The sequence below is a fragment of the Vicugna pacos genome, chromosome 19 (assembly GCF_048564905.1).
Source record: "Vicugna pacos chromosome 19, VicPac4, whole genome shotgun sequence".
Classification (NCBI taxonomy): Eukaryota; Metazoa; Chordata; class Mammalia; order Artiodactyla; family Camelidae; genus Vicugna; species Vicugna pacos.
In genome coordinates this window covers 10,483,516-10,627,694 of record NC_133005.1, presented here as the reverse complement: position 1 = coordinate 10,627,694, position 144,179 = coordinate 10,483,516, and the positions used below count along the sequence as shown (strand labels likewise).

Genomic DNA, 144,179 nt, shown 5'->3' with positions numbered 1-144,179 from the left:
GAGATAAACGGGGAAATTGATGGGAATACAATCATTGTCAGAAGTTTTAACACCACATTAACATCACTAGACATATCTTCCACACAAAAAATAAATAAGGCAACAGAGAAATTAAATGATACAATAGAAAAATTAGATTTAGTGGATATTTTCAGAGCATTACAACCCCCCAAAATAGGATATACATTCTTTTCAAGTGTGTGTGGAACATTTTCTAGGATTCATCATGTACTTGGTCACAAAAGAAGCCTCAAAAATTTTAAGATGATAGAAATTATCTCAAGCATCCTTACTGACCACAATGCCATTGAAACTAGAAATCAACTTCAGAGAAACAAAACATAAAAAAAAGGAAAGCATAGAGATTAACAACACGCTATTAAAAAAACAAGGGTCAATGATGAAATCAAAGTTGAAGTTAAGGAATACTTTGAGACAAATGAAAATGAAAACAACCACAAAATACTTACGGGACAAAGCAAAACAGTGCTAAGAGGAAAGTTTAGAGCGATACAGGCTTTCCTCAAAAATGAAGAACAATATCAAAAAAACAATCTAACCCACCAGTTAAAAGAACTAGAAACTGAAGAGTAAAAACACCCAAAAGTCAGCAGAAGGAAGGAAATAATTAAGATCTGGGAGGAAATAAACAAAATAGAGATTAAAGAAATAGAGAAAATAATCAATCAAACCAAAAGCAATTTTTTGAAAGAGTAAATAAAATCGAGAACCTCTGGCCAAACTCACAAAGAAGAAAAAAGAGAGAGCACAAATTTGCAAAATAAGAAAGGAAAATGGAGAAATTACAACAAATAACATAGAAATATAGAATATCATATGAGAATATCATGAAAAACTACATAAAAAAAGGGATAACCTAGAGGAGATGGACACGTTTCTGGAAACATACAGTCCACTAAAACTGAATCAAGAAGAAACTGACCACTTGAACAAACCGATCACTAGGAATGAAATCGAATTAACAATAAAAAAATCCCTACAAATAAAATCCAGAACTGGACAGCTTCACCAGGGAATTCTACCACACATACAAAGAAGTACTCATACCAGGCCTTCTCAAACTCTTCCAGAAGATTGAAAAGAAGGAATATTCCCAAACTCATTCTATGAAGCCACAATCACCCTGATACCAAAACCAGGCAAAGACACCACCAAAAAAGAGAATTACAGACCAATATCACTGATGAACACAGATGCAAAAAACGTCCTTACCAAAATACTAGCAAATAGAATTCTACAGCACATAAAAAAGATTATACAACATGCTCAAATGGGGTTCATCTCAGGGACACAAGGGTGGTTCAACATATGCAAATCAATCAATGTAATACTTCACATCAACAAGAGAAAGGACTAAAACCACATGATCATCTCAATAGATGCATAAAAGCTTTTGATAAAATTCAACACCCATTTATGATAAAAATTCTCACCAAAGTGGGTATTGAGGGAACATAACTCAACATCATGAAAGCTATATATGACAAACCTACAGCCAGCATAGCACTGAACGGTGAAATCCTCAAAAGCTTCTCACTAAATTCTGGGACAAGACAAGGATGCCACTATCACCACTCTTATTCAACATAGTCTTGGAAGTCCTGACCATAGCAATCAGGCAAGTAAGAGAAGTAAAAGGGGTCTAAATTGGAAAAGAAGAGGTAAAAGTGTCACTACATGCAGATAACATGACACTATATATAGAAAACCCTAAAAGGTCCACACCAAAACTACTAGAGCTGATCGAAGAATTTAGCAAGGTAGCAGGTTACAAGATTAATGTTCAAAAATCAGTTGCATTTCTTTACACTAATGATGAATCAACAGAAAAAGGAAGTAAAGAAATAAAACACTTTAAAATAGCACACAAAGTAATAAAATTTCTAGGAATAAATCTAACCACAGAGGTGAGAGAATTTTACACAGAAAACTATAAACCATTGGCGAAGGTAATTGAAGAAGTCTTTAAAAAATGGAAAGGTATCCCATGCTCTTGGATTGCAAGAATCAATATTGTTAAAATGGTCACACTGCCCAGGGCAATATACAGATTTAATGCAATCCCTGTAAAATTACCCAAGACATATTTCATAGAACTAGAAAAAATCACAATAAAATTTATATGGAACCATCAAAGACATAGAAATTCCAGGGTATTACTGAAGAAAAAAAAGAAAGAGCCTGGAGGAATAACTCTCCCAGACTTCAGACAATACTATAGAGTTACAGTCATCAAGACAGCATGGTATTGGTACAAAAACATACATATAGACCAATGGAACAGAATAGAGAGCCCAGAAATGAACCCACAAACTTTTGGTCAACTAATCTTCGACAAAGGAGGCAAGAATATACAATGGAATAAAGACAGTCTCTTCAGCAAGATAAACATAAGACAAGATACAATAAACCTCCTAGAAGAAAATACAGGCAAAATATCTGACATACATCTCAGAAATGTTCCCTGAGGGCAGTCTACCCAAGCAATAGAAATAAAAGCAAGAATAAACAAATGGGACCTAAAGAAACTTACAAGCTTCTGCACAGCAAAGGACACCATATGTAAAAAAAAAAAGACAACCTACAGAATGGGAGAATATTTTTGCAAATGAAACTGACAAAGGCTTGATCTCCAGAATAGATAAGCAGTTCAAATGACTTAATAAGAAACAACCAAATAACCTAAACCAAAAATGGGCAGAAGACCTAAACAAGCAATTCTCCAAGGAAGACATACAAATGATCAATGGGCACATGAAAAAATGCTCAATGTCACTAATTATCAGAGAAATGCAAATCAAAACTACAATGAGGTATCACCTCAAACCAGTCATCATGGCCATCATTCAAAAATCCACAAATGACAAATGCTAGAGAGGCTGTGGAGAAAGGGGAACCTCCTACACTTCTGGTGGGAATGCAGTGTGGTGCAGCCACTGTGGAAAACAGTATTGAGATCCCTCAAATGTCTAGGAATAGACTTGCCACATGACCCAGGACTCCTGCTCCTGGGCATGTATCCTGAAGGAACCCTACTTCAGGATGACACCTGCATCCCAATGTTCATAGCAGCACTATTTACAGTAGCCAAAACATGGATACAGCCTAAATGTCCATCAGCTGATGACTGGCTAAAGAAGTGGTATATTTATACAATGGAATACTACTCGGCCATAAAAACTGACAATTTAGGGCCATTTGCAGCAACATGGATGCTCCTGGAGAATGTCATTCTAAGTTAAGTAAGAACGGTAACAAGGAATAAAGACAATTACCCACAGGTACAGTTATTTTGATTAAAATATCCACACAGAAAGCAAGTCACCCCCACGACTGCTGCCAGGAGGAGCATCTGAGTGTAATAGCCCAGCCAAGCAAAGTAGATTCCGAACTTCTCTCCTTAGAATTTCCTGCAGAAAGACAGAAGGAAGTTTCAGAAGACACAAATAATCACTCTGTAGCTTCATCCTCATTTTAATTTATTTTTTTCTTTTTTGGGGGGCATAATTAGGTTTATTTATTTGTTTTTAAATGGAGGCATTGGGGATTGAACCCAGGACTTCATGCATGCTAGACATGCACTCTATCACTGAGCTATACCCTCCCTCCATCATATTAATTTCTGATTCTAAATCAAGGGGGCTTTAAGTTTACTCCTCCGACTCAATTCACTCTTAAAACATATGCGTTTTCATAGCAGCCCCCAAATTCTACCGTGAAATAAGAAGTGTTTTATGTATCATAGAAGTACAGATCACTGGCTCACCTGCTGAAGAGAGATAAATGAGAACAGAGAAAAGGAGAGGACGAGGCCGACTCCAGAGCAGATGCAGGGGATCATCACCACTCACTGGACAGTCTGGCACATTCAACAAATCCCCCCAAAAATCATTCTTAACAGGCTTGACACAAGTGGACATCAACAAGTGGCTCAGTCATCTGCTCCTGCCTTATCTCGGGAATGTCCCTGGAGCAAATACATCGTAAACCACAGATAATAAGGAAATGACTGATAATGATAACAACTGGGAGTGCAATGTCTGTCTGACAAAATATTTATAAAACTCATTGTGGGAATGGGAGAGGGCAGGAGGGATGTGACTGAGGAAGGCACTGCCCTGTATTCTTTGTATCTAGCAAGTCTGTTGTTCCTAGGTTTTAAAACCTCTTCTCAGTTAACCTGGAGTAGATGGAACAGGCCAGGGAGGCAAGATTAGAAGAAAGGAGGCAGGGCATTAAGTGGTGCCAGGCTGATCCTAAAAGGGAGACCGACACAGACAGGCAGACACAGAGAGTTTAGGGATGAGGCAGAACAATGAGACGGCGGCTCAGGTGTGTCTTGCTGTTGCTGAACCTTCCCTCAACTGGCTCACTGCTGACTCGGCAGTGCTGGGTAAAACCTGTGGATTTCCTCAGCTCTGAGTTCTCTCTGAGGCTTCTGGCTCAGTCTGGAGCTGAGATGAGTTCCGTGGGCTTAGCCTAGGGGGGACTCAGCTCCGAGAATAGCCTGGAATCCTGGAAAACTTCACGCAGGAACCCCGGAGGTTGGACCAGCACTCACAGGGCTGCTGTGAGACCAGCTCCATAGTCAGAGACCTGGGCATGGACCATTCCATGGGGAAAAGGGCTGAGCCCGATGCCAAATCAGATAGGAGCGAAAAAGTGTGTTCATTCTCATGTGACTGGGCTTTGTGGCCTGGCTCACGGGTGGCAGGCTCAGGATGGAGTCTGGCAGAGAAAACCCTGGCAATGGGTTTGAGATGTCTTGGACTCTTTCTTGTTAAGCTTTTTGTAATACATTCTTATCAACTATCCATCCTGAAAATGCCAAATTCAAAACTGAAAGAATGTTAGAAGTTGCCTGCTCTAACTGCCCAATGGTAAACACACCCTGCTACAGTTAGAGAGCTGGTCAGGCAGCCTCTGCCTGGATATTTACAGTGACGGGGAGTTCATTACTTCCAAAGGTTACAAGTCGGCAGGAAGGTCAGACAGAATTTTTGAACCTTAAACAGATATCTGCCTCCTAGTCCTTGCTGAAAGGCAAGGAATAATGAGGATCCCTTCAAATGTAGTTTTGCCTGATTGTTATCTCTCTCTGTCAAAAGCACCCCAATTCTTAACATAAATTTTTCAAAATTCAGCTTTGATTTCTTTTTATCAAAGTAATGCCATACATTTAATAAAGAGTCAAACAGTTCTCGATCACCGATTGTAAAATGGAGCAGTTCCCAACAACCGCTCCATTTCCTGGCCAGAAACAACCACGTTCAGCTCCTACTGCTGACTCTTGGAATACTTACTCCCTTTCTCTGACTAATATCCTTGTAACACAGCCTACTGACTTTTTCAGCTTTATGTATCACCTATTTAACTTTCTATTTTGGAAAATGAGGATTCAGCTCTCTTTCAAACCCCATCTCATCTACACACCCAAACCTTCATTCTTCCAACCTTTTGATACAATTACATTATAATTTTCATCAGCTCAGTATCCTTGATTTACATTATTATTACTCTGTACAGACTATTCAAAGCTGTAGCAATTTGTGCTAGTCTTACCTTTTCTTCCCTACTTCATTTTCCTGGAGTTAATAATTGTCTTGGTGGTTCATAGCTTAGATTTCTGTGCACTTAATAATTCAACCTCAGACCTTCTCTTAACGAACAACTTTCACAATACTTTCCAATACATTGTCTACAAATTTCATCTCCTTGAATAAATCTCTTCAGATCTCCTTCCACATGGATTAACGACATGCTAGTCTTGTCACAGAGCTCATGGGGCCACTAGTGGGAAGTAACATGGGAATACATGGACCAGGAGCAGGGAAAAGATCAACATATTTGCCTTAGCAATACATACTTAAAATAGTGGGAAAATTGTTTTCTTTACAAACACAAACACACACACAAACCCCAAAAGCCCATAAAGAATGATTAAAGAGTGGTCAAACCCATTGCCCTGCCTTCAAATTCTGTATAACATAAAACAAAAATAACAGAAGGAAGATATCATATAAATATGAATCTCAAGGGGGATTGGGTACACTCAGTGGCAGAGTGTGTGCTCAGCATGCTTAAGGTCCTAGATTCAATCTTCAGTACCTCCATTAGAAAAAAAAATTAAAAAGAAAAAAATTATCAATTTTAAATATTTACATATTAACAAATATCCTCCTTTAAAACTGTGTTCTAAAGGATAACCCGGGTTAAGGAGAAAGTGCCTCTTCATGACTGTGATCCTGCTGATAATTGAGGGAGGAAATTAGAGTATGACCACATGAAATAAAATTCCTTATGGAATAATGATCCTGGGTGACAATCATTATTGGCTGCTGTCATCACAAAAAAGAGAGTCAACTGTAATATTATGTACCTTATGACAGGAGTACAAAACTTCACATAACAATTATTTTTGCACAAAGTTGAACCTCAATCAGATCAAGCTTTTAGGGGAGGATTAAATCACTTAGCTAAAGCCAATACATAGGATGGAGAAACAAGTCTAACACCATAGGGGAGAATGAAATCAGCCAAACAGGAAATAGAGAAACCCCTCAGCAATTTCAAGGAAAATGAGAAACAGGAAAATTATAGATTAGAACGCACTTGAGAGATATGCTAGCTGCAATGTCTGAATCTTGTCTGGATCTTGATTTCAACCCCAAAACTACTTAAAAGTGTATTTTTGTGACAAGCAGGGAATTATTTTGTAACCCTAAAAAAAAGGAATATTCCAATTTTATTTGAAAGAGACCTTGTCATTTCACTAATGAAAGGTTAAGCTATGTAGGATTGTCTTCAAAATGACCCCATAGTGGGGGAGGGGAGGAGATGGAGATGAAAGATGCAACAACAGTGACTCTGAGTTTATAATTCTGGAGCTGGGTGACTGATACAGGCAGGCTGGCTGTACTGTTCTCTCTATTTCTGTACATGTTTGAATCTTTCCATAAAATGTGAAACAACAAATAGACTTCAGTGTTTTAAAACCCTCATTTTGAAAGTTAAGAGGTTTGCCCAAGTAGGTGGGCACCTGCATGGGGCACTGAGATAAGAAAGAACAGACACCTGGCTCCAGACCGACCTGGGGCTACCTTGACCCTCCTCTTCTCCTAACCATCCACAGCCAGCCCATAACTGCATCCCGTCAGCCCCACTCCCCAAACGCATTCCTCATTGGCTCCCACCATCTCTCAACTGGCCCAATCCAAGAGCCTCCTACCTGGCCTCCCTGCTTCCTGGGTCCCTGCCATACATTCTCCACATTATCTTTGCAAAATGTGAGTGAGAGAAAATTACTTAAGTGCTTAAGCTATCATGACTGCTTCTCACTGCACTTAGAGTCTACACTCCTTTCCGTGCTCCTGATGCCCTTCTAAACCTCGCGTCTCATCACTCTCACTAGCGCTGGCTCCAGTGTCTCCACAAACCTGCTGAGCACATTTGTGCCTCGGGGCCAATGGACAAGCTGCCTCTATTCCATGGGTGACTTTTCCCAGATCTTCAAATTCCAGCCTCCTTATCGCCATCTCAGCTCACATGTAACCTACTCAAAGATAGCTTTCTTGACTCACTTCCCCCCAAGTCTCCCATCTCAACACTGTGTTATTTCTTCATTTCAATCTGACATTGTTTCCTTATTTGCACGATTATTTTTGTTTTCTCGGTTGTCCTTGGCCTCCATCCCCCCAGCAGCCTTGCCCAAACAGCATAAGCCCCCAGGGAGCAGCCGGCGCTGGTGCTCTGAGAAGACACATGCTGAGCACGACATTACAATCACGTGGTGTAGTGAAACGGTGTCGAACAGCAGATACAGAAAAGCAGTGAGAATTTCTCTCTCATTTTATAATTTAAATGAAATATAACATTTACTCCTATGTAATGAAGAATTTGGTAGGTCTTTGTTCCCAGTTCCTAGGCAGCAACCGCTAAAGCCTCGAAATTTCCCAAGATAAGAGTGTCTTTGCTATTCATGGTGGAACCTTGGATGACTTGTGTTCATGAGATGACTCAGGATGGGGACTGGCCAGCCAGAGACACCAACCATGTGATTAGAGGAGTGGGGCTTTGAGCTTTGTGACAAGTGAGTGGCCACCAGGAGAGGAAGGGGCTCAAAGTTTAGGGCTAAGGAAAGGTTTGACTTACAGTTAGGGTTTGGGTTAGCCATGTCGGTAGTGACCCAATAAATCATGGCTTTGTAATAAAGCCTGCAGTAAAAACTTGGGGCAACGAAGCTCAGAGCTCCTGTGAGCTTCCTGGTTGGTAACACTCTTGGAGGACTGTCGCACTCAGATGCCATGAGGACAACCCTGAGCCCTTCCCACTGGGGTGCTCTCCACAACAGCTCACTTGATGAGACCTAAGGGCTGCTGCTTGTCTGTGCTTCGAGGAGGAGCCCATTCCCTGTACAGAAGGCCCTGATCACTGGGGCAGCTGAGGTCCTCTGACGGAGGCTGAAGTGGCACTGGGAATCAGAAGCAAACAGGTGAGCGTCACTGTCACAAAATGTTCACATGTTCTGTTGATAAAATTTGGTGCTAACACTTCATGGTCATTTGTAAATAAGGGGCCCTCACTTGCCAGGAGGGATGGAGGTACCATACAATTTTCATAATTCTCACCCAGGATTAATATTAACCCCTTGAGGGTCATTTGCAAACGTGGGTGGAAAGGAACGCTTGGATGTCACAGTCCTGGGACCACCGTGGGTACCTGGTGAGAGCCTTGCAGATGCTTAATGTTCTACAACCGGGCCAGTGTTCCACAGCAAAAATCTAGTCCACCCAAGTGCCCAAACTGCTGCAGTGGAGGGACACTTGATGGTCCAGCCCCCTCTTTGGACACCCAGAGGAACTTGGACCCTGACAGGTTAGGGGCAGGGTCAATTCTAAAACCCAGGCATTTTTGTCCCCACAATTCAGTAGTTATTCGGTGACAGCACATGGAATATAAACAACAAAGTAACTTGACATGATGTTATATATTTAGCTTACTCAAGAAACAAAGTTTAAATCCAGTCATTCTCCTTCCCACCTGACCTACTTTCCTTTCTCTTGTACTAGCACCAGATTATTACCCACCCAGCCTTAACAAGGGTCCTGACTCCACTTACCTCCCTCCCAAACACCACATGAGATGATTCCTCAGCCTGGATGTGGGACCAGCAATTACAAGAAGCTTTAGTGGAAAAGAACTGGTTATGCACAGATACCAACTAAACACTGTAGATTCCTGGTGTCCCACAATAGTAATCATGACAGCTGTTTGCAAGTGTCCCCAAAGTTCATTTCAGACTCTCACTGCTAATTTTGCTGGGACATAAATATGAAACATGTGGACTGCTGGGCTGGACTGCTAAGCTGGGTCTCTAATCCAGGAAGCTCAGTGTCTGCTCCCTGCACCCAGCTCCCTGTTCTGTTCATGCATATGCATCAAGAAGCTGTTTAGTGTCCATTTTAATATCTTAAACAGTGCATTTCAATATTGTATTCATCCACAAATACGTGTACCACATAGTAGTAATGATCAATCTTAGTATTTGCTTTCTTTGGTCTTAGAGAGTCAGATAAACGGATAGCAAAGATAACAAAGTCATAGAGGGCTATAATATAGTATTTCCTTTATTTCAATGACAGGATTTATTTAAAGAGCTTAGATATAACATCCTTGCATTTATGGCATCATTAAGCGTCTGAAGCTGTTACATTATAAAAACTTCATTTCAAGCGAGATGTTATCAGTTAGAGAAGAGCTCCTAAATTTGAGGGGTTGCTGTCATCTCAGACGGAGTCCCTAAAAAATGTCAGCAATCTGCAGTATTGCCATCATGACAAGAACCCAGACAGATGAAATTTGGAAAGCCCTGTGGCTTTCTAGTGTACAGACATAAAATGGTATTTCAGAGGGAAAAGCCTGAATTACAGAAAGTGATAAATGAAATGGTCTAACATGCATTTCCCTTTCAAAGAACTAATACGTCTTTTGTCGATAATAACATCTGTCAGTAATTATGAAAAGAGCTGACAGATGCATAGTACTTAATATAAGCCAGGGCTGTTGTATCACTGACACAGATTCATTAATCCCCATAGCATCTCTATGAGGTGGGTACTACAATTATCCCCATTTTATTGGTGAGGAACTTGATAGACACAGAGAGTAAATGACATTTACAAGGTCGACAGCGAGAAACCAACACAGGTGTTCCAGCTTGAGTCTACGCTCTTGGCCACTTCTCTTTTTTTTTTTTTTTTTTGGTGGTGGGGAGATAATAAGGTAATTCTGGTGGGGGGTGGGGAGGTAACTAGGGTTATATGTCTATTTTAGAGGACGTGATGGGGGCTGAACCCAGGACCTTATGCTTGCTAAGCATGTGCCCCATCACTTGAGCTGTGCCCTCCCCTCTAGAGTCTATGCTCTTAGCTGCTAATCCTCACTGTCCCACATGGTAACTGTGGGGGAAGTACAGTTCATTCATTCACTCGTTAAACTCAGCCTTCCCGGTGCCTGAGATTCAGCAGTGAACAAGACAACATGTTTCCTGCCTTAAATGAGCTTGTCGCCTCCTGATATATTATCTTCATTTTACCCAGGAAGAAACAAGGTCAAGAAGATTAGCCTTTTCCTGTTAACACCGGAGGATACATGAGGTGATTTATTTCAATTCTGCCATTTGACTTACACCATGGGGAGGGAAAGCTGCCTTGCAAATCCTGGAGCTCACAAACCTGTTAATCCTGAATTTTTTTTAACACTGTCCCTTACTTGATACTTGATCTGAGAAAGGATGAAGTAAACCTAAAAATGTTCTAAGAGAGCTTGTGGTTTATACAAGGTAACTAACCAGCCACTGTTTACTATCCTAACAGGAATCTGTAGGCATATTTCTTTTCTTTCTCTTTTTTCCTTTTTATGGGCAGCTTTTAAAAACCAAATCAAACCAACCAAACCAAATCACTGATAATTCAACAGCAGGTTCTAAATCACCCCCAAGACAGCAGCTAAACTCGGTTTAGACTTACAATGCGGTTTCTGGTGGTTGGATTGAAGAATGTATCTCTATCCTGAATATAAAAGTCTTTCACGGAGCTCTTCTCAAATAGGGCATTGAAAAACTCTTGTTCCGGTTGTTGAGACTTTCATCCACTTGGAGGACTTTCATCAAACAGCTGAAGTTATCAAAGGCTGAGGACCGGGTTTTCAAATCATTGGGCTTCAGAGGCAATATTATGTGCAGTATCTCAGCGTATGTACAGAACACCTCCCACAGGGGGTGTACTTTTGCAAATACAAGCTTGTCATCCAAAACCTATATTGGGAGAATGAAAACACAAACCAGGAAAATATTTTCACATTTTTAGTATACAGATTTTTCCTACGTTGCTGGTAGTTAAAGCACTTGTGCAAACACACACATATGTCACACTGGTAAAAGTGAAGATATAATAAAAATAGATTTGCAATCCATCATACATTTTTGCCTTAAAGATAATTTCTTTGTTGAAATTACTGAAAAGTTTTTTAAATTCCTTCCAGTTCCTTCATAAAATAACCAATGTTTTAGATAAAGAAAAGCAAACTTGTTAATTTTTAGTCCAAATTAGTAACTAAAAATAGAAACACCAAAATATTCTTTGCAGTGCTATTGTAATGACAATTTTTTAAATTTCTGAAACCTAGGACTATTTACATATCTGTTCAATATAGTGTTAAACAGCCATTAAAAGGGATTTAAAAGATTTATATTTATTGATATGGAATATATAATAAAAGGAGAAAGCAAAAAAATGTGAAATAATAATTTTCCTTTTTGGAAGGGAAAAATATCTTCATTTGAACAAAAAAAAGTTTAGAAGGATTTTATGATCCTTTATATATAATTAAGGTACAGATGGTTTTTAATTCCACTGTTATTTCATTTTCAATTTTGGGGGTAACTTTTTATAATAAAAAAAATCTTTAAAAAGGTTCTTGCATAAATACATTAATAGATATATTTATGACTATATTCTCTGGCTATTAAAAAAGATCTCCTAGCTGTGGATCTGAAACTTACATTCCATAATGCAGATTCTGACTGACTCGCCTCCCAGCCCACAGCGAAGGCACGGCTAGTGTGACATGTTTCAAATACCATTCCAAGGAACATGCAGGCTCCCAGCCAATGGCTGCAAGGGGACTGACACTGATCTGGTTGCTCCCAGCTGCAGACCATCACAGATGAGGTTAGATCCACAGGCTCATATTTTCTCTGTCAAAAGAAATCAGAAAATGTTAGGCTTTTACTTACACCAGGGAACAAGAATTTGTTTTTTTATGCAAAAAAATAACAACAAACCAATTTGAACCTGATGAAAAGACATTTACTCAAAACAGCACAGTAGCAATGAAGGTGCTCTGGCAGACAGGGACTTGTTGGATTCCTGTGAGTGCTGGACTCCTCACATGGAATTTCCTTGGCACTCCAGAAGGCCTATGGTTGTCCTCATGGGTTTGTGGCCATAAGTGGCGCACAAAAGTTTCTGGCTTTGCCACAGTTTCAAAGCCTTTTTGGCTTATGAAAGGTTTTGCCCTCAAATGGAGTTTTCTTGAGTCCAGTCACTGATGTCATTTACCAGACTTACAGTCCAGATCTGATATTCTAGACTCTTAATATCTTGCAGACATTCAAATGGTTCAGGTTTGGATGTGTATTCACCTCTGCAGGCCTGGACCAAATCCGATAAAGACACCCGGACAAGTTCAGCAAAATACAAAGAAATTTTTCTCTCTGCAAGACTGAAATGTCTGTGAAGCTATAAAAACATCTGCACCTACAAAAATAGGGAACCAACTCATCAATAACATATCTATCCATAATGCATGGACATTCAAAATAAATACTGTATTTACTCCTATTAAATTCTATCTGGCTTTTGCCAAACTGTGTCCTAAACTGAAAGGAAAGTAGGTAAATGTAGAGAATTTTTTACCTTTTAGGAGAAAAAGGAACCCTCCTACTCGGTTGGTGGGTATGTAAATTGGTGCAGCCTCTATGGAGGACAGAAAAGAGGTTCCATAAAAAAATGAAAATAGACTTCCGTGTGATCCAGCAATCCCATTCATGGATATATGTTTGGAGAAAAATTTAATTCAAAAAGACACATGCACCCCAATGTTCACAGCAGCACAATTTAAAATAGCCAAGACACTGAAACAACCCAAATGTTCACTGACAGATGACTGGATAAAGAAGTTGTGGTATTTTATATATATATATATATGTATATATACATGTATGCATATATATACACACACATATATACACATGAACACACACACAAATGGAATACTGTTCAGCCACTAAAAAATAAAATAATGACATTTGCAATAACATGGATGGACCTACAGGGTATTATGCTAAGTGAAATAAGTCAGAGAAAGAAAAACAAATATTCTATGTATTAACTTATATGTATATCTAAAAAATAAAACAAATTAATGACTATAATAAAACAGAAATAGACTCACAGGTACACAGAACAGACTGGTGGTTACCAATGGGGAGAAGGAGAAGAGGGGAGGCAGGAAGGGGTTAGGGGATTGAGAGGTAAAAAGTACTACGTATAAAATGGATAGGTTACATGGCTGTATCATACAGCACAGGGAAATATAGCCATTATTTTATGGTGACTTTAAATGGAATATAATCTATAAAAATGTTGAGCCTCTGTTTTGTACACCTGAAACTATTATGATGCAAATCAACTACTCAATTACAAAATTTTTAATCAAAATTTTCTTTTCATATTATTTGCAATAAGTTAGAAGCCAGCACTGTCAATAGAAACATAGTGCAAGTCACAATTTTCCAGTAATCCCATTTAGAAAATAAAAAGGAACAAGTGAAATTAATTCCAGTAATAATTACATTTATCCCAAAATATCCAATATACTATCATTTCAAAAGTGTGATTGACACTTTTAAAACTTATTAATAATATTTTACATTATTTTTGTTGTACGAAGTCTTGAAAATCTATTATGTATTTTCCACTTATAGAACATCTCAATTCACAATAGCCACATGTGGCTGGTGGCTACCATACTACACAGACCAGATTACACCATTCACACTTCTGATAAATTAACTGCTCTTACTTATTTAAAAAACTTGCAGAAAAGGGTTAAGATATTCCCTCTATCAAACAAAGCAACCTTGACAGGTGGGGATTATTTTCATTATAAAGTGAAAAACAAAGGTAAGAGAGCCATGCTTACATGTATGTTAAGGTAACAATACCTTCTTAATTCATTCAGGACTTGACGATCTTTCTTCATATGCCAAGGATTCACTGTCACTGCGCAATGTTTTTCACTACTATCATCTTTGTGATTGAGAGGCTTCTGATGACCCTGCTTTGTGCTTCTGTACATAAAGTAACAAAACAGAGAAAAAGACCTTATTAAAGATAATTTAGGGGGGAGGGTATAGCTCAAGTGAACGATCATGTTCTTAGCATGCACAAGGGCCTGGGTTCAATCCCCAGTAATTCTTCTAAAAATAAAATAAATAAATAAAAACCTAATTACCACCCCCCAGCAAAAAATTAATTTATTACTTTAATTAAAAGTTGAAAAAAGATAATTTAGTGCAGGCTTATCAGGCTACAAGAGCTACAATGAATGCCCCCACCCATTAATTTAGAAGAAGTCTCACAGTATTTCTCAACATAAAGGCTAAAATATAATTGAGAACACTTCCTGATGGTCAGCATCATTTTAACAAAAATGTAGATAATTACGTCCCTGTTGTCAAATTTCTGTCAGAGTTGGGCATGGAACATTTAGTTAGTAAAAGTGATTTTGCAGCTATCTTTGAAAGAAATGCTGAGAAATGATCTTTTCTGTTGGAAATTAGCCTGCTTTTAAATTCTTCAGTAGGCATAAGTGTTTACAAACCAGGCAGGAACTGGATTATATTTTACATATACTTTAGAAACTGATTTGAATTTTGCCCTCTACCTGCAAGGCTATTTCTTAGGTAATAACATAAGCAGGCCACTATACTAAATTTTGTTTCCCTGTTTGCTTAATCCTCACAACAACTCTGTAAGCTGCTATTATTACCCCCATATAACAGATAAAGAGCTTGAGGCAGAAAATAATTTGGGTAACTTGGTAAATGGTGGAGCTGGGTAAGACTGCAGCCAGTCTGACACTCAAGTCCATTCTTCTCACCAATGTCTGATACTGCTATCTACATTCAGCAATGACCGCTAATTTCATATTTAAGTGTGTCATTTCTAAAAGTGCAAAGCTATATTAGTACTGCTGTGTAAATTATCTGTTTGAGATGTGATTGCCAAAAAAAAAAAAGAAATAAAATCAGGGTGCCACTGAGGAGGGGCAAACTGCATATGGACGGACACAAGGGGACTTTGTGAGGACAAAGTTGCACAAATCTAGAAATAGCTAAAATGGCTGACTTGTACAATTATAATGTGTGAATTTTATGGCCTGTAAATTACACCTTAATACCGCTATTAAATTAAGAAACTGGGATACAAAATTAAGACTAAAACACATATATAAATCACACAAAGAACAACAGGCAAATATCATTATTTACTGCACCATTGTCCTTCATGCAGCTTCCTATCCTCACCCGTTCCTGAAATGATGATTCATTTTTAAAATAGTCTTTTAATTTATTCAGCAAATAATTTTTGATTGCCTACTATGTACCCAGGACTAGTCTAGGCAGTTGGAATAGATAAATAAACAATACAAAAGTCCTGTCCTCACGGAGCTTTGTTGGAGTCTAGCTGGGATGGGGGTGGAGATGACAATTCACACAACAGAGCAGCGGAGGAGGTGGCATGTTAGGAAAGAGGAACCATGGAAAAATCAAAAAAGGGCAAGGTAAAGAGAGTTTAGGGTATGGGATGAGGGTGATGTTGTATTAAATACCAGAGCAGACCACACTGAGGACTGAGGTTAGAACTAAGACTTGGAGGCGAGAAGTCCCAGGTGGACGGAATAACCATCACCGAGGCCAGCGTGCACTTCTCATGTTCCAGAATGGGGGCACGGCTGGAGCTGCGGAGAAGGGTCAGTGCAGATCCTGTATGGCCTTGGAGGACGTTGTAAGGACTGTGGCTTTTACCCAGAGTGAAATGGGGAGGCACTGCAGAAGGACGACACAATCTAACTTAGGTTTTCGAGGCTCACTTGACTGCCAGGTGAGAATAGTCGAAACGGGTCAGAGATGAAAGGAGGGAAGCCTCTGAGAAGGGCTGTGCAGGAGGAGAGGACAGTGGCTCAGGGTACGGAAGCAGCAGTGGAGGCAGGAACCATGGTGAGAAGTGGCTGGGTTCTGGATATGTTTTAAAGGCAGTGTTAAACCAGATCTATTGACAGAATTCATGTGGTATGTCAGTGAAAGTCAGAATAACTCCAAGTTTTTTGACCCAAGCAGCTGGATGGATTAAGTTTCCACTAACTGAATGGGGGAGGTTGCAGGAAGAACCAGTTTGGGGTGTAGGAGAACCAAGAGCTCAGTTTTTACACATGTTGCTTTTAAGATATCAGAGTTTCAAGTGAAGATGTCAAATCAGCAGAAGATTGTAAGAGTCCAGAGTTGGAGAGAAAAATTCTAGCAGGAGATAGAAATGTGGGAATCATGGGTCACACAGGTGGCACAGGAAGACATGAAACCCAGGTACTCAAACATTAAGATAACCTGGCATTAACCATAGAAGTTGTCCTTGAGGGCCTGCCTACTAGGTGTGGATATCAGTCCTATTTCCTGACCACTCGAGTTTTAAAAAGCAACTTACAAATTAATTCGTGCAAGACACTGCCTCCAGTGGGTGGGTCCAGAGCTGGAGTGGGAGAATTGGATGGTGCACACTACTCCCTACAGTAGAATGTGTGTGTGTGTGTGTGTGTGTGTGTGTACAAATGTGTGTGTGCGCAGGGGGATGAGATACACCTGGCTTAAGAAAAAGAGCTAGTAAGTCTAGAAGCTGAAACATGAAAGAACATCCAGATATGGTAGAGGGAACAGGGGAAACACTGTGTACTGTAAGACATATCCCCATAATGCCATTTCCCACCATCCTTTCATCAGGAACACAGTTGGAAAGGGGGGAATTATGTAGATACGTGTGATGTACACAAACTTTCTGAGTATGTAACACAGAATATCTACATATGTAGCAAGTTAGTGATATTTATATATGCTTCAAGTTTAAAAACAAGTTCACAACAGAGGGAAAATAAAATACTGAGGAGTGGTAGAAGTATCATAGAAGGCCTTTCAATGCTCAGAATGGAAGCAAAAGCAGCTTCACCCAACAAAGAACGTCAATAAGAGTCAAGAATGTTTATATTTGCTTAAGAAATTGAGAGTTACAACTTCCTGCTTTAAAGAATTAACATAAGACAGATACCACACTATAAGCAACGTCTATACTGGAGCTTTCTTAAAGCTATTTTAGTTCCTGCTTGTTCTGATGTACTCCAGACACTCTGCAAAGAAAACCTTCTATTCAAAGGCTTAAAGGGATAAAATAAGAAATAACACTGCATTCTTTTCAGTGTTCTCTGTACTGAAAGTCACTTGCAAATGCAGCACCCTGCCACAGGTCCACATTTTTAACAATAAAGACCTTTGCGCAATTTTTCAATTGCTATGTGACTTTGGGTCAGTCTCTCACTAAGAAGCAGAATGGAGTACCAGAAAATGACACATCAGGTCTAAAACTACAGATGTGGGAGATGAACCTACACCAGGAAACAGCTAAGTGGGAGGGTAAGGTTTACCTTTTAAGTTACCGTAAGTGCAGTTACACCTGCTCCCTGCTTCCCCTGTGAAGTGAAGAGCTAGTCTTTTCCAGAAAAGCTCTCATTCTGAGAACTGTCTTCTTTAAAATATTCGGAGATTCTCTTTTAAGGTTCTTTCACTTTTAAGCCTTTCCCCAACTCTACATCCTATAACAAGTGTAAAAATTATCCTATAGCCTATTGTTACAGAACATACTCTACAAAAGCTGAGGTTTCCCAGGGTTTGGATCCCAGAACTCTGCTACCAGATAATCCTAAAGCTTTCCTTCCATAACAGACTCTTCCGCCAATTCCCAGCTGTGGGCAAATTCAGCTTCTCAGACCAGGTAACTTTCTAACTCTGCCTACGAACACTCTGCTGCCAGTAAAGGAACTCTCAGACAGAAAGCACACAATGCCCCTAGTGAGGGTTGCCTCCTTCAATCAATCAAGATGCCATCACCAAGCAAATATTTAAACCTACTGCAAAACCTCTGAAGACATCTTACAAACAATATAGTTTGTATAGATGCATACTATTTGCTCTGGAATAGTGATTTCCAATGGAAGGAACAAAGGACCACATGACCCAAGCAATTTTTTAAAACTGCACATAACCATCCCTCTTCACGTGAGGATTCAGGCAAGCCCGTCTTACAGGCCTAGGTGTAACAGAATGACAGCACCTCTAGGAGTAGGTTGAAAAGCAGCGAGGTAGACTTCTAGTGAAAGGGGGTGATGTAATAGGCCCCATCGCCCACTTACCTACCACCAGAGGACAGTCATCTCAGATCGAGAACAAACACTTTGGGAAACAGAGGTTGTTTATATTTTTATGGTATTCTGGTGGAAATAATGCCCTGAGTCATGTGAAGTTGTGGCTGCAAAATTGAACAGGGGACCAGACATTTTCACATTCAGGACAAAAATAGCCCCTGGATAGCCACCATATCTGCTCTCCCCTTTGCCTGTTCACCCCAAAAGCTGCAGGACTCTCCTGCTTGCAATGACACCCACCACTTCTCACAAATTCTTGCCAAGTTCACATCAGCAGCTGGTGGTGTCAAAGTCACCATTTGTACTGCTATGAAGTCCCTCCATTACTTTATATCCCTTCTAATTTCTCTGTTGTCTTCCTAGCTACACTTGCATTCACAAGATAGTTACCGCACTAACATTGCCTCTGTAATCAATCCAGGATATAGGAAGTAGAGATTCAACTGTAACCAGTCCCAGAATACTTGTCATGCCACTCTAGTGTCCCAAAAAATACTCTGGCATCCCTCATCTCACTCAAAGAACCATTGCATTACTTAGAGGTTGTAAAATTAGAGGGCTTTCTCTACTGGGAAACACTGTGGCTTGTGGTAGAGTTGTGATTTCAGTTTTTGCAACTACTTACAGGCAAAAAGACATGGCCTGCAAATTTTCTTCAAGCGTTTGGTATTTAAACTTTCATTAGATACAGAGCCAGTGGACTAACTGTAATCTATGAACATATGGTCATATTATCAAATAATGTTCATGTCTACCTTACAGACATGTAAGAACTTGGATTACACCTGCAGCCTCTAGGACTTTAGAATTAGATGTGAAGCATCCTGTGAGATAAAAAACCTCCTATCCAGTCACAGAACACAATTACAGACAACATGACACTAATGTCACTGAATACATTAGTATAGTCCATGTATGGTTAAGTTACATCTCCAATTTCTCAGAGCTGGAAAGGAGATGTCTAGAAAAGCTGGAAAAGCCCAATTACCAAAACAGCTCAAAAGTTAATGCAGACTCCTGCACCTCCCAGAGCAGAGGGCGGAGGGGGCATTGCCCACCACTCTGTCCTCCCCCAGGACGTGGCATGTGGGGAATCAGGCAGGAATGGGTGGCTGGGACTCGGAGGTGGAGAGGTGATGAAAGCAAGAGTGGAACTGCTCTGGTCCTAGAACAACAGAGCTGTAAAAAGCTCGGCTTCAGTTCAACCAACTCCCTCTCCCACTTTCCCTCCCACCTACGTGACAAACAGAGCACAGCCAGGCACTTTCTGCCCATGACGGTGACTACTAGCAGGAAAGGGACCAGGATAAAAGCATGTCCTATAAAAGATCAGTCTGATTTTAAGGCTATGTTATAAACAATGAACAGCACTGTCAGAGTGGGACACTTGTGTGGCGCTCAAGTAGGGAGGAGGAGATTGAGGATCCTTTCCAGCACTTCCATGTCTTTTATCACTCCTATTTCTGACCTTTCCTTTGCCACTTTTTGAAGCACTGCCATCACTGGCAGGTAAAGGGGCAGCAATGTGACTTCGCCGTTTGGCTGATGGGGCTACATTTCCCAGCAGTGGAATGAAAAGGCACTGGAAGAGGATCAGCTGGAAGATGTGAACTGCGGTCCTGGCCTGTGCCAAACACTAACCAGGTGACCCTGGGTTAGGCTCTTAGTCTCTCTGGGCTTCCGGCTGTTTACTTATAAAAGAAGGTTTTGTCATTGCACAAATATATCCAATATGAAATGTAACATGAAAGTCAAACATAATGACATCTCACCTGCTTGCTTCAGGGAACTGTACAAGCACTGAACACTATGTGAATGTAAACACAGTCTTAAGAAAACTATTGAGGTAAAGCACTAAACTGAACATGGAGATAAAGTTTTATGGATTTTCTTGGCTTTCTTTTTTAATTGCAACACTGAATTAATAGTTATTAGCTATAATCCACACCACCACCACTGCGAATAAATAAAGAAGGTAAGCACTGCCTGGATGCCTGTTATTGCCCGATGCTAAGCAGGGTGAGGGGTATAAAGGAGGCTGAACAAGGGAGTCTTCTCCAGTTACCAGCTAAGTGAGGAGACACATTGGAAACCACCCAGGAATGGTACCAAGTCAGTACTCAAAGCCAAGATTACAGGCTACTGATCATAAACAGTACAGGAATACAAAGAGGAGCTAGAAGTCTTTGGAATAAATAGGGAAGACTCTATGAAGGGGATGGGGCTCCAACTAGTTCTCAGGGCAATTCTAAGCTGTTTTAACTGAGGACTGGATAGGAAAAGGCTGGTGACTCCTGGTTTTTAATAAGGCACAGGTTACCCTAGGAGGCTAAGTTACACAATGCTTGGAACAAATAAGGTAAGTCCAAAATGATGAAGGGTCGAGACTCCCTGGCTGAGATCTGGTTGTGTTAAGTCTTTGACTTGACTGTAGATGTTGGAGCACCAAAACTGTAGGTTGACTGAAAGGGGGTGAGAGAATATCCAAGAATTCAGCAGAAGGAAAAATTCATGTATCAGGGATGAAAGCTCTTCATCAGAGTATCAGCAATCAGAATAGACACTTGAAACCAAAAACATACAGTTCAAGAAGCTGACAAAATGTGGAGGGTGGTGAGAGAAAGATAAATCAAAGACCACTCCAAGCCTTTGTGTATTCAAGACCGAAAGAATGATTATTCCACTGAATAAGTGGAGACGCTGCAAGAAAAAAGATTATGAAATCAGCTTTAGACATGTTGAATCTGACGTATGAGCTAAGAGTAGGTTTTCTCTAAGAAGCTCAAAATTCAAAACTGAAGCACAGATGTTGAGTACAGGCTTAAGATGCAGATGGACAAGACATGATAAATCTCCGAAAAGAAAACATAGGCAAAACATTATCTGACATAAATCTTAGCAACATTCTCCTAGGGTAATCTACCCAGGCAATGGAAATAAGAGAAAAAAATAAACAAAAGGGACGTAATTAAACTCATAAATTTCTTCACAGCAAAGACAACCATAAGTAAAACAAAAGGAAACAACAACCTACAAATGGGAGAAAAATTTGCAAATGATACGACTAACAGAGGCTTAATTTTCAGAATATATATGACAGCTCACACAACTTAATAACAAAAAAACAAACAACTCAATCTTAAAATAGGCAGAAGACCTAAACAAGCATTTCTCCAATGAAGACACAAATGGCCAATAGGCACATGAAAGAATGCTCGATATCACTAATAAACTGAGAAATTCAAATCAAAACTATAATGAAGTATCAGCTCCCATCATTCAGAATGGCCATCGCTCAAAAGTTCATGAATGATAAATGCTAGAGAGGCTGTAGAGTGAAGGGTACCCTCTTACACTGCTGGTGGGAATCTAGTTTGGTGTAGTCATTATGGAAAGCATGGAAATCCCTGAAAAAACTAAAAGCAGACTTACCCTATGACCCAGCAATCCCACATCTGGGTATATAACTGGAAAGAACTCCAATGTGAAAAGATACCTGCACACCAGTATTCACAGCACCACTGTATACAAGAGCCGAGACATGGAGGAAAGCTAAATGTAGCAACAGATGACTGGATAAAGAAGTTGTGGCATATTTATACACTGGAATACTACTCTACCATGAATAGGACAAAATAAAACCATTTGCAGCAACATGGATTGAGCTAGAGATCGTCATTCTAAGTGAAAGCAGCCAGAAACAGAAAAATACCAAATGATACCACTCATATGTGCAATGTAAAAAAAGAGAGAAAAAGACACTGTGAACTCATCTACAGAACAGAAACAGACTTGCAGACTTAGTAAACAATCAAGGTTACCAGGGAAAGGGGATAGGAAGGGATAAATTTGGGAGTTCGAGATTTACAAATGTCAGCCACTATATATAAAAAGAGATTTTAAATTAAGTTTCTTCTATATAGCACAGAAACCTATGTTCATTATCTAGCAATAACCTATAATGAAAAAGCCGATACAGCCACCAACTGAGGAAGCAAGAGAAGAAAAGAGAGTTAGTTATGCTGGGCTAGAGCCCACTTCTAAAATCCTTGTCAGCCACTGAGGCTGCCCCGAGTACACTGAGATTTCTTCCCACGGACAGGCTGACATGGCATGCGTCCTGCAAACCTGGGGCAGCAGAGGCCGTCCCCAGGTCTGGCCCTAGGGGAGATGGGAGCAAGTCCACCTGCTCCCCTTGGGGCAGCACCCCTCCCTGCAGCCCCCGCCACCTGACTGCACCACGCCTGCATCTCAGGAAACCACTGACTTGGAAACAACTGATCCACGAACCTGGGGCAGCGGCAGGGAGATGGGCAGCGACCTGGCAAGCTGGTAGACTTGCCCCCATCTCCCCCACGTCCTGTCCAGGGCTCGGCCTCTGCTGCTCCAGGCACGGTCCGCAGGTCAGCCTGCTCTCGGGAGGAGGGCACGGTGTGGTCGAAGGCAGTGGCGGGTTATGGGGTCTGCCCATGGGAGCCCGTGGATTTGCTTCAAACTCCCCAGCGCATGGCCTGAGCTTGGCCTCTGCTGCCTCAGGTTCGTGGAACTCAGGTTACAGGTCAGCCTGCTCCTGGAAGGCGAGTGCTGTGCTGTCAGGGAAAGGTGGCAGCTGCGATGGCGGGATTGGGGCTGCCCTGTGAGAGCGCGGAGGTTGCAACAATTTCCCGCTGCTGCTGCAGCCATCCCAGCACACTCATCGCACCGAGCCCATCTCCCAGGAGCAGACTGACCTGTAACCTGAGTCCCACTAACCTGGGTCTTTAGAGGCCGCCCCCAAGGTCAGGACGCGGGTAAGATGGGAGCAAATCCAGGGGCTCTCATGGGGCAGTCCCCATTCCATCCGAGGCCCCGCGACCGCACCGCACCCGCCTGCAAGGAGCAGGCCATCGTCTGAGGGCCAGTCGGAGATGCTCTGGAACCGTCCGGCGCCCTCCCAACTCCCGGGGCTGTACCTGCTCTCCTAAACCCGTGTGTAAGCGGCGGCAAAAACGCGGTGTTCAGGAACTACTAATACCGGGGTTACCACCAACCACAGCGGCGGCTGGGACCCGCCTCAGGGTCCTAACGGGACGCGCGGCCGGGACCTCACCTCCGCACCCCTCCCTGGGCGCCTCCTCAGCTGCACAGCCCAGGCGTCACCCGCCGGCTCCCCGAGCAGCGCGCCCCCACCAGCGCCCTCTTAACTGTCCGGCAGCTGCAGCCGAGCCGCGGGCAAGCGGCGGCCCAGGCCCCAGGCCGTGTTCCTCTTCCAGGAGCTGGTCCAGGAGCAACCGGCTGCTGCCAGCTTCCACGCGTTCTGGGTGGGTTCCGGCGTCCGCGCGTCTGTCCCTCTGCGCGTGCGCGCCCCTCATCCTCCTGCCCGCAGCGCAAACTGCTCGGGTGGGTCTCCTGCTTTACCGGCCCTGGCCGCTGGGGCCGGGAGGAGCCAGGTGGGGCCCCTCCTGCTTGTCCTGCCGGGTCTCCATCCCCAGAGCCTTCACCCAGCCACCGACTGGGTCCTGGCATTGAACTAGAACCACGACTGCCCTAGGCCAGGCCTCACCCACCCAGCCCCACTTTCCCTGCTCAACTTCCCCTCCCTGTTACTACCCTCCCACCACTGGCCAGGCCCAGTCTCCCACCAGACCTTGAAGACAGGGCTCCTTCTCCTCACACCATGGTCCCTGCCCTGACACTCCATCCTGCTAGGTCCTAACCTATGGCCCCTACACCCACAAGCTTACCCCTCATGCCTCAGCACAGGACACCCAACATCCTGAAATTATCCCCCTCACCTCTCAGCCAGGTCATTTCCACTCTGATCGGGCCCCACACCTCTCAACCTGTACCCCCACACCATGGGATCCCCTTAAATCTGAGTGCACCCCTACCCTGAGCTCACTCACTCACCCTTCACCCTGTGGTTGGGGTGGGGAAATCCGTGCTCCAGTAATGATGACTACTGCCACCAGTGGGGGACCCAGCCTAGTGTGCACCTTCATAGTTAATGTCTGAGGCTACAGGGTGAGGCAGGCTGGGCTGAAGGTGGTTCCAATTCCCACTTTGGCACCCTGATCTGACCCGTGTGCCTCAACTGACCCGATGGGTCAGGTTGATTCCAGGCTGCCAGCCACTGGCCTTGGGCTTTGGGTGGTTGATGGTACTGATGGTGATCTGGACCCCTAGGGCGGAGGCACTGGGCATGCGGGCCTTTGGGGTGAGGGAGTTCAGAGTTTGCACTTGATCCCAGGGGTAGACAGCAGATGGTGGGCTGTGTGCATGGGGCTGTGTTCATGGCCTGGACTCAGCCCAGGTGGGTGCAGGGACCTTGTTCATTCACACCAGGCCAGAGGAAAGAGGGAAGGGAGCTTTTAAAGCATCAAAGTGAGGAAGTCAAAGCTTTAGAGCAAAGTAGGAAGGTGCACTGGCCAGGCCACCATGGATCTCCCCACGACGCTTGTCCCTTGCATCAGGGGAGACTGGCAGTTGACTGGCCAATGAGACATCCCCTGCTGTGGTATAGTTTACAGGCAATTGAAGGGATTTTGAAAGGTAATTTTAATCCAATAATTGTCACTTTCTGTGCGGTAGATTAGGTCCAAAATCATGGTGAATCTGGCAGGGATCCTGCCTGAAATCCAGCCTGGGACAGTGGAGGACCCACCCAGGAATCATCCACTTAGCTCTCACCAAAAGTCACTGTAATAGAGAAGAACAAATCTGACTCCATATTGGATCTGTTCCTTTTCCTTTAACCCTCTGCCGTGTTTTCTAGGCTTAGACTTGCAAGCTCTGCACTTTTTGTAAAACAGTGTTGCCTTTAGCCTGAAATAAACAAGAGAGCCTATTCTCAAAAGTCTGAGCTTTAAGGATATTAACACTTTGCACTCCTATAAAGATAACAAGTTGCAGAATAGAAAATGTTTGTTCTGTTGCAGGTTTTGCAGAAACACCATGATCTGACCCACGTGGACAGCTGCAAAGGATTCCAAGAACAAAGAATTCCTACACCAAGAAGTTTGCAACAACCAACCACAGCCCCTCCCCTTTTTAGTAGAAAAGGAGCCTGAAGTTGACATGGGGAAGATGGTTCTCCAAGATATTAGTCCGCCATTATCTTGGTTTACAGCTGTTTACGTAGACCAGGTCATAGTGCCTCTGTAAATCCTCTAACAAAACAAAAGTAGTTTTCTATTCTACAACCTGTTGTCTTTATATAAGCGCAAAAGTGTTAATATCCTTAAAAATCAGAGCCTTGAAAGTAGGCTCTTCTGTATATTTAAGGCTAAAGGCAACATTGTTTTACAAAAGGTGCAGAGCTAGTAAAACTAAGCCTAGGAAAGAGGGCAAAGGGTTAAAGCCAAAAGGACAGATCTTCTATGGAGTAAGATTTTTTCTTTTCTATTATACTATATTCTATTTTTGTTTTAAATATATAAGAATAAAGTTTAGCCTTTTCCCATTTTAAATTGTGCAATTTTAAGGAGCATTAATTGCATTCACAGTGCTGTGAGACCAGCACCACTTGTTTCAGACTATTTCCTTCCTCAAAGTAAAAGCTTGTATACAAAGAGCACCCCACGTCCTACCTTCCCTAGCCCATGACAAGCCCCTAATCCCCTTTCTCTCTCTATGTCTTTACCTATCCTGGAGGTTCCCTATCAATGAAATCGTATAAAAGGTGGCTTTTTTTTTGGTTTGTCTGCCCACATATCTTAAGTAGGGACGGGTGAATTATTATTTTTTTTTTGTTTTCACGTGAATTAGCATTTTTGTATTTTGAGAGGAAAGTCCAGATGGATTAAAGATGAGACGTACCAAGTGAAGCCCTTTTAGTAACTCTGTGTATAATCTCGGGGTAGGCACTGCTGTTCTAAGTGTGAAACCAGAGCCAGAAGGGAGATGCTTAGCTCTTCTTGTGGCAAAATAAAACCAAACAAAAGCAGAAAACAAAGGCCAAGAAAGACAGCTGGAAAGACAAACCACAGCCTGGAAAAACTTTTCCTCATGACCCAAGATCGGAAAAAAGCTTCACATCCCTGTGGTCCAAAAAGCTCTTGAAGCCCAGTGTTCTGAAAAGAAACAAAACACACAGAGTCAGTTCCAACGAGAGGCAGTGCAGGTGGCCGGTTTGTACTGGAGATGCTCGACCTCTCAGGTGAGGACACAGGCAGACAGACAGACTGCAGAGACAGCATTGGCCACCATCACCCTGGCAGGTCTTTAGCCCGGTGACAACCAGCCCTGGTGACAACGTGAGCAGGCAGAGGCCCCAGGAGGTACCCTGGAAGGAAGAGCAAATGGACGCTCCTCTCCGGCAGAACAAGGTGTAGGATACATCAAAGTGCCACAGGTGCATCCCTTCCCTAGCAGTGCTGAGCCTTAGAGAAGATCCCACCAAAGTGCTTGCACAATTTTCAAAGATGTTTCTTCAGTAACATGAATTCAAAATAATCAATATGTCGTCAAGGGATTTTCAGAAGTGACCTGCCCTGGACCCGTACAATACACACACATAAATACACACATATACACATAAATATATACACACATACATACAGGAAAAGAGACAGACAGACTGAAACACAGAGAAGCAGGGGGAGACAGAGAAACAGAGAGAGAGACAACTCAGAGAGGCACTGAGAGACAGAGACAGAGAGAAGGAACACTGGAGCTGGTAATGAGTGGAGCTCACATACATTTTCACAAGTCAGTCTATGTGTCAGAACCTGGTCCCAAAGTCGATCCACCCTCCAGGGGAGGGTGTGGGTATCCCACAAGGGTGTGGGAACAGAAGGCAAAAAATAGGAAGCCATTGTGGGGCAGCCCGCCACAGAGGCCGAGATGTGACACTGGGCCTGTATGTCAACATGACAGAATGTCCTAGGAGGTTGTATGCCAGAGCGGACGATGTCAGAGTTGTATTTAATTTCAGTCTCATGACTGTGAGCGGGGAAGCAAGCAGCAAGGAAAGTGACTTTCTCCAGACCCCAGGGCAGACCCCGGCCTGTGTGGGGTGTGCTTTGCACTCCGCCAGCCCTCTGTGGGGTCCTTCCTTTGCTGAGTCTGTGCACGATCTCCCTGTGATGCCAGCCCGTGGGGGTGACAGATGCAATAGGTGTTTCTAGGTCTAGAGACAGGATGGCTTCTCTAGGAAGCAGGGGCCAGAATGATCCCCACTGTGCTGATGAGGGATTGGGGAGACCCTGAGAGTCACGTGGCTTGCCCAGGATGATAACACTGCTGAGTAGGGGGAGCCAGGTCTGAACCCAGCTGTGTCTTCAGAGCTGTGGCACTGGTTGCATCCAGGCCTCCCCAGGGCTATGGGGGGGCTGAGTTGGTGTCACTGTGTGTGGACATGGCATGGAGTGAGAAATGAGAGATTGGAAGCCCAGAAAGGCCCTTGAGGAGCTTTGTGTCAGGAGGAAGCTTGGAGAAGTGGACCCCAGGAAGTGACCTCACTTCCCTGGCAATAGAGCCCAACAGAACTTGGAACCGAAGTCACCAGGCACCCGCTCTGTAGAGAAGTCCCTACTCAGCTCACCAGGTTGGAGACAGAGGCATGTTCTGCTGCATCCCATTATCCTGAGGCCGCAGGCCCCGGAAAGCCCGCAGCGAGGGTCTCTACAAACGCTGCCGGCACTGGGTCAGGTCTCACCCAAGGCGCCTCTGGCCTTTTGGCCAGAGAGACCCAAAGGTAACACAGAGAGGCCCAGGGCAGGCCCCCCCAGGCTGGGCCACCACTCAGATCCCATCCAGGTAGCCACAAGGCCCCATCCTGCCTGGTGGAGGTGAAGCAGTCATGTTGGGGATGGGTATCTGCCTCAAGAAAGAGCAGGACAGAGGCCTGGGGGGCCCGGTCACATAGACAGCCCAGGACAAAGCTGGCTGGCTGGGATGTGGAGAGCCGGGGAAGGGTCCTGCTGCCCGAGGTGGAGCCCATGCTCTCTGGGTATTTTCCCTCCCGGATGTCTGAGCTGAAAAAGGTTCCGGTCTGATCTAGCAGCAGAGGGTAGAGTCTACAGAATCAGGAGTGTTCCTGGCCGGGAAGGACTCTGAGACTTCCATGCTGGGTCAGCTGCTGGTCACTATCATTGCAGAGCCAGATACCACATATTGAAAAGAAGCTGATGAATAAGAACACCAACGCCCCCTCCCCAAGTGAAGGGCTGGTGTGTCACTCTTCTGAGGGCCAGCGCAGACTCCTGGTGGGCCTGGATATGGAGGGGTCCCCACCACCATGGCCCACAAGTCAGTGGGGCAGGCCTCCGACCCAGACATCACCCAGGGCTCTCCCAGGGACCTACCTGGGGCTGACGGGTAGCTCAGCACACCCTGGTCTGACCTGGAGCACCGTGCCCACTTCGCTGCAAGTCAGGTGGAGGACCAGGAGCCCCCGAAGCAGAGACCAAAGGTCAAAAAGGCAGGGCTGGTGTATGTGTGTAGGTGAGGGTGGGGCGAAGGCTGGGCCACACAGGGAGGTGTCCCTAGAGGCTACTGTTGGGACCAGAAAAAAGAATGGCCTCAGAACACCTGTCTGGAAAAATTCAGTCACAGAACACATCCTGTGGGCACTTTCTGGGTGGGAGCTGTCTGGAAAGCTCTGGGAAGATTTCTGTCCTTGTAGAGGCACAAGGAAAGGGAGGCAGGTGCGTAAATTTTTCCTCTCTCACAGCATGAGATCTTCCACAAGACTTAAAACTCTCTCCACTTCCAATAGTTACAGAGGAGGCAGGGGCAGGGGAAGATGTCAGAGACCAAAAATGGGACGAACTGGATCCAGCAGGAGACCTCGAGCTCCCTCCTGCTGCTCCTGCAGCTCCTCCTGAACCTGCGTCTGCAGCTGGACTGCTGGGCAACGGAGAAACAGTTCAGGCATCACCACCACCTGGGGTAGAGCCCCCTCTGCAACCACCCACACCTTCTTCTCCAAAATGTTCTCCAAAATCCCACCGTCAGTCCCCCCACAAACTTGACGTCCCTTCCGCTGGAGATGTTTTTGTTTCATTTTCTTTAGTTTCCTTTGCTTGTTTCACATCACTTATGACATCCTTTATTTTTCTTTTTAGAGTTTCATGTAATAAAATGTAGACTTTTCCCCTTTTAAATTGTGCAATTCAGGAGCATTAGGGGCATTCACAATTTTGTGCGACCATCACTACCATCTAGTTTCACACTATTTCTTTCCTCAAAGTGAAACCTTGGATCCAGAGCATGCACTCCCCTCCCTCCTCACCCAGCCCCTGACAACCCCAAGTCCTCTTTCTCTTTGCGTGTCTTTACCTCTACTGGTTGTTCCCTGCCAATGAAATTTTAAAAAAGGATTTTTTCCTTCCTGCCCACATGTTTTCACCTGGGGCTGAGGATTTTTGTTTGTTTTCACTTGAAACAGCATTTTTATTATTTTCAGGGGATATGCAGGGGGATTAAAGTTGTGATGCACAAAATGAAGCCCTTTTGGTAACTCTGTGCATAATCTCAGGGTAGACACTGCTGTTCCCCCTGTGACACCACAGCCAGAAGACACAAGGGAGATGCTTAGCTCTTCCTGTGGCAAAAACAAAACCAAACGAATCAAAAAAATTAGTAAAAGCCCAGAAAAATTGCTTGAAAGGCAAACCACAACCTGGAAAATGCATTCCTCATAACCCAAGGTTGGAGAAATTTTTCCCATCCCTGTAGTCCAAAATCCTTTTGAAACTCAGTGTTCTAAACAGAAACAGAACAGACATGGGCAGTTCCAATGAGAGGCAATGCAGGTGGCCAGTGTGTGTTAGAGATGCTTGACCTCTCAGGTGAGAACAGAGGCAGACGGAAACACTGCAGAGACAGCATCGGTCACCATCACACTGGCGGTTCTTTAGTCAGGTGACAACCAGCCCTGGTGACAATGTAAGCAGGCAGAGGCTCCAGCTGATCCCCTGGAGGGAAGAGTGAAGGGACGCTCCTCTTCAGGAGAACAGGGTGCAGGACGCATCAAAGGGCCACAGATGCATCTCTTCCTCAGAAGATCTGATACTTACAGTTCATCCCGCTAAAATCCTTACACACCTATTCAAAGATGCCTTTTCAAGGGTGTTCATCACAGCACTGGTTGAAACAGTTGGAATTAAAGCAACAATAATATTGATGGAGAGGGGATGGGGTCCATTCGTTCTGGTTCATGTGGATGAATGAATGCTGTTCAGTTGGAAAAGTGGGTGCCTGGTCTCAACCCAATGTCAAGGGAGGCCTCAGGGTGGAAGTATGCAGACCCACTCTCTGCATCCAGGGTCCCATCTGCACGACCACATGTGTGTGAAATCAATATAGATGGAAATTGATCTGATTGTGAGTGTGTGAGAGACAGAGATGGAGAGAGACATACTGAGAGACACAGAGACTGAGACATAAGCACCAAATCATTCATGACAGACACCGCTGTGGGTGGGAATTACAAATCACTTCTTTTTTAGGCAATATTTCCATTTTTTGTACTGTGTCTGTATTACTCTACTAATTCTAAAAGGATTAAAATCCTATGCTAATGTGACCCATTCATTACTCATCTATGGAGTAATTAAAGTACATTAATCCTATTTTTAAAAGAATTTAAAGCCTTCTCAGGACTCAGTTCCATTTCAGCTCAGTGGAAGCAGAGGTTCTCCAGGAGGTCGTGTCTCTTCTGAATCAGCATCCAATACAGGTGAGCAAGAAGTACCAGACTTAGACACTGAAGACTACAATAGATGAGAGAGTCTGTTGAGAGAAATTAAGACCTACATTCAAAGAGAATAATCCCATATTCATGGAGCAGAAGGCTTCATTCTACTAAGATGACAAAGGTCCACGAATAGATCTAAGGATTCAAAGAATGCCTACCCAAATCCCAGGTGGTATTTTGCAGGAATTGACAATCAATCTAAAATTCACGTGGAAAATCCAGGGGGTCAGAATACATGAGTGAATTTTGAAAAAGAAGAACAAAGTTCGAGGAATGGAAAGTCAGATGGAACCCACGGTTAATACAAAACCTCTTTAAGCTGAAGATAACTGAGATTCAAAAGATGCAGAAGAAAACCTGTCATGGAAGCCAATTCTCTCCTTTCCCTTTTCCCTATTAAGTTAGGTTGATAAAAAAGCCTTTAACTTTCACCATTTAACATGGTAGGTACTTTTCTGGTTGGCTCCTGCGTGTGTATAAATAAAACGTTTCTCTCGTTCATCTCCTCTTTACTTCTGTGGGCTCTTTGGGAGGGACTCTGGATTATGGGGACCTGCTGTTTTCTCACCTTCTTTAGTGACATCTTTTGCCCATGATGAAGTTCTTAAAAAAAAGAAAAGTCTCATTGGTTTTGGGTCAGATTTGGAACATGTATACCTTTGGAGACCCCCTGGAGGAACAAGGGGGTTCAATACTGCCTGGAGAATTCACTTGTCAAAATGCCTAACAAGACGCTATTTGCAAGGTATTTTTTAAAGATTCTTACCCTAAAAGAAATCCCCTATCTAAACCTCTTGGATGATCAAATAGAAAGAAAAAAGGAGAATCATGTCTGGCCTAAGAACACTTGCTTAACAAAACGGAAGGACAGAATCAGTTTCAGAGCAAAAATTAAAATGCATTTATACCATCAACCCTCCCACCCTTTTGTACACTGTCCTCATGTAATCTGCCAGATGGCCCCCTGGAGAAGGCCCTTTGCCCGGAACTCGTGCTCATTTTCAGAGCTCGGCCAAGCGGGAGGTTGGTCCCCAGGGCCTGAGAGGGGCTATGTGTGAAATCTTCTCTGCTGAGACCCAGCGGACTGAAGGGAACTGTGTTCTCTGAGGGAGAGAGAGCACACCGAGCCTCTGTGGAGGCATCTCTGAGATCCTCCCAAAGGCACACATCTCTAACTCTGGACACGGGAATTTTTGATTAGCATCTTAGTTGGAAATCTCCTTCTGGATAGAAAGAAGCAGATTCAAGATGTTGCAATTGGATGGGCAGGTCGGCCTCTCGAATTAGTCGATGAGGAGGACACGCAATTCTCTGCAGAAGTAGGAACACCCATCCCTGCTCAGCTGACGTCATGTACAGAGAAACAGACGCGACTCTAGGGGGAATTCAAAACCCACCAACCTTTCTTACCGACGTCAACATCCCCACTTTATTCTCCTGTCAGGTCTCTGCACAAAAACTGTGGCTCATCCCCAAATATCACATACCCATCACCCTGTACCACTCTGTGTCTGTGTCCAACTCGAGCATTAAGGCCTGTGACCGTTACTGTTAAATCATGTCCCCCTTTCTGCCCGTCTCCCGCCATCATCCCAGTCCAACCTCGGTGTCTCTCTCCAGGTCAGCAGTACTCTTCCCACTGGCTTCCCATCAGCTTACCTTGCCCTGCTTCCATTGCTTATTCCCCATACGTTACCCACAACGGTCTTATTAAAGTATGAATCAGATCAAGTTGTTCCGCATTGCAAAATACTTTTGTGATTTTCCATTGTATTCAGAAGGATATCCAGCGTCCCTACCAAGGCCCTATGTGATCCGGGCCCTCACCGATCTCTGCAGCCTCAGCTCTCACCGTTCTGCTCCAGCCCATCTTCACCGCCCCGATGGTCCCCACCAGGACAGCTGCGTTTCTAACTCCAAGTCTAGTACTTACACTTCTTCCGGCCTGGGAGGCTTTTCTTGTCTGTTACATACATGGCTTATTCTTTTGCTTTATTCAGGACTTTGTTCAAATTATTTACCCTCAGAGAGGACTTATCTGACCAGATTATTTAAAATAGCACGCACATATTTCCTATTCAAACATTTTCCCTCCTAAAATGCTTTATGTTTCTTTGTGGCAATTATTAGTACCTGGAAGTACATCATATATTTATTTGCTTACTGGTTTACTGTCTGTCTTTCTTACTAGACCTATATTCATGGAACCACAAATAACTGTTTTAACCAGTAACTATCAAACAACCTTTAAATGAATTCTTTTATAAGATGAGAATTTCAGAGGCTTCCACGGGTTGCTTAGGGGAAAAAAGAAAAAGGATTCAGGTTGAAATAATTTATTAAGGACCTGAGAGTTGGTTATTTATTTTATACATAGTAGTGTGTACCTGTTAATCCCAAACTCCTAATCTAGCAAAAGACCTAGCTGACTACTATTTTTAAAGGAATTTTTTTTCTTTTTAAACTGGGGTTGTTTGAGATCTCTTTTCTTCTTTGTTATTTTTCTTTTTTTAAAGATTTTTTCTTATTATTTTTTTACATTGAGGTTCCGCAAATTGAATCCAGCATGTACTCTACCCCTTGAACTATACCATCCCCTCCAAAGACAATTATTTTTATACTTTGACAATACCATATTGAATTAAGATTTTTGTTCCATTTTCCCTTCATAGAGTTTATAACTGAGGGAGAGAGTCAGAGGAAGCCCTGGGCCAACCCTTCCTTCTCAGCGGGTCACTACACAGCAGAGGAGCTTGGCTGTCTCCAGGCCCAGCTCACCTTTCTGCTCTGAGGGCCGACTCAGGCCACTTCTCTTAAAAGCGGCATGTTAGAAGCAGCAGAAAGCCAACTAGCGAGCAACAATGACAAAACTGACCCACCTGCAGTTGGACATCATCTGCTCTGAAACGAACCTCTTAAATTTCTTCTTATTAGTGGATGGTTTTCAAAAATATTCCCAAGGAGATGAATCTCACTCCATTTTTCTGGATTTCTTGGGCCTTCTATGACTTTAACTGCAGGCTTCATTTTCTGCACAACATCTGCAGGGAAGCCAGGCAGAAAACGTGAACAGACCCTGCAGGCCACGGCTGAGGCCTCCCGTCAAACATCCTTGTTGTGCAGAGCCTACGTTCATGGGACCAGTTTCATTACTGCTGTAATTAGTTCTTGTCCAAGTGTCCCACCGGAAATGTTTCTAGATAGAACGTGGCCTGATGCAGATGAGCAGTGGGGATGTGGGGTGCAGATGGCAGACAGACTGGAAGGAGAAAAGGGAAATGTTTCTTCAGGCTTCAGTTTGGAAGATTTCTGATTTTTATATGGACATTAAACTTGGTCAGGCTGAAGCACCATTTGCTCTAAGACGGGGTGATGTACACGTATCCCTACAACTTCAAAAAATATGTTGAAGCTGGGCGTAACAGCCTAGGGGACAGACAGCTTTGAGTGACACCTCCGTTCCAGGATGCCTATGATCTAGGGCTCACAAAGAGGAAAAGAATACACATATTTTGCCTCTGTAGTTCTATGTGAAATTATTTTGACCCTTGCCGGATGGTGTAAGATCAGAGAGCATGTAGTCTTTCGTACATCGCAAAGACGACAAGTCTTCTTGATGAGTCAGCAGACTGTTTCCGATGGCCCGGGGTCTATGCCAGACATTAGCTGTCTAGACAAATACCACACAGCCCCCCATCCCTCAAGGAGATCACAGTGTGTCGTGGAAGATACAAATTTAAATAGATTTTCAAAACAATGTGGTAAGAGTCAGTTTGCATCATATATACTATATGTTCAGAGGGGCTCTTGCACTGCCTGGGGCTGTGTTCTAGAAGGTAGGGAAGGTGTCAGAGAGGAAATGCTTTCTGCACTGACATCTGACGGATTCCAGCAAATCTCTAGACCAGGAGAGTGCGTGGTGGGGACGGGATTCTCAGCAGCTTGCGTGTCTCGTGCAGACCCCTGGTCATGTCTAAGAGCACTTTGCACTTAGGGAAGGAAGGTCAGTGAGGCTAGAGGCTGTGAGGAACTAATGGAAGCTGAGGCTGAAAAAAAGCAGCAACTAGGTGATGAGAAGGTGTGACGTTAAATCAGAGAGCGTGGACTTCCTCACACACGCAGCGTGGAATTCTTTGCGGTTTTAAGGAGGAGAGTGACACAGATTAGTCATTAAAAGTGAGCAAAGTGGATTGTTCACTCTAAAGTACAGCACTGGGGAGACTAGATAGGGGTGGGAATTAATGCAGTGGGGAGCGAGGAGCAGGGACTTAGTTGGGGGACATTAAGGAATAGAATTGTAGTACTGATGGGGGTGAGGGAGTGGAAAAGTAAAGGAAAACTCCCAGATGTTTGGCACAGAAAAGAGATGGGACAGTGATGCCATTGTTTGAAAAAGTAAAACTAGTTCTGGGCGAGTGTAAATCCAGACAAACAGAGCTTGAGATTTTTATGTGCTAACCAAATGTGAATGTCTACTTGTCAATTAGAAATATATTTCTGGGACTGAACTGAGATGTCCATGCTGGAAAAGATTTGACAGTTAATCATTGGACAGAGAGCAGTCGAAGCCACGGGAATAAATGCCACCCACTGACAGTTTACCAAAGAAAAGGGAAGGAGGGCACTTCTGGTTCAGAAAATATGGCAGACCAGAATCTTGAAGACCCACTCACTTAAGACACATAAAAACGTAGGACAAAATGCTGCCAGTGTTTTCCTGTTTTTTTTTAAGGGCACGTTTATTGTGGTATGATACCTGTACAATAAAATACACATATTTCACATGTACTACTTGGTGAATTTGATAAATGTCTACACCCAGAAAACCATAACCACGATCAAGATAGCTAACATTTCCATCACTCCCCAAGAGGGGCACTTTTCGAATCCCCATATTTATCCCTTCCCATCCCCTTCTCTCCCTGTGAACCGTAAGTTTGTTTCTCTATGTCTGTGGGTCTGTTTATCTTCTGTATTTAAGTTCATATGTTTCTTTTTTTGATTCCACATATAAGTGATATCATATGGCATTTTTCTCTTTTTCTGGTTTACTTCACTTAGAATGACTATCTCTACGTCCATCCATGTTGCTGCAAATGACATTATTTGTTTTTTCATGGCTGAGTAGTATTCCATTGTATAAATATACTACTACTTCTTTATCCAGTCACCTGTCAATGGACATTTGGGTTGTTGCCATGTCCTGGCTATTATAAATACTGCTGCTGTGAGCATTGAGGTGCATGTGACTTTTTGAATTAGAGTTTTCTTCTGACATATGCCCGGGAATGGGAAGGCTGGATCATGAGTTAAGTCCATTTTCAGTTTTTAAAGGAACCTCCACACTGACTTCTCTAGTGACAATGCAGCCCATCTTGTGAAAGCAGAGCCATGCTCAGAAAGTAATGGGTATTTCTAAGGGCCAGACATGAAGTGCAGTGAGTGTGGCCTGTTCAAGAATCAGAGGGCAGTCTGCCAGGGCTGGAGGAGAGTGACAAGGGAAGTGTGGTACAGGTAGGAGTCAGACCATGTGGGGACATGGCAGGCTGGGATAAGGAGCCTGGACTTCCAGTAATCCCTTGGTAACCATGGGGCACTGGTTCCAGGACTCACCCTGAAGTCAACATCCATGGATGCTGACGCCTCTTGTATAAAATGACATAGGACTTGCATGGGACTCATGTACATCCCCCCATCTACTTTTATATATATATACAAACTTTTTTTATTGAGTTATAGTCATTTTGCAAAGTTGTATCAAATTCCAGCATACAGCACAAGTTTTCAGTTATACATGAGTATACACATATATTTGTTGTCACTTTCTCTTTCACTGTGTCCTCCTGTGTACTTTAAGTTATCTCTAGATTACTCATGGTATCTAATACAACATGAATGCTATGTAAGTAGTTGCCAGTGTATGGCAAATTCAAGTGTTGCTTTTTGAAACTTTCTGTTTTTTCAACAATATTTTCAATCCACCGTTAGTTGAATCTGCTGGATAGGGAGGCCCTAGATATGGAGAATCCCCAAGCTCCTCCTTCCACATCCTATATTTTCACTGCAAGCACTGAAGGGGTCCAAACATAGAAGAGACCCATCTACCTGCTGGAAACCCTGAGGAATTCCGTCAGCGTATGTAGAGCAGGAGAGAAGGTTTAGGGCCAACTAGTGGGAAAGGAGGGCCTGCCTGGAGAGGATGGAGGAAGGACAGTAGTGGAAGCCATCACGTACTCTTACTGGAACTAGCTGATAGCAGTGAGGGACGCCAAGGAACTGGGTACATGTCACGTGTGGGGCGATCCTGGCCACCAGGTGCAGGGTTCACATAACTGGGACCCAGTTTGCAAGATCAAAATAACAAGGAGGCAAAGGGGCTGCCTCAGTCCCAGGATCCTGACAACGGCCACAGCGACGTGACCCCAGCTAATGCGGTTCCCCTAGTAAGACAGAAAAACGAAACTCTGAGCCAAGATATTGCAGATTCCACTGCAGCCACATGGATAACTAGATTTCTAACCTGACAAAATGTAACCACCAGAAACAGGAATCTTTCCTTTTCTCTTCCTTTGGAACTTTGGACAGGGAGTCACACATCTTTGACGGGAACCACCTATAAACCAATAGAGAGCTCACTTTTTCAGGAATAAGCATGGAGAAAAAGAGTGGGGTGATGGTTTAAAGCAGAAGTCAAAGTTGAAGCCCATCTGAGAAATGGTAAAAACATGCTTCTCAATGAATTCGAGTTATGGCAAAAAGAAGGAGGAAGGTTAAGGAAATCTGTATTAATATCCATTCACCATAAAAGACTAGCCAGCCATAAAAAGACAACACCTTAAATTAATAAATTTTTTTTGGTGATGAAAAACAATGCCTTAATTTAAAACAAGGCTTGGGCCATCAACAACACTCTGAGAATTGTTGACGAGGAGAACATAAATCTGCATATAGATATGTAAGTGTTCCAAGTCCACCGCTCAAAAACAATTAGTCAATCATGTGTCCAGTTGATTGGGAAATCCCAATAAGTAAATAACTCAAAAGTGGGAAAGACATTGGATTAAATAGTGGTAGTGAGCAATGAAATCCAAGATGTATATACCTATATTTTCTTTGTTAATGTAACAAACTTAAAGCAACTGTCTAAAAAGTAGTAACTGGAGCACACAAACACACACACACACAATTTAGAACAACAGAGAGGTAAAATATGCTAAATTTATCATTATTGAGGAACAGGATCTAATAGATTATTTCACTTTTGAGACTCTTATAGGAATACTGGTCCAATTGCATATAAATTTATGAACTTAGAGATGATTTATAAAGATTTAGAGAGAATTTTCTTTAAGAGGCAATATAGCTTCCAAATCACTGAAGAGAAAATTAACAATAAAAAAATTAATTAATCTAGGTAATATGGAGTAACACTGACCATATTTACCACCCTAAAATAAACCACAAAATGGATAAAATATATGAAGCAATGATTTTTAAAACACGTGGAAACGATCATCCACTAGGACCTTGCCTTGCCACCTCGATACCAAGGCTCCTAGGCCTACTACTGCCATCACAAAGGATGTCCACCAGGAGGCGACATTTCCTTCCTCTGCTCCTACTGCAGAGCCAGTCCTGAGCAGTCCTTTTCCAGGTGTTGGCAGGCAGCTCCCAGAAGTGCTCTCATGGGCCTTGGTCCCTTTTGGCCACCAGCAAAGGGATCAAGGATGAGCAGTGAGCCTCCTTCCTCATCAAAGACCTAGGAAACTATCTGACTTCTGAGCAGCCCTTCACTCTTGTCTGCTGTCTGGTACTCTCCACCCGGCTTCCCGAGTCCCCGGCACGGGCAGCCTGCACGCTGGCCACAGCCCATCAGAATCTGTTCCCCCGCCAAGAGGCCACGCATGATCATGAGCAGGGCTCCAGGCCTCTGGAGCAGCGTGGCTTGGACTGGGTCCTGGCCCTGGGCGCGCGAGCTCCATGCCCTTGGTTGAATCAGTCAACATCTCTAAGCTACAGTTTCCTCATCAGTAAAATGAGTACATAATCAATATGGAAAAAAAACAGAATCTGAGGGGGACTAAATTTCTGGTGATTGAAGATAATTTTAATTTTGATTTATACAGCAAAGGACATCATACAATTTTTACTACATCGTATTTCTAAAGGACAGCTTCTACTATTAAAAGTAATGCATGCACGTACACACAAACACACGTGCAGACACACTGGCTCTAGTCCACATACATCCCCACGGGCACACACACATGGAGTCATGTACCACCCACACACCCATAACATACGCACAACCACACACGTCCTCAGGCGCACACACACACATAACATACAGAACCACATACATCCCCAGGTGCACGTGAGCACACACAAACACACAATCATGTACAACACACGTCCCCAGGTGCGCGCGTGCACACACACACGTCTTACACACTTTGGCGTTATTCTAAATCAATTTACAATTGAGGGTCACAGTGTCCATTGTTTTATCCACTCAGAAGATCCTGACTTTGGAGCGTGAAGCAGGAGCTCTCCTCTCTGGAGATGGTCTTTACCAATTACAGTCTCAGTAGAGCCAACATAACTGCTCTGGACCTTTGGAAGTGCAGGCCAGAGCATACCTGGGAGCTCACATCCTGTACATGTAAACATGTTAAGTGCAGTAGGTTCTAAAGTCCTGCCTTTACAAATATACGTTCATTATAAGGGGGAAGACCAGGTTCAAATTTAGAATTCCAAGACACAGGGGAGTCTGGCAAAGAAAGTGAGCGTGTGGGGAGAGCTGATTCCCAGTCTCTGACCACTAGCCTGATCCTTTTCTTCCCAATGCTGGGTCCATCCCTTGCCACAAGTGGCCTTGGATGTTCACAGGGGGACACTCAAAACTCACATTCGGGATCTGCTCATACCCTCCATACATACAGCTGCCCTTTGGCCTCTCTGTGAGTCCTGGGAATCTGAGCTTCCGGGAGAGTCGGTGCAGGCACTAGGAATGGGTCAGGGGCTGCTGAGACAGGGCATCTGGGGTCCTGGGCTTCTAGAGCATGGGATGGAGCCAATGACCCTGCCCCCTTGGCCCTGCTGTCTCCACCCCATGGAGGGCGTGGCCAGAGGAAGTGTCAGGGCCAGAGGGACCCTCTGCAGTGCAGGACCCAGGGCAGCGGGCCCCCTTGCCGGGGTCTAAGAGCAGAAGGCCCAAGGAAAGGTCTGAAGAGGCTGTAAGGTAACTTCATTCCCATTAATTAAACAAAAATAATAGCATACCACAGGCGTGAGTGGAAAGGGATTTCTTAGAACAAGGGAAGGCACTTGCCAAGGTCTGGCCATAGAGGGCTGGTGGGTTTGTCAGGTTGATGAGGAACCAAGAGGCTGTTAGTCCCCTCTGGGTCTAAACACCTCTTGAATTCCTCCGGGTGACACTGAAATGCAGTGAGACACGGAACTCTCTTAAGTTGTTAAAATCTTCATGGTGAACCATTCAACTCTCTCCTCATTCTTGGCTGCGAAAGCACGATAAACACAGGCCAGAAACTCATCAGCCTGTTGGTTGGTTCACTATCCGTCTGGCGCCTCCTCTTGTAGGAGCCTTTATCACATCACCCAGGGCTGACCCGGCTCAGGATTATAGCTGATTTTCCGCAGGTGGCATCACTTGCTAGTGACATGAAGCAGGCACTTTAGCCACCTCCCAAACACTGAGGCTCCTCCTGGGAGGAGCCTTCAGACCCCCAGTCCAGCCTCTGCAACACGATGTTCCTTAGTGTCACTACCGGTTTGCTGCCTTGGCCTCTAGCTTTGACCAGATCCTCGCCAGATTGTCGATAAATATCACCCATATACCACATCTAAGCTTGCGGTCCAGATGTGACCATGGTTCTTATTTTCTTCCCATCGATGGATTGTTTGATCTTTGTGTAATCATGTCGACAGCAAGGCCAATACAGCCCTCTTGAGGCCTCCCCGAGCCGCCTCTGTGTATAACTGTCCTAGCGCCCCAGGGGATCGGGTCTGAAGCCTGGCACTCAGACACGAGGATGTCAGCTGGAGAGACAGGAATCCACTCCTGCTGTGGCTTCTGCTGTGGCTCAATGTGGCCATAAAAACGGATCCCACAGGCCCTGACGTCACTTGACTCACTGCAGGGATGCTCCCACACTGCCGCGTTCCCCCAGAGACTGAGGGCTTTCTGCTTGTTCCGGAAGGCCCCACCCCCGAGGGGACACTGGGTCCAGTGGAGCGTCCAGCCTGCTTCCCCGCCAGCCCTTAGGGCCTTGGTGGGGCCTGGAACATCAACTAACCTCCCCTTAGGGACCCCTTTGTCCTTTGCAGCCAACAGACCTAGGTCATAAGCACTTTAACTCACCTGAGGGTGTTTTCCTCACTTCAGGGGCAGTGAGGACTGGGCTTCTTCACACTCCAAGTGCCCCCGGTCTGGATGCAGACAGTCTGGCTCTCCCCCCAGTCCTGCAGGTCCCGGCCACACCTCCTGCTGGTCACGGAGTCTGTGCTGTATTCTCTTCCAGGACAACAGGTGCACTCTGCCCCCCGCCCCGTCCCCACCAGCAGTGGCAGAGGCGGAGGACAGGCGGGTGAGCTTGGGCCTGAGACACTGCCCTGAAATCAGTGCCCCAGAGGCCGCTGGTGACTAGAGGGACCACGGGGAAGAAGGCAGCATGGGATGGGAGGGGGAGGAAGGTTCAGGATAACGAGATGAAAAGGGGAACAGATAGCACCGTGAGGACCTCGACCATGAAAGGGAAGAAGATAGACAGTGACAGCTGGAGCGGTGTTGGCATTAAAAGCTGCGGGCACTTTCATTTAATTTTATTAATTACCATTACATATAGTGACATATTTTTATTTGATTAAAGATTAGGTGCCATGTCATATAACAGGATATAGTATATTATTTATTAAATAATACATAATAGTAGATATACTAGCATGTTATGTTCTGTTTATTTATTATCAGATAGTATATAATACATATGTAGTTATTTATATACATAATATATAATTCATGCATCTATATAATATATAACACATAACAATGTAGGATTATGAATATTATATTTTATAACAAGATTACATAACAATAATGATGTAATATTATCCATTGTATATCTTGGCTCATGACACATTCTCACCTTAGGTGCCTGTCAGAAGTATTTATGTATTAAAATTAATATTATAAGAAACAATTGTGAACCTATCACCCAGCACCAGAACAGGACTATTGACAGTGACATACTGTGTCCTATCCTGCCCTAGGCCTCTTCTCACAGGAAGTAACCAGCATCCTGAATCCTGGCTTACACTTGCCTTGTGTTACTTTCACACACACAACATTTAAGATCAGTTAAAACAAATGAACTGCAGGTACATGCAACGAAGTGGATGCATCATACACCCTATGTTAAATTGAAAAAGTAAGCCCAAGAAGGTAGCCTATAGTGTGCTAAGCTTTTAATTGTGTATATATATGTCAACTAAACTCACTAAATTAAGAACAACTACAGCTAGAGTCCAGGTGGGAGAGGGACAGATAAAAGGTGAGGTGAGCAGATTTGCTGCAGGTGAGCGAGTTCCCTTCAAGTAACATGTCATTCTCTCTGAAGCAGGAGGCAAGGCCGTCTGCTGGGAGTCAGGGAAGAGACAGAGGGAAGCTTAGAGGTGTGCAGAGAGCATAGAATGTTGACACCACTGTGTGGCAAGTGGGGAAATGTGCTCACTAGAGAAATCCTGGAGGATTGCCTGGCAGTGGCAACCTGCTGGGCATTGATTTGTAGTCTTAGAAATCTGTGCTGGGAGAGCCTGCTGCCTGCAGGCTCAGAACAAATCGAGCTGGGTGAACCGAGATGGAAGTCGTCCTGGTGAGGAAATGAAAAGATCAAGGGTCAAGGGAGTTTTGTTTGTCATAAAGAGAGTGCTTACTGTGGATGCAGAGCTGGAAGGTGGGGAAGTGGAAGTAAGAGGAACGTGGACAGGTAGGAAAGCAGAGGAGTCAGTGCATGATGCCCCAGTGAGGGTGAAGGAGGGCCAACGAGGCTGGTGGAGAAGCAGCTGGATGGCTAGAGTTGGGCACATAAAGGAGAGAGGCTGGACCTGGGGTGGAGACACGCCCGGGTATGAGCCCGGGGGTAGGGTGAATGGGAGGTGTCTGGCTCAGGCTGACGGAGAAGAAGACCCTACAATGACCATACTGGGTGGTGGAGGGAGAATCAACATTGACGTCTTGATGGTAGGCGGTGAGGCAATACAGAGTTGGTGGTCCAGCTGCTCCTGACTGAGGCAGATGAGCAGGGAGGCCAGGGTGGCAGGCACTGCTAGGAATGGACTGGGTTTTCCAGGTGTTCCCAAGAGAGGAGGAGAAATCACCTCATGGGGGAAAGTGAGCACAAGGAGGTCAACCCAGGCTCCTGATCAAACGGAGAGTGTGAGGGGGCAAATCGTCAACTCCAGAGATGGTGGCCTAGGAAGCAGGGACCATGGGTGAAGTGAGGGGACACTCAGAGAAGAGAGAGAGATGAGTCTTCTGGGTGTAGGGGGAAGAGAGGCCCCAGGACAAAGGAGCACAGGGGCACAGTGATGAGGATGGACTGGCTCTGTTGTGACACTGCAGGAATGGCTGGATCTTTGTCCTGAGGGCTTAGTTTGGGGGGGCTACTGGCCTCATGAGGGCCCCCCTCTCAGCAGCCTGGACAGATGCTCCCGCTCCTGATAGCTCTGTGGCCACCACTGTTCCCGGAAGGGCTCTGCCTCCATCTTCTATCAGACATTCCTGCCCAGTCCCCGACTGCCAGCGAGGGAGCCTGGGCCTCACAGCCGTTTGCCGTGGAGGGACACAGGCTCCTTGGAGAAGCAGGCTGATCTTATTTTTCTCCGTAACCCACGGCCTAGCAAAGCGCCAGCCTATGGGTGGGCCATTCAGGGGCTCGGATACTTCTTAAATTAACTCAAAGCAGTAGAATAGCAGAGCTGGAGGAAGTGACCACTGAGCTCACAGAGTTCACTGCCCACACCCCCATTCTACAGATGAAGAAACAGAGGCCAAGCAGCCAAGGTCACGCTGCTCTTTAATGCTGGCCTCTGTTGGGCATACCAAGTGATGAGCTGCACTGAAGGGCCTGAGAGGGGGCTCTGGGGTCAGACAGCTTGGGTTCAAGTCCCACCCCTGCCATTTATTAGCTGTGTGATTAATGACTGTCCTTCCTGTAAAGTGCCACCTCATTGGTTTGTCATGAACACAGAGTTCCTTGAACAGCAGGACAGAATTCTTTAAAGGTTTGCTGTTGCTTTTGTTACTATTATCACCAAGTGAACCCTGAAATGAAGAACAAAGACAGCAAGATTTTTTATTTTAAAAGATTTTAAAATACGATGATGACTGTTTGATTTAATCTATTCAAGTTTGCATTTGACCCTTATTAACAACTGCACAATGGATGACTTTTGAGGAAATGTTACTTCATGTCTTTAATTCTCACTAACTACACAGGCTATTCAACAGGAAGCAATTTTTTTCCAGGAAGAGGGACAAAATTTAACAATATCTCTGTACCTCTCGGTTCCCAGTGAGTTGGCTGTGATCTGTCAACCCAACTTTGGGGAAATGCCCGCTCCTCCTGGGCTCACTGCACTGCCACGTGGCCTCCAGGGGGCGATTTACCCCCACACGAATCCAGTATCTTGGTTCATATCTTTGCTTCAGATCCCTCAAGGACTGCCCATGCACCAGGGCCCCGTCTGCCCCGCCAGTCTCACCTGCTGGCCTCCAGGAAACTATCCTGGGTCTCAACCATCCTCTGTTCCTATGCCCGCCCCACTACTCTTCATTTTGTCCTTCAAGTGTGGGCTCCTGTGGCTCGCCACCAAGCAGGGGTCTCCCAGTCCTCCACCTTGGGGAACTGCATCGTCCTGCACAGTGCCTAGTGAACCTGTGTGGAGGCCGGAAGAATACAGAACAACAGGTTCTCAGAGGGGCTGCCTTTCCCACTGCAGGGGCCCTGGAGAGCTTTCTCCCAGCTGGTTATTCACAGGCGCTGAAGCTGTGGTATCTCGATCTTACCAATTTAAAGGGCATCATCACTAATTACAAAAGAAATCATTTTTTCAGTAGCAAAAGGAGAAAAGACTTTGTGCCCCATGCCCCCATCTTTCTTCCTCCGCCTTCAGAGGTGATTCTCACTCTCTGGGCAAGGGTAGAAAGCAACAAACAGAATATTATTTTTCAATGATTCTTCTTTCCCACTCTGAAGATTGCATCCCAAGACCGATGAAGGCTAGGATGGTTTGGCTTCCCTGTACTGAGTATTCAGAGGCTCAGGGGGGAGGGGGTTAGGGAGATAATTCAGCATTATGGAACCAAACAGAGACATTAAAAGGTTCTACTCTAAACAGAAAGGAAGCAGGATGCTATAGAAATGGGAAAACCATCATTGGAAATGAAATAACGAGTTACAAGACAATAAACATGAAGATGTAAAAAAGAAAAAGTACATCAAAATACAAAAAGGTGGGAAAGGGAGACAATAGCAAGAAAAGATAGATTTTTTTCTCTTTCTTTTTCCTTTTTCTCATTATTCTTAGGATGTGTTGGAGCCTACGTGATTATCAGTCTAAAGGAAATAGATATGATAATGGGTTGATATACTTGAAAAATAGGGTAACCACAAATCGAAAGCATATAATAGAGTTGAAAAAAAAAACCAAAAAAGAAACAAACTCTAAATGGCTTAAAGACTTAAACATTAGACAAGACGCTAAAAAACTCTCAGAAGAAAACATAGGCAAAACATTATTTGACATATATCTCAGCAGTGTTTTCCTAGGGCAATCCACCCAAGCAACAGAAAATAAAAGCCAAAATAAACAAATGGGACCTAGTTACACCTATCAGCTATTTCAAAGCAATAGAAACCATAAGCAAAACGAAAAGACAACCTATGGAATGTGAGAAAATATTTGCAAAAGATGAGACTGAACATGGCTTAACTTGTAGACTATAAAAATAGTTCATACAACTTAATAAGAAAAAAAAAATAAACAACCCAATCCAAAAATGGGCAGAACAACTAAACAAGCAATTCTCCAATGAAGATATACAAATGGCCAATAGGCATATGAAAAAAAGGCACAATATCGCTAATTTTCAGAGAAATGCAAATCAAAACTACAATAAGTTATCATCTCACACTACTCAGAATGGCCACCATTCAAACATCCACTCACCATAAATGCTGGAGAGGCTTGGAGAAAAGGGAACCCTCCTACATTATTGCTGGGAATGTAGTTTGGTGAAGCCAATGTGGAAAACAGTTTGGAGATACCTCAAAAGACTAAAAAAAGACATCATTTGATCCAGCAATCCCACTCCTGGGCATATATCCAGAGGGAACCTTAATTTCAATATATACCTGCACCCCAATGTTCACAGCAGCATTGTTTTCAATGACCAAGACATAGAAGCAACCTAAACGCCCACTGACAAATGACTGGATAAAGATGTAGTATTTAGATATAAAAGAATATTACTCAGTTGTAACAAAGAAGGAAATAATGCCATTTACAGCAACATGGATGGACTTGGAGATTATCACACTAAAGTGAAATAACTCAGACAGAGAAAGACAAGTAACATATGATACCACTTATATGTGGAATTTTTAAAAAAGATACAAATAAACTTATTTACAAAACAAAAACAGACTCACAGACTTAGAAAACAAACTTAGGAGTTTGGGATTAACAATTACAAACTACTATATGTAAAACAGACAAACAGCAAGGATTCACTGTAGAACACAGGGGAAAATGTTCAGTATCTTGCAACCTATAATGGAAAAGAACCTGAAAAAGAATAGACTATGTATATGTACAACTGAATCACTATGCTGTATACCTGAAACTAACAAAACAGCTGTATATCTGAAACTAACTAAACATTGTAAATCAACCACATTTCAATTTAAAAAAAAAGATAAGCTCTAAATAGCTGTATTCAAAGAAAATCTTCAACTCTTACCTCCTACAAAAAGTAAAATGGGAAGCTTGAGCAGGACCAAATTATACTGAATGAGAGGTTACATACCTTCTCCAGCACGTGGCCCATGGTACACATACATCGTGTTTTCCTTCAGGTAAGAATGGCCCTTACTGCCCAGGGAGCGAGTCCTGCTGGGACAAGGCCTCTGTGGCAGTGGCCTCCTTGTCACCGCTCCATCTCACCAGAAGGCCAGGGTTTTCAGAGGGGAGGGAACACAGAGCTCATACACTTCAGATATATTTCCTGAGAAAAACTGTGGAAAGACCAAATTCACCTGCAGTGCAGGAAACATGAGCACGGCCCCTAAGCAGACTGACAAACCCGAAGCAAGACGGCCCGATGTTCACATCAGAACCAGAACAAAAACTGTCTGGCCCCAGTTAAACGATCACCATCTCACCTGCAATGAACTGTTCATACTCATTGTCAGGGATGTGTCTGTTGAGACTTGAGAGATCAAAAAAGTCAGACCAGGGAATCCGGCCCTGGTGGATGTCCAGGCTCTGCCAATGGTAGAGGCGGCCCCAAGGGGGTATCACCAGCACCGACTCTTCCATTTTCAGCAGGGTCTTCAGGAGGAAGGCGATGTGGATACAGACGCCCCTACGGAGGCTGAAGCCCTCCGGAGGGTTGACATAACACAGAAGGTACCTGGCAGGGAGCAAAGGAGAGCGGGTCTTCAGAGCCAGGTCTATGCACAGGAATCCCGGCTTAGATAGAACAGATACAATGGGAATCTCTGCACAGCACATGGCCTAGACTCAAGACACGTTCAGCAGCTTCTGGTTTGTATAGTGGAGGCACTGCCCACCGATCTCTGTGTGGCCAATTATTTCGAGTCCGGGAGCACATGCAGAAGACATCTTGGCATCTGTCTATCAACGCTAAGCACCTGACTAGTACCTGAGCACCCGTTCTCCAGGGGATCTCAAACTTCTTGGCCTAAAGACCCCTGTACACTCTTAAATACTGAGGACTTCAAAAGGTTGCTGTTTATGTGGGTTAAATCTATCAATAGTTCCTGTGTTAGAAGTTAAATAAGAACTTTAAAAAATGCTTATGAGTTCACTTAAAAATAATAACAACCTACTACATGATACCATTAATACTCTTAAGCAAAAAATAAGTATATTTTTCTAAACAAAAATCATTAATTAGAGGAATAGCAGTGATTTTAATTTCTGAAAATCTCTTTTGGACTGGTGAGAGCTTAATTCTATCTGCCTCTACATTACCTGTTTTGTGATATCACAGACCAGGTTTTCCCTGGAAAACCCCACAGGAAACTCGGGAGTGCAAGAGTGTGCAAAAGGCAGGTGACTTCCCGGCGTACCTACGAAAATAGTCTTGCATCTCATGGGCCTCGGACTCACTTTGATAACTGCTGCCCTACCCTAGGCGAGACTCTCCTACACAAGAGCCAGGCAAGTGTCCTGGCTTCTTTAATGAGTTACCGCAGCAACACCCCTCCCTTCTCTGTGTTAATGTTTCCCACAACCTCCATTACTGCAGATGAGGATGTAATCCTCAACTGAGGCCTCTAATCCCAGAATACTACCAACCTTGAAAGGGAGGGCCCATCTACCATCTCTACACCCCGCACAGTCTATTTTGAGTCAAGCCCTAGATAACTGCTAATTGACACTGACCCTTGTCTTATTCCTGAGTTTTATCGAAGGAGCCAACATCTGGATGGAACTGAAATTTCCCTGCTGATATACAAGGCTGATAAACCACCCTATTCCAACATCTGATTCTGGGACTCTTCAAAACGCGGGTAAGGCCCCGCTTCATAAAAGACGGGTCCTCCACCTGCCCTTCCCAGGGGTTCTGGGAGGCCGCGGCCACTCAGGGCTACCCGGACTCGCGGTCCAAGCCCCAGAGCCCGAGGGGGAGGAAAGCCGGAGGCTGTGCCCCAGCCCTGTCCCCCCGCCCCATCCCGCTCCCCGGCACCACAGCCCTCCCCGGCCGCCACACCAACCCGGATCCCACCCCGGCCCATGTCCACTGGCCCCGCCAACGGCGCGGCCGTACGTTTACCGTCTGTGAGACGCCGCCCCAGAAAGGATGTCGGCCGCCGACTGACGCGGCCAGAACTAGTGGCCTGGCCAAGCAAGCCGCCATCCCCAGCAGCAAACACCGCCATGGTCCCGGGCAGCTGCACACTTCGGGAGCCCGCTGCCTGCCCCAGAAGCGCACGCCAGCCTGCGAGGAGCGCGGCGTCTTTATCCATGGCAACGCCGCGGGGCCCTCCCCTAGCGCTTGCGTCTGCGTCCTCCCGAGGCTAGACGTGCGAGGGCAGAACTTTCGGAGCCAATGGGAGCCAGGGCGCGGCCAGGACGAGGGTGGGGGGAGGCTTATGGGGCAGCTGGGCGGGGCCGGGGCGGGCGGGGCCGCGCGGAGTTCCTCACCTGCAGGTGGCGCCGGCCGGAGGCTGGGGCGGTGCTGCCACCAGTGGGCGGGGCAGCGGGGCAGCGGGGCAGCGGGGCAGCGGGGCGGGGGCACCCTCACCTGTCTGTGTGCGGGGCTCAGCCTGGGCTCCGCGGCCTCCGCTTGCACCGGAAGTGGACCCAGGCTACCGGTGGGCAAGATATAGGACTGAGCCCAGGCACGCACGGCTGGCCAGGTAGGGCACCTGAAGTGCAGATCCGCCAGGCCGGCTGCCGGCCTTGAATACGCGCTGCTAGGCAGTTTCCAAGAAGACGGGATCTGTCCCAAGAGGGGAGGTAGGGCAGGGTGCCAGATGCCTGGTTGGGTGCGGTCTTACAGGAGAGCCACGTTGAGAGGGTGCAGAGCAGCCCCTGTGTTGGCGGGGCTAGGAATTTGGGGTATAGGGTGGGGATGATGTGTGCCATGCCCTGTGGTCTCCCAAAGAACTCGCACCCCCAAGCAAAGGACCCTGCTCCCTCCACCCTTCACTGCATCCCCTGCCTTCCCCAGCACCACCGCCCCTGCCCCCGGAGTGTCCCATGACCTCTCCCCACACCAGGCACCGTCCCTGTTACAGGTACTTATCTCCTGGTGGTTCCAGCCCAAGGGTGGGGGCTGTATCTGACCAGTTAGGATGCCTGGAGCCTTTGTATGAAATCTCAGACTATAATGCAGGCGTGCACAGAGGCCCCTCAAACAGGATTCCCTGCATTCCCTCCCCACCACGCACCCACAGCGCAGCTGCCACACCAGGCCAAGCCTGCCGGAGGACCGCTGTCCCCTCTCCTCCTGTCCCTGATCAAGAGTGCACCGCCCACACTGCTGGGTATTTAGTGGGCCTTAGAAGAGCAGCTGGTATTTTCATGGACAAATATTTGCTCTTTTGGGAAGAGTTGAGTGCAAAGGGATGTAGGGTATGCCTTTTCTGTTGTCCTGGAACTGGTGACTAGGATGCAAACTTAAGTCAAAGCGGTTTTTAGAGAGAGCCGCAAAATATCTTACCCAAAGATCACTGTTCCCCTACAAAGGCAACACCACCTGGCGGGTGGGGTCCTGGTCCCTCTTTCTGGAGGTTGGGCTTTGCACCCTCCAGCTGGGACAGAGCCCGAAACAGCTCTGAACACGCTCCAACAGGCTTTCCCAGCACAAACTGCCTTTATTTTGAATCTGGCTGAAGGAAGCAGCTGAGAAATCTGGGTAAATCTTCCTGGGTGTAACCATGCCTTTTGTGCTGAATGAAAGAGTGGCTCTCCACATGCTTACATCTTAGAACTGAATGTGTGTCGAAGCCTTCATGCATGTAGCATGTTGGGAACAGCGTTTCATGGTGAGGGGAACTCTATAACTTACATGTGTATGGGGAAGCCCTCACTCCAACAGGCTTTTCCTGCACAAACTGCCTTTATTTCGAAATTGGCTCTTGCTGAGAAATCTTGGTAAGTGTTCTTAAGGGTAGCCATGCCCATTATGTAGGATGAAAGAGCGGCTCTACACTTTTTCACATCTCAGAAATGAATGTGTGTTGAAGCCGTCATTCATGTAGCGTGTTGGGAACACAGAATTTAGTGGTGAGAACTATGTAAATTACATGTCTATGATGAAGCACTCTCTCAAACCGGCTATTCCAGCGCATACTGCCTTTATTTCGAAACTGCCTTCTCAGAAGCCTGTGGTCTCCACTGCAGGTCTGTCTCCAAACCCAGGGCCAGCATGGTAACTCTGCTCCCCCTGTCTATTCTGGAAGTTCTAGGTGTCCTCCATGGCCCTTCCACCATTATGTTTTTGGAAAACCCCGCAGATGGAATGGGCCTGAGAACAGGAGAGCTGGATGCCAGAAGCCACTGCCCAGTGTGAGGCTCCTGGGAGGGGCATCTCCTCTCCGTGGGCTCTGATCTAACCTCCCCTCTCCCCCACCCCCATCCCTGTCCTCCTGCATTTCCTGATTGATCCCTGGATAATGGTCCATACCAAGAATGACCTGGGAGAGGTTTTATGAGTCTTTAAGTGGAAAAAAAAAAGAAATCTTTAGACAAGTTACTGAAAGTAACTTCCAGCTTTACCGGGAAAGACCTCATTCCAATGTTTAAGGCTAGTTGACAGGGTGTCAAATTGCTTAACCACTCACATCTGAGCAAGTGCTACCTCTCTCTCCAGCTCCCCGCAGCATCCACCTGTGGAAACTTGGCCAAAAGAAGGCAAGAAAGCTCTTTCCCCTCGCCAGCACCAGCGTGGCTTTGGAGTCAGTGGAGGCTGAGAGAAAGGGCCCCGCCCTGAGGTTTGAGGGGCCTCCAGCCACAGCCAGAGGAGCGGGGGTTTTCAGAGTGGCCCAGCAGGGAAACCAGGCAAGGCCACCTGGCCCAAGTCTTCCCTGCCCAGAGAGCCCCATGAACTACTTTGGGCCACACTCCCCGTTTGGGCCCCCTGCAAAAAGGTATCACGGGAGCCACACCTGAGAAGGCAGAAGGACAGCCCTTTAGCCTGGGGTCCCAGCAGGTGTGTCTTGTGAGACCTGTGGCCACATAAGTTCCTTGTCTCTCCAGGTCACTGAAGGGACTGTGCTGGGCATCTTGGTGGTCAGGGACATGGGAACACCTCTAAACTCTGAAGAAGGACAGAAAGACTCTTCCTGGAAGCAAGGATTCCAGGGAGACACCTTGCCCAGAACTGGGGGACTGTGTCCTGAGTAGACCCCTGGGAGGCAATGTGGGGCTGTGGGGTCCTCTTCTGAGAAGGGAGCAGGTGAGTTTTCCGGGGGTGGGGTCCTGCTTTGTCCAGACATGTCCTTGTGTAAGACTCATTTACAAACACCTCCAAGTCCACCTAGGGGTGGCCCCAGAGGTGGGGGTAGAGGAGGAGAGTGAAGGGTGCAGACTTAGGGCCCCCTGAGCCACCCAGGGAGCCAAGGGTCAGTGGGAACATCTTGGGAGTCTAGTGCAGGGGTGGAGGACGAGCACTAAGAACATGCCAAGTCATGCAATAAAGTGACCCGTGACCATGAGACACAGGTGGCTGTACACCAAAAGAGGCAGATAGAAATTTAGACCCAGGATCTGAGAACCTTGAGAGGGGCTGGAGGGTCCCAGGAACCCTCAGGAACAGCTCTTCTAGGGGCACAGACATCCCAATACACACATTTCTCGTGGAAGCTTTTTGGGGTGCAGAGTGAGTTACCAGGATCCTGAACTTAGTATGGAATCCCACCCCCTTGTTCATCACGGTTCCTGGCAATAAATTGCTGTCATTTGTCCCTGGACATGCACAGGGGAGCTGACTGCTGTGGGGGTCACTGCAGGACTAGAATCTTCTGGTGTGTGCTCTCTGACCACAGAAACCCAGGGGGATTTCTCAATGGGAGAACCTGGAGACCATGCCTGCAAGGACCACCCTCATGGGATGGCCAAGGAGCTCGTGGTACCCAGGTCACCAAGTGACGAAGTTGTGAGGTTGCCTGGGGTATCCTGGGGGCATGTAGATTTCTGAGGTCAGCACGTGGGCCCAGCACTGCTGGATGGTCTGCACAAAGAGGGGCCTGCCCTCCTGATGATGGCTCTTAACACCTGCAGGGAAACTGCTCCCAGGGCTCCTGGAGGTCCATATTGAGAGTGTCCTGCCAGCCTTGTGGGGTCACCTTCCCCTGATGCAGAAGCAGACCTCTCTCCCTTGAGGCCCAGGGGACACCTGGCTCAGGTCCCACCTGTGTGACCTGGACACGCAGAGCCCCAGAGCTCTGGCACAGCCTGGGGTGTGGTGGTGTCCGGGCAAGAAAGGCCCTGGGAAGGGGGTCATTCAAGGGCAGAGGCCACTCTGCAGGGATGCTGGACCTGGCAGCAATGCACTGCTTCAGTACTCCCTTGGGTTGGGTTTCCAACCTGTGGGATGGAAGGGCCACTCATTCCTGCGGTGCAGTCGGGGGAACTAGATCCATCGTCAAGGTCAGCCCTGAAAATGGAGGCTGTGCTACCTCCATTCCTGGAAAGAAAATCAGTCCCCTCCAGTCCAGGTGATTCAGAAAGTCATTCAGCAATGTTCGGGGCCCCCACTTTAGGCTTTGAATTAGAGCTGAGCAGCTTAGGAGGCCAGATCCCTGTCCGTGGCTCCAGGAGCAGGCTTTCTGCTGGGGGACAGGATCCTCACAAACACCTGTGTCTTTGTGGGACACTCCCCTCTGACAAGCTGGGAGGCAGGGTGCAGTTGTGGGAAATCGTGTTTACATGAGCAGAGGGCCACCATGTGGTGGGGGCACAGGAGACTGTGAGAATGAGTCCCACAGCCTTTCTGGAATCAAAAAACTGGCAAATGTGAAAAAGTGCATAATTTGTTTTATTGAACAGGCTGCTTATGTACGTTTGGAGGACCAGGTTCAAGGACTCAGCATCCCTCCAGGACAATAGCCTCAAGAGAAGAACAGACAGAGCAGGAGGAGATCTGGGGTTTCTCCCAGGAATGAGGTGGAACAGGGATTTCTGCAGATTTGCAAGGAGTCCCTGACCACTGAGCATGGGGTTACAGCCCCACGAGACCCCTGTCATGTTTGGCTTGGGCTCTGGTTCTGGCCTGCTCATGTATTCTTCCAGCAGAGTTCCAGAAACTCAGAGGGTGGACTTAGAGGGGCTGCGTTTGGAACCTAGTGAGGAGTTGGAGGGTCCTTTATATTGAGTCCCTTCATCCTAATCACCGTAGCTGAAGCCCAACACCCCCCAGGCCCCCATGGTTGCCGTGGAGAGAGAACAAGCCTGGCAGGCGACCTAGGGGTCCCACTACTGTGTCCTTCCCTTGTCTTCATTCCCTTTCACCCCAGAAGGTGTGATTGTCTCGTGTCATGGTGGCCTCCACAATGTCCCTCCCAGTAATCTCTCTTCTCCATCAGGTGGGGTTCCCAACCCCGCTCAGCCTTCTCTGCATGGATGCTGAAGGACCAGGCCCACCTGAAGTTCTGAGCTCGAGCAGTAAGGTGGAAACAAAGAAACCAATGGAAAAAAGAAGCAAGTGATTGTGGCAAAGCTCCCCACCACAGAGAAGCTGCCCTGAGTGGAAGGGAGAGTGTGGGCATGCCCGTTTGTTTCCTGTCTCCCAGTGCTCTTAGCTTTCTTATTGCCTACCTGCATGGTTACAACAAAATGATCTGCAAAACTGAAAATATTTACTCTCTCGCTTTTACAGAAAAGGCTGGCCAGCCTCTGGTCCGGTACCAGGCAAGAGATTGGAGTTCCTTTCCAGTTTGGAAACATCTTGGCAGGCCCAGGTTTGCAAAGGTCTTTAAGAGTAGTTACGGAGTTTTGCTTTTAAACTTTTTTACGGCTGTATATACTTGTGAGATGTGGTTGTGATGTATAATTCTGAGCCGGGATTTTCTCAAACTGTTTCTCACTTCTTATACCAGACATTCCTAAATTCCAAGTGGAACTGCATATTAAGGAAGCCATGGAATTTAGCAAAAGGATACAGATCTCATTTCCTTTTAAGCATCGATGTACCTCCATCATGGCAGTATTTGTTATGTGTTATTGATAGGGGAACTAAGTAGTAAACAGATTAATAGAAAATAGGGGATTTTAGGTACACAGGTTCATCTTTTCAACATTGTTTGTAATATTTGCAGTTTAAGATGACCATTCCTGAGAAACAGGCAGCCTCTTAGAATGAAATAGCATTTCCTCTGAACCATAATTAATTTTTATTTTGTAGACAGCAGGAAGGGTAATAACACATCACACATTTGGGGACGTCAAAGAGAAAATGTAACTTTCTGGGAGCGCACTCCCCCGCCTCCCCCTGCCCTTTTTACTGTCCCATTCTCCCTGGAAGGCTCTTTGTTATCTTCTGCTCATGGCTCCAGTAACTCTTTCTTCCTCCTTGTTCCTCAGCTGGTAAGGTTAGTTTTCTACTTTGAACAAGCAAACAAGCCAACAGAAGAGAAATTTCACAAGCAACTCCCAGCACATCCGCTCGCCTTCTGATGTCTGTGACCTCACTCTCGGTGCCCCAGCGCTTATTAAAAGTGGCATCGAAAGCCAGTTCCTCCAAAAGTCCCCGAGGCCCCATCCCTCCCATCTTCTCTGGGTTGTCACTCCCAAAACCATCCTCTCTTTCACTGCCTCATCTATTTTGTTCTCCTGCTAGTTGGCACCATCAGTATATAAACGTCCATCCTCTTAAACAAACAGCACTCCTTGACCCTAATTCACCCCCACCAATTGCCACCCTGTGTCTTTGCAGCAAATCTTTAAGGAGTTGTTTAAACTCACTGTCTGCATCTTCTCTTGAGCCATCCCCTTTTACACCCATTCTGGCTTTTCGCCTGATCCCTCGCTCTATGGAAACTGCCCTGTCAAGGCCATCAGTGACCCCATGTTGCTAAATATAGTGGTCAATTTTGACTCCTCATCATGCTTGGCCCCTCGGCAGCATTTGACCCAGCTCTTCCATCCCTCCTACCCCGTGTTCCTGCTTCACTCAACCTCCAGCCCATCTCTCTGTCTGTTTCTGCTTTTGGCCTGCTGGCTGGTCCTTTGCCAATGTCTCCTGTTTTTTCCAAACATATACTGTGGGTGTTCCCCAGGGTGGGTTCCTGGGCCTCTCCTCTCTCTCTCTGCTATTCCTTTGGTGGAAGCAACCCAGCCTTGGAAATTGGCATGCCATCAATTTCTCGATTTCTCCAAAATTCCCTGATTTCCCCTTTCCATCTGAGCCTTTATCCCTGAGACTCACATCACATTCTTTTCCTTTCATTCATCTTGCTTTCACATTCATACATATGTTCTACTATGTAATTACTTTTCCAAATTTTGAATCGGTACATATATATCATGTAAAATGCTCAAATATGTATTATTTCCACTAAGATGCTAATTCTACCTTAGAACATTTCTGCACTTCTGTATTTATGTGAATAAAGCGAATAGTATTTCTACAAGCCTCATAGTTAAACACTGTTAGTTTGGGGCTATTATGTAACATGAAATAATGGTACATCAACATAGTCGTTTTTCATTTATTTTTATGTAACACCGAGATGAGGCTTTTGCCCTGAAGACTGGTTTTATTGAAATTTTACCTACGTTACGGACAGTCAGTTTATGTGAAAGCCCTCATTTCTCCCCTTTTTGATATATGTTCCATTTGGCTATATATAACATATAACTTGGCATGAAACAAAATTCCCAAATCATTCACATAATACAATTAATATGTTTAATTATATTTTTTAAATGTTAAAAAGAAAAAGAAAACAGATTCCTCTACCTATTAGGCAGTTCTGTGGCAATATGTAATACACCCCTTAACCATGACATTGAAGAACTGAGCTGATACCAGCCCCTTTCCACCTGCTCAGCCCCACCTTTTCCCATCCCCTGTGGATGGAGAGGACATCCCTCCCATTGTCCAGGCCCAGATGTTGGAACCATGTCCTTTCTCTCTCTTTCTTTTACACTCACAGACAGCAAATCCAGCTTGTTAGAAAATTCTGGATATTCTGTCTTAATTAAATACCTGCTCTCTGCTCCCCGCCCTCCTAAGAGCCACCTTCAGCCTTTCCTGGATACCAATAGCCTCCTGTTCCCATCTTTGCTTTCCTACAATCTCTCATCCACACAGAGTCAGAGGGAGCCTGTAAAAACATACATTGGGGGTGGTGGGTGTTGCTCAGTGGTAGGGCGCATGCTTAGCATGCTTGAGATCCTGGGTTCAATCACCAGCACATTCATTAAAATAAATAAATTACTTACCCCCAAAAAACACAAACACAAAAGCATAAGTTGGACTACATCACCCCTCCCCTCAAAACTCACTAAACGGGTCACCATGTCATTAGGAGCCAAAGTCGTCACAAAGGCCTCAGGACCCGGCGTGCTCTGCCTCTCTGCCCACACTCTCCCCCTCACTCTGGGGGCCTCTGGCTCCGGCTCTTCCTTCTTCCTCCAGATCTATTCTGCTTCAAGTTCATTACTCCGTGAGATCTGCCAGGATTGCCTTATTCTCTCCTGCCTGCCTCCCACCCCACCGCCATCACCCGAGTTTGCTCATATCACTCTTTTTTAAAAATTTTTCCAAACTCTTGCTACCCCAACATGCTGCCTGTTTCCTCTGCTAAAATTCTGAGCCCCCAGTGATGGGGAGTCATGCCTATTTTGTTGACTGATAAAGCCCGAGAGCCTTGGGAACGGTCTAGTTAGGAGATTCCCGTATGTAGTAGGAGCTTATACACATTTGCTGAATGAATGTAGATGCCCTGGTCCAATCCGATGGAGCACTTCTGTGACGTGCTCAAAGAATAAGTCTCCTTTCCACCTGAGAGGGGGTGACAACTTCCCTGGTGATTAAAGGCAAGAATTTTTTGCTTTATGCTGTTAACCTTAGGCGGGGAGACTGGGGGATCTTCATATATATTTTTAAATTTGGTTCACACTGCAGTTGGTCTTTGGTCTCTGTATAATTTTGAGAAACTCTTTATGAGTGATCATTCTTTGATCAGATTGAACAGGTTCCAGGGGGAAGGACCAAGCCTGTCCCATCAGCCATCCTATGTGTCATGTCCTGGGACCCAGTGGATGCTCAGCATGTAAGTGAACTGACAGGAGTGAATGAAGAGATGGGAGCATCTCATTATTGTGGCAGATCTCTATCCAATGCCTTGAGATTTGGGGAAGGTTTTACGAGTGCAGAAGGGAGAGGTCAGGTCCTCTGTGCTTTTCCTGAGTGCCCTGGCCTTACCCATTCCCCCAGCCCCCTCTGGGCAGCCAAGCCAAGGAGCTGGGCCACCAGGGGTTGTGCTGATCAATAATCCACCTTCACCCCAAGTCCGGGGGTAGGTACACATGGTTGTAGACACTGGAGTCAGGTCCTTGGAGGAATTCCTCACCGAACTATGTTTTGGACCTTTTATTTTTCTCTAGAACCTCCCGCTGAAGAAGATTGTCTTAGACACATGGAAGTTGAGGACACCTTCTGTCCCCTCGCAACCCAGGTGGGGCTGGGAGTCTGCTGTTTCTATAGCCGGTGGGCTCGTGTTGATTTGGGCATCCCTGTGCCTGAATTCCTGCAGTACTCTCGGTGGTAAGGATGGGGGTGCCTGGCAGGGAGGGAAGCGTGTTGGGAGACTGTACAGCTGGGCTGATGTTAACCTGGGGTGAGCGGGAGCTTGCTGATGCATGGCATCTCGGGGCAGGGAACTCTCCACACTCAAGAGGGGTTCCCAATCCCGCAGGGGCCCTTTGATCAGGGTGCTGGGCTGTCAGGGGACCACAGGGGTCCCAGTGAGGATTAGGGTGCCTTCAGGCAATGGGAAGTGTCAGGTCCAGTGGCAATTCAATTAACTGTGCACCCAAACCCAGCCCCCACCTCTTTCAGCCTGTTTCCTAATCTGCAAAATTGGAATGTTATTAAACATCTCGCGTGGTCGTTGATGGGTTGGGACAGACTAGACGGTCAGGAGCTGGAATTCCTCTGTCCCCTGATTGTTTGCCTTATTTCTGACTATTTGCTCTCACAAGCTCAATCTCTCTGTCTCTCGCTCTTTCACTTCTAACTTTCTCTCATGCTCTGGTTTCATTTGATTTCCAACCACCACCCCTCCCCTCCACCAATCCCCAGATGAGTGAACTTGATTTCTATGTGTCAGTTCCAAATTCCCAGGAAAGATGCTCTGTCACCCTCTGGATCTGTTGTCCAACCCATGAGTTGTGGCCAGAGGAGCGAGTCCCTCTGGGACCAGCAGAGGGTCTCTGCCCAGCCCCCAGCTGCCACTGTGGGAGCACATAGCTCTCCGTGGAGGAAGTACTGGCTGTGACCTTGTGTCACTAAGTGTGAATTTATGTCTTCTCTTGAACCACCTTCATCCTCCTAAACAAAGATGAAAATTAAACACTCCCGGGATTTGTGTCATGGAACACTCAGGGTGGGGGCTAATGGGGCTGGAATTTCTGCTGTATTTAAGAGGCTACAGTGAATCCCCAACGAGAGCCTGCAAAGGGAACAGCACTGGCCCCACCCGGCACTTAGGGCGCTGAGTCTGCATGACGTTGAGCCAGGCTTCTGACCACAGCTCAGGGGTCTGGTCTGACCAATTAGCCTTTGAAACCAACCAGCTTTGGATTCCTCAATCCCACCCTGAGGTTTTACCTGAACCATCAGCTTCTGTATCTCTGAAGACAGATGCTGAGGACCCTTCACGTAAGCCGTTCGCACAGCCCTGTTCAGGCCTTTGTGCTGCACTGTCTGCCCGGCGAGCTGACCGAGGTTGGTATTTTACTGATGTTAGAAGTAGTCTGGTTTCCCGATGTACTGTTTCACTGAACAAGCAACAGAAGCCACTTCTCGCTGATAAAAGCAGAAAAGGGACAAAATGAAAAGATACTGGGAGGGTGTGTGGAGTGGCCAGGACCGGAGCCAACCCAGGAGCTGTAGGAGGTGTTAGGGAGCCCCAGGCACCAGGCTGGGAGGGGTGCTACCGGGCCCCCTGCCACCCCAGAAGGGACCCCCCTCCACCCGACCCTCCACCTCACTCACTGCAGGTTCATGTCCCGGCAGGGCCAGGTCACACTGAAGCCACCAGCACACACCTCAGTGGGGGAGCTGGCCCCGTCTGAGCTGAGGGTGTGCCTGGTGTGGGGAGAGGCCCAGTTAGAGGAAGGCAGTTCCCCTACTGTTCCGAGTTAAGGTGCAAGTCAGTGCCCATCACTCAGGAGAGCCAGGCTGGACGGACCTCATTGTGGTGACTAGGCTGTCTGAGTTCACTTATTACTTTCTACGTTTGAAGGCCCTGGAGGGAGAAAAAGTGAAGGTTCTTGTACTTATTTTGTGTTTCCCACGTACCAGGTGTGGTAAGCAAGCCACTTCAGACAAGGCCCAGAGCAACCACCTAAATAGGCCACGGAGCAAGTCGTGCAGTCAGGCCTCTGTGGTCCTGAAACCCGTGTCCCCATCGGCTCCATAGTTACCAGTGGAAACTAGGGGGATTTATGGGACTGTGTGCTCCTGTGGGGGCTGGGATATGTGTGTTTAAGTCCACATCTTCAGAAACTCGGCTAGAACCACAGCCAGTGATTGCACGGTGGCAGAGGAAGGGAGAATTCCAGCCTCTGGTCCAGCTCGTGTGGAGCTCAGAAGTTCTTCCTCCTGTCCTGAAAATAACACCAGATCTGAGGGAGCTGAAAACCCACTGCTCTTCTTAGATCCCAGAAGACTGAGGGGGAAAGCTGCTCCCAACTCAGAGAGGTTGCAAAGGGAACAGCGGGCAGGCTTGGAGAGTCACAGCTCCCAAGGCAGAACCTGCTTTTGTAAGAACCCTGGGGGCAGGCAGATTTAACAGGTCCCTGAGGCCAGCAGGAGGCTCAGTGTGGGGAAATCAGAGTGTGACAAGTCCAGGGGGCCAGTCAGAGGGGTCCCATGCTCTTTTTCATGTATTTTACATCCAGGACCGTGTCCTGTTCTCAGAATGAAGGTCAGAGGATAACTCCTCATGCTTCCTGCCTGGAGAGGAGAAAATAACTGTATTGAAATACACCCAGAACATTCTGTTTCATTGGGGGAAGTTGTTTTTTGTTTGTTTTTTTAATGAGAAATTATTTTACCAGAGCCTAACCAACCTGGGAGTAGGGAAATCCCTTCTGTGTCACCCAAATTGGGGTGGGGGGAAAGAGACACACTTGTGGAGGTCACAGCTCAGGGCACAGGCTCAATGAGAACTAATCACAGGACTGCAGATGCCCTGCTCTGTCCCGCTCCCCCAACACCTTACCTCCATGTCAGTAGGGCCCGTGTGTAATAACAGGAATAATACTAACAGAAGTAAATGTCTCAGGAGTGTCTAGGGAAAACCCAAAGACAGCAGGGAGATGAAAACAAGGACACACAGGCTGTTTTAGCCTCTCACACCAATAGCTGTAACAAACTACACACAGCCCAGCCCCAGTATATAAACAGACAACCTCACAGAAGAAATTATTTATTTTGGTTCTCTTACCCAGTGCATTCCATGGTGCATCCTCACCTAGAATTGAGTGGAAGCAAGTCCATCTCAGAAGGGACATAACTGAAGAGGGATGGCTTCCCAGACTCTGAGGGGCAGAGAGAGCACCAGCCTGGGTTAGAGAAAGGTGAGGGGTGGGGTAGGGTGTGGGCTGCCTTCTTCCCCATATAAGGAACCTTCCTGAGGCCAGCACAGTAGGAGGGAGGGCCATGGGGTGGAAGCAGCCAGACTTCATCCTGAGAACTGATGGGATGCCTCAAAGGGACCATTCAGGTGCCCAAACTGGGCCCTGATTGAGGGAGCCAGTCGGTCTGACTCAGAGCCCAGGACTGAGGTGGGCTCACAGCAGGCCGGTATTATTTGGCCGGATCCATTTCACTTCTCCGAAGCCCTGTGTAAAACATGAAGCGTGGACGGCCTGGTGAGCACAGCTCTGCCCTCAAGACCGGTTTCAACTCCTCTCTTCCCAGAGAACAGCATCTCTGAACCCGTCCTGGGTGACCTCACAGAGATCACCCTAGTGGCCCAGGCTAGTGACCGGGAACATGTACCTTCCTGCAGGCAACCCCTGACGTCCACTGATGCATCATATACTGGCAAAGAGTGAGTCCCTGTGCATTGGTCTAACAGCAGAGACTCTGCCAAAGGCCCAAGAGGTGGTGTGTGGGACATGCAGGGGTGCAGGAGTGTAAGCAGTGCAAAAGTGTAACTGGTGACAGGGGTGCAGGGGCTGTGGAGGGCGCAGGCATTTCAGGGGATGTGGGGGTGGAGGGATGCAGAATTGCAGAGAGTAGCAGGGGTGCAGAGGTGCAGGGAGTGTAGGGATGCAGGGAGGTGCTCAGGGACCTGGCCAGGATAAGAAGGCAAGTGCACATCCTTGCAGTCAGCCTGACCCCGGTAGGCTATTGCAATGCTTTTGGGCGGCGGCGGCGGCGGTGGCGGTTGGGAGGCTGCCCGGGCAAGCCGATCGATTTCTTCTCTTCCCTGCAGCCTGGCCTGGGGTGGGGCTTGGCCGCCAGAGATTCGCCAGATGTTGCACTCCAGGTAAGCTTGCTCCTGGTAGGTGGGGCGGTTAGGTCAGAGGGCGGTGGCAGCGGCAGAGGGGCGGAGCGGGTCTACCCCTGGCGAACGGGTGGAATAGCTGCCTTGTCCCAGCTGCTGGGCCTGAGAGCGGCCTCTGCTTCCCCAGGTCGCCGGACACTCCTGTCCCACTCAGCTTGCTGAGTGCGGAGTGGGGGCGGGGCCGTTAAGGTGCGGGACCCACGGGGGAGGGAGGCTACAGCGGGGGAGCCGGTCAATTCGCTCCGCTCTCCCCGGAGGCGGAGCCAGGGGCGGCTTCTGCTGCCCTAGAGGCGGGACGCGGGTCTCCAGATGAGCTTGCTCCTGGGAGGCGGCGGCGGAGGCGGCAGGGGCAGGGGATGTGTTCCAGGAAGTTGCTCCATTTCTTCTCTCCCCCGCGGCCTGGCTTGGGGGCGATGTCTGCCGCCGGAGATTTGCCTGAGGTCCGACTCCAGGTGAGCTTGCTCCTGGGAGATGGGTGCGGTGCAGTCAGGGGGCTGGTAAGGTGGTGGCTGCAGGCATAGGGAGGCTGCCCCGGAGGAGTTTGTGGATTAGCTCCATGTCTGCACCGCGTGGCCTGAAGGCGGCTTCTGCTGCACCAGGTCCCGGGACACCCCTGTCCCACTTTGCCTGCTGGGGGCGGGAGGCAGGGTAGTCAGTGTGCAGGGGTGGCGGTGGTCGGGGGCCTGCAGCGGGGGAGCGGCCCATTTGCTCCCATCTTCCCCGCGTCTTGTCCTGGGGGCGGTCGCTGTTGCCCTGTGTTATGAGACGCGTGTATGCTAGTCGGCCTGACCCCAGGAGTTGGACTTGGTACTTTGGGGGTGGTGGCAGCAGCGGCAGGTTTTCCCATGGAACTTGTCCATTTGCTCCCACTTCCCCCCATGGTTTGCCCTGGGGGCGGTCCCTGTTGCCCCAAGTTCGTCGGACGTCCATCTCCAGGTCAGCCTGCTCCCTAGAGAAGGCCACTGTGAGGTCATGGGCAAGAGTGGTGGCTGCTGCGGGGGTAGGGGCTGCCTTGGGGAGCTGGTGGATTGGCTCCCGTCTCCCCGATGGCCTGGTGTGGGAGTGGCCTCTCCTGCCCCAGGTCACCAGACGCACCTGTCCTACTCAGCCTGCTGGGGGAGGAGCGCCCTGGGCGGTGCCTTTAAGGTGCGGGGGTGGCGATGGCAGGGGTAGAAGACCTGCAGCGCGGAGCCTGTCAATTTGCTCTCCTCTTCCCCGCGACCAATCCTGGGGGCGTCCTCTGCTGCCCAAGAAGCCGGATGCCCGTCTCCAGGTCAGCTTGCTCCTGGGAGACGGGCCCAATGCGGTCGAGGGGCAGAGGCAGTTGCGACGGCCGGCTGCCCCGCCTAATGGGGCCAATTCTTCTCCTCTCCCCTGACCTGGCCTGGGGACGTCCTCTCTGGCACAAGATTCGCCTGACACCCCACACCTGGTCTGATTGCTCCTGGGAGGTGGGCGCGGTGAGATCAGGAGGTGGAGAGGACAGGGGCTGCCCCTGGAGAGCTGGAGGATAAGCTCCAATCTCTCTGCAGGCCTGACGTGGGGGCGGCCTCTGCTGCCCCTCGTTCCCAGGTCACACTTCTTCGGGTCATATTTCCCCGGGGTTGCGGTAGGGTGCGGGGGCGTCGGGGTGTTGGCGGGGGTATGGAGCCTGCCGCTCGGGAGCTGGGGGTTTAGCTCCCATCTTTTCCGCAGCTTGGCCTGAGGGCAGCCTCTGTTGCTCCAGGTCGCAAAGCAATTTCCCTGACAGCTTAGACACCGGAGGTGGGCAGGATGGGCTGAGAGGGCTGAGGCAGCCGCCAAGGCAGCGACGGAGGGGGCTGTCCCTGGCCAGCTGGTCAATTTGTTCCCACCTCAACCTTTGCTGCCCCAGTTTCGCAGAACGCCCTTCTCCAGTGTATTCTTCTCCAGGGAGGTGGGCGCAGTGCATGCAGCCCGAGGTCTGGGCTCTCCCTTGGGAGGGGCAGAACTCTCTTGTTCTCCTTTGTCTTTATTCTTCAGCCAAGTGGTTACTGGATGCAATTCTTAATTCTGAGAAAGTGTAGCCTGTGTTACGGAAGAGCTGCTGGACAGTGAGGTTTCTGGGTGGATTTTCACATCAGCTGATGCCCCAGGCAGGCAGGAAAGCTATTACTCAGAGCTTCTTAGTCTGGGGTTGGGGATGGCCCTGCCATCCTCACCATGCTTCTTAAAAATGTGTTACTCCCCTCTTTTTCCTAGGTGACATTTTAGGTTATTGGGTCTCAGATTGCTGGCACACTCATCCCTGTTCTCAGACATCTTTTAAACTTGGGTGAAGTGATAAGTAGGGGAAGATGATTTACTGAAAGGTAAGAATACTTAAATTCGCATTAAAGCTACATTCTGTCAATCTTTCTAAAATGATTTTCCTCTGATTCTAAATCCACGACCTAGTGAATGTTGTACTCCTGTGTAAATCATTGATCTTCACATCACATTTGTTGAGTGGTCAACGAGATTTGTTAATTAGATTATTCCTGAAAGGAAAAGTTCAGGCTTTTCAGAATTCCTTGTCTGATGTCACCCAGGTAGTCACAGTAGAAGACAGAGCTGATATAAAAATCCCTCAGCTGCCTGAACTGCAAAGCTTCTGGGATTACTCATCCCTGAAATGCAGGTGACTCTTGATGATAATCTGGGGGATGGTTTAAATGATCAGATTCTTCCAGTCCTATAAATGGGTTCCGTGGCCCCAGCCCCGGGAGAACTGGACATAAGGGCCATATCGTGTGTGGTGGGATGGGAAGGCAAGGTGTAAGAGCTGGAATCACTGAGATTCCGCACTTGCTAAACACAGACTCCAGAGCCTAATTTTTGTCAGGTTCTGTTCTGGATTTGAGAGTGTGTTCATACATGATTCTTGCCCTTCTGGAGTCACTGCCTGGGTGGAAGTAACCTTTACATAGATCTGTGGAGGATGACATTTAAGTAGATGGGCTGTTATGGTTCTCAATGTGCCCAGGCTTGCTCTTCCAGGCACTCGTGGGACTAACGCGAGTCATGTTATTCACTCATTCACTGATTTATTACCCTTGAATTGATCACTCGTCCCACAGTAAGTGAAACAAGGTAACAGGAAGCTGAGTTTTGTCCCCTCTCCTATCACTGATTGTTTCTGTCAGTCGGGCGCCCTGCGTATGCATTGTGAAATGGTGGTATTTCGTGCCCATTGGGGCAGCACTGTCAGTTCTGAGAATCAGGGGAGACACATGGGTAGGACAGCACCCTGACACACATGGCACCCCCCATCCCGTGAGACAGAATTGTCGATGCTCAGGTGACCCGATGTAGACTGCGGTGCTAAACCTGAGCATGTTTAGTGATCCTGGTGGCTATGAAAATACAGACTACCAGTTGCTACCTCTGGAGACTCTGAGGGTGTGCACCCCAGAATTCTGCATTTTAAGAAGCACTTTAACGAATCCTGATGAAGACATCTGAGTGTCCCACGGAGAAACACTGGTGTGCGAGGCACCAATATTGAGGATTCTCAGGGAACGATGTCTTTTTAGGATGGTCCATGGGCCCTCACTTTAGACTTTTGCCTTGGGTTTAATTGTATGTGTTCAGAAGTGATGTCTTTCAATTCCAGTGCATGTCAACATGCTCTGTGCAGGGATTTGCTCTCAGTAGATGGCAAAAACTATGATTCTTCAGGTCACCGAGCTACAGTGTGAACGATATTTTATTTTGGTTTTCTTTGTAGCAATGCAGAGTCTCCCGAGAAGAGATTTAGACTCAACAGCTTTGTGTCAGACTTTGGAAGACCGCTGCTGCCCAAGGTGTTCTCTGGCAGTGCAATGACGAATCTAGGTCCCTCTTTCACTGCTACATCAATGAAGTGGACCACTTGGACAAGGCCAAAGCTGGTATCCCTACCATAGCCCTTTACAGTGTTATTCGGCTCCAGGAAGCCATCAGATGCAGCAGGTGGCCAGAGGAGGAGCCGAACAGACTCATGAAATGTGACATCCCCAACTTTATCAACACGGACCAGAACTCTGCCTTTGTGGAAGATGATTTCCTGATTTTGTAACTACCGATTGTTCTAGAAAATAAGCCAGTTGCCCAGAACTCACACAAAGACTTGAATTGAGAAACGTGCTTTCTCAGGTATCTTTCTGAATATGTGAAGTCTGTCTTTGTATGGCAGGAAGTCCCCTTTCACAAAACTGAATGTGTTTGTGTCTGAGAGAGGGAAATGGAGACAGAAAGATGAAGAAGCAGAAGAGAGCCCCCTCAGAAGAGATCTAGTTAAGGTGAGTTTTTGTGCCTTTAAAAAACATTTGGGGTTTTAGGGGGAACAAAGTATTTACACTGTCTTATTCTCCTCATTGGAAACCTTGGCCCCGTCATCAGAGTCAGTGGCCTTGAACGGGGGTTGCACGCTGCGTTTCATCTGGCACTGACACTTCCACCCTCTGCCTTTAGCACGTTGCTTTGCCTGTCAGGGTTGCCACCCTTTTAACTGTAAGGTGAGGAGTCTGGAGTAGATGATCCACCCCAGCTCTGCTGTTTTGCAAATTTCTGATTTCGTATTCGGATGACTCTGGGATACACCCAGAGCAGTATAAACCAGGCCCTACCTCCTGCCTATTGCTGGGGCATCCCTCAGGTCTGTGCCTTCTACTCAACCCTTTACTGAGCCCAGCTTTTGTCAGGAGCCCAAGTGCCTACCGGGATGGCAGGGGACTTGTCTTTCGTGGTCACGGTGGCCAAGAATTCTATTGGTGTGCTGAAACAACTCTTCTGAGATCCTCCACCCACCCCTGCTCAAACCTAATGACAGCACTACGGTTCCTTTCCTAGGAGGAGGATCAATCCATGGTGCATTTTATGACAATCCTGTCCCCAGGGATGCACGGAAGTTTATCAGCTGAGTGAGGGGAGGTGCCTCTGTGTCCCTGTATCTCTGTCTGCTCACAGTTCGCTGCCACCGGCTACTGAACAAGAAAAGTGCTATTCACCATGTTGTGTGTTTTCCAAATGTGTAGGTGATGGTCTTGTGGCTCGTGCGTGGGCTTTGATTTGGGATGGTGAATGGCTTATAAATACCTCATCAACATGTATTCGAGGTGGCCTGGTGCCACACAGATTTGATTCATGAAGGCATCAAGCCTGCACACTGGTTTGGAAACAACTTGGTTTTGATCATTCACACTGCATGCATGACTCGCTGCTAATCTCTGGGTGGTTTTTTCATTTCAGATTTATTCACCCCATGTCTTGCTTAAGCTGAAAAATACATTTATTTCACCAGAATATTCTCTGATTCTTTGTTTACACACATCCAGTTTTGTTAATTCCTTTAAAAATGATTCTGTGTTTATAATGCCTCCTAATTTCTATCATCTCTATGTTGCCAGTGGCCTGAGACATGCACCAGATTTGATGCCGGAACAGTTCCACCAAAAGAAATCCCTTTGCCGTAATATCTTTTGAGGAAAATATTATTCTTTAAGGCTCTAACAGTAAATCATAGAAGAAAGCATGGAACATTTCTTGTAGTTAATACATGTTCATGCGAAAAGAAATGATATTTTCATTAAACAATGTTGATTTTAATAACTTTTACAAATGTGAACATTATTATTCATAATTTAAGTAACCAGATAAAACCACAGTTATTTATTATGAAGATTGAAAACTATTTACACGGTCTCTTAATTAGAAGTAGCTTTATTAGAAGACTGAAGGGTATTTAAAAGATGGAAAAATACCCATGATGACACCATCATTTTTATTAACTAAATATCAAGAACTGTGCAGGGATAAGATTTAACCCTCTGCAAACTGCCAAGTTAGCATGAGGTAGTTTGTGGATGCTGCCAGAGGACAGGACACTCCCCCAGGATCAGAGACAAAGGACTTCCTGCCAGCACAGCAGGCAGCCTGTGGTTCAAGTTCATATTGGCTCCTGAGTTCCTTTCCTATTGCTGTTGTAACAAAGGACCACAGACTCAGTGGCTTAAAGCAATACACATTCATCTTCTCACTGTTCTAGGGTGCAGTAGTGCAAAGTCAATGTCAGTGGGCTAAAACCAACGAGTGGCCAAGGCTAAGTTCCACACCGAGGCTCTTGGGAGGGATTCGTCATCCTACCTTTCCCAGCTTGCAGAGGTGCTCACACTCCTTGGCCCAGGGCCCTGTGTCACTGTGACCTCTGCTGCCACTTTACATCTCTGTCTCTGACTATATAGATATAGAGGAAGAGTCTTCTACATCTGGTATGGACCCTTTTTCCTACATGGACATTGTATCCTTATTTATGTGTAGATGAAAACCCCTTCCCTCCAGGGTGCGGTGGCATCAGCTCACAAGATGACCACTCTGGGCTTTAAGTGTCCTCTTTGTATTGTCATCAGGGAACTTCTCTCTCCATAGTTAGCTCTGTGTTACTTTGTTGTTATATTTTACCCAGAATTACTGAAAGTTTTACTTAAAAGGGATCCTAATTAGCTCTGTTTACCTGTTTCCAGAGCTGAAAGCTTCAGTTCTAGAGTATCAGTTTGATTTTTCTTAAAAATACATTCCAGTATATTTCTCTGGTGAAAGTCTCTACCCTGTTATCTATTCTCCCTTATTTTTTTATTTCCTTATTTTCTTGAATATATTAAAAGTATTTTATAGTCTTTATTGGTAACTCTGATGCCTACATCACCTGGGGTTTGCATCCTTTGTCTAATGCTCCTTATTCTCATGTTATCTGTCATATAGTCTGGACATGTTGCATGTCTAGAAATTCTTTATTACATGGCAGACATTGCAAATGAAAAATCCATGTTATCTTCCGTGAGAGCTTTTCTACCTTCCCGTTAGGCAGACAGTGTGAGGGACTGATCATGTCACTCCAATCAGGCGCTGAGGTGGATCAGGACTAAAGTGCCTTTTTTCTTAAAACAGCTTTGAGGTATACTTGGCAAAATAATTTTCACACGTTTAAAGTGTAGAGCTTAATACGTTTTGACGTAAGTATATCCCCAAGGAACCATGACCACACTCAAGACAGTGAACATACCCATCACCCACAAAGCTTCTCTCCTGACTTTTGTTGTCCCTCCCTCCCTCCCCGTCTCTTCCCCTGGGAACCATTGATCTGCTTTCTATCACAACATATTGGTTTGCATTTTCAAGATCCTTATATGAATGGATTCATGCAGTATCTACTCTATGTTGTCTGACTTCTTTCATTCAGTGTAATTATTTTGAGAATCATCTGTGTTGCTGTATTAATAGCTTATTTGTCTTATAGTAGAGTATTGTTTAGTGCTGAGTTTTTACTGAAGAGTTTATTGTGAGCAGTGTTTGTATAGACCATCATTTCTTTCTGCATTTACTTCTTGATGGATGCATGGGTTATTTACAACTTGTGCTATTATAAATAAAATAGCAGTGAATATTTGGTTACAAGTCTTTGTATGGACATAAGCTTTTCCTTTCTAAAGCACCAGATGAGGAACGTCTGGATTATATGGTACATAGGTGTTTACCTTTTTAAAAGAATCTGTTAAAGACTTTTCCAAAATGGTTGTACTATTGTAAATTCCTCGTGGTGTGTATCAGTTCTGGTTGCTCTACTTCCTTGCCAGCACCTTGTAAGGTCAGTCTTTCTAACCGTATTCATTCTAGTATGTATGTGAACTAGTATCTCACTGTGGTTTTTAAAAGTATTTCTCTAATGACTAATGACACCTTTAATCAGCATCTTTTCATATGCTTATTATCCATCTGGATATCTTTACTGAAGTGTGTTTTCTGGCCTCATTCATTCAGGTGTTTGAATTATTATTGAATTTTGAGACCTCTTTATTCTGGATCAGATACAAAGAGAGACCATTATCAGATATATGATCTGCAAATAGCTTCTGTCTATGGCTTGTCTTTTCATTTGCTTAGCAGTGTTTAGAAGAGCATTGAAGAGTCTTCATGTTCATAAAGTTCACTCTATCAGTTTCTTTTTAAAATAGATGATACTTTTGGTGTCATAGCAAAGAAAAATTTGCCAAACCCAAGGCCATAAAGCTTAAGCCTATGCTTGTTCTCCTAGCTGTTTTATAGTTTTAGATTTCCTGTTAAGATCTATGATCCATTTTGAGGTAAATTTTGTATATTTTGTGAGGTGTGGATCAAAGTTCTTTTTTTTTTTTTTTTTGCGTATCACCATCTAATTGTTCCAGCACTACATGCTGAAAAGATCCTTTCTCCACAGCATCCTTTTTGAGAATCAATTGTCTGTATAAGTCTTGGTTTAGTTCTGAACATTCTATTGTGTTCCATTATTCTATTTTCCTGTTTTACACCACCACCATAATTTCTGATTACTGTAGCTTTATAAAAAATGTTTGAAAATCAGATAGTGCAAGTCTTCCAACTTTGTTTTTCTTGTTCAAAGTTGTTTTGGATTTTTGGGATCCTTTGAATTTTTATATGAATTATAGAATAAGTTTTTAAATTCCTTACATCCTGTTCTGCCAAAATTCCACCCATGTCTTTGGCCGTCTCCAAAGCCACATTTTCTGAAGAAGTCTCTCTAGATCCCAGGTGAAAGGAATTTCTCTTTCGTCTGTGCTCAAATCACATTTGATATTATTTGATTACATTTAATCATATTTGCCTGTATGTACTTGTCTGATCTTTCCAGCCATTTAGTAAATCTCAAAAGATTAGGAATCTTGACTTGGTTCCCTCTGTGTGCTGAGAAACTAGTTCTATGCTTTGCAGGAGTGAGCCCTGCAGTAAGAGGTATCTGCAGCACACATCTAGCTCATTGCTTGACTATTGTCAAGGAATTCTGCAGATTTAGAATTGTTTATTGATTGTTGTCTCCAAGATGGCTCAGTCTTTTTTATTTCTATTGCTACTGCTGCAGTTTCAAAGAACAATGGGCTAGTTATTTTCCAAATATCAAATCATACTCTAATTTTGTTGTCACGCAAATTATGTGCTGCTGTGTCTTAACAACCTGCTTAGTGTTCACAGGCTCCTTCACTCATGGAAAATTTGGGAGAATGTCATATCCTTAGAGATAGCAATGCTGTCTTTGGCGACCTGAGCAGCAGTATCTGAATTCACTCCTGCTATTTTTCCAGTGTCCCCTCTAGACCTCCTCCAGCCCTCCATGGGGAGCCCTGCAGTTCTGCCCTAGAAAAGCCTGTTGCTTCTCAGGAAGACTTCCCTATGAAACATAATCATGTCCTTCTTGTGGGGACATTCAGTCCAGAGACCTGAAAGCAGGGGAAAATGTTTAGCCTGCTTTTGGTAGAACCTAAATTCTTCCATACTTGTTAGAAGCAATTTCAATGAGGAAACTGTTTTGGCATCTAACAAATCAGCATAAATGACTGATAAGGAAGATCAGCTTCCCCATCCCACTCAGTCGTCATGTTGATGTGACACACACATTGGCAAACATTTTCTCCTGTGAGCAACGTAAAGTTCAAGAAGTTATGAATGGCTTTTTGTTTTTATTTCTTAGTCTTTCCACATTCACTGTGTCTCGTGAGATTATATGAATCCTGCTTATTTTCAGCCCAGCACTAAACTTTTTAAAAGGATCACGTGTTTAAAAGGCTAGTGGACAATTTTTTAGAAGACGGAAATCCTTAGATTTTGGTCCCAGAGTTGAATCTTGGTTAGTGGTGAATGAAAATTCCTGTTAAAATTTTAAATTCAGTGATATAAAGTCTTAAAAATGGTTAAATATTAGTCAATTTCATTAAACACTATAAGAGTTATTTACCTTTAAGCCTGTTTCTGGGGCAATTTTGCAATGATTCCCTCCCTTTATCGATTCCCTCTTTATCAGAATCCTTGAGAGGCCCCTGTCATCATTGTCAGTATCATCATCATCATCATGGAACTGATTCTTCTGGAAGATTCTAGGAAAATAAAGAGATGGACGGGATTATGTGTAGGTCAGTGTGTGCATATACAATAAGAACAGCTGTCAGACATTAGATGCAAGATACCCATTTCATTTAGGGGAGAATGTGGTCATGAAATCCTGATGTGGTGAATGAAGGAAGCGGTGGGAACAGGATAGTCAATGGAAAGGAGGAGGAAGTGAGTGAATTGGAGAGCATAGATCCTTGGTTAGTTGATCAGCACATTGGTGAGAATGAGGGGAGTGTGATGGCAGAATCATGTCCCTCCCCGGCCACAGGGTAGCCACCTGTGACATGTTACTGTACATGGCAAAAGGGATGACAGATATTTTAGGATTAAAAATCTTAGAGGATTTCTGTCTCCTAAATTGTCTATTAGTTAGCCTTTTAAACCCATGATACATTATTATAGATTAGTGCAGGGGCACAAATAAAAAGGATTCATATAATCTCACCAGACAAACTGAATGTAGAAAGGATAAGGAAGAAAAACAAAAAGTCACTTATAAGTGCCTTGAACCATAAATTGCTCATGAGGAAATGTTACACAAGGTGAATGTCACAGCCACATACATACTGCCTGAGTGGGATGGGACAAGGGGATCCTGAGATGAGACAATAGGGTGAGTAGTCTGGATTGTCCAGGTGGGCTGAATGTAATCACAGGGGTCCTTAAAATGGAGGATATTTCCCAGCTGAGTTTAAAATCAGAGGGAGGTGTAGCGATGGAGCAATGTTCAGAAAGGCTGCTGACCATGAAAATGGAGGAAGTTGAGGGGCACAAGCTAAGGAAGGTGGGTGACCTCTGTAAACTGGAAAAAAAAAAGGAAACATTCTCTTCTAGACCCTCTAGAAGGAAGGAACCCTGCTGGTACCTTGAATTTATCCCAATGAGAACTGTGTTGGATCTCTGACATCCACAGCCATAAGCTGATAAGTCTGTGCTGGTTTAAGCTATTAAGCTTATGGGAATTTGTTACAGTGGTAATAGGAAAATAACATAGTGAGCGGTAGTGTAAGGGATTAAAGGTCTAGGATGGGGTGTGGAGAGAATTCTGACATTTACACCTAAAAAACAACCAGGTGAAGTGGGAAGGTGTTTTAAGGAAGACCTACCTGGCAGGGCTGTCAAGCAGACTGGAGCGAGCGAAGCCTTGGAGTTAGAGGAATCAATTAAACCTCTACAAGGAAAATAAGAAATAAAATGTAGCAGGGCTTCAGTGTTAGTAGATGTAGGAATGGAAATGGGCAGAGAGATATAAACATTATTTTGAAATTAGCTACAGGTTTGATGACTGCATGTTTGGGAGAGTTAGCTGATGTGTGGACTGAATGCATCCCCTCAAAATCCATATGTCGAAACCTCATCTCCCAGGGTGATGATATAGGGACGCGGGGCCTTTGGGAGGTGATTAGTAGGATAAAATGAGGTCATGAGAGTAGAGCCCTCATGAATGGTATTAGTGTTCTTATACAGGGCCCCAAAGTGCTTGCTTCTCTCTCCTCTCTGGGCCATGAAGATAGTGGGAAGACAGCCATCTTCGAGCTGGCAATCCTCTCCCAGATACATTGACCTTGAAAGCCTCAGCCTCCAAACCGTAAGGAATATGCTGGTTGTTTAAGCCACCCGACACACGGTAATTTGTTACAGAATCCCAGACTGACGAAGACAGTGGAGAATGCCACTGCATTTTGCACTGATTGCCTGGAGAATGGTGAAACCCAGGGAAGTGGGCAGCACAGACGTTTACTCATTTAATCCTGCCAACACTGTAGGGGATAGAGCCTACATTTTCCTCGCTATTTAAAAGGTAAGGAAAAAGAGGCACAAATAATAACAACGACAACGACAACGACAACAACAACAACAATAATTTGTCCAAGATTCACACAGAACTCCCTGGAGGGAGAGTGAGAATTAATACTTATGCAGGCTGGCCCCAGAGCCCCTGCTCATAACTACTAAGTCAGATCACCTTGCTTATTTAGATCAGTTTTTTTCAACTGTGATATGAGTGTACTGTGTCCAGTAACTTATAATTTCAAAATACCTCACTGTAAGGGAAACATTAGTCGCAGGCATTACAACCCACAGAAAGCTAGACATACAAAAATAACTTGTTAGGGCAAGATAACCAATAATGTTTTTAAATATTATACCTGCTGACCCTTTGCAATAAAGTGTTTATTTATAATTCTGTCTGGCTACAGAATAACATCATAATCCTGCATGTGGCTGGTGGCTCCCGTGTTGGACAGCACGGGTCTAGAGAATTTAAATGACTTGCCCAGCCTTGCCCAGGAAGCTCGTGGTGGGATCAGAGCTATAGTCTGAGACTGTTCCTTCCTATCCAACAAGTCCCTCATGGAAGTTTAGAAGCTTCTCCTTTGGTGCCCAGCTGTCTATCCGTACTTATGACATCTTGTCAGGTGCCCCGGCCTGCTCCTGAACATCAGCCAGAACCCACTTCTGCTCTTTTTTGGCCAGGTAATACCTTCTAGCAACTTCCATTGCCTTCTTGGCACCAGTTTTTACATGGAAGGGTAGTGGCTAGAGAAGGAAATGTGTCCACATGACAGGTTTTTCATAAATATAGTAGGAGTGGTCAAGGGAAGAAAACCTCAGGAATACGAGTGGAAGCAGGTCATTTAATATACCAAATGCGTACTTTCAATGTATGTTTGTGTTTCCGAGTCCACGCTTGTTCTACTCGTGCATTATAGGCCAACATATCAGGAGACAAGGATTTGGGGCAAGAAATAGCGGCTTTAATTTGTAAAGCCAGCAGAGAAGATGGTAGACCAATGTCCTGGAGAACCATCATCCCAAGTCAGAATTCAGGCTCTTCTTATATTAAAAAGGGGAAGCGGGAATGCTTGGTTGTTGCAAACTTGGTGTATGAATTCTTTGTTGTTAGAATCCTTTGTTCTTGCAGCTCTTCACCTGGGTCAGATCCGTGTAAACCTCCAACAAGCAAATGTTATTTTCTATTCTGTATCTTGTTATCTTTATACGAATGGAAAAGTGTTAATATCCTTCAAAGTCAGAGCCTTGAGAGTAGGGTCTCCTGTATATTTCAGGATCTAGGCAACATTGTTTCACAAAAGGTGCAGAAACAACAAGACTAAGCCTAGGAAACAGGGCACAGGTTTAAAGTCAAAGGAACAGATCTAATATGGAGTCAGATTTGTTCTTTCCTATTTCAGTAGTGCCATGGGGAAGGCACTGTGGGCAGCTTTCTGTAGGGTCCTGGAGGCTTTCTCTCTCAGCCTCTGTGCACCTCTATTGAAAACCGGTCATCGCTATCTGGCCTGCTGGAAAACTAGTCCGCCTGTTTTGCCCTGAAGTTGTGTTCTGTTTATAACTCATCTCTACTCCTTGGAAAACAACTCAATAAAAACTCAGTTGGTTTCCCACCAGCCCTGAGCAGGGGTGAGGGATAGCATGTTATTATTTTATAAAAAAAATATAAAAAAGTTTTAAAACAGCACTGGGCACATAGGAGAGAGACAGTCAATGCTTCCTGGCTTAAATCGAAAATGATGACTCAGTGAGTCTATGGCTGCTGTATTTGCTGAACTAGTTACTCCTTTGCTCCATTACACATTTCTTTTAACTGAAAAAGAAATATATGCATATGGTTAAAAAAATTCAAACAGAGCAAAAAATACTCAAGTGAAAGTAGTTTTCCCTCATCCTCTGTTCTTACACGCCTCCCTGGAGATGCCAATGTTTACAATCCTTTGTGTGCTTTTCCAGATATGCTATGCAAGTTCCCACCAATGTATGTAAATTCCTTAAAAGTTTTACTTATTTTTAACTTAAAGGGATTTAAATCCTCAAGTGGCTTCTGCCACAGTAATAGAAAAGAAGAAATCTGACTCCATATTAGATCTGTTCCTTTGACTTTAACCCTGTGCTCTGTCTCCTAGGCTTCTTCTTGCTTGTAAAACAATGTTGCCTAGAGCCTAAAATATACAGGAGAGCCTATTCTGAAGGCTCTGACCTTTAAGGGTATTTAACACTTTTCCAATCATATAAAGATAACACGCTGCAGAATAGAAAATAACGTTTGTTTTGTTGGAGGTTTACAGGGATCTGACCCAGGGAGATAGCTGCAAGAACAAAGGATTCTAACAAGAAGGAATTCCTACACCAAGAAGTTTGCAAAAACCAAGCACATAGGAAAGCAGCCTGAATTCTGACTTGGGGAGATGGTTTTCCAGGACATTAGTTTGCCATCTAGGTCTAAAGAAACTTGCTATTCCATGCCCCAACACTTGGCCTCCCAACTTACTGGCCTGTCCTGCACTGAGGAGAATGAACTTGGACTCAATAACACTTCTACCTAGCTAGCAAGTTGGACACTGGGACTGAGGGCAGCTCTCCCACACACAGGGGCCTACAGTGAGCCCTTGATCATTCCCCGAGGTTGGGGTGTGGTTTACCCAGGAGTGATGGGGACTCTACACCAACACTCAGGCAGTCTGCTCCTTCTGGGGCTCTGACATTTTACCTCCCGCTCCCTGCCAGCCCAACATTTGGGACAGTGGAGCTAAGGCAGAGATCGTGCCTGCCTGTTTCCCAGCATGTAAAAGGGGAATATGTACTCTTCCCAAGGTAGTTCTGAGAAACAACACCTGTGGGTGCTTGGTTCCCTGAGCAACAGTAAACCTAGCTCCTTGTGGGGGCAACGGGTGTGATACCCGTAGGGTTTCTGCAGAGACCTTAGCTGGAGGGCTGGGCAAGGGACGTAAAATATGAGCTGTGGGCAATGACGGGTAAGAGAAGGGTGTAATAGGCAGGACTGCTGCCTCCTTCGGGGTGCCACAAGAGGTAAAACGCTTTCTCCCCATCTCTGTTACTCCCCTCCCAATTCCAGATAACTGCCTTCCCTCTGCTCCTCCTGTCCATGTGTCTCCCTCCACTTTTCCCCGCCTCCCCTCCTCCTCCCCTATTCTCCCTCCCTCGGTTCCCCTTCTCTCTCAGGACCCAGAGCGGATCGCTGGCCCTCCTGCGCATGCGCAGTTGCTGCCAGCTGGACCGCGGGTTGGAAGCTCCAGCTCCGAGCCGGGGATCGGCCCCAATGGCTTCTCAGCTCTGTCGCCCTGTAGGCCTTTGGCTACTGCCTGGGGCCGGGGCCTCTGGCTGTGGAAGTGCAAGGTGAGGGGATATCGGGAAAGGGGTGAGGCGGCTGCGGGAGGGCGGTCGGCGTGTCACAGCCCCCCAGGGCGCCAGTCAGCGTGTGTTCAGCTGGATTGCTCGGGCCAGACCCCTCTGCCCGCGCCACCTGCCCCGGCGCCCCGGCCACAGCTGTCCAGGGCCAGGTGTGCCCCTGCCGCCTCTTGGCCCAGCCGGGCTCCCCTCAGTCCGCGGCTGGCGTCCGCTTCCCCTCTCCCGCCCGTGAGTCCTCCCCTCCCGGGCTTCCTCTCCTAGGCCGCCGACCCGTCCCCACCACTGGGCGGGCTGTGTCCCGGGCGGGCGGGGTCTGCACACCCGGACGGGGCGGGCGGCTTGGGCAGGGGCTGGCCTCCGAGCGGGGCTGCAGCCCGCGTCCCCCACCCCGCTCTCCCTGCCCCGCGACCCCGGGGCTGCCTTCCTCTCTTTCCCGATCCCTGAGGTCCAGATTAGCGGCGTGGGCGCTGCTCCCCAGGCTGAGAGCCCGCGGCTGTAACTCCCAGCTTCTCCTGGTGGAGTCGGGAAAAGGGAGCGGCAGTGCTGAGGGAGCTTCTGTCTCCTTGATCAGAATTTCTGCCCCAGGTAAGTACCTTGAACACTTTCAGGTGTTATGATGGCGGTGCTTGTTGATGTCACGTGTTTTTATACTGAGAGGAATTACAGTGGTGAAAGCAGGGCTTTGTTCAGTTAAAAATGAGCTGAAGGCATGAGGCTGTCTCATCCTCCATCATTCACTCCCAGGGTGAAACGTGAGACGATCTTAAAAAGATACTTATAATCCCTAACTAGTCCAGCCCAGCTATTGTGTGTTAACAGGAACAGCACAACCCGAGGCGTTGGAGACCCAGGGACACTGCACTCCTAAAGAGCTCCTGGCAAAATCTGGTTTGTTTTGTTTTTTTTGTTTGTTTGTTTTACTTAAATTGTGGGACAGACTAGTAGTATAGAGGGAAAAATAATTGGCAAGAAGGATTTTTTCATATAACAGCTTTATTGTGATATTGTTCACACACCATGAAGTCCACCCACTTGAATGTTACAATTCACCAGCTTTTAGCATATTCACATTTGTGCAACCATTATTATTCCAGAACATTTTCATCACATCAGAAAGACCAGTTGAAATGCATGACCTATCCACCCCTTCCCAGTGGTGGTTCTAAAGAAGTTTCTTGGCTGTTCCTGACCATAAATTAACTTGTTACATTCCATGAAATATCTGGGAGGAATTCTAATCAGAATTGCAATGAATCTGTCTATCAAAGCAGGAAGAATTAACGTCTTTATGGCATAAACTTCTTCTACACATGAATATATCTGGGACCCTAACTTTTCATCTGTCCAGAGCCAGGCCTATGGGAAATCCTCATTAATTCTTGGGTTTGTGAATGATGAGATTCAATACATCATTAGATGCAACTGTAGCCTTTCACTGAAGAGAAAAGTAACCTCGTAGAAGCCAAGTGATTCTCTGATGGTTAGAATGAGTGACCGCCAGTGCTGGAGTGTTCGAGTGGACTTGGTGCTTGCAGAGTTCTCCACCACCTACAGCTAAGGGGATTACCGTGTTCTTTTACTTTTTTTTTTTTATGGCGTTGCTTTTATTTTTACTTATTATATAAAATTATTTTTTATTGAAGTGTTGTAAATTTACCATGTTAGCTTCAGATGTACAGCAGAGATTAAGTTATAAGCTTATGCATATGTATATAAATGTTTTACAGATTGTTTTTAGTACAACTCATTACAAGAAATTGAAAATAGTACCCTGTGCTATATAGTAGGTCCTTGTCATTTATTTTATATTTATTAATGTGTATCTGTTAATCCTCCCTTTCCTGCCTGCTAACAACAGTTTGCTTTCTATGTCCATGAGTCTATTTCTAGCAGCACCGTTTTTGCTAGCAATATATGCTGGTTGGCTCTTTTCTGTTTCAGTAGTTCCATCTTATGTGTGGGCATTTTTCTTCTAGTGGGCCTGTGTGTGGTTTGCACACGTGATAATAGAGATCTGTATTTGGGAGAACTCCAGGCCTCGTGTAGTCCCTCGTATGGAGTGCCCACTGAACTGATGCTTGAACGTGGAAAAAAACAGTAAATGTTGGAATTTCCACTATGGTTGAGACTTCCAGGTTTCTATAACCTCTTTAGCCCACATAAATTTTGGCTGCACCCAATACTGGATAATTTGGTGGAACTTCATGGTATGGTGGTGTAGAGACAGGGCCTTGTATGCTTCTTCTCTTTCCTTTTTCTAACAGTCATTTTCCTGGGCCTTCCAGGTACTCCCCCAGAAGGGCCCAGGGCTGGCTTGGTGCTGCACTGAGGCAATATTTGTTAATAAGTCCCTTTCCTCATCTCTTCTGAGCCTCCATTTCCTTCTCTGCACAATGAGGGCTTAGACTAGATAAGTGCTTTTCAGTTTCTTTTAAAGCCATGTTTCCTTTGAGAAACAGAAAATTCAAATCTCTCCTCCCATCACAACCCTTTAGATTTTGACACGTCCTCCAAGGAGTCACATAGCTCTTTGTGGTAAATTGATGTGATTGTGATTCCACGTGGCACAGAAAAGACTCTTCAGAGATTGATTGCAGGGAGAGGGCAGGAAAGGGGCAGTATGTCACACTTTCTTGTGTGAGCACTGGAGCAAAGGCTTGGGTTTATATACAGTGTCTGATGTGGCATCTCTCTAATCTTGCACAATGTGATAAACCTCTATCCCTAGTTTCTTAATGTGTCAAGTTGGGGTGGTAATGATTTAAGGCTTTTGTGAAACGTTATACACATAAGCCATTTGTGTCTCGGTAGATTCAAGACCTGCTAGAGAGTCGGAATTTCTTTAAAAATACATATATATTGTCCACATCACTCTGTCTGTGTGTATTTTGAAGTTCCTGGAGGGTGAGGGTTGAGTGTAATGTCCATCGTGGGACAGGTGGCCCATGGGCCTGTGTGCCTCAGATTGCCCCCTCCTCCCCAGTCCTCTTCCTCTCAGTCCAGGATGAAGTTCCCTAGTAGATTTACACAGAGGTCTTGTGGAAATGGCTTTTCATTTTATTGTTTCACCAAGGAGGGTTGCCATCATGATCTCTGTGGTCAGGTTTTGGTGACCTGAAGGCTATGCAATTGGGGATTTCTATTTTATAAAAAGAAAAAAAATTACAAATACAAAATTAGACCTAAGTTGGTGGCAGGGGCTTTTGAAAGTGGGGACCATTAGCTTTGTTAGCTTCAGGTGCAGTGGCCTCTGGCCACGAGGACACATCCTCATGCTCTGAATTTGGAGGGACCAGTGGGTTCAGTGGGAATATTTACTGAGTGCATCTCATGGGCTGCGCATTGTCTTATTTGTACTGTGTGTTCCTTATTTGAGACGGTGAGCTCATTTAAACTCAATAGCCTCTTTAAAATAATAGACTTTTTATTTTTAGATGTAATGTAGATTCCCATGTAGTTGTAAGAGATAATATGGAGAGGGCCTATGGACTCTTTGCCCAATTTTCTTTAATAGTTCCATCTTGCAATGTTGGGGTACTATTCATTCGTGACTCACTAACCCTTTTAGGTTTGTGTTATTGCCCTCATTTCTATTTATGAATAAACTGGTGTTGAGAGAGGCACACAGGTCTGCCCAGGTCACCCACGTGGTTAGTGAAGATTTGGGTGGAACGTGGGCTTGGCATTTCCAAGCAGTACCATTATGATGGTCTGTGGCAGGGAGCAGCATTCACTTTGCTTGTTTATTCATTCATTCAACAAACATTTATTGAATAAACTCTGTGGGTCAGATGCTTTCATAGGGTTATCTGATTCTTCAGCAGTATGGAGAATCAGGTAATGTTTTCTTTTTTTTTTTTTAATATGAGAAAAATATCTCTGAGAGGTTATAATCTCCCCAAAGGAAAAATAGCTCATAAATGAGGGATAGTACATTTGTACAGTTCCTTCTTCTTATGCAGGTGGTACCCTAGGCATTTTACATTTGCAAACTTCCATAATCCAGATATATTCTTGTAAGGCAAGTAGTTTTTTTTTAATTGAAGTATAGTCAAGTTTACAATGTTGTGTCAATTGCAAGGTGGTTTTATTTTGAATTTTGAATGGAGAAAATATTTTTTGAGGGGGTTAATTAAGTTTATTTATTTGTTTCATTTTTCTAAAATGAGGTACTGAGGATTGAGCCTAGGTCCTTGAACATGCTAAGCACGTGCTCTACCACTGAACTGTACCCTCCTCCCCAAAGCAAGTTTTCTTACCCATTATTCTGCACCTTAGGAGTTCAAATAAATTGGCGTTGAAATCCAGATATTTTGATCCTACTATGGTTCTTTGCATTATATCCTGCTGAGGGGTGGGGAAGCAGTTCCTTTATTCATTCATTTATTCAGCAGTTTTGAGCACTGACTTTGCATCAGGGCCTGCCTAGGTGCTTGGAAACATAAAACAAGAAATGATCCTTTTCTGCAGGGGATGGAAGCCTAGACAAAAAGCTGGGTAATGTGATCTGAGCTTCAGTAGCCATGTGCAGACGCTGAGGACAAACTTATCCCCGATTTGCTTGGACTTCCCTTGCCTTCTGGCTGGTGCACACCAGGTCGCCGCATCCCAGTGAGGCCCGCAGCCCACAACACAGTATGTACATCGATTTACCCTCCCTTCTCGGCAGGGCCTGCAACATGAGCGCCCCTGACTACGTGCAGTGCGCTGAGGACCACCAGACTCTCCCGATTGTGGTCCAACCCGTGGGGATCATCTTAGAGAATTTCTTTTGCATCTATAATGGAATCTCCTTGGTGAGCCAGATCAGACCGTGCGGCTCCCAGTGGGCACTCTGTATCTACTATAGGTATCTCTATGCACCTGAGAATGGATGGAGTGACTTCCAGACCGACCGCAATGTCGTGGGTCTTGTCACCATTACTGACTGCGTCTTGGCCAAGACCTTCTAGAAGCTCCACACACAGAGGAGCTGTATGGCACCACGCTCTACGACTCTCAGCTCTTTGTCTTTGTGCTGTATGGGGAGGTGGCCGAGCAGCTGCACACCGACGTGGCCTTCAATCTACGAGGACTGCAGGGTGGTGGAGAAGAGGATCGAGGACTTCACTGAGTCACTCTTCATCTTGCCCAAGTCCAAGTGGCTGGATGGGGACCCCGAAAATTCTGGGGAGAAGACCCCCTCCTCTACATCCTATTTGAGAAGGAGGACTTCGTGGGACTGGACACAGACAGCAGGCAAGTCAACCTGAAGGCCGGGCCACCCTGGCTGTGTGAAAGATTGCTTCCCTACATCCAGAATGGGATCATCAAGGAGGAGGGCTTTCTTGTAGCCAAGGTGGGAAGGAGGTGTAGCCCGCCGGTTTTCAGACGTTTAAAACTAAATCCGCCTTTGTTTCAGAGAGATCCTTTTAGGGTTAGTGTGGACACTTACTCCCCCTTTTCAGCCAGGACACTTGGGGGGACCCCTGGAGTTGCTGTCCAATAGAGTAGCCACAGCTACTGATGTTAGTAGTGCTGGGGAGGAGGCTGGTCTGAGCTGAGATGTGCTGTAGGTCAAATGCACATCAGACACTGAAACTTGTCTAGTAAAAAGAATATAAACTATCTTGTTACTTTCTATATTGATTACACGTCAAAATGATAGTATTTTACATACAGTAGAATAAGTAAGGTCTGTTCGTAAAATCAGTTACTTGGTTTTTTTTTTTTTTACATTTTAAACGTGGCAACTGGGAAACGTTATTTTCATGACTCTCATTTCATTCCTGTTGGACAGCCTGTCCTGGGACAGTTTCATCCCTTTGCTTATAAATGAGACTCTGAATCCCGAGACGCAGAACGAGGTGCTGGTTGAGCCCAGGGTGGAGCCGATGTCTCCTGCCTCCCAGGCCCAGCACCAGCATGGCTCAGGCCCTCTCCCCTGCCTGACAGCCACCATGCCAAGTTAGGACATCAGAAACACTGCCAGGGGCTTCCGAATTAGCTCCTTATGCAGGGAAAGGCGTGTCACGGTGTATGGGACACAGCAGGGAAAAATTCGTCCTCACTTTGTCCCTGTGATTAGGTCAAAGACCCCACTCTGCCTTGGAAGTGCAGACGATCTCTTCTGGGCTGCCTAACCCCTCACCCTCTACTATGTTTCCCTGTGTATCTTTCAAGCTGTCCCTCGGGCAGAAGAGGGTGAGACGTCTTTGCCGAGAGGTGGTCCCCCTTTACTGGGGAGAGTGAGGTGAGCTGTGTCCCCCCAGCCTACGGCCTCGGGCCTTGAGTCTGGAGAGCGCTCATGGCAGTCCCACAGGTGACGGTCGGAGGACATGGCACGTGCTGCCGGGGCCGCTGTGCAGGAGGGGCTCTGTGATTCTCTGTGATTCTAAGGTCAGATTCTACTTTCTTATTGTTGGTAAGATGGAGGAGAAGATGCCAGAGAATTGATAAAAAGAAAATCCACACCAGTCCTGTGAATGACAGACACAGGGGATCCGTGTGCCACCTGCGTGTGGTGCCTGGCGGGCTCTGGAATAATTTTCACTTCCTCCCCGGACATTCCTCTATGGCTTAAGGAAGGGGAGAGGCATGTCGTGGCCATGATCTGTACTTGTCCTCACAGGGCCCTGTGATCTACATGCCCACACTACACTTCTGCTCCTTGGAGATGAGGTGTCAGGTTTAGGAAACTGGGCACTGCTGAGGGCATAGCTGCCAGAACCGTGCTACACCAAGGCTGGCTCCGTTCACCTCACCTGTCACCTCCTGTTGAGTCCTAAGGCGTCATTCAAGGTAGGTGCATCGGTGCAATGTAAGCAGGGACCTCCTTCACCCCCTGGACAGACTGGTGGGTGATCAGTGGAAGCCTGGAGCCCTGCCCCAGCCCCACGCCAGTGCCTCCTATTTTGTCATAGGAGGCACTGGTGACATTTTTGCTCAGCAACTGCTTGGCTCTGATTCTGCAGAGCCAACAGAGAATGCCAGCTTGTTTTTGCCTTTTGAAGTCTGCCCTTGGGATTTGGCGGAGTAGCTGGATGTGTGCTTAGCCCATAGTGTTTGACACTGTCACCATTGTTTACCCAGAACCTCGTGTACCAGGCATGGCTGCCGGCATCAAAATACAGCAGCGCATTAAACCTCCCTCCTGGTGGGTCTGTCTGTTCTGGTACCTTAAGGGCTCAGCCAGCATCTGAAAGTCAGTGAGATAACGCGGCCAGTGAGCTCGGGTCAAGCACGTTCTCCTCCAGTGACTTTTACTCCATTGTTGCTTTTACTATTACACAGTCATTAATTTTTTAAAGAATGCTTTGGTTCATGAGCAGAACCTAATTCTCCCCTGTTCCTCTTGGTGGGAGTGAGTAAAGTTGTCCAGCTTGAAATGCGAACACATTTTGTAGCTCAAAAGCTGTCTACACGCATCTAGGTGAAGTTTTGGTTTGGGGCGCTGACCACGTTGGGGTCCCCCGGCAGCATCGCTCCCCTCAGGCCCCTGCCTTCCCTGGATCAGGAGGTGAGGGTGGGTCTCACCTTCCCCGCATCCCTGTCCTCATCACACTGACGTAATATCTTGTAAATGCTGTCAAAGTCATTTTTGTTCTCGTGTGTTTCTAATTTTGGCTGTTCCTCTTTTCCTTTTTCTATTTTCCTTTTTCCCTTATACCACCCCATGAGCATGTTGTTGGGTCTGAAAATGTGGGCTGTGCACACCCTGCATTGGAATAGCCAGATCGCCCTCTGTGCCGTCTCCATCGCTTTAAAAAGCAAAAACTTAACAGTTGCCATGATTCGTATATTATCCTAGTCATCTTATTTTCTACTTTTTTGGAATTTTTGCTATGTTAGCACATCACCCACTGGAGTTTGATATCTGTCAAAGTCCTTGCTTTGAGGAACCTGTTAGTTCGTCCTTATATTTGGTAACAAATGCTCTCTTACTAATTTTGTTTATTTATTTTGAAGAAGTGAGATGCGAATTGATTTAGGCGGCTGCTGAGGGATTTTTTTCATGGAGTATTTAAACTTGGAATGTCAAAATCTGCAGCACCTTGATTGATTCTGGCTTTTACACAAACGTGCTCGGCACACGGTTCCTGGCTGTCGCTGTGTGACGTGCGTGACGGCGCTTCCTGGCCGGCGGTCACTGGTGAGGAAGTGGCCGGCTTGGGGGTGAGCAGCTGCAGGGGACGCTGTTGGAGGAAGCAGTCACCGGTTTTTTGTTTTTTGGTTTTTTTTTTTTCTGCATTCACCTTCCCAGTGCCATTTACTTTACTTTGCATTCATAGAGGGGCAGGAGCGGGCCTAAAACCATGCCACTCTTTTGTTCCCTTTATGAGGCTGGTTTTTCTAAGTATCAGGAAAACATTGCCTTGTCCTAAGTAACTGGTTCACTTGGATCTGGTGGACACAGGGACCGCTAAAGGGGACCGTAGCTTCCTCTCTGCTTCAGCCAGTGGGCATTCAGAGCCGGGTCTGTGGTTTGCCTCAGCAGCCGTGCAGGCCTCCCTGCACCGGCCTTTACTTTTACCCCTTTTTGGCAGTAAATAGCTGACTCTGTGTCTGTTGCAGCTGATGTCCACCACTGACGGCCGTGTCGTTATTTTGCGGTAGTGAGTCTCCAACACCACTGTCAGCCGTGAAGGGACCTTGCATTCTCACCCCGACCCTGGTTCATCTCACCCAGGGAAAGGGCTTGGCCACCACCGTCATGCTGGACATGAGGCCTTGTTTCTCCTTTCATGCTCTGGTCCAAATGTGGACACTTCATCCTTCACTGACTTGGTCTCGCTTGAGACAGTCCAGACTTTCTGAAAGAGTCCATCACATTCTGGGGGGGAACAGAACAGAAGTAAGAGTCGCAAGTAGGAGTCTAGGCTGTCTGGGTTGGCAAATGCAGGCTGGGATCTGTGATGGCCGGTCTGTGCCCTGGAAACTGGCCTTTCCCGTGGCTCCCGAGAGAAAAGGGGTCGGAGCGAGAACAGACTTGCCTGGGTTCCTACCATCCTCATCTGCTCACTGACAGGAGTGTCAGCTAACTAGGAGCTCCCCCAGAACTCGGGCCCTTCAAACCTCAGACCACGGGAGATCCTTGAGTCCCTTCTTCTGGTCCTTCTTTGTGAGAATCCAGTGCCTTCTGAGGTGACTGGCAGCAGGAGATGCCTCCCCCTCCAGGGAACTCCCTTCGGAGGACTGTGACTCAGTGCACATTGCTGTGAGCTTGTGGGTTTCCATCGTGCTCCCTGCAGAACCAGACTTGAGACTGGCTTAGCGACAGAAATAACAAGACTGATTCCAGGGCAGGGCCAGGTGGAGGGAACAGTGGAAATTGAATGTGACCTCAAACACCTAGGTGGGTGCTGGGGCTGTTACTAAAATGGGGAGCTTGGGAGGTATCTGCCAGGAATCGAAGTCTAGAGTAAATGGTGGACATAAGGCCTTTTTTTTTTGACATATGGCATTTTTAAGATGCCATTTGTCATCCAAGTTAGGACTTCGAAGAGGCACTCGTGTCTCTGAGCCTGGGGCTCAGGTGAAGGAGCCGGACTAGAGATACACATTGGGATTCGTCATTCTTAGCTGGTGTTCACAGCCGTGCAAGTGGATCAGCTCATCTCAAGAGGTGCAGACTGTGGCTGAGGGGGGGCAGGGCTGTGCCTGGTTTGGAGGAAAGCCCGGACCATGCAGCTTTGGTGTGTCAGTCAGCGGCGTTTGTGATTTTCAGAGCAATGGCATTTATCCTTAAGGTTCTGGGGGGTGGGCAGGGCCACCCAGGAAGAAATCTGAAGAGAGGGTTTTGGCCACGTGTGCGCGTCTTGGGACGATCCAGAGGCTGCAGGGTCCAGAAGGGGAAACTCCTCAGAAGCTGGAGTCGGAGTGGGGAGTTGGGAGAATGTAGTCACACTCTCCTGTGATGAAGGGAGGGAGGCCTAGGGAGTCCGCACCCTAGCGGACTCTCTTTCCCACGAACAAAAGGCAATCAGACAGAAGATTTGAGGTAAGAAGGGATGGGCGTTGGGAGAGGAGCCAACCTGGAGAAAGGTGGTTGAACAATTCTTGAATAGTCTCCCTGAAACATAGAGTTAAAAAAACCCAGACTCTTAAGAATATTGATAGTGACTGGGGAGGAGGCAGTTGTTTTTCTGACCTCCTAAGAGTAAGGTATGTATCCGGGGATATACAGAAGAATCGGGCAGTCTGTTCCGGGGGCTTCACCCTTACCAGGGGGAACAGTGCAAGTTTAAAGGGGGAGAAGGGCAGCGGAGGGAAACTAGCCAGGCCCCGTGTCACGTACCAGTCGGCCGCCCTACTTGCGTGTTGCATTCACATCCATGCCTCCCAAGTGGGCGGTGGCAGCCCCGTTTTGAAGATTGGGAAGCCTTCTCAGAGGTTTAAGGAATTGGTTCATTTAGCGACTAGTAAATGCTGCAGCAGGATTCCAGCAGGGCCTTGTCAGACTTCAAGGGCATGTTCTCTCTACTAATTCCGGTTGTACCTGAAATGGTGAAGTGAGTCAGTTTCGGAGCCTTTCAGAGAAAGTACGCTTTAAGTGCCTCAGGACTGTTGCACAAAGCTCAGTGTTCTTTCATGGTTCGGAACCACCGCAGTGCTTTTTGCCCCACAGATGTAAGGTCTTACTCCTTTGACGATGGCGTGGTTGTAAATGACGTACAGGTGCAAAACCACACTTAGCAGCTTCTGAAGGGAAACTCTCCTGTTCTCCCTTGATCGGCTTTCTTCCACGGGATGTAACTGTGCTGCAGCTAAGGCCTGAGCTTTCCGTATGGAGTGAGGGTTTGATATCCAAATTTAGCATAAAACAGTCAGATGGAGAAAATCGAAGATGACAATATATTTTGGGGTTTCATTAGACAAGACATACTATCTGTTAATGGCTCATAAAGCTAATGAAATTGAGTACAGAACATTGCATTTCTTACTTTCTACTGAGAGCTGTCTTCCAACATAAGGTTCTCTGCTTTGGAACTTCAGCTCAGCCACTAGGGCGCCTGTCATTGTGTTGGTGTGATTGCATTTACACAGTGCATGTAATCTGGGCTTCCTTAGCCCCAAACACTCCAGTGCAGAATCATAGGATGCAGCCATCACTTAGTTATACAAATACTTCTAAAACTATATGATACCAAAAAAAAAAATAAATAAATAAAAATAAAGAGAGAGAGGGAGATTGCCTTTATCAAAGTTCCTTTGGATTTTAACTGCAAAGTGTTGTTGAACAGCTCTGGTTTCCTTTGGATATGAATATATACATTTCTTTACATGTAACTTGGATTTCAGGCTTGAACACCAAGCTCTTGTTTTCCATGAGCCACAAAAATCATAGCCAAATGACACACGTATGAAACAGTTTATTCTTTTTATCTGAGACAGAATCCTTGAATTTGGGACTTGAGCTGTGATTTTCCTGTTTGCTTTTCCCACCCCTCTTGTCACCTCACTCCTTTTTCCCACGTGGCCTCCAAGAGGTCATGGTCTCATAGGAGCAGGTGGACAAATACCATTTGGTCGCCAAGCAGTGCTGCTGTAGACGGAGCCCAGCCAAGAGCTAAAGGACATCATCAGGGAGGACTTCCTGGAAGAAATTGATTCTACATTCAGTTCTGAGGACAGAGTAAGAGTCAGCCAGGGGAAGGAATCAAGAGGGAGACTCAGGTGGCAGGAGCAGCCCGGGTAGAGGCCTGGAGGCTTGTGGGGTGGGGACTCGGGGAGACTGCCCTGTGTGGTCCAGGGTGGTGGGTGACCCTGCTTTGAAGGACACTGGAGAGGGCCTAGGGGTGGAGGGCTTTGGAGGAGCTTGGTTTTTACTAGAACTGACACAGAAGAGGCAGTGAAGGGTGTCAGCAGGAAGTGACCCTTAGGAGAGCAGCTCTGCCTGTCCTTTTGAGTCCCACCCCTTCATTCTTTTATTCACAACACACGCAATTCTGACTGTCTAGGGGAGAGGGGGTGGACCCACAGTAGTAAGCAAAATGTACTTGCTTCTTGAGAGCTTAGCAGTGTCAGAAGTTGACTTAGATTAAAATGTTTTATTAACACAGCAGGGCACCTAATCCAAAGTGCGGAGGTTGGAGGGAAGGAAGACTTCCTTGACAAACAGTTAAAATGAGCCTGGAGGCTAGTGGGAAGTAGCAGCAGGTCACGGGGCCCCTGAGGTCACTGGGGACCTGGTACTGAGGTGAGGATGGGCAAGCAGGGTCGGGGGTGGGGCTAGAACTCTACCAGGGAGCCTCTGATGGGTTTGAAGTGGGGGAGATGTAATCAAATTTGTGCTTTGGGAAGGCTGCCTTGGCTGTGTGTGTGTGTGTGTGTGTGTGTGTGTGTGTGTGTGTGTGTAGCGGGGAAGAGGGGGAGGGTGTCACCAACTGGGAGGATCATTAGAAGACCATTCACGGGCTCGGAGGCCACCAGTGGGAGAGGGGCGTCGGGGCAGCTTGGGGACCGCAGGGGCAGAGTGGATGCCGGGTTTCCTTATGTGGAGGGCTTGTTAGCGGGGTCGCTGTAGCGACACCTTGTGGCTGGAAGTAAACAGATGGAGGCCGCCAGGTGGACTTACCTCTTCTCTCCTTCCCTGCCTTGTGTGATGATCTTAGCTCTGCCAACATATGTAACAGAAGAGCTAAGTTCCAGAGTAGCCCAGGACTTTGCTGGGCTCGTTCAAGTGAGAGCAGATAGGATTTAGGCTTGTGTTGAGATCTGTAAGTTAACTTAGCTAGAAACGTCCCGTCTTTTGGATTTTCATAGGGGTAGTAATTCTTCATAAAGATTGCTTTCTTGGTGAGAGGAAATTTAATACAACTGATGTCTTTCTCAAAAAATATCTTATCTTTTAAGAAATTTAATATTCAAAATAATAGGAATATTTTAAAATGATAAACTAAGGCTTTCGTGTAGTTTCTTTGGTTTCTGAGTTGATGTGTAGGTAGACCCTTTGCATTACATAATAGCACATCTTTGACAGTATTTAAAGAGCTGTTAGTGAGCGCCCCCAATTTGAAAGCATCATTAAAGCTTGCTCTGAAATAGTGAAGTCATATAGGTCTTGTTTGCAGAAGCCAGATATTTGGTTTATAATCTGCAGCATAGCTCCCTGTATAAAATAATAATAGATTCAAAATTAACAAAGTGGAAAATAATTGATTTTTTTAAAAAAATGAAACATAAACTTTCTTGTGCTATTGTTGCAACTGGAAATTTCGAAAAGAAAAATCCTATTGTACTATCATCTACGTGAAATACATATATGTCTGTCACGTTTGAATAGTAACTGCACAGTGGTTTTTGAAGTCAGGATCATTCCAGCTCAGATACTGGCAGTGATGGTTGCTGGTTTTCAATGGAAGAGCCTAAATTTGCTTTCTTAGCTTTATTCTTTTCTTTTCTTATATTTTCTTTTCTTTTCTTTTCTTCTCTTTTCTTTTCTTTTCTCTCTCTCTTTTTTTTTTTTTTTTCTGGGTAGTGCGAGGGTTGAGTAGTGCTGTGCCAGCATGATTTGGGGGCAATTTGGGGGCAGATGTCGTGCAGCAGCAGTGAGATATTTCCATGCATTTTACTTTCCGGACATCACCAGGGAACATGTGTGGTTTGTGCCTGCAGGATGCGATGCTGCAGGACTCCCTGGTCCATCAATGTTATGTCTTGGAGCTGCTCCAGTCAGTGAATGATTTTCTGTGGCTTGGAGCTAATGTGGTCTGATGCAGATGATCAGATGTGTAACTAAAGTCCTGTTACTTGAAATAAGAGAAAAGCTAGCAAAAATGTCTCCAAAATACAGGATGAGGGAGGAGAATTGGCTGAGCTGCTTGCAGTGGGGAATATTCTCAGGTGACTCCCTCACTGTGTCTCCTGTCACTATCCCCCACAGCCCTGCATGGCAGTCCTACTGAAGCAACCATGCACTTTCTCAGAAACGCGCTGAATTTCCTTGTGCCTCTGATTGTTCACTTTTTTTTTTGAAAGCACATCTTGCCCTTTGCTTAAATGCCATCCCTGCTAGCCACCACTTACACTCATTCTTCTGGACCTCGTCCATATATAGCTGCTGAATGAAAGAACAAAATGTAGTATCTCCATTTAGTGGAATATTATTCAGACATAAGAGTGAATAAAAAAGAAAAAATAAATAAAGGGGAATATGAAAAAAGCCATCTGCTCTGGGTAGTCCACCCTGACTGCTCAACCCGGCCTTTTCCCTTTGAAACCCCACCCCTTATACCCCACTCTACTATTTTTGATAGTATTTACCACCTTCTAATAAAGTTTAACATTTTCAAAAAAAAAGAGACATGCTGATACCACTTCAACATGGGAAAGCCTTGATAACAGCACGTTAACTGAAAGGAACCAGACACAAACGGCCACATATTGTTGATTTCAGTGATCTGAAATGCCCAGAATTGGCTCATGCAGTGACAGAGAGCAGATGATGGTTGCAAGAGGCTGGGTGGAGGGGGGTTGTGGAGTGACTGCTAGTGACAGGGGTGTTCTATTGGGGTGATGAAGTGTTCTGGAAATAGATGGTTGTGAGGGCTGCACAACCGTGAGTGTGCAGAAGACTGCTGAGCGCTGTCTCTGGGAGTGCTTGTTGTTGGGGCGGCTTTATTTTGTTCTCATCCTGTAATGTGAAGGGTCATCTTGTGCTGAGACCATTCAACTCCTGTGAGTGGTAAGGCTAAGAGACTTTGCAGAGTCATGTTTCTTTTTTCCCCCTTGCTGAGTGTAGGCAAAAATGGTTTAAGCCTGAGAAAGTGCTCCATATGCAGAAATGTCTTTCAGTTTTGGCTGGTGTAAAAATCTTGTGAGCTTTTTAATCATTTAGGACAGTCTGTAGGGGGAAACAGCCTGTGAAGCCTGGGTGAGAGTTGGAAGAGCCGCGCTACCCTCCCAGACACGGGTGGGGATTTCACCCCCATTCAGGCAGTGAAGAGCCAAGACCCGTGAGAGGAGTTGACAGTCATGAATATTTATGTGTATCCGCTGCTTCATCTTGGATATTAATTTCTAGCTGAGTCATTTTGTGGCGGCAGCCTCATCCTAAATCAGGAATTTATAGTATCTGCTCTTTGAGGTGAAGAGCTGACAGACTTGATTATTTAACAGTCTATCTTGTATTGATATCTCAGATTCCTTTGTCAATCGCAAAACAGCAGAAATACAGACGTCCTTTAATGCCGATGTGACCTGGAGCAGGTTTAGTTTCTGTACCTCAGTGACCTTATCTGCGTGTGGGGAAGATGATAACAGTGCTTCCCTCAGAGGGGCTGGTGAGAGGAGACTGAGAAGCACAAATGGAAGACTTACACGAGATGCTCATGAATGACAAAATTTAGTGCTCTCAGCCTGGTGAGGCCTCAGGGGCAGAGATGTCAGAACAGAGCAGTCCTAGCCGGAGTTCGATCCGCATTGGCAGGTTTTATGATCACTATCACCACTGTGGGTTATCAGGTAGTTTTAAGACTTGGTAATATGAATTCATGGATAATGTTAAAGACTAGACAACTCAGATCCGGTTTACATAGTTCTCAAGATTTCCTGTGAGAAATGGATATTTTTTCCCCATCTTAAATCTGAGTGGATTCTCTAAAAAAATTCTGTAGTCCTCCATCTTTTTCCTTTAATTCTCCTTTTTTTTAAATAAAAGTTTTTAAATGGAGTTACTGGGGACTGAACTGAGGGCCTCATGCGTGCTGAGCACATACTCTCTCAACTGAGGTATACTCTCCCCCATAATTTTTTTAAACTTTACTTTCTTAGTATTCAGAGGTTAGAGGCCTCTAATTCTTTTTTTGGAGACTTGTCCATAAACCGGTAAATCTAAAATTAATGGACAAAATTTGGTTTATTAAAAAAATCATTAGAACTTTTTTCAATCCATTCAAAAGGAAATGTTTATTGAGTTAAAATGTTTCTCCTTTATGGTGATTTCTAATTTTTGGTCTAGCTTAACTTATTAAAAGTAATCCTCATCATCATAATGACCAAGCTTGCTGTGAGTGGACACCTACCAAAGGCTAAACTGTTTTTCCCATGTTTTACTTCAAAGCAGGTGTTTGACGGTAGGTATCAATGTCTCCTTTTTGCAGCTGAGGGATTGAGAGGTGGGCAGCTTGTCCCAAATCAAACGCAGCTGGCGGTGCCTAGCTTGGTGCTGGAACCCAGGCTGCACAGGATGCATTCTCAATTTCTCCTCTGATCAGCCTCCCATTGAGTGGTTTCTAGAACACCTGTGAGTCCATAAATGACCGATTTTGTCTATCTCAGCCTGATGAGGCCTTCAAAGGAGAGACACCAGTGAGAATGTGAGACAGAGTGGCATAAATTAAAATTGTACATTTTCACAAATGTTGCATTCTCAGGTAATGACTTAAATAGTTTATGTTTTCTTTAAATTAGTGCTATGTAAGCACTAAAAACAAAACATTAAAAATGATTATAGTGCAAAATAGGAGTGGGCTTTGAAAGTCCAATCATTGCTAATGATGTTGCTTGTTTTTCTCTAGTGGTGCTTATTGACAGAATAATTTACAATGACTGAATTTGTTTTATGTATGTAGTCTTAGTATGGAGGAAAAGTTTGTCAGTGCATATTGAAAGTAAAATCTTTACTCTTTTCTTTCCTGATGATAAATATGTACGTTGTTTCCATGGCTTAAGTATATTTCCTCATTTGTGAAATTTGAGTGATGCCGTTTACCATGTCCGACTGTGAGAGGTAGACGCCTTGTATACAAAGCATCCAAGAGCTGCTTAGTAAAAATGTGCTGTCACAATGACAGATAGTTTAGAAGGATCAACTGTGAATACTAAAGAGGGTGGCTTGTTTCTGATGCATATTCAATATGGATATATATGAATATGGCTTAAAGTAACAAGGATTCAGGGTTTTGTGTGTGTGTGTGTGTACAGTATGAAGTTTTAATGAAATCTGTATCATTCTATTGAGACAGGGACTAGTTAAATTGACTTAAGCAGACGACCTTGAAGATTATTTAAATAGAATGTGTATTGTTACAACTCAGTGTTCATGCTGCCGTGTAACTATACACTCAGACATTTAAATTCGTAGGAATCTGACCAGAAGCATTAAGTTTAGAAAAATCCACATTGATCATTTTCAGGGAATAAGCTTCTCTCTTTTGTGATTAAAGAAAATTTTGATTTATTTTTCTGCACTCTTAATAGGTTTTAAAATATCAAAACATTGATTTGACATGTCAGCTTTTTTAATAGAAAAAAGCTCATGCTGTTTTAATATGTAAATAAATGTTTTTGTATTTCAATACACTTCTATGATTTCCTGGCTCTTTGAGAAGTATTTTGCAAGATACTTAGATTACCTACTGTTGGAAAAATACAGACATGACTTTTATGAATATAGGCCTAGTACAGGTCTGTTGGTTTTTGCTACAGTGCAAGACATGAGGACTAGGAGAGCAGTATGTGCTACATAAGCTTTTAGTTATCTGATTCTTGTTTCTGATCCACAGGCAATTTTTGTGTTGCACCTTTCCAGGCAACCAGGAAGGCCTTTTAAGCCATAGGTGGCGCTGTTGCACCTTCTTACAGTCTTAACTTTCCTGTTTGTAAAGGAAGTCTTAAACAACGTTTTTTTTTTTTTTTTTTTTTATTCCTTTGCTTAGTGCTTCAGGGTAGCACAATGTCCATTATGTCTGACTACCTGGAAATATTATTCTGCTTATGTCTTAGTTTTATTCTATCATCTCGCTGTGAACATTTCAGACTTCCTGTGCAAACAGTTGCAACATCGGACTTTTCTTGCAGTGTTAGAAACCAGTGAGCCGGGATTTTATAAAAGAGCTAGAAGCGGCCTCTGGAGCACCTTAAAGCTGAAAAGTGTACTGAGTTCCCTAAGTATTATCCCCACCGCTGTGTGTCAATGGGTGGTAGGAGATTTGGTACATATACAAAGGGGTGTGGTGTTTTGACTTGGGTTTGCGTGCACGCTCTGCCACTGAGCTACGTGATCCTGAGTCAGTTCGTTCTGAGTTTTTCCCTCGTCTGTGAGATGGGGACACTCATTTCTGCTTTGTAGAATTGTGAGAATTAGAAATTATGTAAAGTGTTTAGCACAGTGTGTATGACAAGAGGGCTCATAATCTTAACTGCTGTTTGGTGTGAAGCCATCATTTGATAGTCTTTGGCAATTACTGAGAAACAGGAAAATAAGAAAAGCTGGTTTTATGATGAAAGATATTTGAGGAGGTTCCATAGTTCCTATACACATAATTTAGCATCAGCAGAGTCAGGACAGTTACACAGTCGCCCTGAACCAATGTTAAGCCACAGAATTTTTTGTTACTTCATATATGTTGGGGCTTAAGGAGATCCAATACTTATACACATGTTGTGTCCAGCAGCCAACTGAGAGATGACAAAGAAGAACAGGCAGGCGATAAATGTCTCCTTTATTACTGATGAAGCCATGTTCTCCATGAAATTCAGGGCTGTGGGAGAATGAGTGTCATGACACTATGTCCCAGAATTAGAGACTCACGCAGTCCCAGGTAACTCTGGGCCACAGCGAGCATTCCCTTGAGAGGATCTGACCCATAATGCACAGGACTGTCTTGCCATGGAACTGAGCATCACGGCTGCTTCCTAAGGGTGGCCAACACTGGAGGGGAAGGAAAGCTTTCATATGCCCTGCTTGTCTCCCCGGACTCACACCTCAATCTGTTAGTGTGAGGAGGGCTAGCCGTGGGCCAGTGGTCAGGGGTGTGAAGGGAGAAGCAGTCTCCCATGGACCAGAGGAGTGGGGAGGAGGGAATCCCCCCTCAGTTTAAACAGGTGGTGGCTTGAAACAGAAGGGTGCTCCTCAAGAGTTTATAAGAGGGGAAATAAGGATTTCCTTTGGGACTCAGAATAGTCATGAAACACAGAAGATGATTAGATGGGAGACTTGTAAATCACTTTCTTATTAAATTGAAATTTGTTGGGCACCAAAAATGTGCTACATTCTTTTCTGAGAGTTTTACAGAAATGAATCCTCCAATTTTCACAACAAGTGAGTAAGAAAGATTTGATTGTTATCCCAGGTTTACAGTGTGGAAATTGAGGCACACAGAGGGTAAGTAATTTGGCCAAGGTAACAGAGCTAGTAAGTGGCAGAGCTGGGATTTAAATCCTGGCTATCTGGTTTCCAGGCTCCCAGGGATGGGCTTTGGGTGTTTAGAGGTATCTGCATCCCTGGATCTCTGTACCTCTGCATCAGTTAGACCAGAAAGGACAGGGAAAGTGGAGTTATACAGGTGCTCACAGTCGTGTCTCAGCCACTGTCCATGGAGTGTGCCCCGTGATTGGTGTTAATTGTTTTCCAGGCAGTAGATCTGTTCTTATAACAGAAATTTAGTCCATTGAGTTAATCTAGAAACCCTTCCTGCTCTGCTTCTGTCCACGCTTGCCATGTGACTGCCTGCCCGAGATTGGGCCGTGGAGGAGAATCTGTACTCATGGTTGAACTCCGATATTTCAATCTGGTTTGTAGTTTCACATCTCCTGTTACATTAATAAATTAAATTTCTGGTTTTCTTGCATCAGTGTGTCATAAGTTTGCTTAATGTGAAACCAGTCCATGGGAGCCCAGGGGTGCTGACGGTATAATTTCTGAGCATGTGGCATTTCTACCCGTGCAGAAATGGCTGGAGGATGTCCATCTTCCTCACTGATTTCTCCCAGCAGCAGGGTCCTCTCCCACCCCCGGATGTGAGGATGGGATCTCTCTGAGTAGGCCATTCAGAGGCCGAGTCCACCAATCAGATGAAGTACCTGGAAGTGGGTTTAATAGAAGAAAAGGGCTTCCAGGTAGTCCGATGGGCTGTTTGAGTCCGTTTGGTGAAAAGATGTCCACTGTCTGTGGTTGAGCTGCTTCTTTGCTGTTTAAAAGTCTGTATTACATGAAGGGATTTTAAAAAGCAGAAAGGTGTGATTTCAGGTGGTACATCCGCACCAGTGAGTAGTGCTGGATGACCGCCCGTGTGAGGAATAGACAGAGTCTTACAAACTCCATAAAACAGCTTTTAAAGCTCTTCCATCTGAGTGCACTTCGTATGGGGTCCAGTTCATGACTGGTCGCGCTGAGAGGGCACGTAACTGATGATGGCAGAAAGGACACGGAGGCATCAAAAAGGTCCCAGACATGTTCCGTGTTTAGAGGATGGGGCACAGAGTAATATATTTGAGCTGGTTTTTCATTGAACACTTTTGAGTATTTTCTAGGACTCCCCAATCCCCCATGGTTCCATGCAGCTGGGTGTCCCCTCAGTGCAGCTCTGTCAGCACTTTCCCTGGGCTGACGCGGTGTCACGGGGAGCAGGACGGTCAGTGTCCCCGGCTCCTCCGAGCTTCGTCTCCTCATCGGCAGAGCCGGGTTTCTCATCCGTGTCTACTTAGTAGGATTCCTGAGAATCACACGTGATGGTTGTCAGGTGTGATTTGTGGTTGTCTCTGTGATTGGTGTATAGTCAATATTTGATAGAAACACTTGTTTTTTTATTATAATTGTGGCTCCTAGATTGCAGTGGTTTTTAGTCTGCATTTATTTTTTTATATAAATTTATTCTTATTTTTAAATAAGCACTTGTATTTATTTATTTTCATGAAGGTACTGGGGATTGAAGCCAGGAACATGTGCGTGCACAACAGGTGCTCTACAATGGAGTAATTCCCACCCTCCTTGTCTGCATTTAAAAATAAATATTTCAATACACAAAACATTTCTTAAACACCATCATGGGTCCTATTTTCTGCATAGACAATTGAATACATATGCCATCTCAATACGAATAAATGTCGTAGGGACATACCTTTCTAAGTCTGTTAACGTGTTTTAAAACAATCATAGCTAGTGAAAAACACGAGTCTTGGATCCACTACTTCTTAGGGTCTGCTTTGCCATCATGGGGAATTACATTCTACAGAGAAGGCTAATTGGATCTCATTGATATTTGGATGATTTTGCAATGTTCAAGGCTTTCAAAAGCTGACCGTTTTGTATTTTAAACTAACTGCAAAGTTATCTTCTAGACGTTGTAAATCCTTAGCTTGTGAAGTGCCCAGTAATTCAGTTTGTATATGTCTGTGTCTCTGTGAACATGTATGTGTGTGATTTCAGGAATGTAGAAATAAGTTCCATATAGCCTTCTGAAACCTTTCTCCTCCAGTTCAAGGTGTAGGTATATGTTTACACAAATAAATTGATACTCTTTTGTGATTTGGCATATTGGTGGGAATAAGAGGTTCTCATAATTGTTTCAGAAGGGTTGGGGAGCATGAGCTTAGAAAATGAGAGGAGATAGAGGCAGGGAGGTTCTTTAAACTTTGTGCAAGATGAGAAACAGTAGCTTTTCTTTTTTCTTCTAAAGCAAACTGGCACTGAATTGTAAAATACTATACTCAGAATTGCTTTTCTGATCAGAGACAAGTGCCTCAGATTTTTCAAGGCAACATGAATGATGAAATGTGTTTTAGCAGTTATCTTTAAAAGTAGCTTTATTTTTCAAGTAAAAGGCTATAGCCTGTTCTTTTTTTCCAGCTGTACAAGAAATTCTCATTGATCCAGGTACGTGATCAACGTGTTTAGTTTATTTGGGTTATTTTTTTTTAAGTGCTTGATTCATTCTGGTGTGGATGAATGTTTAAAATTTCTGGATTTTGATCTTTAAAACTTGCTGATTTATCAGAACTGCTAAAAACCTGATGTTTGTTCCTTGTTTGGTGGGGCAACCTATTGATTTATGTTGTCTGTTATAGAGGGAAATTCTTCCTCTAGCCTGTAGATAATTAAGTGAATGGTTTGCAGTGTGCCTTAAAAATTATTTGAATGCATTGAGCATGTTTGTCCAGTGAATTTTGGATTGAGTCATAATAATGACTTTGCTTTGATTCTGTGGCTTTTGTCCTCTTCACAAGAATTTGAATTCTCTGTTGAATTTTGTATTCGTGTTCTTAACAGGGGAAGGAATTTTGCATATTTTACAGAGGTGGGTTTTCCTATCCCCTCTGAATTCCTTCTGTAATTGATACAGCGAAAATCTGTTATTGCAGTGCTTAATTATTTCATAAAAATTTTTTTGGCTTAATCAGAAACAATGACAAAGAATGATAAGAAAAAATATGAAAACCTTCCTTCCTTTGAAGAATAGAAATGAGGTGTTCAGGCTCACGCACGCTTTGTACCTGACACACTTACTCTCATGTCATTGTGTATCATGAGTCGGAGATGGAGTTGCTTCAGGTTTATAGATTTTTGTTGTAAAATTTGTGTTGAATTCATTCTCTAGGCATGATGATTCCTGTTGCCTTTGTGGAAAGTGTAGATGAAGGGAAACAAATGCTTTGTTTTGTTTTCAGGAGGCCTGAGATGCTGATGAGAAAAGAGTAGAGGGTGGGCTGAGGAAAATAGTGACAGACCCTCACCTCCAGGCTGAAATTGATGAACAAAGAAATCAATTAAGTGTATTGGTATTTGACTAATAGAAGTCAGACAGCCCAGACTGTCTAGTTATGCCCAAAGGAAAGTACTGAATTCACCTGCAGAATTAGGTGCTTTACCATGTAGAAGCAGCTTAGAGCAATCAGAAAAATCAGTCTTATGTTGAGATATAAAAAGAATACAATATCTTTTATTTCTGAAACTTTTCTACGTTAAGTTGTGTAGAGCTAAAATTAAGTTTCAAGCACCAGGAGTTAAGAGTTTAGGTGGTTCTGTGGGATCGTTATTCAGGGATGTGTCTAGACCCTGCTGGAGTGGCCGAAGCTGGCAGGAAAAGACCCAGAGCCAGGATTTGTCATCCTAAGATGTCCTCCATAATGGTTCCATGTGGGAGCCCATGATTGGGTTAACAAATTGTAACACATCCCAGCCGACTGTCAACTTTAAGAAGAAAAAATGTGCTTAGTAACTGCTTTAAAGCAAGCACCTGTGCATCCTCACTCCTGTCTCCTTGCCATAAAAAGGAGAGACAATGCCTTGCTTGCATATTTGAGGTTATAGATAGCACTCTGCTTATTGCACAGCAATGACCCAGGCCCTCAGCTATAAACGCCGGGCCTGCGTGGTGTTAGATAGTCTATTATCCCCAAAACAGGGACCAGGCTGGTCTGGTGGTCTGCTTTGTAATGAACATGTCTAAAAAATGTATCTTGTTCCCCTCACCCCATGACTTCCCTAAAGGTAAACTAAGCCTTAGTACTCATGGTGGAGTCTACAATCTCTGTCTCATCCCTTCTTTCCCCAAGTTCCTGCCTACTATCTCACAACTGTTAATGACTTTTTCCTTTGATTATACACAATAAATATGGGAGCATTTGAGAGACTCGTGGAGTTGGCTCCCTAATCCCTCTCGCTTTCTTTCCTTTTTCCGCAGTCTTGAGTAATTTATTCCTTGTCGGTAAAACTTCTGCCAGCCAGAACCCACAGTTCCAGGTGAGAAGGATGCAGGCTTTATCCCTCCTACCCGAGGGAGAGAGAGTAGATAATTGAGATATGCTCCCCTGTGGTCCCTTCCTGCCCCAGGGCCACTCCAGTTCACCTGCAGCCTTTTGGCCTCTGCTCACAGGGCCTCTGTCCCAGGATTGACTGCAGCCTTTTATTTCCTTGTCAACATTCCCTGTGCCTTTCAGAGGTTGGTCTCTTCTCTGCAATTCATCCCTGGCAGATGTGATGGTGGTCAGCGTGCTTGTGGGCAGTTACTTGGGGAATCCCAGGAGCCATGCTGATTCTCCTGAGTCATTCGGGGTTACAGAACTGTCAAGCACTGCAGGAAGGCCATTCACGTGAGTTCAACACAGCATTACATCACTTTCATTTTATTTTTGAATTTTCAGTGGAGAAATTATTTGTAGCACACTGTTCCAGATTTTAGGCCGCCTGCTTTCCTCACCACCATTTCCTTGTTGGCTCTGGTGCTTGTTTTAAGAACCAGGTTTCTTCTCTGGTCATATGTAGCAGCTGGGCTTGCCGAATCCTTGAATTGCATTTGAAGCAGAATGCTTCTTCGTGATGTCAAACTGATTTTCCTTGTCATGTCTGAATATTTCGTGTACACTCAGCAAGTTTCAAGTGAAATGCTCTTGTCCAATTTTGGTTAACTAATATTTGCTGATCTCCTGCTTTCATGCTGAGGGCAGTTTCTTCTTCCTGTAATAAATGTTAGCAATTTGCATTTACTATGGAAGGTACTAGCCCGAGGTGCTTTTGTTCTTAACAGTTTTAATACAAATCACCCATTAAAATGTACAGCGGATTTTACTCTATGCCCAGAAATGTGCATCCCAGTCAATCTTAGAACATTTTCATCCCCCCAACAGGAAACGCCGTACGCATAAGCAGACATTATCAACTTCCCCATCCTCCCCAAGCCCCAGGGAGCCACTCTTCTGTCTCTGTGGATTTGCGTGTGCTGAACATTTCATGCAAATCGAGTCACTTCATGTAAGTGGAACCGTCTATTTTGACTGACTTCTTTCACACTGAGTAACGTTTTCAATATTTGTCCACATTGTGGCCTGGGTCAGTACTCTATGCTTCGCTATTGCTGAATAATATTCCACTGTATGGCTGGGCCCCTCTGTTTACCCATTCATCACGTGATAGACATTTGGGTTGTTTCTGTTTTTTGGCTCTGAAAAGGAATGGAGAAAAGTAATGGTGAAAATTTCTGTAGGAGTTTTTATGTGAACATTTGTTTTCAATTCTCTTACTTCTGTGCCCAGGAAGCAGAATTGCTGGATCATTCAGAAACCAAATGTTCAATTCTCTGAGGACATGCCAGGATGTTTTCCAAAGTGGCCACGCTGTGTTACGTTCTCACGAGCAAGGGCTGCGAGCTCCGCTTCCTCTGTGTCCTCATTAATGCTTATTAATCTTTTTTTGATTATAACCTATTGTAGTGAGTGTGAAGCGGTTTCTCCTAGTTGTTTTGACTTGATTTCCTTTAGAGCTAATGTTATTGAACATCGTTTCATTGTGCTTATTGGCCATTTGTATATTTTCCTTGAAAAATATATTTTCAGATCCTTTATTCATTTTTTAATTGAGTTGTCTTTTTATTGTTGAGCTGTGGAATTTTTTTTTTTGATACACAAATTCCTTATCAGATAAATGATTTGAAAAATTTTCTCCTGAGTGTTGTTTTTTCACTTTCTGGATGGTGTCTTTTGAAGCAAAGTTTTAAATTTTAATGAACTCCAATTTATCTCTGTTTTCATTTTTCCTTGTGCTTTTGGGGTCATATTAAATATCTGATGTATTTTATTTAAACTTGTATATTTAAAATAACTTAATTCTTAGACCGTTCTAGGAGATGGGTACTGTTGTTGTCCCCAGTCTATGCATCGGAGACTGAGATGCAGAGAATTTGACTGACATATTAGTGTCAAAGCTACCCAGTGCTGTGGGAATTCAGACCCTCATGTTTTTCCCTAGCATCTGAGCTCAACACCACCATGCTCCAATCTTTCCAGGAAACGTTAATGAAAAAATCTTTACTTTTTTGATTTCTTGTTAGATTTTTTTCTTATTGGGGACCTCAAATTCTCATTTTCTTTTCGGATATCAGTATCGATTTATTTTAGGTCTCATGTAGGGAGAAGCATTGCTATCAGTTAACTTCTTTATTACTCTCCAGTGATGATTGTTGCTAGTTGATCTAATCAAGTCATGCTTAAGTCTTTCCTGCTCATGACACTAACAGCAGAGTCATGACTTATAGAATGCTCAAAGAAGAAAGTACTTGATTGATTTTATTTTGCCAACCAATCAAACCAATCAAATAAAACCCTGGTGTTGACACAGACTATAAGCCCTCCAAAATAGGGTCACTGTCTTCATTGTGTTTCATTTGTTGGGTCACAGTGTCTGGACAGTGCCTTGCTGTCCAGCAGTTTTGTGAGGATACGGTGCTCGTGAATCATTGTAAGGACAGAATTTTGGCAACAGACTGTGTTGTTCATTTCACGACGGAAAAGGTAATATAGAATTACTGCTCAGATCTGTTTTAAAATTAAGCTTTGAATTTTGAGAATAGTTCAAGAAGCCATACAAAGCTCTTTTTCACTAATTTTAGATCTATCTTAGACACATTATGGTTACATAGCAGAGTAACTTATCAAGTAGATTTGACAAAAGGAGTGTTATATTGATTATTTGTTTTAGTTGAAATATTCTACCAGGGATAAAGTCATAAGTGCCCATAAATGAACAAATATGTTTGTATTTCTATGCAACATGGGAGCAGACTACATATGTTTCTATATAATATATATGACTGTGTGTTTTAATCTTTCTGTCAGTGTTTTAATAGTTTTTCAGCAATTTTGTAACTTTAGAATTCTTCTAAGAAAATCACCCCCGATTCTAGTGCAGTTTGTACTGTGTATCCTGTCTTATGCATGGGATTCCACTGTCCCCTCAGTGAGGAATTTCCTCTCCTATTGTGTTAGGAGCAGAGTTAAAGGAACTGTGATTTCTAGGCCTTTGCTCTCCATGTGTTTGCAGTTGGCTCTCAGTCACGATTTTCCCTTTCCAGGGTTTTCATTGTTAAATTAGAATTTCTGCAAATAACTATTAATATGTTGCATTGGTCTCCCTAGAAACTTGACGTCTTTGTGCTTTTCAGTTTTCAATTTATGAAAAATGCATATGCACTCTTGTTTTTAAGTTGTCCTTTTTGAATAGATATTTATCTCTTAATTGATAGAATAATTTTTTTCCCAATGAATGAATCGGTGTGCATGATTTAAAGGATAACTTACTTTTTATTTTTCTTATTGTAACAGTTATATTCATTGTAGAGAATTTAGTAAATAAGGATTAACACAGTAATAACTTCACAATGGCCTCTAATCTCACCTGGAGATACAGTTGTAAGGTTTGAAATTGAGAATTATAAGTCCTGTCAAATTTTTCTTTTTCAAGTACGTATTGGTTACTGAGATCCTCAAATTCCCATATGAATTGTAGCAGCAGATAGTCAGTTTCTGCAGAGGAGCCCGCTGGGATTGTGATCGAGACCACGTTGAATATACGGATTGCTCTGGGGAGCACTGCCATTCCAAGAGCACTTTCTTTTGATAGGGGAATGTGTGTGGAGTGTCTGTCCTGGTATTTAGGTCTTCTTTAACTTTTTTTTTCAACAATGCTTTGAGTTTACAGAGTATTATTTTACTTTAATTATCTTTGCCTTTATATTGAGGACAAGTGTGCAAGGTACCGGGATCAGAAGTGTATTTGAGCCCCGCAACTTGCTGCCACCATGGACGCTGCGCTCTTGCTTCACCCGCTGTACAATCTTGCACAGAATACGACCTCAGTAACTCTCTCTTGAATGAATGATTATATGATTGTTGGATGATGCTTGAGAGTCATTGTGATGGTTTTTTCCCCCAGCCTTTCCCCAGTTCTTAACTATGCCCTTTCTCTTCCTAAACTCTAGCCTGGGTTTCAGCCTGCCTGTGGCATTGATTTTCCTTGTCTGTGGACTCTTCCTTTCACTGGTTCCCGATAATGTTACATGTGGGCTGTGGAAACTTGCTAGATGTCAAGAAAGAGCTAATCCATTGTAGGCCAGTATTTTTAGAGTTTGTTATTGTTTTATTGATTGAAATTAAATGAGGCTGCCCCCTGAGCCCTCCCGTGAGCACTTTTGACCTTCCTACAGCTGATACTGCTCTAGTTGCTGCATGTGCCCTTTCCCCAGCCTTGATTTTGTAATTGAATAAGTCACCATCACTGGAGCCCTCTCTTTAAAAGATAAAGAGAACATTTGCTCCTTTTCCCTGTTTGGGGACTTCGATGAGATGAGATCCCAGATAAAGAATGGAGCCCCACCTCTTTCTGACCCCCGCTGTTTCCGTTCCTTTCTCCAGGGGAAAAGAGTACAATTCAACAGTATAAAGATTGATTGTGAGCTAATGAGATAGACAAGACAACCGATCATTTATTAAATAACCTTTCATGATAGAAACAAATGTATTATACACACAAACAGCACACAAAGCACTGTAGTACCATGGTTACAATCGTGGGTCCGAGTTCATGTCCTGCTCTGGAGAGACCAGTCCTGTGAGATGGAGAACTTGTAAGTCGGCTTAGCCTCTCCAGAACTGGTTTTCTGTCCTGCAGAGACGGGGCTCGCTAGGCGTCCCCCCCCCGTAGAGGTGCTGTGGGGTGTAAATGACACGCGTGGGCAGCCTGAGCACAGCTGCTCGTTCCTCGTAAGTGCAGGGTAGCATAGCTTTTGCGGTGACGGCTTTATGACCGCCCCATGTAGACTGTCAGTGCTCTGAAGGGATGCCTTGTGGTTTGGAGATGGGATTCTCACTTCTGTAAATACCCAAGTATAGTGTTATTGGGCCCTGCTGATTTCAGTCTATTCTTTAGAAAGTACATATTGTAGATATATTTTTCAAGCATGCGTGCTTTTTTTCTTTTACTATTTAAAGTTCTATCCTCTCATCTCTTGGTGTTACTTTTCATGGAATCCAGGAAACAGTCCTAAGCTACCTGCCTCTTCACACTTTTCCGTGGTGGTTTCCTTCCCTGATTAGAAGAGGGTTTTGCATAGGAAATTTTATTTGTTCCCCTTTTCTTGGAGTCTCTCTCTCTGTCTGCCCATCTCTCACCTCTCAATCTGTCCATTTCTCAACCCACTGTTTCTTCTGACATGTTCCAAAACGCATTTCAGATAGCTTACAGAAGAACAGATACCAAATAAACAGGTGAGAAAATGGGGCCCAGTTCAGACAGTGAGGCTAGGAGGCGAGCCTGTGTGAGGGTTGCAGGCGTGAGACACATGCCTCTGCCATGTGACTTATAAGATCGTCAGCAGCAGTGTGCTTCAAGCTCCCAGCAGACACAGGGAAGCAGGATTTCAGGGAGATGCTTACTGTCTGTGAAATAAATAAGTGACTTAGGAGAAGCCCAGCCTTTCCAGCTACTAAGGCTTAGTAGAATATTTTGAGTGTCTTCCAAAATCAGAGTATGGCATCTTTTCTTTTTTCAGAGTTCTGTGTATAGTTGGTTACATTCTATACCTGGAAATTTCTCCAAAACTGCTTCCCACGTGAGTCCCATGGCTCGGGAATTGGGTGGTTCTGCTCATTGACGGGGGTTGGCCAGAAACAGAAAATGAGAGCCTCAAAGGGGCCTGGGATTTGTCAGTTATGTTTTGTCAGTGCTGTAGGGTTCAAGAAATGCTTTCACCGTTTCTCTCCATCTGAGGCGGCAGCGTAATCTCTTACCAGCATCAGGAGCTCAGGGCCACGGGATGGTGGGGGCTGACTGCACTGCCATCAAGACAGCTGAGCTAGTCACTGCAGGTGTGGTTCTTTTACATACTGCATTTCATGTTCTTTACTAGAATGTTTCAACAGGGAGTTAATTAACTGAGTTAATTAACATTTAATAAATATGATCTTTGTTGAAAAGACAGTTATAGGCAGAATATAAGCTGTGAAGTCTTTAAAAACGGTTTCATTACTGAAATTTCATTTGGGGAGATACACGGTTTATCTTATATATGCCTCTCTTTTAAAGTAACAAAGAAACAAGACAGAAAAGGCAGAGGATGATTTCTGTTCTTCCTCTCGGCTTGCAGGTGCCCTCACCCCCAGTAGCATCAATCCAGACACCAGCACTGACACTGGCCGTGCTCAGAACTGCCTCAGCCCTGAAGACACTGCTGACAAATAGAAGGGGGCCACGCCCTGTTACAGCAGGTGCTCTCACTTTGTGGGTCCTTATGTAACTGCGTGGTGTTAATCAGGATCGCCCTTCCTACATTGTGTGATGCTGCTGCTTTGTCTCCTAGTTACTTGTTTCTCTAAGTATTCTTGTATTATTCTCCAATGCGTAGTACTACACACCTAAAAATGCTTTTTTCAGATGAAAAAGAATGTGCATTTAAAATAATAACTCTGAAAAAGGGGGCAAAAGAGGCTATCCTTGTCCCGCTATTCAAAGATAATAATTAACACGTTAACGTATATTTTCATCAGTGTGGATCACCTCTGTCATAAAAAACCAGAGAGCACTCTGTGACTGTTTACTGTGTGGACACCTCCATTTTCCATTCAGCTTTTTATATGTTTTTCTACAATATTCTATCTCCTCTGGCATGATTTTTGATGACCAGTATAGCATTCTGTCTTGTGGAGGCATTGTCCATTTTACTTCGGACTTAAATAAACTTTTAAATTCCAAGTATACTTAACTGAAATACTGAAAAGAGAACTGTGGTGGTACAGGAAGGCCCTACCTCCCTTCCCCTTATTTCCGAAGAGTAAAAACTGTTGAAAATTTGATATATATGTTTCATGACCTTTATGCCTATGACATACATATATACACACATATGAGAATTCCATGTATACGTGTGTGTATATATGCTTTATTTAAAAATGTGACCATACTATGTGTTTTTCTGCAGCTCGCTTTAATCACTCAGGTGTATATCATAGACGTCCTCCCACTCCAGACTCACACGGTCCTTTCAGATAGAGTGGAGGGGTCTCCTGATTTGCGGGTGTGGTCTCTTTCCCACGCACACCTTTGGTGAGAGAATGCTGTGGACAAGGTCCTGGACCACGGCGAAACGCCGGCTCCCTCATTGCTCGCAGCTTGTCGTGATTTACCGCATCATTGTCTTGATGGTGGACAGTTAAGTTTTCTCCATTTTCCACTGTCAGAAAGGATATTTGACTAGCATCCTTCTTGTACAGACATTCCTGTGATCTTTTATGAGTATTCCTTTAGTTAAGGCTTCTGGAAATTTAGTCCCTGGATGTGACATTTACATTCATCACAGACTCCATTCAAGTAACTCTAGAAATTCCTTCCATAGGGGAATGAAAAGATGCACAATTACTTATGTAACCAATTCTCTATTGCTGGATATGATTTCACTTCAGTTTTTCTTCCCACCATTGTAAACAGTGCTGTGTAAATGCCCTGATGGGTACATCTTTTTGGACTAAATTTGTTTTTTCCTAAAGGAAACGATTCCTAGAAGTGGTGTTGAGTCAGTGTGTACGTACGTTTTTCAGAGTTTACATATCCATTGACATGTCGTCCTCTGAAAATGTCGCTCATGGTTTCTTCTCCCACAGATGGATACTAGATAGAATATCTTTTAAAAATATTTGCCAATATGATGAGCAAAAGTGCTTCTTCATTGTTTTAGTTTGCATTTGCTGACCAGTTAGGTATTGAGCATTTTTCACTCATTAGCCATTTGACTTTTTTAAAATGAATGATTCCTTTTATCCTTTGCACACATTTAAGTGGGGGAGCTTCTTGTTGCTTTGTGACAGCTCTTTGTATGTTATGAACATTAACTTCTTGTCTTCAACAACATGTATCACAGAGCTTTTTCTTGTCATTTCTTGCCTTTCATTTTGTTTAGGAGGATTTTTATTTTGGTAGTGTCTCAAAATATTCTTATGATAATAAATGTATTCCTTATGTGTTTTATCTTTGAAATTATTCTTAAAAATAATTTCTTATACTGGAATATATCTCCTCTGTAGGATTTTTTTAATCTCTAAGATGGAGATGATAATAGTACTTGTTAATGTAAGGGTAAGTTGAGTTAATAAGAGCAAAGTGTTGTATTTGCTGTTATTAGTACTTTTTTATATTTACATCACTGTCTGTAAATTATCTTGTGGTCCTTATGAGAGGAATAGTATTTATTCTTTCTAGGTGATTGTCTGATTGTCTCAGGACAATTACTGAAGTCATACTTTTCTCTTTGATTTGAAATCCCACCTTTACAAAATACTTATGTACACTAGAGTCTCTTTTTGAGCTCATGGTTCCCTTCTGTCAATCTGCCTTTCTTACTCCAGCACCATAACTTACATATTGTAAAAATTTATTTAATAATTGGCAGTCTGAATTTTTTTTCATTCTTTTCTTCCATCCCAAATTTTCTTGTCTAGTATTATGATTTTATTATTCCTGAAGAATTCCAAAATATTTTGTTCAAGTTAAAAAAAAATCAGATTGGAGTTGTCATGGGAGTTTTCAGTAAGTTTTGAATTATTCTGATGAGAACTTACATCTTTACAAAACTGCTTTCCTCCATGCAATTTGTTGATGTCTCTACATTCTCACCTCTTACTTTACCCCTCAGCACAGCCCTGAAGTTTCTCCATTTAGAACATGGGCATTATTTTTTAACTTATTCCAGATTATTGTTTATGTTTTTGTCAATTTTGTAAGTGAAAATTTTTTGCTATTATATTTTTAAACGCTTAAAACTGAAATTTAGAAAGGAAGATTCGGTTTGTAAATACTCACTTTGTAATTTGTCATTTAAAATTGTAAGTATCATTAGTTGTTCCAGAATCCTTTCTTTTTTGTTTTTAAAAATTTGTGTCGAAGATTCTCAAAATGTTCATAGCTAAGTAGTATAGGTGGGGAGACAGATGGAGAGAGGTAGTGTGGCTCATGTACAAACTGTGAGCAGTTTCATGGCTGCCTTTAGGCTGGAGAAACCACAGAAGAACCCAGGTTAGACAAGGAATGGCTTTGTATGCACTTGAAAGCCAGCTTTCCTGCCTGTATGGTGAAGCCTGGTGGGCGTGGCAGGTAGATGATCAAGGTCTGATCAAGGTCATTTGCTGCACAGAGCGCTGTGTCTGTGAGAAATGGTGACCATTGCCATGGCAAATGCTTGGTGCCAGGAACAATGCAGGGGAGCTGGGGAGCCTGTGTTAAGGATTTTCCAGTCCTGGGAGTGGGAAGATCAGACTCTGCATTCAGATCTGAATTTGAATTAATCCTCTTTAGTTTACTGGACCTCTGACTTTTGTCAAGTTATGCATCCTGTTTGAACTCCTGCTTTGTTGTCTCTCAAAACAGAAGAATTACAGCCTGCTGCTAGAGTGTTTGATCAGGGTAAATGATTTGTGTCTATAAGATGCCACGTACAGTCACAAGCTCAGTGAACAATGAGCTGTCCCCTCTTCTCCTGCAACTCAGTGCTCGATAAGTCATCAGCAGAAAGCGAGTCCCTAATTTGTATGTGGTGCAAGGAAGAACAAAACTAACGTCTTGCCTTTCCCTGGCAGTATTCTTACTTCTTTGCTTCATGTACCTCTTTCCTCCTTCACTCTCCCCTTTCACCTCCTCCACCAAGAGCCCGAGACTCTCTCAGAACACTAGATTCAAATTATTTAAATGTTGGCTCATTCCCATGAAATGACAGTGAGTTAAAAAAACTGTACACATCCCAGAATTCATTGTATTTGATTTACACACACACACACGTGCACACACACACACACACACACATCAGGCTACCTCCCATTTGCTGAGGGAGAAGGGCCACTTTTTCTGAGTTTTCATTTACTCAGCGTGAGAGCAGTCTCTTAAGCAGAATTTCACCTGGCTTTGTGCATGGTTTTTTAAATTGGATTTCTGCTTTTTGTCCATAAAAATATTCTCCTATTAGAAGACAGGAAGTGGAGACATAGATATTCTGCTGAGATATTGGTGTTATCATATTTGAGTTTTAATGGACATAAGGTGGCATAGAGTCATACATTATTATGGATGAGAATCCATGATGATGTAACTTGGACAAGAATCTGGGTCTCCTGCCATCGTGTCCACGCGGGTGAAGAGGCAACTGGGTGGGGGATGGCAGGGAACCTTCTTGCTTGAGTTCCAGGTTCTTGTTAGTTTTCATTGCTCAGCTGCCTTTAGTTTATGTCCATGAGGCCTCTCATGGGAAGGTCACTATGTCCTGAGAGACTGAGTTACTAATCAGCAGAAAGCTCTGGACCCACTCATATTTTCCAGAGTTTTTCTGCTGACCTGCTGACACTTTATAAAAATGAGACCTAACAAACTACTGGATATAAAATCCTTATTGTTATCATTTGCCCTCGAGTTCCATAGGAATGGGGTGCTGTCTCAGGCTGTCTAAGGCTAGATCTGAACAAAGATAGGGTGATAGGCTCTGCTGCTGGACCCTCCCCAGTCGAATGGGAGTTCCACCTTAGTTTTTAGAATCAGGCAGATGAGTTCAAATCTTGTCTTTACCAGTTATTAGCTTTGTGACCTTGGGGAAATAACTACTTTTTTGGTTCCAATTTTCTTTATCTGTAAATAAGTTCAGTATTTATTTTAGGGTTTTTGTTTTAGAATTGAATGTGCTAATTCCCTAATTTATTCCTAAAATACTGATCACATGGTTCTATGCTGGTGCCTTAGTAGTTGATTGCTAAGGGACTCAACAGTGAGAATGGGGGTGGGGCCCCTGGATCATACAGCTTATATTCCAGGATATGCTTGTAAAAGACAGGATTGCAGTGGATTTTTAGTAAATGTCCATTCCTTTCCTAATCCCCATTGATTGTGTATATATCTTTATACTAATATATGAACAATTTTTTTTGCAGTTTAAATCTCTTTGTAGTATTTAAAGAATGTAGCTATAACAAAAATACGTGAAATAAAATGACTTGACTTTTATTTTCCTTTCAATAAGCAAAACAAAATAAAATAGAAAAGAAAAGAAAAAGTATTGAAGGAGTAGAAATAATTTTATTTCCGTGGAATCAACTCCCTATGTTAGGTTTTTCCATTGTGTTGTTCAACATCATATAAAATTGACAGGTTGTGACTTCAGTGTTGATAGCTAGGTGAGTATAGTTTCTTTTTGTGGTTGTCTTTGATGAATTATTTGCACTAGATCATAAATGATGTGCATGTTACATATTGGAAACGAGGAAACATTGGAGACATACTACCTCCAATGCAGTCATTTTGTTACCGAGTCCAAACTCGTTCTGCTCGCCGCATGACAGGCCAATAAACCGGGAGATGAGGTGTTGGAGCAAGGAATAGTGACTTCGCTTGCAATGCTGGCAGACCCAGAAGATGGCAGACTGATGTCCTGGAGAACTATCTTCCCCAAGTAAGAATTCAGTCTCCTTTTATACTAAAAAGGGGCGGGGTTGTGGTTGGTTGTTGCATACTTCTTGTTTTATGAATTGTTTGTCCTTTGAATCCGCTGTTCTTGCAGCTGTCCATGTGGATCAAATCATGGTACCCCTGTAAAACCTCCAAAAAAACAAAGGCTATTCTCTATTATGCAACTTGCCATCTCTACAGAAGTGCAGATGAGCTAACATTTTTAAAGATCAGGGCCAGGAGAATAGGCTTTCCTGTAGATTTCAGGCTAAAGGCAACTTTCTTTTTCAAATGGTGCAGAGCTACCAAGTCTGAGCCTAGGAAACAGGGCACAGGTTTAAACTCAAAGGAACAGATTTAACATAGGGTAAAAACTGTTACATTTTATTACAATTCCGTTTCCAGCTTCATAGATAATATTAGTAAGAAATATGAGCAATTTTGTATTTTTGCTTCTTAATAACCGATAAGTGTACCAACTATATTTTGTGAGCAGGGATGCTGTGCAGGCATTGGGGTGACAGCAAACTCTTGTAGGGGGTGGCCAACCCTGCAACATCTCTGATGCCCCGTGAGTGTTGGTGAGGGTCCCCGTAGCCAGGGGCTCTCTTCAGGAACCAGCATATGGTCATTGACCTCTGGAGACCTCTTTTTCGGCTGCAGGAATTTTTTTCAGATATTGAGATTGAAAAATCACTCCAGCTGGGAATAATTAGGGAAAAAAAAGAAAAGGAAAAGGGTTTGGAGTAGAGTAGAAGAGTAGGACATAAGATCACGGAGCCTGAGTGCTTGGCAGCGGGGCCTCGGGAGAGAGGGGAGCAGAGGTGGGGAGGGGCCTGGCTCCAGAACCAGCTCCTGTAATTGTCCCCGCACGCAAGCCACATAGCTTTAAATTGGCCTGGGCCACCTCTCTGGGCTGGATATCACCCTGGGCAGAACCGTGGTATCTGTAAAGTAAAATGACTTCACAACTATTGCACAGAGCTGCAGGTGTAAGAGAGCCTAAGCCTGTCTCAGAGTGCAGGGGACAAGCGGAAAGGAATGGCAAAATTTCCACTGACAATTGAAATTTTGTTAAATAGCCTGCTACAGTTGTTTGCATCACTTGAATGAATGCAGGCATATTTCTGTGGGCATTTATAGGTTCACTGAACCCCACCAGCCCCTCTTGCCCCCATCGGAGATGGGCTTTCTCAAGCACAGTGCCCCTCCTGCTTGGGTGGATAACGCTGCTGGTCCTTGCCTGGGGCCAGGGCTGCTGCAGGGCACTGAATCCCCGAGGCACGGCCTGTGAGACACGACAGGAACATCTCTGCTCTTGACTGGGTGCCTCCATTTCCCCTGCAGTGTAAAAATGCCGGTGACTGAGTTAGAAGCATGCTTCCAAGCTGTCCATGTCCTTGGCATCCAGAAGCGGAGCCTGGAAGCTTTCGAATTTATCCAGAATGCGGTTTACATTCACCTTCAGCAGGTGAGTGTATGTCCTTACACAAGTGGAGGAATTACTGCAGTTTTCCTGGAACTTTCTCACTACAAGTCCATTTGATTTTTCTGTGCTAGGATTCAGTATGGCCTGCTAAAAACTCTGGAGTGAGATCTTGAAACCCTGATGAAGAGAATTATTTATTTCATTTCTCTATATGATACTCTTTTACTTTTAAAATTCAGAATTTTTGGTTGTTTCAAAAATTTTTGGGGGGGTTGGAGAATCATGTTTGCTCTTACCATCTTTGCAACCTGTTGCTTTGTGCCTCTCACCTGTCTTCTGTCACTTGTGAGGCGGTTCCATTTGTGACCCTGTCCGGGTTGTTCATGTTATAAAACATAAAGCCTGTAAAAGTAAAGTCCCTTTTCCTCCGAAGACATTCCACAAATACTCCTTTAACCTGGGTGTGGTTTTAAGAAGACAGAATCTTTAGAACATGTCCTTGCAGGTTGCTAGTGCAAAATCCCAAAATCAATAGTCTAGCTCAACATCTAAAATCTTTCTAATTTACCTTGGAATTGTATGGATAAGTGAAGCAGTTTGCTAAGAACTCAGACCAGGTTTAGAATACAGGCTGGTGTAGCTCAGCAGGTCCTCCCAAGCTGATGCTCTGCCAGAGGGCGGGGCCGAGGGGAGAGGGCGGGTCCTGCCCTCCCTGAGGAGACAATTTCATGGCAAAGACTTTCACCTGGTGAAGAACTTGGAGTTTCTTCTAAGAAGAGTGGGTCTTAAAAGAGTCCAAAAAGCGCGGGAGTGGCACAGTCCCATTTGTCTCAAGTAGGGGAGAGCGGCTGTGGGGCCACTTAGGAGACTCGTGAGTCCAGGTGGGCAGTGTTGGTGGCTTCCACTTGAGCGGTGGGACGGTCAGTGTTTAAAAGCGAACATATTGAAGGCATGTTTATATGGTAAAAAGGAAAGGATGAAGGCTGTCTGTGAATGCAGGATGGAGTAAGGCCCAGGTTTCTGGGTGGATTAATGAGGTAAATGATGGTCCTTCTGTGCTCTGAGGAGGGAAAGCTGCAGAGGGAGTTCTGCGGAAAACTGATGAGTTCAGCTGTGGGTAAAGTGAAAGGTTGTTAGATGTGTGGTCTGGGAGCTCAGGTGAGAGCCAGTAGTGAGTAGGGGGAGGTGAGAGGGACTTTCAAATAATTTTGTATTGTGAACATACAAATAAGTATGAGTAATGACACATTTAACACCTCTATATTCTGGATTTAAAGCCCAGTAACATTTTGCTATACTGACTGCAGAGGTTCTTAATATTTTTTAATAGAAATAAGTAGAAACAAAATAGTGGAGTTAGTGAGCATCTTAGAGTAGATGTGTGTCCTTGTATGTATTTTTATACCTCATCTGTTTATAACCATAATCTACAAAAAGTTATCTTGCTTAGCATAAGAGTTAAACACAGGGACGTGACACACATTGTTGGGGGTTGAAGCTGATCTTCTCGGGCAAATTATGGACCCTCTCTTTGCCTTAGTTGCATCGTCTGTGACTGCCCCAGGGCCCCTCATCACAGCTGATTTCCTAGAGTAGATGTTGGGAGGGAGGCTGCTGAAGGGAGTAAGAGGTGGCAACTGCTAGGGATATTGAAGAGAGACAAAAACAGATTAAAGCCGATAAACTGAGTACAAATACCCTCTAAATAGAAGGAATCCCGCAGTGTTTTGAGCTGCTTATCATAAGGGAAAGAAAATCACGTGGATCCAAACTCTTGAGCATATGAGTATTGTGGGTGGGAGGGTGTCATTATAAAAGTGTTGAGAAAAGGCCTCTTTGTTTTCCTTGACATTACCAGTAAGGATGGGGAGCAGAAGTGAAACCCTCTGCTTCACAGTTGAAGGTGCTGTTTTGTGCGAAACTGACCAAAGTTTGGAAACCAGTCATCAGCGATGCTGGCAAATGAAGAGGCTTCTGGATTGGGTGGGGCACTTGCTGTGACTTCCAGGTGACCTGCTGGCTGGGGGCTGTGTGGCGGGCAGTAGTTTTGCAGGGTAGCCCGGGCATAATCCCTGGCTCTGATGCTGCTGGTCTGATTAACAGACCTGGGCGCACACTGTCCTAATGGGGCAGCTCGGGATGTGGCCCTGCCGTGCTGAGAGCGAGAAGAGGGCTCCCCTGAGGAGGTGTCCCTGCGGAGACTGGAAACGTACTCCTGCAGGGGAGGAAGAGCCTCTGAGCAGCGGGCCGGATGCACAGGCAAGACCAGCATGAGCACTGATGTTTCCGGGAGCCGGAAGTCATACAGTGGCCCAAACGGCCTTGTTCCTGAGAGACTGGAGGGAATAGACACTGAAAAGGCAGGCTAGGGTCAGACCCTGTGTGGGTTATGAGTGACAGGAGAGGATTGTTCAGGCAGGCATGAGACAACCATGTGGGCGTCCCAGCTGGGGCGTCACGCCGAATGGAAGAGCAGAGTTATAGACTTTGCCACTTATTAGCTGTGTGACTTTAAGCAATATCACCCCACCTCTCTCTATATATATCTTCATCTGTAAAGTGACACAGTGACAAGGTCGTGTCATCAGAAGTATTAGCTTAGCTCTGATCCTCTTTGTCCAGTCCTGTCAGTGCTTCCCTGCAAGGTTCTGCAACGGCTGCTTTTACCCTGAGACGGGAGGGCATAGAGGGACACTGTAATAACCGAGGGCAGGAAGGGGTTGCTTTAAAAGCAGACATGTAACAGCCTGCAGCTGCAGACCTGCAGGCAGTTTGGTTGACGGTCCTTGAGAGGACTTTGGAGGCCTTAGCGTCGTCTTAAGTCTTGTTTCCCCTTGGGGACCGGATTTGCCTTTGGGGATTGATGTTGAAGATTTGAGCTTCTGCAAAGCTGTTTTCAGAGATGTGTATATACGTAAAATATCATATAAAATAAAATGATTTATTTAACGTGTGCAAATTTGTAGCTGTTAGGAACAGCTCTGTTGGCCTGGTCTCCACGGAGGACACCAAGGGTCAGCAGAGCGTGCAGGAGGGCAGGCAGCCTGCAGTGCTTCTGCGGGGTGTTCTCCCCAGCAGGGCGCTCTGCTGAGTTGAGTCTTCTATGAGTTTTGTTGCCAGAGGAGCAGACAGCAAATTAATGAGCTCTAGAGGGATTGTATAATGACAGGAAGAAATAGGAACCCGGAGATTTTCCGGACTAAAACACGCTTTGGTTCCTGATTCAGTGTGTTCCATTACAGAATTGATGAGTTGTGTCTATTCTGGAACGTCACTGAAATAAACGTTCAGCCTATATGTTAAGGGCTTTGTTTTATTTGGCTGGAGGACTCGAGCCGGGATGACAGCCTCTCAGATCACTCTGAGGGACTGCTCCCAAGACGTAGGGGAGGAGCTAGGATATATAGAAGCTTACAACAAAGACCAGGTAATTGGAACAATAAAATATTGCTTGTTATCTAAAGAAAACCAGATATCTCAAGTTCAAGTATTTACTGCTTTTCTATGTATGGTGAGAAGCAAACATTTGGGTCATTGAATTCATTCCTTTGGCAAGCACCTGGCTATCTAGGGCCAGTATCCTGTCCTTTCTTACTCTGAGTCTGCTCAGAGGGCACCACTGTGAGTGGCTGAGAGGCCGGGCTGTAGGCATGTACTCGCTGGGGGTTGGCAGCAGCCGCTGATGACTCGGATTCAGCATTCTTTGTTTACTGTCATGGTTGCAGTATTTTCATTCACATTGTAGTATTTTCATTCACAGTGCTCTCACTTGGTCCTAAATTCGACCAATATTTTGAGAGACATTTCATGACCAATTTTGTCCCACGGTGCTAGGATGGCTCATTCCTAGTTCAGGTGAAGAATCTTCTAAGTTGCCATTCAAGGTGTAAGTTTTTTTTATCAGGCCCTGTTGATACTAAAAGTTCTCTGGATCACCTGTCTTACTAGTCTATTATGATACAGAAAGTGTTTACCCATCTTTGCTCATTCCCATACCTAGAATCACACTATTATATTTATTTTATTCAGGGTTACAAATTTTATCTGTTTCTTCAAGATGTCTAGCCATCATCAATCTTGTGGGCCTAGTTACACATTGGGAAATGTAACAGACAACAATTTTATAAAATAGACAGGATATAAGTAATACAGCTAGTAACGTTAATAAAGTCACGCGTAAGAATTTAATAGTCGAGAAGTTGTATTTTTGGGTTAAAATTTTGCTTGTGTTTCTGAGTTTGATCCTATGAGAAAGTTCATATTTATGGTCAGGGTCAGAGCAGGTATTAATTGGCCAGTTGAAATCTCCCACCTTGTAAGATCAACAGTGGCCTAAACAGAACTATAAATTCTTTTTAGAATAACGTTTCTGAGGGCTATCTAGTTAGAGCCTTGGAGTAGGGAAACCCACCAAGGTAACACAGAAGTACTAGACATAGGTAATTTATCATAAACTTAACAAGTGGAGTAGTTCATAATCAAAGGTTGGAGAAATTATCAAAGTAATTGGTATACACTCCTGGTCCGGTGTCTTGGGTCAGCTGTCTAGCTCAGATGTCGTCTTCTTCTCATCCTGGTCTGGTAGCTTTTTATCCATTTGGGCATTGTTTTAAGCTGAGCAGCACTCGATAGGCCAGTGCACTGCAGGGGATGTTTCAGATAGGAAATGAATCCGAGACTCCGTTTCCTTCAGCTTTGTTGTGTATGGTCTGGTAAAGAGTACCTGAAAAAGGGTCCTTCCATTCAGGTTGGAGACAGTTCTTTAAGTCATGCCTGTTGCAGTATGTATAATCCCCTGGCTGCAGGTCATGAGGCATTGGAACTTTACCCAAGGATAGATTTCTGAGCTTCAGAAACAAACCTAGAGTATCCTTTTCATAATTCAATTAAACCGTACAGTAATGTGACATAACAGCAAGGAATGATCTGGGAAGTGTCTTAGTAAATATGGACCTCAATTAACAAAACTAGAATTTAATATCCACTAAAATATAATTTATTTTCTCTCTTAAGTTACCCTCAGTTTTCTCAAATATAGCCAAATCAAGATTAATTTTTTACAAGTTAAGTCTGATTATTTGATCATATAGGCTTTTTTAAATTGGCTGTGTTGGAAGTTTTAATACGGAGTCTCAGGGTAGAATGTTAAGGTTTGCTAAGGCCAAGAAAGCCACGTCAAGGCTTTTCATGGGTTTCTGCCTTACAGATTTAGGTAAATTCTTTTCTCTTTAAAATCCTTAAAATATCTTTATACTCCTATATCTGTTAGGAGATGATCTCCCTAATTTGTTTGATAGAGCCACTGGGGACCTAAGTGTTTTTAGTCTCTTGAGGGATCAGATAGAGAGAAAAGATAAGTGTTCCAAGTGTGATTACATAGGTATAATTTATCAAATTGCTGTGAACCATAACTAGCTTAAGGAGAAGAGATTCTTTACGTCTGGGAAACAGGTTAAAAGCCAGTAGTATTTCAAACAATATCAAAAATTATAACCATATTCAGCAGGTTAATCAGTCCCATGTAATTAATTCTTTTAATGAGAATTTTCATTAGAACTTTAAAATGTCTTACCCAGTTTAGTTCAGTGCTATAGTGTGAAATTTATTAGAAATCAGTAAATCTCCTTGAAGAGAAAGCATTTTGCAAAACCATCAGAAGAAAACAATTAACTGTCTAAAAATGACAAAAGATTTAAAAGCATGGTTAAACACCGTTACACTGTAATCAATAAAGAAATCTGTTCACTATACCCATAATTATCACTGGTAACATTTCAGATATACCAGAATTTTAGGGAGTCCATATAATTTCTACAATATCTATATTAATAATATTGTCTCATTCAATATAACCTTAGAAGTTTTATGATTCATTTGACAATTCCATGTTATTTAAAATGCCAAATGAAACTTTATAGTTAAAAATCTCTCTTTGGGATGTTTCAGGGGCCTTCTGTAGCATCCCAAACTTAACTGGAGATTAAAAGAATTTTAATTAATTAAATTAATTTTTATTTAATTAATTAGAATTTTATATTTGGGGAGCTTTTTGAAAGATTTCAGAACACTTGATCAGATAAACATATAGATCACTGTAAAGTAGTACTAATTCATTAACAAGAAAATACGTCAAAGGTAAAGGCAGAACAGATCAGCTAAGTGGTATAAGAAGTTTTACAATCTGTTACTGAAGGAGGATTAACATTTTAAGAAAATTTTTTCCTCTTAACAGAGAGAAAAACAATTCTAATCTTGTACCAGCTTACTTCTAAGATTCATTTACGTTGCCCAATTTGTTTCTAAACTTAGCCAATTCTGACCATGTACAAAACTCTTCCCTCAGGGTTTCTTTTCCACAAGCCTTCCACAGCTTTCTATACTTATATTAGTGTGTCCCTTATTTTTCTTCTATTCAGAAGTAACCAGGTTCAGGAGAAAGTCACTATTTTTCATTAACAAAATATAATTCCATTCTTATATCTTCCTTTATGCATTTATATTACTTTCCTAGGATACTGAGATCATTCCCTTACTAATAGAGACTATTTCAGTGTGGCACCAACCATTTATTAATATTTCTATATACCTTTAGTTTCACTGTAAGAGGAAGTAAAATGTTAAGTAATTCATATTTCAATGTTATTTTATCTGAAAATGGCATAGCTATTTAATAAAATCTTGTCATTTAACTTAATTTAGCACACTAGAATTTAAAGATACCAAACACTTAGAGATTATCTTAAACATACATTTTAAAAATATATTTTAAATATTTACCCAAAGCTCTCATCTCATTTGCATTTAATTTACTTAAAATTTTACCACAGCACATTACTTTTATTTTTTTTTTTGACAAATCTGCAACAGATATAACAGGATCTTATTTGACTTTCATTAAACCTAGGTACAGTAAAGGTATTATACATAATATTGATGACTTTAAAGATGTCTATATTAATTAGAACATACTTAAACTAAACAATATCAAATATTATCTTAATATTGAATATTTTCCATTTCACATGATGCTGAAAGTCAATTTGTTCAGTTGTTATTTTAAAAATACTTAATGTTTAAGCTCTTATATTTTTACGTCAATTAAGCAGAGCCCTATGACTTTGAATTTTTTTTCTTTAGCAGTAGATATATCTCACTTCTATAATGTGTACACAGGCTTATAATCAGAGAAAAGCTAGAGATCTCATAGCTTCACTTTAAAACTTACTTATAAGATAGGTATAATAATAGTTGGAGTAAGCTGAATTTGCTTGCTCAAATCACTAAGGCTTACTATTTATGTAACAGACAGTTAAAATTTCTTCACAAAGTCTGAAGGACCCTTCAGAGTTCTGAGTTCTAATATGCCAAAAATTTCTTGGCCTTAAGGTTTATTTCGTTGAGCTAATTAGACTCAGTCCTAGGTCACTGTTTGTTGTATTTATATTTCTGATGTGCAAGACAAAGACACTGTCTTCCAGGTCCCCAGAGAACTGCTCTCTCACCCAGGCCATATTTTATCTCCTTAAATGGCATTTTTGTATCAGTGAGAAGAGCTGTAAACAAAGAATTCCATGTTTTAAAACTTTAAGGCTTACTTAAATATGTCTTCCAAAACTTGCATGAGGCATTTAGTAAGATCTCCTTTCCTTGTGTTATAAGTTAAACCCAGGGTAAACCTATATTTTTTTTTTTAGCTACTCAAATTACTTTTTAGATTTACGTTATATTGGACGTCTCAAGTAACTATATTGGTTTCCTTTAATTTGTTCAATTAATATTTTCAGAGGGACAGACATGTGCCCAGCCTTATAATACCAAGAAGGGGAAGCGTTTTTCCACTGAAACATATCTATCCCACAACATAAGCAAAAGGTTTATATAAAGACCATCTAAATATACCAATTTCACAAACTTTTATCTCAATTTTATTAAATCTTATACCTTTAATTTTTATATTTATTAAGTTTAATCAATAATTCTTATTTCTAGAAGGAGTGACAGAAACCTTTTTTTTGTGGGTATACATTGTATATAATTTTATAGAAGTCTCTAGGATGCCCAAGTTTCAGCCAAAGAGCTTAGGCCCTTCTCGATTTTTAATTTCATTAATTGGTCTGTTGTCCCAATCCTTGATCAAGTATTTCAGTCTACATATAAATATATTTTAAACTGTGGTAAATAAAACGGACTTGTTTGAACTTTAATGTTGGGGGGGAGTAGGTGAACTCTTTGGCCCTTTTTTTTTAACTTTACGTAGTGTAGTATCAAATCCCTGTATGTAAATCCAAAAATGTCCATTTTATTTGTCTCATTCAAAATAACCATATAAAAATATTTATCCATTTGGGATAAGCCACTTATCTGTTTTTTTGATATTTTTACAATCCTTTTTCCAGTTATTCAACCTAATTAACATTAATTATACTAAGTTTTTATTAGCATCTCTAGAAACACTTATCAGAAAGGAAAAACAAAAATGTAGCTTTTCAAACCAGTTATATTTTTATATCTGAGTTCTTAGGTTAACCATTAGATATATTTTTCTGCATTTAAACTTTATTTTAATAGGTACCAATAAAACAGCCGTTTATAATGAGATCTCTTTAAACTTTCACCAATTAAAAAGTTTTTCCAAATTAAAAATTCCATCATATGGCCATCAATTTTTTTATATATATATATATATATATATATAGTGATTTTAAACCAATAAGATGAAGAGGCCCTTCCACATGAGAGTCGGGGTGTTGCCTAAATAAAATTCAAAGGTTTACTCTCCAAAAGCTTAAAGCCTTCGTGGTCCAGGCTGATGCAACAAAGTTTAAGATGGCAAAATATCTGAAAATTGGTACAATCAAAGAATTGCTTAGAATCCCAATTTATTTGCGTGGCCACCGTATGTACACAATACTTGAACCTTTTGTATGGCAGAGTCCAAGGTTTCCTTTAAAAACTAAACTAAACATATATATACTTACATGCACACACTTAAAACACCCAGAGAAAGATAAAACGTTTACATTTCAAGGACACAGGAAGAGAAATCCAAGTTCCCCCTAAAGGGGATTTTGTTTTTATAAGTTCAGAATGCCAAAAAATGTTTTTATCAGGCCTGGTTATTTCCAGAGTGAGTTTTTTTTTTTTCTTATTCCCGATTAATGTTGTAAGTTTTGTATGTACATAAATCTGGCTGGGGTAATACTTGGAGACTGGCAATCTGTCATTTCTTTTTCTTTTCTTTTCTGTTCTTTATTTTTTTTTTGAAAGTTCTATTCCCCATTGTAAGCTCGGGTTCTCAGAATAAATTTGCTAGTAAGATTTCCCACAGGGACAACTCTTGTGGCATGAAGTCTTTGTGTCTACCACTCCTGGAAGATTCCCTGTCACCCGAGAATGCTGTTACCAGCCAGGAGGATGGTCCAAAATTTGGAGTTGAAAGTTTCCTCATAAGAGTTTTACTTTTATCCTGAAAAATTCAATGGAGGTAACCAAATTGAGGAAAACATTAGACCAGCCTCTTACCTAACCACTCAGTCCTGAACCCAGTGTCTTTCAACTTGGACCCACTCGGGATGTCTCCACTGGGTGAGTATTTTCCTCATATGTTTCCACCAGCCCCACTTTGGACATATCCTCAAGGTGGGTATTTCCTGTTATCTTTCAAACAGGCCCCACACAGGATGTCTCCACTGGGTGGGTAATTCACCTCAGTTTCTTTCAACTGGAGGGCCACGTACCTGGATACACCGCCAGATAAAACTTAGGATCATCAACCAATATGTGAGATCCGAGAACCAGGAGAGACTCAGCCAAATTCATCTTGACCCCCCGAGGAGGCAGATGAGCACAAAGGGCCACTGCTGGTACCAAGGCTCCGGTTACTCGGAGAGTTCAGGTGGAGAGAAATCTGCTGTGGTGCTTCATGGTGTCCAAAACTGTTGACTGAAATAAACGTGCAGCCTAAAAGTTAAGAGTTATGTTTTATTTGGCGGGAGGACTCGAGCCAGGATGACCGTCTCTCAGAACTCTCTGAGGGACTGCTCCCAAGAGGTTGAGGAAGAGCTAGGATATATAGGAGCTTTACAACAAAGACCAGGTTGTTGGAACAATAAAAGATTACTTGTTATCTAAAGAAAGCCAGGTATCTCAAGTTCAAGAATTTAGTGATTTTGTATGAATGGGAGGAAGCAAATATTAGGACTCACTGAATTCATTTTTTAGACAAGCACCTAGCTATCTCGGGCCAGTAGCCCATCCTTTCTTATTCTGAGTCTGCTCAGAGGGCACCATAGTGAGTTGCTGCAGTGGCTGGGCTGCAGGCCTGTCCTCGCCGGGGGGTGGCGGCAGCCTTTAATGACTTGGTATCAGTATTCTTTGTTTACTGACATGGTTGCAGTATTCTCATTCACATCGTAGTATTTTCGTTCACAGACCGAATATGGATAATCTGCAAACTTGGAAAGCAACCGAGATGGAATTACTGCAGATACCTTCTGCTTTAATAAGCCGTGTGCAAACATAAACATGGAGGAAGCATACACTTGGATTTGGAGGTGTAGGAAAGGGATCCTGCACATTGCAGGAGAACGCAATGCAGAATTCCTTAAGTCCAACTTTCTTTACTGTAGTGGTTTCTGAGAACAGTTTATGGTAATTAAACAACATTGACAAACGGTGGCACACATTGCTTTTAAGAGATGGCAGGCTGCAAACTTTTATATTGGACAGGTGGAATTCATAGGCAAGTGGTCAGGTGGATGGGAGAGAGATGGAGCCAAGGCCTGGGCCCAGATTCCGGTTTAAATTGCCATTTCTTCACCATAGGGCCTTGGAATAGAATGCATACTCTCTTAACCTGTTGGTGAATCTGTGAAATGGGCATGATAATATTCATTTCTTCCTGGGATTGTTGTAAGATCTAAAGAGTATTATAGCACACATGAAGCATTTAACACACTGACACTTAGCAGTGTTCACTGTGTGGGGCCGCCCCGCTTAGCGTGCGTCAGAGCCGTAAAGGCAGCATTTGTCTGTTGAGGATGCACTTGTAGCCCCTTGGCTAGGTTGTGAATTTGGTGATTTCCTTTAATACTTGTAACTCTGTGTGACATGGGCAGTTATTTTCATGGACAGATGAGGAATCTCAGGGTAAAGAAGACTGTGTAATTTGCCCAAAGTCAGACCATAATTTTGGGTGCAGGGGCCTCGGTTCAGCATGGGCCCCTGGGCCTTCAGCTCTTTCCGTTCAGCACCAGAGCCAGATATGGAGTTGGCTGTTTCCCTGCCCAGAATATCCGGCAGGACCCAAGACACACCTGGCCCTGTGCTGCTTGAGCAAAAACTCGGGAGGAGAGGCAGTTACAAAAGGGATAAACATAAAAACATACGACAGCAAACTGTGATCAGCTCTGAGAAGGAAAGGAACACGTCTCGCCGTGCAGAGCTGGGAGCTTTCCCTTCGGGCTGCTCTGGGGGCGTTCATCTCAGCTAAACAAGCTCTGCTGTTGCAGCAAGGCAGGAAGGCAGGGCGCGTGTGGGCAGGTAGACAGGGCCTCATTGATCGTACTCATTCCCCATTAAGCGGCAGCTTTCACGGGCACTTACCTAGTAAACATCGGCCATAATCTTCACGCAATTTGCTTGGTAGTTTTATTGACCCCAGCTTTGAGATGAGGTCATTGAAGCTGGGGAGTTTGCTGCATGCCCGTGATTACCTTGGAAATACCCCCACTGGTCTTTCAACCTAGACTGGTGTGGCTGTCATGCCCCATCCCTGTGAATGGCATTGTGTAGCTTCTCCCAAGTGGCCCAAATGACTGACATTGATATGCTTAATTCGTAGGAAATGGTATGTGGCAATAAGAGAAAAAGGTAGTAGGAAATTGTTTGGAAAACAAGAAAAAAACCTATTCTTCCCCAGCTGGGGGAGCGTAACCTGTATCACCCAACCTAATCACTACCTGTCACCTCCTCCCTGTGGATTCTGTGTTCAGAAGCCACTCTGAGCCTTGGGAGAACATTTTTCCTCATGACACTTTTGACTAGGACCCGCGACATCTCTGTCCCTGGTTAACACTCTCTTCAAAGCCGTTTAAATTTTTTGCAGGCTCCTCCACTCTGATGTAAGAATAGCCTGTTTAAACTTCTTGATGCAGCTCCTTAATGAAGATCTTGTGATGGAAACCTAGCCAAAACTGGGATGTATGCACATAGTGACTGCAATTTCAGCACATTGTGAGTTCATAATCAGAGGGGTGGGTGACTCAGGAAAGGCTTTTTTAAGGTAACAAGGGGAAAGTGAAAGGACGCTAGCTGTGTGAGAAAGAAACATCTCGGTCACAGCCAGCAAGACACCTGTGTTCATGATGGGGTGTGGCGAGTGCAGAGTTCTCACAAAGAAAGAAGTGATGTGATGGGAGGGAGGACAGTTGGGTAATTTATTGGGGAGGAAAAAAGTGGGCTGAACATTTCCTGGCTGAACAAGAGGATTGTGACATGACGTGCTTGTATTTTGGAGAGAAGGGTTTTGTGGGGACAGGCCTAGGAGTACGCTGTCTGGCTGGGGAGTCAGCACAACAGAGAAACACAGAGAACCCGGCAGACCCCAAGGCCCAAGCTGGGGGAGAGGCTGCCCGCAAATTGGAACCCTGGAAGCTGGTTCTGTACCTTAGCTGGGGCCTCAGACCTCACTTCACAGCCCAGTCCTGTTGATACAAGAATAAAAAACGTTGGGCATGAGAAGGGCTGTGTCCCAGGCTTTCGTTGAGCCCCTGGGATGTGCCCCACCAGATTTTGTTCTTTGACTTCATGCAGTAAAGAATTCAAGAGCAAGCCAGTGTTGAGTAAAGGTATATATATTCAGACAGATACATTGGAATGCAAGAGAAACGTCACGAGGTGTGGGGGTTTGATGCACAGATTAGAAGTAGGTACAGTCCCCACTGACAGAAGGTCGGTCTTCTCCAAAGAGGGTCAGAGAGTGGTGACCGCGAGGTGGCGCTGTGTCGCTTGTTTTCTTGGGCTTGGTGGTTTCATATGCTAATAAGTAGAAGGACCAGCCTTAGGGCAAGGGGCTAGGATTCCCAGGGAGTTGGCCATTTCCCACCCTTTGACTTTTTGTGGCTATCATTGGGACTGCCATGTTGCCTGGGGCATGTTATTCACCACGTTACTATTACAATGGATGTTTACTGAATCTCAAGATCTGCTAGAAGTTAAATCTCTTCATCCTGAGCCTCAAGGCCTATTGGGGGTTGAATCCTTCACCATTTTGATGTCAATTGCTGCGTCCTTCCTTGAATGGCTGTGTTCTTCCCCTTTCCATCCTGTATCACTGTGATGACACAAAGACAGCAAAGGCCGGGCCCTAACCGTGCTCCTGCATTTAACGGCAGGAGGTGTGGGGTGGGCTTATGATGACTCTGAGTGGTGAGAAGGGTGTTTCAGATTTTCCCATGTGAGACATGGGGACTTACCAGCAGCCTCCCCAGATTTATCTCACGGGCATTATCGCTTGTGTTGTTATGGAAACAAAAGGCCAGCCAAGAAATAAGAATCACACAGAGGGTTGGAGTACTGAGATTTATTACGCTGGCGGGCTCAGAGGGGTTTTTTTCCAAGGCTCTGAGCACCTCCAAGACGTGCACATGAGGTTTTATAGGGTTAATTACAAGTATGGGGCTATTACCCAATAAGGCTCAAACAACAAAAAGCAAGGAATCAGTACACTGAAGCTTATCAATTTGGAACAGATCCCGTTACTGACAAATGTTGACCTTGGATTTTCGGGTTAGCTTATTAGCCCAGTAAACTGACACTAAACTTCAGATTTACCAGGTAGCCCAGCAAAACTTAGATCAGTAAACCGACACTTATCACACTTTGATTTGTGACTTAGCTTGTTAGCCCAGCTGTGGTTTTCCTTCAGTGTCACTTATCTTTTGAATTTATCTTTTTTTCTTTTTTTAAATATTTAATCCAAATTTAATATCAGGGTTCTTTGGGAAAGAAATTTCTCTTTTTCTTTTCTTTGGTGATCTTTTAGGGGGGCAGTTAATTAGATGTATTTATCTGTTAGTGGAAGCCCTGGGGCTTCAACCCAGGACCCCGTGCACGCTAAGCACACACACTACCACCCGCCCCATCATCTTTTCTTTTTGGTTTCGCTGCCAGGAATCCTACAGCTGAATTTCTAGTCAGCCTTAACACTTGCCCTGACTTCATGGAATCCATTTTTATGAGTTTACTTCCCCCTGGTTTCATTTAAGTATTGAATCTTCATTTTCTCTTCACTCTCAGTTTTGCCTTTTTGTTGTTATGGTTGTTAAGCTGTGTTTAACAGAATTGTTTAAATTCTCTTTTAGCAAGAGGCTGAATGTAAATAAATATGTAAACAAACAGCACAATTAAATGCTTTTATACATTCTGAGCTGTTTAGTAGTAAATTAAAAACCGAATTGAATATTAAAGTGATAGCATTTTAAAAATATTTTTTAATTTTTCATAAAAATATAGCTGATTTAAAATATGATATTAGTTTCAGGTGTACAATAGATGCTCCATTTATAGTTACTGTAAAACATTGTCTGTATTCCCTGTGTTGTAAGATACATCCCTCTAGCGTGTTTACATTACATGTTGCAGTTTGTGTAAGAAAGTTGGGTAACGCAGAGTCTGGAACGTGGCTGAGTATGACTCAGGTTCACGCTCACCCTGCCTGTCAGAGCTCAGGCCTTCACTCCTTTCTGCAGGGGAGCGAGTGGAGGCAGCTCTCATCAGCGCTGGCACCACCCTCTGAGTGGCAGTGACAGCAGTCACTGTGTGTGGACGTGCAAATTGTTTTTCCAAGAGCTTTATATGCGTTTCTGCATTTAATAATTAAAGACCTCCTGTGAGGAAGCGTTTTAAGTGTTTAATGCATAATACATTTTATTTTGATATTGATAGATTTCAAACCTCTGGAAAATTTACAGGAGTAGTAAAATAAACGCTTAAATACAGTTCACTTTAAAGGGCACTATTTGGCTTTTTGTGTCTGGCTTATTTTAGCATAAAGTTTCAAGGTTCATCCATAATTGTAGCCTGAATCAGTACTTTATTCTTTTTGTTTGATAATATCCTTTTCCTTTTTTTTTTCGTTTTTGGTCTATTTAAAAATATTTTCATTGAAGTCTTGTTAGTTTATAATTTTATGTTACTTTCTTGTGTACAGCACAACACTTCAGCTAAATAGGAACCTACCTGTATTCATTTTCATCCTCTTTTTAAACATAAGTTACTACAAGATATTAAATATATTCTCCTGTGCTATACAGTATAAACTTGCTGTTTATTCTTTACATACTCAGTATCTGCAAATCTTGAACTCCCAATTTATTCCTTCCCACACCCTCTCCCCACTGGTAACCATAGTTTGGTTTCTATGTCTCTGTGTCTGTTTCTGTTCTGTAGATAAGTTTATTTTTTTGTTTCTTTCTTTTTTTTTTTAGATTCCACATGTTAGCAATCTCATATGGTATTTTCCTTTCTCTTTCTGGCTTAATTCACTTAGAATGACATTCTCCAGGTCCATTGATGTTGCTGCCAATGCCATTATTTTATTATTATTTTATGGCTGAATAGTAGTCTATTGGACAAATATGCTACAACCTCTTTATCCAGTCATCTCTCAGTGGACATTTCGGTTGCTTTCATGTCTTGATATTGTAAATAGTGCTGCTGTGAACATTGGGGTGTAGGTGTCTTTTTCAATTAGGGTTCCTTCTGGATATATGCCCAGGAGTGGAATTGATGGTTCATATGGGAGGTCAATTTTTTGTCTTTAGAGGAACATCTATACACTTTTCCACAATGGCTCCACCAAACTGTATCCCCACCACAGTGTAGGTGTGTTCCCAATTCTCCGCTGACTCTCCAGTATTTATTGTCAGTGAACTTCTGAATGATGGCTATTCTGACTGGTGAGAGGTGATACTTGATTGCAGTTTTGATTTGCATTTCTCTGATAATGATATTGAATATTTTTTCATGTGGCTACTGGCCATTTGTACGTCTTCATTGGAGAAATGTTTCTTTAGGACTTCTGCCAATTTTTGAATTGAATTGTTTGTTTTTCTTTCTTATTAAGTGTAAAAGCTGTTTACATATTCTGGGAATTAAGCCCCTAGCAGTTTCATTTATTGTAAATATTTTCTCCCATTCCATAGGTTGGTTGTCTTTTTGTTTTGCTTACTGTTTCCATAGCTGTGCAAAAGCTTGTAAGTTTAATTAGATCCCTCTTGTATCTTTTTGGTTGTTTTTCTATTGCTTGAGTAGACTGCTCTAGGAAAACATTGCTGAGATGTATGTCAGATGTTTTGCCTATGGTTGCTTCTAAGAGGTTTATAGTGTCTTGTCTACATGTTTAAGTCTTTAACACATTTTGTATTCATTTTTGTATATTCTGTGAAGTAGTCTAACTTCAATGATTTACATGCAGCTGTTAAGTTTTCCCTACACCATTTGCTGAAGATGCTGTCTTTACTCCATTGTATGTTCTCACCTCCTTTGTCAAAGTTTCAATGACCAAAAGTTTGTGGGCCTATTCTTGGTAATTTTGTTTATCCGTTCATTGATGGATGGATATTGTTAGTAACTTTTGGCTACTCTGAATGATACTGCTATGAATATTGATGTGAAATTTTTTATGAGAATATGTTTTCATTCTTTTGGCTGTACATTTGCCCCGCCATATCTGTAGTTTCCACTACATGAATCGAGATGGTTGATTGTAAAGGGACTCGAACATCCTTGGATTATGGTATCCAGGGTGTGGGGTTCCTGAAACCAACCCCCCAAGGATATTGAGGGATGACTCTACATATAGGAGTGGAATTGCTGAGCCATATAACTCTAAGCTTCTGAGGAAATACCAGACTTCTCCAAAGAAGCTGCAACATTGTTCCTTTCCCCTGGCCACATATGAGGTTTCTCTGCCCCCTGAACGACATTTGTTATTGTCCATGTTTTGGTTATAACCATCCTAGTGGGTGTAAAATGAGATCTCATTTTGTTTTTGACTTCCCTAGTGATGCTGAGCATCTTTTCATATGATTATTGGCCATTTGTATATCTATTTAAATTCATGGTAAATTTAAAAATTGGGTGTATTTTCTTGTATTGTTCAGTTGTAAGCATTCGTTATATATCCTGGATACTACTCTCTTATTAGATACATGCTTTGCAAAATTTTTCTTCTATTCTGCACATTGTCCTTTAACTATATTTTTTTTAAACATTAAAACAATTTCTTTACAGGGGAGGTAGTTAGATGTAATGATTTATTTTATTTTTTTGCAAAGCACGCACTCTATGACTTGAGATACCCTTTTCCCCTGTCATTTCACTTTCTTGATGATGTCCTTTGTAAGAAAAAGATTTTAATTTTGATGAAGTCCAGTTTATCTGCTTTTTTCTTCTATCACTTGTGCTCTTGGTTTTGTATCTAGGAAACCAAAGCCTATCCTAGGCCCACAAAGATTTATACTGTGTCTTCTTTTAGAAAGTTTATAGGTTTAATTTTTACATTTCTGTCTGTGATCTATTTTGAATTAATTTTATTTGTTATATAAAATATGGGTGTTCAGATTCCAGATTGATTCTTTTGCCTGTAGATACCCAGCTGTCCCTGAACTATTAGTTGAATAGACTATTCTTTCAATGGAGTGTTTTTGGCCCCCTAGTGGAAAACTGTCTGTAAATGTAAGTTTTTCCCCTTGGGTTTTTATTGTGTCTTTTAGATTTATTTATCCAAACTTATGCCAGTATCATACTGACTTAGTACTATAGCATTTTAGTACACTTTAAAGTGAGTCCTCCAACTTTACTCTTCTTTTTCAAGGTTGTTTTTGCTGTCCTGGGCCCCTTGCACGTCCATGTGAATTTGGGGATCAGTTTTTCAATTTTGCATAGAAGTCAGCTGGAATTTTGATAGGGATTCCACTGAATATATAGTTCACTTTGAGGATTCTTAACATTTTTAATAATATTGTCAATCATTCCACGAAAACGGGATGTCTTCCATATATGTAGATCTTTTAAAATTTATTCTGGTGATACTTCAAAAAGTTCAATGTACAAATCTTGTAAATTTTTGTTAAATGTATCTCTCACTTTATTCTTAATGCTGTTGTAAATGGAAAGGCTGAATTTCTTATGGGTGGGACTATGTATCAATCTTCTTATTTGTAGAATTCCTTCACAACAAATACCCTTGTTATATATTTGCTACATAAATCTATCCACAACTATTCCCCGCCCCGTGTTATAAGAAACCAAGACCCAAGGTAAGCTACTTGAAAACACCTATGTGGAAGTAAGAAATGAGACCCTTGGGTGGGTCTTTGTGCAGATGATACTGAGAGCTTATTCAGAATGGCTTCTTCTTAATTACTTTTAAACAACCCTTTCAGTGTATTTAGTCAGATACATTAAGATTATGCCCTTTTGATGTGCGGAGTAGCTAAGACTATAATTTTCAAATAAATTCTAGTGATAGTGTTGTACTTGAAACCTAATTTGCATCAATCTTTGAAGATTTATGTTTCAGGAGCTTTGACTAAAGAACAACTTTCTTTATTCTATAATGAGAACTAAATGCTCAAGCAACATGTAAGAGTTTGAGCAAACTGCCCCCGCCCCGTAGTGCTGGGTGGCTGCAGCTGTAACTGGAGTCAGCGCTTACCTCTCCCAGTAGGCTTGTGCTGATCTGCTCAAAGTGGTTCGTCCAACAGTTTGTCAGTAGTCTGTTGGACAAAGTCATAAAACATTGATTGAAGGTTGCTAGAATGCAATATATTCTTACTAATATTAAGTAAGCACATATTGAATGCTTACTGTATGATGGAATTGTCCCTCAGCCTCACATGAATATTATTTCTCTTGAAACCTCACATATTTCCTTGTTATTCTCACTTTACAGATAAGGAGACTGAGAATTAGGTCTTCTCTCTTTTGGGGGGAGCTCATTATTAATGATGGGCAGTTGTAAGGAAAAAGATATTGATTCATCATGAGAAAACATTTTTGTGAGAGTCAGCAATGAAGATGAACACTGAAGAAGGTGATCATTGTTCGAGTGAGACAAGCCCTGGGTTGTGCAGAGTCAGCATGCCTGTCCTAGACACGGCATGTGTAGAGCTGCGTGGTGGGTGAGGCGGCGCGGCCCTGCAGGGAACGCGGATGCTGGGGTGTTAGGCTGTGCTCAGGCCTGGTTGGGCTTTCTCCTAAGGGGAGTGGACCATCATTGACAGATTTTAAGTAGGAGAGTGGGGTGCTCTCATAGTTCATATTTGTCTTCTAGAATGTTTGGAAACATTTAGAAGGCTTGGCAGGAGATGATGTGATGAGTCAGAGTAGGGTGGCTGCGAGGTGTAGCAGTGTCCAATTTTCAAGTGGTTTTCAGGCCCAGGCTTGTGGCTTAGTAGCCGTGTCAGTTTGAATGACGCACGCAAGGAAGTGAAACAATTTATCTAATCAATTGAAGCAGTGATGTACCCAATTCCCAGGACTATTGTGGAGATCCAGTGAGATACACTGTGCAGTGTGCAGCGTGGTCTCCAGCACAGAGTCAGTGCTGAGTGAGTGCCAGTGAGTATCTGGTAGGTCAGTTGAGGGTGGTGGTACTCTGTGACTGAGGATATCTGGTCCCTGAAGGAGGGGTCCATTCACATCTGTGAGTAATGGGCCTGAGTTGGGAGACGCAGGGAGACCTTACCCCCCGACCAGGGGCCCTGGGCAGGACGCCTATGGGAGGAACACCGTGAAGTCAGCTCTTTGCATGTGGAGTTGGAGCTGCCTTTGAGACAATTAACTGCAGTGTCACGAGCTTAAAGAGGAGATCTGGGCCCAGGTTGTGCATTTTCCTAAAATCTCAACTCCTAAGGACGCCGAAGTATTGATCACTGAACGTGAAGTCATACTTTAAAGGACAAACGAATAGTAGTATCATCTCTGTCATCAAAGCTCACGTCTATTTATTCATCACTCACTTTGCTAATTGGGTACTTACAGAGCTCACTTCACCGTTCTCCCGTGGGCTCAGGCTCCACAGAAAAGTGCTGGTGAGACTCCCTCTTTTCTAGAATAAGACACATTTAGCTTGTAGACTTCTGTACCTCGCCAGACTTAGGATATTAGTTTGTTGGTTTAATTGTATTTTCTGTTGGCCATGTCCTGACAGGAGAGAAATTTTACCTCATGGTCATGTTTCAATTAGCTGTTACTGAGAATTGCTGATCTGATACATAGTGTATGTATTATATTAACTTTGTAGAGTAGTTATCATTTTTCTGTCTTTGCCCTTTAATTTTGTTTGCCCCTTCAGTGTTCTATTCTTTTTGGGGCCTTATTTTTTTTAATTAAAAAATGTCTGTTAGCAGTTAAGAAAAAAAAAGCAAAGAAAAAATGCACATGAGTACTAAATTTAGAAAATGTCTGGTGTGTTTTCTGTCTCGGCAATGGAGGGTTCTAGAAACTCCTGAAAACCTTCATTACACAAGTTCCTTAAAATGCTGACTGAGAAATAAAACCTTTCTTCCTCATCTTTCAAGCTGCACAACTAATTGTCAAGAAAGTGAGGGAAAATTCTCAGAAGCCAAGACAATTGAGAAAGCAGGGTTTCTGAGAGATACGTGAGCGTTAGAAGCCGTGGTGTGCTGGTTGGCTCCTGAACTGATTTTCAGTTGCCTTGACAGGAGGGAAGGAGGTGAGCCCCAGACCTCTCACACTAGGAGTTGGATGGGTGATCATATAATGGGCCAAGCCTATCCTGAGAATCTTGCTTTACTAAAGGGTGAAATAGGAAAAAAAAATTCCTCAAGACAAGAGAGTAAGAAAAGTCAATTGTGTTGGAAGAGGGGAAAAATAACAAATCCAAAGTAAGGATATAGTTTAAAGCTGTTCTGGCATGAGAGTGACCACAAACTCCTGGCAGAAAAGCACAGCTACTCCTTGATTGATAAGTTGTGTTTTGAATGAATCAGTGAACAGCTATTCCGAAAAAGGCCTCCAGAGTCTTGTGGATCAAGATACTGGACAGCAAACACCTCTCTTCCAAGGTCTCATTCAAATAACCAGAAAGGTTTTAAAGGAAACTAGCAATAATCTGAGTTGTATTTATTGACATTACTATATGCTAAGAATTCAGAGGTGACTATGGAGTTGTCTCCTCTTTTATGGACCTTATTTTCTCTTTGGGGAGAAAAATGACATAGTTGGGTATCTTGGTGGAGGGAGGTGTTAGTCTGTTGCAATTAGCCAGGAGAGGAGATTAAGAAAACAGTGAAAGATGGGTGAACTTTTTAGCTGAGGACAGTCTTGTTCACTTGGCTTTTAATTGCAGGCTCAATGAGCTGTCACTGGAGGGACTAGATCTTACGGAGGATGGACTTAGCTCAGGCCTCTTTTGAATGGACAAGTGAACCTGGAAAAAGACAGTCAAATCTGTGCAGACTTTAAAGTTCACTTGAACGTGCTCCATCCCTGAGCCAAAGATAGGACAAATATTCTGTCTTGAGGACAGAAGAGTGGTTTTTAAGTTTCTCCAAGAATGAATCCCATGGAACCGAGATGGCCAGTTGTCAAACTGAGACTTTGTACTTTGGACGGTGTACCCAGCAAGGGTATTGGCCTTTTATATGTTTCCATTTGTCTTTAATACATGTCTGTTGATGAGGTCATGGGCACAAATGTTTGACACCTTGTCGAGGCGATTTTGGATACCTGCCTAGAAGCACAGGCACAGTTGCGGCTGCTTCATACATCTTGCAGCCCATCCCTTTCCCCGGCTCCGTGATCACGGCAGAGTGGTTCCTTGTTGACCTGTCCGTTTCCTCTGTGATATCATAACCCATGAAAAGACCGGAGCATATTAACTTGGCTTTGTTAAATTCAAAGAAACAGATCAAATATGGAGTCAGATTTGCTCTTTCCTATTTCAGTAGTACCATGGAGACGGCAGTTTGGGCAGCTTTTTGTAGTGTCCTGGAGGCTTTCTCTCTCAGCTTCTGGGCGCCTCTGTTGAAAACACTTCATAGCTCTCTGGCCTGCTGGAAAAGCACTCTGCCTGTTTTACCCTGAAGATGTGTTCTGTTTATAAACTCATCTCTACTCCTTGGAAAACAACTCAAGAAAAACTCGGTTGGTTTTCCACCAACCATGGGCAGGGGTGAGGTAAACCATGTTATTATTTCATAAAATAATAGTAATAATAGTAATAGTAATAGTAGTAGTACTTGTAGTAATAGTAATAGTAATAGTAATAATAATAATAATAATAATAATAATATTAATAGAAGTCTTAAAACAGGACAGAGCACATTGGAGAGAGTCAAAAAATGCTTTCTGGCTTAAATCAAAAGTGATGAGTAGTGATTCCATGGCTGCTGTATTTGCTAAGCTAATTACTCCTTTGCTCCATTACACATTTCTTTTATCTGAAAAAGAAATACAAGGAAATGGTTTAAAAAAAAACTCAAACAGAGCACAAAAATACACAAGTGAAAGAAGTTTTCCCTCATCCTCTGTTCTTTCAGCCCTCTCTGGAGATGCCTCTGTTTACTATCCTTTGGGTGCTTTTCCAGATATGCTTTGCACATTCCCACCTATGTATGTAAATTCCTTTAAAATTTTAGTTATTTTTAACTTAAAGGGATTTAAATCCTCAAGTGGCTTCTGCCACAGTAATAGAACAGAACAAATCTGACTCCATATTAGATTTGTTCCTTTGAATTTAACCCTATGCTCTGTCACCTAGGCTTCATCTTGCTTGTAAAACAATGTTGCCTAGAGCCTGAAATAAACAGGAGACCCTATTCTGAAGGCTCTGACCTTTAAGGATATTTAACACTTTTTCATTCATTAAAAGATAGCAAATTGCAGAATAGAAAATAACGTTTCTTTTGTTGGAGGTTTACAGGGATCTGACCCACGCAGATAGCTGCAAGAACAAAGGATTCTAACAAGAAGGAATTCCTACACTAAGAAGTTTGCACTAACCAAGCACATAGGAAAGGAGCCTGAATTGTGACTTGGGGAGATGGTTTTCCAGGACATTAGTTTGCCATCTAGGTCTACAGAAACTTGCTATTCCATGCCCCAACATCTGGTCTCCCAACTTATTGGCCTGTCCTGCACTGGCCTGTCCTGCACTGAGGAGAATTAATTTCGACTTGGTAACACTCCTATCTGCCTAGAAAGCGGGGCACTGGAGATGAGTGTTATGGAAACAGGCCAGCCAAGAAAAAAGCACCAATCGGAGTGTTGGAGTGCTCAGAATTATTATGCCGGTGGGATCAGAGGGGCTTCGGCTCTGAAGTTTTGAGTACCTCCAAGACGTGCACATGAGGTTTTAAAGGCTTAATTACAAGTAAGGGGGGATTAGCCAATAAGGCTCAAAGAACAAAAAGCAAGGAATAAGTACACTGGAGCTTATCAATTTGTAATAGATCACATTACTGACACTTGTTGAGCTTGGAATTACGAGTTAGGTTGTTAGCCCAATAAACTGACACTAAACTTCAGATATATGAGATAGCCCAGCATAATTTAGATCAGTAAACGGACACTTATCACACTTAGATTTGTGACTTAGCTTGTTAGCCCAGCTGGACTTTTCCTTCACATGAGGACAGCTGTCCCACACCCAGGGAACTACTGTGAGCCCTTGATGTTTCCACTAGGGTTGGGTATGGTTTACCCAGGAGGGATGGGGACTATGCACCAACACTCAGGCAGTCTGCTCTGTCTGGGGCTCTGATCTTGTACCATCCCGCTCCCCGCCAGCCCAACACCTGGGACAGTGGAGCTAAGGCAGAGATCCTGCCTGCCTGTTTCCCAGCGTGTAAAAGGGGAATATGTGCTCTTCCCAAGGTAGTTCTGAGCGACAACACCTGCGGGTGCTTGGTTCTCAGAGCAACAGAAAACCCAGCTCCGCGTGGGGGCAACGGGTGTGATCTCCCTAGGGTTTCTGCAGAAGCATCGGATGGAGGGTTGGATCACGGTGGTAAAATTGAGCTGTGGGGCTTGAAGGGTTACAGAAGGGTACAGAGGCAGGTCTGCCGCTTAGGGGTGCCCCAGAGGTAAAGCTTTTTTTCTCCAACTCCGCTAAGACCCTCCCTTCTCCAGATCCCTTCCTTCTCTCTGCTCATCCTGTCCATCTGTATCCCTCCAATTTTCCCGTCCTCTCCACCCGCTCCCATCTTCTCCCTCCCTCGCTGTCCCACCTTCTCTCACAGAACCCAGAGAGGATCGCTGGCCCTCCTGCGCATGCGCAGTCAGTGCCAAGTGGTCCGCTGGTTGGGAGCTCCATATCCGAGCCGGAGATCGGGCCCAAAGGCTTCTCAACTACGTCGCCCGGTAGGCCTTTGGTTCCTGCCTGGGGCCGGGGCCTCTGACTGTGGAAGTGCAAGGTGGGGGGCTCCCGGGAAAGGGGTCAGGCGGTTGCGGTAGGGCGGTCCGCCTTTCACAGACCCCAAGGGCGCTAGTCAGCCCGTGTTCAGATGAATTGCTCAGGCCAGACCCCTCTGCCAGCGCCACCTGCCCCGGCGCCCCGGCCACAGTGTCCAGGGCCTGGTGTGCACCTGCCACCTCTCACCCAGCCGGGATCCCCTCAGTCCGCGGCTGGCGTCCCCTTCCCCTCTCCCTCCCCCTAGTCCTCTCCTCCCGGGCTTCCTCTCCTCTTCCGCCGGCCCGTCCCCCCCCCTGGGCGGGCTGTGTCCCGGGCGGGCGGGGTCTGCGGACCCGGACGGGGGCGGGCGCCTGGGAGTGGGGCTGGGGCTGTCCTCCGAGCGAGGCTGCAGCCCGCGTCCCCCTCCCCGCTTTCCCTGCCCCGCGACCCCGGGGCTGCCCTGCTCTCCCTTTCCCGCTCCCTGAGGACCAGCTCTGTGGCGTGGGCGCTGCTACCTGGGCTGAAAGCCTCTGGCTCTAACGCCCAGCTTCTCCTGGTGGAGTCGGGAAAAGGGAGCGTCACTGCTAAGCGAGGTTCTGTCTACCCCCTCCATGTTTCTGCCGCAAGTAAGTACTTTTAACACTTTCAGGTGTTATGATGGCGGTGCTTGTTGATGTCACGTGTTTTTATAGTGAGAGGGATTGCAGTGGTGAAAGCAGGGCTTGGTTCTGTTAAAAATGAGCTGAAGGCATGAGGCTGTGACATCCTCCTTCCTTCCCTCTCCCAGGGTGAAAGGAGTGACCGTCGATTTTAAAAAGATAGTTACAGTCCCTAACTAGCCCAGCCCAGCTAGTGTGTGTTTACAGGAACAGCACCACCAGAGGCCTTGGAGACCCAGGGATATTGCAGTCCTAAAGTGCTCCTGGCATAGTTTGGCTTGTTTAGGTTTTTTGTTTTTCTTAAATTGTGGGACAGACTAGTGTATAAACTGAAAAATAATTGTCAAGAAATAATTTTCATAGGACAGTTTTATTGTGATATAGTTCACACACCATGAATTCCATCCATTTAAATGGTACAATTCAGCAGCTTTTAGCATATTCACAGTGGTGCATCCATTATTATTCCAGAACGTTTTCATCACTTCAGAAAGAGCAGTGGAAATGAATGACCTAACCACCCCTCCCCAGTGGTGGTTCTAAAGAAATTTCTTGGCTATTCCTGACCATAAATTAACTTGTTATATTCCAAGAAAAATCTGGTAGGAATTCTAACAAGAATTGAAATGAATCTGTCTATCAAAACAGGAAGAATTTATACCTTTATGGCATAAACTTCTTCTACCCATGAATATATCTGGGACCCTATCTTTGCATCTGACCGGAGCCTGGCCCATGGGAAGTCCTCACTACTTTTTGGGCTTGTGAATGATGAGATTCTATACATTGTTAGTTGCAACTGTAGCCTTTCACAGAAGAGAAAAGTAACCTCAGTGAAGCAAGTGACTCTCTGATGGTCAGAAAGAGTGACAGCGAGTGCTGGAGTGATCCAGTGGACTTGGTGTTTGCAGCTAGATTTCTCGACCACCTACAGTTAAGGGGATTAGAGAGTTCTTTTATTTTTTCTTAATGGCGTTGCATTTATTTTTACTTATTTTTTAAAATTATTTTTTATTTAGGTGTAGTCAATTTACAATGTTAGTTTCAAGTGTACAGCAGAGATTCAGTTATAAACATATGCATATGTATATATATATGTTTTAGATTGTTTTTAGTATAAATCACTACAAGAAATTGAATATAGTTCCCTGTGTTATATAGCAGGTCCTTGTCATTTATTTTATATTTACTAATTTGTATCTGTTAATCCCCCCTTTCCTGCCTGCTAAACACAGTTTGCTTTCTATGTCCATGAGTCCATTACTAGGAGCACCTTTTTTCCTAGTAATATATGCTCTTTTGCTGCTTTCAGTTTCAGTAATTCCATCTTATCTGTGGGCGCTTTTCTTCTGGTGGCCTTAATGTGGTTTGCACACGTGGTAATAGAGATCTGTATTTGGGAGAACCCCAGGCCTCGTGTAGTCCCTGGTACAGAGTGCCCACTGAATTGATGCTTGAACTGGGAAAAAAGCACAGTAAATGTTGGAATTTCCACTATGGTTGAGAATTCTATAACCTCTTTTGACAAACTTAATATTGGCTGCACCTATTCTGGGTAATTTGGTGGAAATTCATGTTATGGTGGTGAAGAGACGGGGCCTTGTATGCTTCTTCTCTTTCTGTTTTCTAACACTCATTCTCCTGGGCCTTCCAGATCCTCCCCTAGAAGTGCCAGGTCTGGCTTGGTGCTGCGCTGAGGCAATATTTGTTAATAAGGCCCTTTCCTCATCTCTTCTGAGCCTCCGGTTCTTTCTCTGCACAATGAGGGTTTAGACTAGATAACTACTTTCCAGTTTCTTTTAAAGCCATGTTTCCTTTGAGAAACAGAAAATGCAAATCTCTCCTCTCAGCCCAACCCTTTAGATTTTGAAAAGTCCTCCAAGGAGTGACATAGCTCTTTGTGGAAAATGAATGTGATTGTGATTCCAGGTGACACAGAAAAGACTATTCAGAGATTGATTGCAGGGAGAGGGCAGGAAAGGGGCATTATGTCACACTTTCTAGTGTGAGCACTGGAGCAGGGGCTTGGATTTAAATACGGTGTCTGACGTGGCCTCTCTCTAATCTTGTAGAATGTGATAAACTTCTCTACCTCAGTTTCTTGATGTGTCAAGTTGGGGTGATAATATTTTAAGGCTTTTGTGAAACATTATGCACATAAGCCATTTGTGTATGGGTAGAAACAAGACCTGCTAGGGATTCAGGGATTTGTTTAAAAAAAAAATCTTGTCCATAGCACTCTGTCTGTGTGTATTTAGTAGTTCCTGAAGGGTGAGGGTGAGTCTAAAGTCCATCGTGGGACAGGTGGCCCATGGTTATCTGTGCCCCTGAATGCCCCCTCCTCCCCAGTCCTCTTCCTCTGTCCAGGATGAAGTTCCCTAGTAGATTTACTCAGAGGTCTTGTGAAAATGGCTATTCATTTTATTGTTTCACCAAGAAGGGCTGCCATCATGATCTCTGTGGTCAGGTTTTGAAGGGCTGCCATCATGATATCTGGTAAGAATTCTATGGAATTGGGTGTTTCTATTTAATGAAAAGAAAAAAATTACAAATAGAAAATTAGAACAAGGGTGGTCACATGGGCTCTTGGAAGTGGACACCATTAGCTTTGTTAGCTTCAGGTGCTGTGGCCTGTTGCCACGAGGACCCATTATCTTGCACTGAAGTTGGAGGTACCAGTGGGTTCAGTGGGAATGTTAACTGAGTGCATTTCATGATCTGGGCATTGACCTATTTCTACTGTGTGTTCCTTATTTGAGACAGTGAGCTCACCTAACCTCGAAAACCTCTTTAAAAAATTAGACTTTTTATTTTGAGATGTAATGTAGATTCCCATGTGGTAGTAAGAGATTATATGGAGAGGGCCTATGGACCCTTTGCCCAGTTTTCCTTAATGGTTCCATCTTGCAATATTGGGGTACAATTCATTACTGACTCACTAACAATTTGAGGTTTGTGTTATTGCCCTCATTTCTATTCACGATTAAATTGGGGCTTAGAGAAGCACACAGGCCTGCCCAGGTCACCCACATTGTTAGTGCAGAGTCTGGTGAACATGGGCTTGGGATTATCAGGAAGTATCATTATGATGGTCTTTGGCAGGGAGCAGCATTCACTTTGCTTGTTTATTCATTCATTCAAGAAACATTTATTGAGTGAATTCTGTGGGTCAAATGCTTTCTTAGGGTTATCTGATTCTTCAGCAGTACTGAGAATCAGGTAATGTTTATATTTTTTAAACTGAGAAAATTAGCTCTGAGAGGTTATAACTCCCCCAAAGGAAGAATAGCTCATAAAGGGGGGATAGTACATTTGTACAGTCACCACTTTTTATGCAGGTGGTACCCTAGGCATTTTACATTTGCAAACATCCGTAATCCAGATATATTCTTGAAAAGCAAGGATTTTTTATAATTGATGTATAGTCAAGTTTACGATGTTGTGTCAATTGCAAGGTGTTTTTTGACTTTTGAATTAAAAATACTTTTTCAGGAGGGAAATTAGGTGTATTTATTTGTTTGATTTTTTAAAATGAGGTACTGGGGTTTGAACCCAGGACCTCGTACATGCTAAGCATGTGCTCCACCAATGAACAGTACCCTCTACCCCAAGGCAAGTTTTCTTATCCATTACTATGAAGCTAAGGGGTTCAAATAAATTGAATAGAATTCCAGATCTTTTGATCCTACTGTGGTCCTTTTCTTTATATTCTGCTGAAGGGGATTGGGGAAAGCATATCCTTTGTTCATTTTTTATTCAGCATTTTTGAGTAGTGACTTTATATCAGAGCCTTGCTAGGTGCTTGGAAATATAAAATAAGGAATGACCCTTCTCTGCAGGGGCAGGAAGCCTAGACCAAAAACTGGGTAATGTGATCCGAGCTACAGTAGCCATGTGCAGACTCTGAGGACAAACTGTACCCCCGGATTTGCTTTGGCTTCCCTTGCCTTCTGTCTGGTACACACCAGGTCACCGCAACCCAGATGGGCCCATAGCACACAGCAGAGTATGTACCTCGATCTCCTCTCCTGTCTCGGCAGGGCCTGCAACATGAGCATCCCTGACTACGTGCAGTGTGCTGAGGACCACCAGACTCTTCCCGTTGTTGTCCAAACCATGGAGATCATCTCAGAGGAGAATTTCTTTTGCATCTATCAGCTACTCACCTCGGTGAGCCATATCAGCCCATGTGGCTCCCAGTGGACACTCTGTATTCACTACAGGCACCGCTATGTGCCCGAGAATGGGTGGAGCGTCTTCCAGAAACACCGCAAGGTCGTGGGCCTTGTCACCATTACCGACTGTCTCTCTGCCAAGGCCTTGGAGAAGCTCCACGTGCAGAGGAGCTGTATGGCACCTCGATAATGACTCTCAGCTCTTTGTCTTTGTACTGCATGTGGAGGAAGTCGAGCAGCCACGCACCGACGTTGCCTTCAAATTTAGAGGACTCTAGGGTGGTGGAGAAGAAGATCAAGGACTTCACTGAGTCACTCTTCATCTTGCTCAAGTCCAAGTGGCTGGATGGTGGCCCCAAGAATTCTGGGGACAAGATCCCCCTCCTCTGCATCCTGTTTGAGAAGGAGGACTTCATGGGACTGGACACAGACAGCAGGTAAGTTTACCTGGAGGCCAGTCCACCCTGGCTGTGTGCCGGATTGCTTCCCTACATCCAGAAAGGGATCAGCAAGGAAGAAGTCTGTCTTGTAGCCAAGGGGGGATGGAGATGCAGCCCGCCGGTATACAGACATTTCAAAGTGAATCCGCCTTTGTTTCAGAGAGATCCTTTTAGGGTTAGTGTGGACACTTACTCCCGCTTTACAGCCATGA

General features: G+C 44.2%; 1 protein-coding gene and 3 long non-coding RNA genes across 5 annotated transcripts; all 4 read left to right on the top strand.

Moving 5' to 3' along the window:
* Positions 1 to 52,404: 52,404 nt before the first annotated feature.
* On the top strand, positions 52,405 to 58,316 carry LOC140687375 (uncharacterized). The gene is made up of 5 exons (XR_012061630.1): positions 52,405 to 52,526; positions 54,119 to 54,235; positions 54,655 to 54,829; positions 54,948 to 55,029; positions 58,261 to 58,316. It is a non-coding gene; the product is annotated as an uncharacterized lncRNA (long non-coding RNA).
* A 3,437-nt stretch (positions 58,317 to 61,753) lies between these two features.
* LOC140687374 (uncharacterized) lies at positions 61,754 to 67,072 on the top strand. The gene is made up of 4 exons (XR_012061629.1): positions 61,754 to 61,882; positions 62,226 to 62,358; positions 62,746 to 62,799; positions 66,992 to 67,072. It is a non-coding gene; the product is annotated as an uncharacterized lncRNA (long non-coding RNA).
* LOC140687373 (uncharacterized) lies at positions 63,091 to 66,819 on the top strand. The gene is made up of 3 exons (XR_012061628.1): positions 63,091 to 63,269; positions 65,038 to 65,147; positions 66,545 to 66,819. It is a non-coding gene; the product is annotated as an uncharacterized lncRNA (long non-coding RNA).
* A 7,942-nt stretch (positions 67,073 to 75,014) lies between the features above and the next one.
* Positions 75,015 to 143,819, top strand: LOC140687210 (uncharacterized). 2 transcript variants are annotated; one of them, XM_072943524.1, is made up of 6 exons: positions 75,015 to 75,210; positions 77,606 to 77,886; positions 101,539 to 101,691; positions 102,226 to 102,349; positions 112,735 to 112,844; positions 143,393 to 143,819. In XM_072943524.1, exons 2-6 carry the CDS (start codon positions 77,636 to 77,638, stop codon positions 143,715 to 143,717), a joined length of 963 nt encoding a protein of 320 aa, XP_072799625.1. In that variant the 5' UTR covers positions 75,015 to 75,210; positions 77,606 to 77,635; the 3' UTR covers positions 143,718 to 143,819. The 2 variants fall into 2 exon arrangements, 1 of the variants encoding a protein (XP_072799625.1); XR_012061377.1 differs by lacking the exons at positions 75,015 to 75,210; positions 101,539 to 101,691; positions 102,226 to 102,349; positions 112,735 to 112,844; positions 143,393 to 143,819 and adding exons at positions 78,344 to 78,483; positions 82,369 to 82,627 and having other exon boundaries at positions 77,670 to 77,886.
* The last annotated feature ends 360 nt before the right edge of the window (positions 143,820 to 144,179 follow it).

What these genes read in the sequence shown, in the direction of transcription:
- LOC140687210 (XM_072943524.1), top strand. Translation starts at nt 77,636, where the DNA reads ATGTGTCTCCCTCCACTTTTCCCCGCCTCCCCTCCTCCTCCCCTATTC. An exon ending in TCTGGCTGTGGAAGTGCAAG is followed by an intron (nt 77,887 to 101,538) that starts GTGAGGGGATAT and finishes TGTGCCTTTCAG; the next exon opens with AGGTTGGTCTCTTCTCTGCA. An exon ending in TGCAAATCGAGTCACTTCAT is followed by an intron (nt 102,350 to 112,734) that starts GTAAGTGGAACC and finishes GCCGCATGACAG; the next exon opens with GCCAATAAACCGGGAGATGA.